Source organism: Adiantum capillus-veneris, chromosome 13 (assembly GCF_014529385.1).
Source record: "Adiantum capillus-veneris isolate H3 chromosome 13, ASM1452938v2, whole genome shotgun sequence".
Taxonomy (NCBI): Eukaryota; Viridiplantae; Streptophyta; class Polypodiopsida; order Polypodiales; family Pteridaceae; genus Adiantum; species Adiantum capillus-veneris.
Genome location: NC_140943.1, coordinates 64,839,245 through 64,983,423, shown reverse-complemented (window position 1 = coordinate 64,983,423; position 144,179 = coordinate 64,839,245). Strand labels below are relative to the sequence as shown.

The window sequence follows — 144,179 nt, the reverse complement described above, 5'->3', positions numbered from 1 at the left end:
GGGATATGCTACAAGTTACAAGTATGTGGTGTCATTTACATTTTTCGTTTTATTAAGAAAGGGTGTGGCATCCTAACTCCTTGTACTCATGTATGTGCCCACACAGGTTAAAAATATTCATATCAAGCACACCCTACTTCCAAACCATTTCTCTATTCGTAAAACAAGACGGAAAGTTAGCAAGAGGTGCTTCAAAATTTGGGTTCTCCTTTTCACATTGATTTGACGTACATATTGTCAAAGGGGAGGAAATGGAATATGACAAGTATACAAATAGTGTTTATGATTTGATCGCTTTGCAAACATACATGGTGCAGTTGTTTGATGTTACTCCCAAAGAGTGCAACGGTGTCCTTAAGTATGTCATCAAGCTAGATGAGTGCAAGCTTGTAAAAGAGTTGAAGGTTGAGCAAGTCACAATCATACTCATGAACAGAGCTCTGGATGCAAGCATTAAACCAGATGATCCAAAAACTTTAATGTGCAATCAGGGAACAACATTTTCCTTGTCGCAGCCTTCAAAGTGAGCTACCATTATATTGAAGCTCCATTATCATTACAATTTACTTGTATGATTTAGAATGTACATTCTGAAAATCTTAAAATTATCTTATCAAGTGCCAGCTGAGAACTTTGATATATTGAATTGGGTTTTCCATCAAACTAACATCCCGAAAATTATAGGCAAACAAAGAAATGGAAAGAAGTTGGATGTAAAGGGCATGGACTCCTACACAGTGGAGTGGCACATGGCGAAAGACCTAAAGACCTTGAAATGCATGTTCAACATTTCCAAAGGAGCAACATGCAAAAGCCCTTGCTTATATTGCATGGGAGGGGTTCACGTCTTGGACAAACCATATTGGAGAAGAGCATTGGATAGACATTTTCATGACCCCAACTTTTGATCCATTTTGGATATCCCACTTCTAGAGTGCACATATGCACAATGCATGCACTTCATAGGATAATAGAAAAACTAATGTTTTTTGACATTTGTTTTGCTTGGACCACTTGCCCTCTCCCTACAAAGCAAAGGGCAATCTCAGCTTTAGCGACAGTCTTCTCAGAGATGGGTTTTCATGGAGGACATGTTAAGATGGAGTAGGATGAAAAGAGGTCCAAGAATGGCCGGGATGTTCCAAAGAAGTTTCCTATTGGTGGTGTGAAACCCTGACTCTTCCTATCAATGCCTACAAATGGTAGACAATGCAAAATCCATAGTGCACAAGAAAGGCGAGCATTGAGATACAATATATGGAAAAATTTGCACAATGATGTAGTTGATCATGCAGACAATGGTGCAACAAGGACTTGCAAGGCAAAGATATGGAAAACCTTGGACACAATACTCAAGTTTTGTGAATTGAAGTCATGGACTGAAGCCGACTGTGCGAATTTCCAAGAAGCTGTGGAGACATCCCACAAGACATTCATAAGTGCATGGACAAATTAGCATATCATTCACTACATGGTAATATGATTAGTCTGATGATATGATAATCTTTTGAATTGAAAATATGTACCCTTACACAAACATTATAATGTTTGTGCTTGTTATGTGCGCAGCACATTATCCATAATCACATGCCTTGGTTTGCAAGGGAATATGGAAGCTTGGGTATCTGGTCTATACAAGGCATGGAGGAAATCCACTCCAAGTGGATATTTCAGCCACACTCGGCATGGAGGTGATATAGACAAATCCAATAGCTTAGAGGAGCTATATCAATGGATGTATCAAAAACTTATGTATAGGTCACATTGCAAGGAACAAGTCAAAGACAATCAGACTCAGCCATGCATTGAGATTAGCTCAAGCAAGATAAAGGAGAGAGATATGGGAGTTATCCTCTGTGGCAAGATGACATGCACATTGCAGGCTATAGAAATAATGCAAGGGAAGGGTTTGGACAACTCTGTGGCAAGTTGTTCCATAACTCCATGTACAAACCTTAATGTAGCAAAATATTATGGCCTCTTGCCCTTATCCGAAGGCCCTCCTCCTCGTGCCTTGGTCATTTTTTAGTAACATGTTTCTTCATCCACATCTATCGCATGCATGTGAGGTCAGGCAATCTAGTCTCCTAATTTGCCTCAAACTATGGGGCCTCTTCTATAAGTTGAAGGACTGGCTACAGTGTTCACAGAAAACCTGTAAACAGTTACAATGCACCTGCTAGGTTTTGGTTTCTACCTGTGAAATAAAATTCTACAATTTGGAAAAAGTGTTTAAAAAAAATCTAGTTTAGTTATAATTTTCAAAAAAACCTGCAAAATTTTGGAGAAAAACTTGTAAATTTCAAAAGCCCAATTTTTTCTATTTGTTTGGAAAAATGTTCTTTGAGAACACTGACTGGCTACTGATGTTTGAGCAAATTATGTTTTCATATTGTGCCAATTTGCATGGGTTTGTGATTCCACAAGCCAAACCATACGCAACATGTGTCAAAAAGTAGTGATTGTGTAGGCCATAGATGTTAGTCCCAACACCAAACATTGCAATTGATGCTTACTTCTCTAGCAACACGGCCTTGTCTTTGTTCCATCTAATAGCAATGCCTCCTAGATATCTTAAGAGTGTCTTCGATACAAAAAGAGAAAATTTAGCCTTATCCTTGAAGAAGCTGTAATCAAAGCAAAGGAAATTTGGGGTGCTGAAATTCTCCAAGTACTATCCAAGGGAGGAATTCCCTCCCAAATCTCCCTGTGAAAAATAAAATCCAAGTGTTGGTACATACATAAGAAACTCTTCATCTATAGAAATCACTTACATAAAATTATACCTTTTGATTTTCATCTTCTTCAATTAATGCAACATTCCATAAGTCCAGTGTGCTCTTGATTGCAGAGGATGAAGACACCGCAAACTTTGTTGATGGAGTAGTTCTCCCCAACCCTGTGATTCCAAGCCTTTCTTGTATTGCCTTGAACTCTGAATCCAATAAGTAGTTGTCATTGGCAGTGTCAATTATACTGCCATCGTTCAGTAGATTTTGAGCAACTATAGCAAGGCAATAGTCCTCTCTCAAGTCAAATAGCTCTATGATGTCATTAAGCATTACATAGTGATGATCATCCATGGGGACGGTAGGGAGCACATTTATTGGCAAAGCTCCCTCTAGCAGTTGAACACCTTATGATACACGTAAAGCAACACTTGGTGGTTGCACAACCTCGTTTCCATTGACCCGAGGTTGACTGCTCTCTTCTCTCTACCTCCTCCTTTGTGTCTCGATGGTCATCTAGAGTGACATTCAAAAACACTATGAACCCAACATAATATTCTGCCACACTACACTTTCGATTATGTACATGACATTTGATGTCATTCCTATGCAAATGCACTAGGAGCTTGAGGTTGCTCTTGTAGAAAACATCTTTCTTAAAACGGTCAAAACTTATGTCCTTTATATGGACATATTGGGAATCCTTGAACTTAAATGTGTCGTTTATTGTCTGTTGCTCATATGTCTGATGAGTCTCTGCAAGGAAATTTCTTACAAATACCAACCACTCTTGCAATGAGAAGCTAGGGTTGAATATTGCCTTCATTTCTTGCTCTCGTTTTCTCAAGACCAATTTGGTAGAGAAATTGAAGAGCGTGTCCTTAGGTGCCTCCTTTGAGCAAGGCTGCACCTCCTCTATTTCAATCCGAAAGGGATCCATTTGTGGAAGGGGGCAAAAAAATCTTCAAAGACAAGGGCGGGAGTAAGAAGGCTTTGCCTAGGACTAGGGAGTACTAAGAGGGGAATTACAAATCTCATATTTATAGGAATTCCATGATGTCATTTTAGCCGCCCTAATGATTGCAATAATACGGGTGCATTGAAAATGAAACATAGCCTGAGGCAAGCTCAACCACACTGTGGCACACATCCGGTTTCGGTGAGTGTCATGGTTATATAAAGTCCCTTGAGTGCACAATCTTAGACTCACCCACATCTACACATTGTGGATATGGAGGACAAGAAGAGTGGCAAATCAAAGATCTCTCAGAAGATGATGGCGGACATGAAGGAGGTTGAGAAAATGTTGGCCAAAAAAAAGCACTTCAGAAGGAGCCGCAGAAGAAAAAAAAAGCAAACAAGAAGGCCAAGGCTTCAGGAGAAAGCAATGCAAATAAGAAACCATCAACGATAAAAGAAGATAAAGAATAGTAGGAAGGGATAAAAAAGATAGCATATTGGTCACCTCTTGGACTTGTCTAATGGACAATTCATTGTAGATCTTTCTTTGAAATTACGTAACTTTCGTATTATCTTGTTCCTTTACATGCCTCTCTGTGTTTCAACTTTTTATGCTTGGTAATAATGCCAAACTTAGTGTCAATGAGTGTCGCACCAAAATGCAAGGAGGAGGTCTGCATTCCACAACTACTCATTACCTTGCGTTGTGGTGCGGCATCTATTTTCTTTGCCACTATGGATATGTACACGAGCTCTTCACGTATTTGACTCGCATCAAAATGCGACATTGTGATGTGTCTGTAAGAGAGATAATTGTCGTTCTATAATGCCAATAGTGCATGAGACTACTAGTCACCCCTCTATATCGTATTGTGGCACAAAAATTTAGTAGTGCTGCATCACAACGCGATATGGGGGTGCCAGAACAACCGACATGCCTCCATATCGTGTTGTAGCACGACACTTTAAATGTCGCACCACAACCAAATTTTTACAAATTTGCAGCATGCTTATCTCTAATATGCTATGGAGTCGCCAATTCAAGATAATTTTGTTGGATACAAGTTTTTCATTGGTGTTGACCTCAAAGGCCACTTCCTTAAACGATGTCATTAATTGGTTTCAATCAATCAACATGGACGCAGTCAAGGTTTTACTTCTAGCTTACAATGAAGAGTAAGTCTTGCCTATTTTATCATTGTCTCAATATTTTTTCTATTATGAATAATAGCATAACTTCTAATTATTCACAAATAGTTCACATTGGAGCCTTATTGGAATGAGCATCAAGCACAAGCATTGCTACCTTGCAAACTCTGTGCACGGGTTTCATGTGAATGTTTGAAGGTAGTTGTCTATTGTGATCAATGTTGTAACTTATATGCAACATGTCATCACCATCTGCTATGTCTTGCAGATCTGTCTAGAAACTTGTGGCTCCTTGGTAAGCATTGACCCATGACAATATTTGGGAAGACATACTAATTCTTAGTTGCGAGGTGCCCAAACAAGACGACAAGCATTATTGTGGATGGAGAGTTCTTGCAGGTCTATCTAGAAACTTGTGGCTGCTTGGGAAGCGTTGACCCAAGACAATATCTGGGAAGACATACTGATTCTTAGTTGCAAGGTGCCCAAACAAGATGACAAGCATTCTTGTGGATGGAGAGTTCTTGCAAATGCAGAGCTTCTATTAGAGCGCATTTAGGCTGAGAAGCGTAGAAGTGTAAATGCACTCTTTTGCTTTTGCAATCCTTTTACGATTTCTACATACATGTACTTAAAGTAGGAATTTTGGTTGCAAGCAAGGAACCTGGCAAATTATACCCATGTCCACGCCGAGGTATTCAGGATGCCCATGATCCAAAATATGATAAATCTTGTGGAGACACGTCTTGAAGGAGTCCCCAATGCATTTGTGCTAGCACAGCCAAGGCCACAACCACAGACTCCACCTTGGAGGTACGATGCAGTGCCTCAAGCATCCCAGCAAGATCTTGAAGTTGCCTCTCCTTGTCTCTCTGATCATTCCACCTCTAGACCTTTTTGTTTTACCCAATTTAAAAGAGGACAAGGAGCCCATTGCACAATCCTCTTCTCAACCCCTTTGGACGTAGGTTAAGGTCAAACTCATTCTTGAATTCCTTGTGCACTTATCATTGTGAATGCTTAGAATGGTTAGTAGGTCACCAAACCTCAAGCATCCTCAAATGATTAGTCATATCATCATGCAAATCCTGATCAACTGCTACCAAATGACCATTCACTCGATGTCACCTTATGTAGTGGAAGGAAGCTATAAAGTTTTGAGAAGCTATCATGCATTTACACACAACATACTTCTTATTTACCTTGCACAAGATTCCATCAGCGCAAATGCAGTGTGTATGCAGAGAGGAAGAAGAGAGAGAGAGAGAGAGAGAGAGAGAGAGAGAGAGAGAGAGAGAGACAGAGTACATAGGATGTGGGTGGAGTAACTTGACACCATGTGTGTGAGAAAGCCCCTTATTCTACTATCTAATAAAGAATAAGGTTTGTACAAGTAATGGGCAGTCGAACGTCTTTGACGTGTCCGATCGAGGTAAGAGGCACACCGCCTTTACCCCAACAATCTCCCACTTAAAGGCGAATGTGTCAATAAGTGATACTACTATATGACCTATTAGTATGTACAGTAGGTAAGGGAAGAAACTCATCTCAACATATTCCCATTCGCTCTCTAAAAGCTAATGCATACCGCCATGTAGGCTCTAGTGGTGTGCGGAAGCATATATCCCTACTAGAATCAACATGCATGCCCTGTAAGTATCATGTTAATGACCTGCACCACGCCATGATGCATCATGCTAGTGTCAATCATCGCACGAGTAACAACCCCAACTGTGAGCATGCAAATGCGGTGCCTATGAGAAGAGCGAGAACGAGAGATGAGAGAGTACACATGATGTGCGTGGAGCAGCTTAACACTATGTATGTGAGAGAGCCCCTTTTTCTACTATCTAGTAAGAGAATAATGTGTGTACAAGTAATGCACGGTTGACGGACATCTCTGACATGTCCAACTGAGGTGAGAGGTGTGAAGGAATGGATCGTAGGTGTGCGTGTGTGCAGTGAAGATGGAGAGAGAGAGAGAGAGAGAGAGAGAGAGAGAGAGAGAGAGAGAGAGAGAGAGAGAGAGAGAGAGAGAGAGAGAGATAGATAGATAGATTTTATTATCGTCCTCGGAGGTCAAATATGACCTATGGGACCAAAGTTACATGTGATGTAGTATGTGTATGGCTAATGAGTGACTCTCGATGCTCCCAAATTGTAGTGATGAGAGTCGCAATGGAGAGCCCACACTTTGGCTGGGAGAGGAAAGTGTGTAGGTCTAAGTTATGGATGAAAATGTGAGAGAAGCAAGTTCGGATGTGATCAAAAGCTGAGCACTCTAGTAGTGTGTGGTACTCAGACTCTCTAACTTGTAGTGAGCATAATGTGCACAATCGATTTGACTCTTCTCCATTGCCCCAACGCCCTATCTCGCATCGAAGGAAATGGGAGCTAAGCCGAATTGCTGCGATAGTGCGTATCGCGGACAAGGGAATAGGCTCAAGCATGTAAGTGTGAGTACGGTTTCCTCTCTCAGCGAAGAACATGGTTTTGTAGTTGGGGGCAATATAGGTGGTGTAATTTATGAAGCATGACCCACCGGATTTCTCCCAAGCCGTAATACATTGGCGTTGTAGAAAAGCTTCATTCACTTGAGAGTCAATTGAAGCATCATGTAGCAAGTGTAATGCATCCCATCTCCCAAACCACTTCTTTATGTCTTGCATCCATCCCGTGCTCAAGATCTTGCTTTTATGCGTCTTTTGAACTTTGTTGCTTGCTTCCCATGCAATTGTAGGAAGTCGATGTGAGGGGTTTTGACGCATCTTTATCATGTACTCCACAACCCTTTCCATGCCCATAACCTCAATTGGAAGAGATCCCGACTCAAGAAGTAGGAGCATATATAGTGTTTGTGTCTTAACTTGGAGAAAGTTTGTAAGAAAACGCTTTTGGACATTCTCAAACTCTTTCCAAGTAGACTTTGAGATGCTCTCGCCCCACACTTCAACTCCATAAAGAAGAACCGGTGTCACCAATGCATCAAAAAGATACTTCTTGAGAACCCAACACTTGATGTTTCCCGCATTACACATGTTCTCAAATGCATAATATGCTCTCTTTCCCGCTTCCAAACGACGCATAGCACATTCATGCCACTTGTGATTGGATGGAACCTCAAGGCCAAGGTACTTAAAGCTCTCAACAACTTCAAGTGTCTCGTTGTTGTACACAATGCATGGCTTCTCCTTATGGTTGGTTTTCACAAGCATAACCTTTGTTTTGGATTCATTTACAATCAGCCCACTATGCAAGCAAAAGTTCTCAAGGACAACCATAAGCTTTTGTGCATCTTCTAAAGTGTGTGCTAGAAGCACTACATCATCTGCATACAACAAAAGCATGATTACCGCATTGCAAATAGTGACCTCTTCAATGCCTTCTTCTTGCATAAAGTCAAGTACCATTTGTTCCAATTGATCGATGCATAGACCAAAGAGAGTTGGTGACAATGGACATCCTTGTTTAACCCCAATAGTGCTTACAAAAATTTCTGAAATTTCTCTTCCCATGCGCAATTGACAAATCACCTTCTCATAGATTCGAGAAACCGCAAGCATAAACTCACTTGGCACTTGGAGTTCTTCCATCCTTCTCCACAAATTGTTACGTGGAATCATATCAAAGGCTTTGTTAAAGTCCACAAAACAACAATACAATCGCTTGCCTTTCAACCGACTTTCCTCCATGAGAACACGAAGAGTGACAAGATGATCAATGGTGCTATGGCATCGACGAAAACCCGCTTGTCCCTTTGCACGCTTGTCATTCTCTTCAGCCCAATCATCAATTTCATCTCCATTATGCACCCAAACAACTTTGCCATAAGAGACCCAATCATTATAGTCTAGTAGTTGCTTACATTCTTTACATCCCCTCCTTTATGCAAAGGCTTAACCCAATTAGTACTCCAATCATAAGGCATACCATGTTGAACTGCAAGGTTGAACATATCACACATCCACTCATGGGTAAAATCTCTCGTCCATTTGATCATCTCCGGCTTGATACCTTGAAGATCTCCCGCTTTGCGAGTGGCCAACTTTTCAAGCCCACCGCATACATCCTCAATAGTAAAAAAAGACGGCATACATGGGAGTGAACCATAAAATGGCATTTTTTCAGTATTTGCTTGCTCATATAATTGCCTACAATGTGTGTACATATCCACTAGACTCAAGTTACCAAAATTCTCAACCCGCTTGCCTCTCAAGTTTCTCCAAAATCTTCCACATGCATGTGCCTTTTCTTGGACTTGAAATTCTTGTTGCTTTACTTCCCATCTTCTTCTCTTATTTTGAATCAATGCCTTGTATGTATGCAAATGACTTTGATAGTTGTCTTTGTCCATAGTTGCATCAAGCTTTATCAAGGACTTTCGAGCATCTTGACATTCTTTATCAAATCACCTTTTGCGTGATCTATCTTTGTTGATACCATGGAGATCCTTTATGGCAAAGCATTCTTCCGCACAAGAACAAATAGCTTTCTTGAAAGCTTCCCATTTAGTTTCCAATGGTGCATCACATTGAAGCTTTGTCATCCATAATTTTTGCTCAACCATTTCAATGTACATTGGTGCCCGTTTGAAATCCATACATAGTGATAACTTCTCTTTCCTTTGGCTGAGATTATCATGCTTAGTTGCTTCTCCACATGAAAGGTCAATACATAAGGTGCGATGGTCGGATTCCGGGGTCCATTGACCAAACATAAAACTCTTTATGCGATACATGATGGCTTCAGAGAGTAGCATATAGTCAATCACACTATCCCCATTATGTCTCCTACATGTAAATCCATTGGTTCCACTCCACAAAGATACTCCATTGGCAATGAGCATACTCGTGCTATTACACATGTGTAAAAGTAACTTTCCATAGTGATCCGGCTCTTCCTCATCCATTGAAGTACGATCATACAAGTGAACTTCCTCCAACTCCCTTGAAATGTATGGCATATCAAATTGTTGAGTATCATGTTGCAATGTTTTTTGTGCGAGCATTCATATCCCCAAATACAATAACATCACCTTCACCTTTGAAATAAGCAATGTCCTCTTCCAAATCAGAAAATGGTTGATCTCTATCCATGCAAGCATAAAAGGGAGAATCATGATGAGGAATGTAGCAACCGGCTACAAAAATGGGTGCTCTTTTTGGTGTCATAATTTTCAGACATACATAACGTTTGTACTTGTCATCTTTCACATTTGATACAAAATCTTCCAATCCTTTCTTAACCATACATGCTAACCCTCATGTCCTCTTCGTTGCTTGAGATTCTTTGACCACATCAATGAATGTACATTGTAATCCTCCAAGCCGTTAATCCTTTGTGTATCATGCTCCCAAGTTTCAACAAGAAGTACAACATCGGCTTTGCTTGTTAGTTCATCAATGCCAACCCCCGCATTCCATGGGTATCCATTACAATTCCAAAAGCATATTTTCAATTGTAACTCGGTCTCATAGGTCACGCATCCCTATTTGCTTGAGAGACTTGCCTCCTCCTTGGGCACATTTTCTTCATGAGAGATCTCCTTGTTTTTATTATTCTTTTCCTCATATGCCTTGCGACGCATATTTTGTTGCTTAATAGTGCAATCTTCACATACAAAACATTTTTTATCCCTCAAATAGATCCAACTATTATCAAGGATAATCTTTCGCTTGGTCTCATCCGGCATGGTGCATACAATTGGCCGTTCTCCCGAGCGAGAAGCTCCTTGCTTCCCCACTCTATGTGCTCCATAGACCATAACTCCAGACATGCCAAAGTGGGTTTTGAAGAAATCTTCAATAACAATGGCAAGAGAAGGAGGTGTCTCTAACTTCTCTTGGGGAATTCCACGAATAACAATGTTCTTGGAACGTCGCTCCCGTTCCTTCAACTCCTCCACATCCACATTCTCAACATTCTTTGTTTGAACCATAGCTTGCATGAGTGAGGAATTAGAAACCACATTGCTACCACATACATCAGCCCAAAACTTGTTTGTGCATACATTTTTCATGTCTCATACATCCCGGCTCATAGTGTCAAATTTCTCCTCTTTCAATACATGGTCATGCTCTACTTTGCTCATCCGCTCCTTCAAAGCATTCAAGTCCACAAGAGAGCGTTTACATTCCTTGACTTCCTCTTCAAGTTGCATCAAACGTGTTGTTTGCATCTCAAGTGTCCTCTTGAGATTCTCATTCTCAACCACAAGTACCCTTAGTGTGCCATTCTCCATTGCAAGTGCTCGTAAGTCTTCGCCTTGTTTGTTTACGGTCTCTTGCAATGATACCAAGTACGCCATGATCATGGTTTCCGATGTCGTTGGTTGGGTGGTTGTGTTGCTATCTCCACACTTAGGAGATTTTGGATCATTTTCCACAATGGTTGTGGACTTTGTTGAAGAAGAAGAACCCTTGCGAGTGCCGGAAAACATTGTATGTAAAATAGGAGATGAGAATCAATTTTGTTGAACCTGTTCACTTCGGAAATGCTGCTACAGAAACGCCTTCCATAACTCTGAAAATTTATGTCTTTACATCAATGCGTAGAGGACTTCGTGCTCTTCGATTGAGGCTATAGATCACCCAAATCACAGAGAGAGAGAGAGAGAGAGAGAGAGAGAGAGAGAGAGAGAGAGAGAGAGAGATGTGGGGTGGAGCTCCCAAATCTCACTGTGTGAGAAGAATGTGAGAATGAGTGAGAGCTCCTTATTCTTTGTATGTATAAAGAATAAGAAGATAAATGTGGACGGCCGGACATTGGTCGTCAGACATGGGCAAAGCACGATGAGGCACACTGCCTTTAGCTAACATTCTCCCACTAAAGGATGTGTACTGATAAGTGGTGAGAAGACTAGCCTACAACTAGTCTATACAAGAGGTGAGAGACGATAACTCTCAACCTATACCCATGGCTCACTCCAAACACGTAAGTGCATCTAGAACTGCTATAGTATAGATGCAACATGCATACCACTAGGGCTAGAGCCACAATGACACTCCTGATGCAGGTATCGAGTGACGACCTGCATGGCTCCACAATGCACAATGCCAGTGTCAGTCATCGCACATCTGATAACTCCCACTGCTAGAGAGAGAGAGAGAGAGAGAGAGAGAGAGAGAGAGAGAGAGAGAGAGAGAGAGAGAGAGAGAGAGAGAGAGAGAGAGAGAGAGAGAGAGAGATGTGGGGTGGAGCTCCCAAATCTCACTGTGTGAGAAGAATGTGAGAATGAGTGAGAGCTCCTTATTCTTTGTATGTATAAAGAATAAGAAGATAAATGTGGACGGCCGGACATTGGTCGTCAGACATGGGCAAAGCACGATGAGGCACACTGCCTTTAGCTAACATTCTCCCACTAAAGGATGTGTACTGATAAGTGGTGAGAAGACTAGCCTACAACTAGTCTATACAAGAGGTGAGAGAAGACAAATCTCAACCTATACCCATGGCTCACTCCAAACACGTAAGTGCATCTAGAACTGCTATAGTATACATGCAACATGCATACCACTAGGGCTAGAGCCACAATGACACTCCTGATGCAGGTATCGAGTGACGACCTGCATGGCTCCACAATGCACAATGCCAGTGTCAGTCATCGCACAACTGATAACTCCCACTACAAATGCACCAACCACATAAGCAAGATTAGGTCTTGAGGCCAAAAGGTCAGACATGAGAGACCCAAAAGCTGACAAAACATGCACTATCTGTGCCAACCTATCCCTGTCAGCAACCTCAGTGCCATATGCATCCTCATCAAGAACCACCTAACTATGCATCACCATGTCAACATCGTCAGGCAAAGACATATCTGCTAAGAATGACTACAAAACTGAAAAATCAGCACCATTGCAATCACACACAACTGTGTGAAGGACACTGTCGCACTCAAACGTATCAGACGCATCATAGAACAATGCATCGGTCTCTGGCTCAGCTGATGTCACCTCAACTGATGATTGACCAAGATGTGCATCCCCAGAGATACCATTGTCTGCATGAACGTCACCACAAGACAAATGCACAACCTGCTCTCCATGCAACACATTCGCAAAAGAGATATGCCTCGTCTCTTGCTCCAAACATGGTTGCAAATAAACAGAGACTACGTTGTCTCATGTGTCAGAAAGATGCAAAGGGTATACCATACCACTCCTAGCACCTCTAGCTATCACCAATGATCCCCTATGCATGTGACTCTCCAGGCAGTACACAATGTCCACTACTCTGCAAAACTGATGCACTGAAATGAGACTCCGGCTGAGTCTTGGTACATAACGTGTATCTTGTAGCATAAGCAATGCACCGCTAGGTAAAGACATGCATACATCTCTAGCACCCTCTATGTCATATGCTAAACCGTCAGCAAACTAGACACAACCAAGTCTCCCACTAAAGAAAGAGCAAAACAAACCACGACATGGCGTCGCATGAAAAACTACATGCTCTTCTAGTAGAAAACGTGTAGACAATGTGCTATCCCAAGACACAAAGTAGTATGAAGGCAAGCCAGACTCAAAAGTGACATGCCCATCACATGCATACTCTCTAGCATATGTCCTCATAGTAGCACCATGGGTCTGGCTCTTTTGTTGCCTCATATGCCTAAAGCAACGGTGCTTAATATGCCCATCATGGCCGTAGTGTCAACATGTCAATCGAGGCGATTGTGAGCGAGAATTGTCTCTAACCTGAAGCATCTCCATATCCATGCTGAAACTATGGCAAACAATGCTCAAGATCACAAGACTCTCCCATGCAAGAGCAAACCACCGTCTCAAGCAAAGAAGGTGAGCAAACGGTCAAGCTCACTAGCCTCTGCAATAGGCATACATATCTAGCAAAATTTTGACAGAGTCTCCTCTATAACTGGAGCAAAAAACTCAGCAGTAAATCGCAATGGAGACAACAAAACGTGCCCAAATGGCCAATTCGGGAATGTACTTGTTTGGAATCACCTCACAAAGTCATACACAGAGCCAAACCGCTCTAGCTGGAGTATCACACAACGGTGCCACAAATGACATACATATGTGAGTGAAAAAGTGTTGTCAAAATGTGTCAATGAATGAACAATGTGCCAGAAAACCGTAGCATACACAACTCCTCACTCCAGTGAGAGTGTGTACAAGAACACCAAACTGTGTCCAAACTGACAAAACTTGTCAAAGTGAGAGTAAACACTCGATCACTATCAAAGTGGGAATATATCGACCACTATATCAAAGAGAAAATTGCAAATACGCATAAACCATGGTGAGAATCTGGGAAAGATCCGGCAGAGTTTCCCCTGAAAACTGAGCAAAAACTCAAGTACAGTCTCTACCATAAACCATAACACTACTTAATGGCAATGAGTAGAAATGCCAAAATGGCTCCACATTTTCACATACAATGCAATCCACACTCAACATACATCAACGGAGTGAACGCACATAAGCAAGCGCCAAAAGTACTTCATTGCCCAAGTCTACCAAAAACCCTCAAACCACAAGCTCTACACAAGCTGAGATTGCATCTAGCTCAAAATTTATGCACCTAACTTCGAGCGCTTGTCATGCTTCCAAAAGTGCATCAAACTTGCACACCATGTGAAAACAAAAAACCTGCAATTCCTGTATACAGTTAGTTTGAGCTGAATATCAGCAAAATGGTGAGGAAGTTACAAAAAGTTTCTTCTGCAAAGTTGTAGAGCACGTCAAAACGACTGGGCTCGATTGGAAAAATTCTCAAATTTGCATTCTATAAGGAGAAAAATGAATATGAAAACAGTGTTGCTACGCACACAATTTTTAGGGTAGCACCTTCATTACACACAATCTTCCACACTCCTTTCTGAGCTTCCACAAGGAGATACATCACTCTCAACTGAGCTCACAATCTCCCATTGTATTCTCACAAAGCTTCTAAACTTTCTTGATCTCTCCACCGTCGCCAAGCTCAAGCCGCCATAGCCGAGCTCCGTTGCTTTCGTCTCACCGGGAAGCCGTTACGCACGCCGTTCGCCGCAATAGCTCTGATACCAGTTTTGAAGGAATGGATCGTAGGCGTGCGTGTGTGCAGCAAAGATGGAGAGAAAAGAGAGGGAGAGGGAGAGCATGACACAAGGATGTGGGGTGGAGCTCCCAAATCTCACTGTATGAGAACAATGTGAGAATGAGTGAGAGCTCTTTATTATTTGTATGTATAAAGAATAAGGAGATAAATGTGGGCGACTGGACACTGGCCGACGAACACGGGCAAAGCACGGTGAGGCACACGCCTTTACCTAACAAGAGGCATGCCGTCTTTACCCCAACATCAGACGCTCCTCATCATGGAAGAAGTCAATAAACACATGCATGGGCATGAAGATTGAAACATGTTCCACCCTACTTGCAATATTTGGTCTTAAGCAATTTTGTATATTTTTATAAGGCCTTAGTCTAAAACACTCTAACGTTTCATAGGCAAGTATTGGCCACTGTGGAATCTCCTTTGGAGGAAATGAGAGATATTGAAGATTGTCGAAGTCAAGCGCAGATGCAGTGCATTGTAAAACTGGTCGAAGAAAAATACCCCCTCTCAATCAACGCTCTTCTAGCACTAGTGTTATATAGTAGTTTGCCCACCGAAGCATGGAATGCATCAAAATGCCTATAATGCAATTCATCTCCAGTCTTCTATGCCCGAGGGATAGATATCTGCAACAAACAAGTTAAACATAAGTTAAATGGTGAACTGAAAAATATTTATTGGAGGTTAGTAAACGCACAGTTTGGTCGGTGAGTTGGAAACCCTATCGTCATTGCTCTCAGACACAGCTTTGAGTGCATATATGTGTATTTAATGAGCATATTTAATGAGCACAGTTGGAAACCCTATCGTCATTGCTCTCAGACACAGCTTTGAGTGCATATATGTGTATTAATGAGCACCTGTTTGACTAATTTGCACATTTGTGACAAGCAAACGTCTTTCACCCTGCCTTTGTAAATGTTCACAAATTTATTTTTCATTCGCTTTCTCTTTCTCGTCTACAGGAGAACCCAACTTCCAATGGTAATGGTGATGGAAATCCAACGATCATTTCCGAAATCAAATCTGGTTTGAATATTTCCACAGACTTAATACTTGTGAATGGCCGTTGAGGTCTTCTGTTCTCCATTAGTGCTTCTTTGACGGTGTTAAGATGCACAACACAACTGCTAGAGAAAGAGTGTTCAGTAGTGTCACTAAGCACAAAGAGCATGCAGTCAAATGTGAATAGAATAGTAAGTTGAGCGCAAGTAGATGGGAATAAATAAGAATAGCACGAAATTTTCTCATATATAAAAAATGCACACAAATGCATTGAGTGTGAGTTATGTCAACTTTGTCACGTATTCGTTGCTGACAACAAAGAGATTTGAGCAAACTGCAACGTTTTTTTTTTTTTCTGAAAATGCAAAAGTTTGACATAAAAAGACGAAAAAACCAAGCTACCATTACGGTAGCCCGCTATCCATCGATTGTGCAGCATTCTTTCTCTAGCACTAAAAGGACCAAATTTGAGTCCAATTTTTTCCTAATGTCGAGAATGTTTGTCCTTTCGAGCCTCTACCAGTTTGAAATCCCCCATGATGCACCGGTCTCCTTCCAATGGTTGTGATCACTCAAGTCTACCCAGAGTTTCGCTCTCCCCTTAGCGTCGCCGCACGGAGCATAGATGTTAATAATGGTAATAAATTGTCTTGCCCACTTCACTCTTATCCAAAGGACTCTCCCTGAGGCATGATTAAGCACTACTTGTGGCCTCCAACTCCCTGTCCATAATGGAGAGCACACCACTAAACCCAAGAGTGCTATCGTCGTAAAACACTAGCTTATTCCCTATTGCATGCTTCCCTCAATTGGTGGCATCGAGATGGTGCTCTTGAATAAACCAACAATTTGTAGCAGTTTTTTTGACTTCCTCCCAGAACAGAGTGCTCTTTTTGGCTCTCCGGAGGAGGCTTATATACATCCCAATAGATGCACACCTTATTTATTGTGGTCCCTAGTTTTTTTTGCACTGGGACGAACACACGCATACCCAGGGTGCCTGCCAAGTCTCTAAGATTATCCCACAACCAAATTAATAAATTCAAAAAGTCAACTCGCATCGAGCACATATATTTTGAAGGACTCTGGATATTCAAAGGAAGGGTTCCATGGTAAAATGCAAATTGGATAGCGGTTAAGGTACAACAGGCTTTTAACCAAAATTTTGTCAGCTACAGCCGGGTCGTTGAATTGAACACTGTAGAACCCTTTGTACAGATATTGCACATAGTCAATCGTTCCACCTTGATTGAAAATCGCACCATCCATCTGATAAGCTCTATTTGAGACGACACCCTGCCCATAAAGCCAAACACCAAGGATGAGCTGGCCATCACGACAAACTGTTTTTTAATCAATGGAGGTGGGACCGAAACTGAACAAGCATTCAGCATTTCAATCAGTTGTGGTGGGCTTTTCTTTAGTGCTTGAAAGTTCGTCTCTCCAATTGATGGAACCGGGTCAAACATGCCTATCGTAGCCTCCTCAAATGATCGCTTGTGGTGGCCACCCTGATGTGCCTTACCACCTTCCTGACGTTCTCCACTTTGACCGGATGGAAGGACCTTGGATTAATGACCCTTCGTCCCCCGTAACCCCTCGTCACTACCTCAATGTACATGGGTTTGGGCACCATCTCCATCGTGGATCCACAGACAGGTAGTACTAGTGTGACCCGGTCCCAAGTCATCAAGTAGGTATGACAATGATTATAATCGTTGTCACAGAGTGGAAAAAAGAAACAGCACACTTATCACTTGAGAGTGACTTTTTTTAAGATAAGTATGGATAGCAAACTAAAAAAACGTGCTAACTCTGTGAAAATAAGGGCGTAAATAAACAAGCAAGTTGCAGGCTAAATCGCCTCCACCAATCTTAGCAACTTCCACTCCCAACCCGGTGCAAGGAGAGATCCAACCATGCAACATCCCCAACAGATTTGTTGGACCAACAAAGCAAAAGGAAGGTCACCTTTAAGCGACTAGACCTCTTGCTCCCCAGCACCCCCACTTTCTCCTACATACCTGAGCATGTAATAGCCTTGAATCTCCACCTTTAGCAGCTACCTGGTGCCAACATAGCCATACAGCATCCCTGAGAGCAAGACCCCTTGTCACAACATGGACCCATGCAACAAGACCAAAGGCAAACCAGAGAACGGCACCCCAACAACACAACACCACCACTAAGCATCCCACACCGCAAGATTGAACCCTGCAGTGCTAAAACCTCGACCAAAACCAACCTTGATTGCCTTTTCAAGGGGAAGCGGGAGGAAAATTCTCTCTCGCATGCCAAAAAAAAAAAAGGCAGATCCGCACTCCCAAACACCAATATAGAGGGGAAGGCATTCGGCTACCCCCTTCCCAAAGAAATCCTATCTCCAAGCCGTCGGCACACCCTCAGCAACGGCCACAATGCCAGTAACCTCACTACACCACTTGAAGACGTGCGCAAATCCTCTAGACAACCCTCCTGTATGGGTCCCCCACCACTCGGCAAGCGGCCACTGAAGCCAATCTACAACAAACCTACGAGAGGGTTTGGTAGCACCAAACGCAGGCTACACGTTAGGTTTCATTGCAGGTGCCTAATTGCTAAAGGCTTTTCATTTCCTACAAACTTACTCTTTTCCTATGCATTATAAATCTTAGCCTTTACTTTTTTAGTTTAGATTAAATGTTTTGTAAGATTTTCTTTTGAGTGAACCAGTGAGTGACAAGTGGATGCCCTCTCCTTCGTTGAAAATTTTAAGCTCCATTTATATAGTACTAGTGTGTGACCCGCACATTCTTGCGGTCCAGAAAGCATGGCCATTGGGTCACACACATGCACATATTTATAGGGGGGTGTGTGTGTGTGCACAAGCAAAGAGGGTGTACTTTAGTCCCTATAATCACTTCAAGAAGATGGCAATTTCCTCTCTCTTTCTTATTAGATCTTGACATCAAGACTCATCGAGTAGAGCTTTGATATCTCTTTGGGTTGTTCTTATGACACTAAAAATTATCTTCTCTTCCCCCCCCCCCCCCCCTCTCTCTCTCTCTCTCTCTCTCTCTCTCTCTCTCTCTCTCTCTCTCTCTCTCTCTCACACACACACACACACACACACACACACACATACACAAAGTTTTGAGTTCAATACTTATCAGGTAGATCTTTGGGATCTCTCTCAGTGACTAAGAAAAGGAAAATATTGTAACCTTTGAGTGTGGCGAAATGGTTATCACACTTCCCTCTTAAATACCAGGTCTTAAGTTCAAGACTTGTGGAATAGAGCTTTAGGTCTCTTGATGTGTTTCTATGACATTAAAACTTCTCTCTCTCTCTCTCTCTCTCTCTCTCTCTCTCTCTCTCTCTCTCTCTCTCTCTCTCTCTCTCTCTCTCTAGCTTCAAGTCTTGGCCAAACGGGTCTTTGAAATTTTTGGAATTCTTTTTTTCTCTCTCTCTCTCTCTCTCTCTCTCTCTCTCTCTCTCTCTCTCTCTTCTCTCTTACACACACACACGCGCGCACGGAGACATTCAAGCCGTCGGTTACCCTTTATATCTCTCTCTTCATCAATCTCCTATGGACAAATGTAGGCTCATAGGGAGATGCAAATGTGTGTGTGTGTATGTGTGTGTGTGTGTGTGTGCGCGTGTGTGTGTGCAGGCGCAAGTGAGGAGGATGGATTGTAGTCCCTATAATCACTCCACAAAGATGAAAACCCATGAGGAGGATGGATTGTAGTCCCTATAATCACTCCACAAAGATGAAAACCCTCTCTCTCTCTCTCTCTCTCTCTCTCTCTCTCTCTCTCTCTCAACCTTGAGTTCAAGGCTTGTTGAGTAGATTTTTTATATCTATTTGGATTATTCTTATGACAATTAAAATTCTCCTTTTTTTCCTCCTTCCATCTCTCTCTATCTCTCTGTCCTTGTTTCTCTTGTTCTCTTTCTCTCTTTAACACACAAAAATGCACACATGCATGTTCACACACACACACAAAGTTTTGTGTTCTAGGCTTGTTGGCTAGATGTTTGGTATCTCTCTCAATGAATAAGCAAAGGAAAATATAATAATCTTTGAGTCTGCTACATTGGTTATCACAATTCCCTCTTAATACCAGGTCTTAAGTTCAAGACTTGCCAGATACAGATTTGAGGTCTCTTGATGTGTTCCTTTGGCATTAAAACCTCTCTCTCTCTCTCTCTCTCTCTCTCTCTCTAGGAGAAAGAGAGAGGTAGAGAGAGAGAGATCAGAAAGGTGCTAACCAATGAAAGGAAGATAGGAGAGAGAGAAAGAGATCAGAGAGAGGTTAACTCTTAACTACTCACATTAGAATATCCTTAATGTTTGGTAAAAGATGATAAATGAGATTTTCCTTGGGATGAAACAATGGATCGACTACACACACACTTAGATAGATACATAGAGGAAGAGAGACAAGAAGAAGAAGATAAGTTCTACCTCAATAAATCTCTCTCTCTCTCTCTCTCTCTCTCTCTCTCTCTCTCTCTCTCTCTCAATGAGAAGAGACTAATTTATATTAGTTAAAAATAACTCTAAGAATTAATACAAATGGTGATGTGTTTGAGGGCACTAAAGAAACAAATTGGAACTGTGAGACCTGAGTACAACTAGCCACATGGGAAAATTGGAACTGTGAGACCTGAGTACAACTAGCCACATGGAAAATTGGAAAAAGCAAAAACCAAATAAAAATCTCTCTTAAAGGATTAAAATTTTCCCATGGCAAGCTAAATGGGAAGAGGATGATAGCAACCTCAAAAGATAGGCACTTCCATCAAGAGCACACTCTGCAAACTCTCTCTCTCTCTCTCTCTCTCTCTCTCTCTCTCTCTCTCTCTCTCACACACACACACACACACACACCTCCATGGGCCTCTATTTGCTTGGTTATGACCTCTTCATAGTCTTAAATAGGACCTATCAATCGCTATCAAGTATGACCCGTTCGAATTTGAATTGTGAGTACCTCACAAAAAGGTAATTGATGCTTGTGCGAGATAGCACGTCGGGTCATAAAAAAACACTCGGCGCTTGTGGAAGATGTCAATGTCAAGCACCTTACTTTTTTCATGACGATAACAATTTCACCAAAATGATTTTCATGGACATTTTCAAAAATGAGAAAAAATGATTTTCTACGTAACGTTAGCCTTCTTTCTATTGGCTAATGGGCATTCTCTCACTAGAGCTAAAAAGCCCAAAAATGAGTCCATTTCTTTCCTAATGCATGTTTCATGGATCTTTGATCCCTCTAAGATGAAAATAATTGCTTCTTGGGTGAAAGAGAAACAAAGTTGAAGTACTAGCTCTACACAAGGTGAAAGTTTCAAGACAAAAGCTCCTCTCTCATTGCTCTAAAATGTCAAAAACCTTACACCACTGAATCATTTTTCCTCACTCAAAAGGTGCAAGAGGAACTGCATTAGAATTTAGGAATAACTTGTGATTGGGTGCAAACATCTAATCAACTCAAAGCCTCCATTCATTGATTCTATCTCCCCCCTTCCTTGATGACATGACCATTGTGTGTATTTATGTTTGGGATTCCAAGGTTGACAAAACTCTCCATTTGAAGGAGCTTGAAACCATTTAGGGCCCTCTTATCCTATTTGCTGACATGAATACAGTAGAGGTAGTTGAAGATAGAATCGCCAAAAAAACGGGAAATTATATGTGTCTAGCTCAAAAAAAGACACATGGGTTTAAGTAAAAGAGTCCCATGGGTTGGTAGTTGTGTTCAGGAAAAGTGTGTCTTATCTTAATATTGTGTTGTTTTCAATTTCAAAAATGCCAACTTAGGACAAAGGGAAAGGGAGAAATTCCACCCCAAAATAGAGAAAAATAGTGTAAAGACCCACAAAATAAACCTTATTTTCTAAAATTTCCTCTTGGAAAATTCAAGGAAAAGAAATTTATGTTTGGAAAAATGATTTTCCTAACATTGGCTGGTAGAAATAGCCGCAGTTGGTCACTTCACGTGGCAAAACCACGGGAGACTTTGCTAGAAAAGCTGGATTTGATAAATCTTATGTCATCACCTCCCTTTTGCAAACCCTCAAGAAAGCAAAAGAAGAACTTTTTTATTCTTCTCGTCTCTCAAACCACTATTCTCTCAAAATCACCCTGGATGACAAAGGACCTAAGCTAGGAAATTTGTTCCACATTGAATCCCCCCTTCTCAAACTACTAACTAGAGTGTGTCCTTGACCAAATCTAGGTTCAACCCTTTTAACATATACCATTCACTTGCCAAAGCTTGGTCAATGGCCCTCCGTTGCGGCTAAAAAATTTTCATCTAGATATGTAAACAAGTAACCAACATTACATTAGGAAATTTTGGAGGGCCTTCTAAGACAATGTATTTTTCGCACTCTCTCTCTAGAAAATATGGTGAATAATAGAGGTGGGTCTGTCATGGTAAAAGTTCAAACAGTGTACTTTAAGTAGATTCTTTACCCTTCTGAAAATTCGTCCGTAATGATTGAGGGATAATCTTCTTTTCAGTTGCATTGAATGAACCTCGTCAACATGGAGGGAATGAGGCTAACATGGAGGGACGAAGCCGCAGCAACTATTCACTTTTCATTAAACCTGCACCTTTGGCTAATGGCGCACTCCTCAAATGGCACAAATGTTATGCAAAAACGAGCCAAATATCACCTTCACATTGATTTTGACAACGAGTACCAACCATTGATTAAGCGGAGTAAAGCAAACACACATATACCTCCCGCATCCATAGACACGCTCAGAGCTCAGGGAGCTAAACACATATAAATCTGGACGAGAATCTCTCTCTATCCTAAGAATCCAATGACTAATGCGTCTCCAGCATTTGTCAATCCTATAAGCTTATTGACCTTTGCTGGTGATGGAGAAAACGGCCTTCTGGGTTATTGTAAATCTCTTACAAGGCAAGCTGAAACTTATAAGGGCATTCTCCAAGCTCAACAATGTGAGATTGTTTGTCTTTCACATTTGCACTCTACAGATCAGGTTACCATTTTGCAACACAAAACAGAGGTACAGAAACTGAAAGGAAAGGTACAAAGTTGTCAAATGAAGGACACCATCTTGGGTGGTCGTATCCGAAAGAAGAAATTGCGCAATCTTGAAACATTGCAGGTTGCATCCGAAGGTCTCAAGAAAAGAATCCGAGCATGAAGGTGATGCTTCTTGGTTGGCTAAATAGTCTTAGTTAAGTAAATTTTTTGTTTTTCTAGTTATGTATTGTTTTCATGTGTCTAAATAGTGTTAGTTAAGTAAATTTTTTGTTATTTACTTATGCATTGTCTTCATGTAGAGATTCAATCTATCGTGACAAGGAAAACATTGACCCCAAAGCCAATATAGGAAAGAGATTGAAGCCACTTATAAGTAAAAGCCTTGCAGCAGATATAGTACATGACAAGAAGTTTAAGGTCCTACAGCGAAATGTAGTGGACTGCTTTATTTCAGAGACCTAAGTGCTTGCAAAAGAGATACAAGGCACACTTGATTCACTTGGTGTAAGCAAAAGAGGATATTCGGCTATACAGAAATCTATCTCATCCATCTTTGTTAAGAAGGGAATAAAATCCAAACTTTTACCATCAGCCTCAAGTGTTTGGAAAGAGAGGCTTCAGCTTAACGATGCACAGGGAGAATGTCTTGGACAGCCGTTTCATATTAAAGCAACTTACAGCGGCCATGGAGAAAACATAGCATATGATGAGTTCAATAATATTTTTATGGACTTGCAGATGTTGCAGAAGAGAATGGTGGAGTTTTACAACATCACATTTGAAGAGTCACGAGGGGTATTACATTTTGTGTTGAAACTGGATGAGTGTGAGCTTGTTAAAGACAAGAAGCTAGAGCGTGTTACTATTACTTTAATGAATAGAGCCCTCTCAAAGTTTCCCACTGATGATCCTTTGTATTTTAGTGTTCAATCAGAATCTAACATATGGTGGCTTGGTGCTTTTGAGGTAAACGAGATTCTCAGCTGAGCTCAAATGTTCACATCTACTTAAGTCTCATTTATTTTGTGTTGCAAGTAAAGAAAGAAGATCATGAGATTCTATATTGGGTGTTCCATCAAACTAATGTTCCAGAGGTGATTGATCGACAGACTAACCAGGGAGAGGTACTACGTCTAGATGCAAGGGGAGACTTTCAAGTTCAGTGGCATCTTGCAGGTGACCTCAAAACATTAAAGTGCATGTATAATTGTGGAATGGGTGCAATGGCAAAGTCACCGTGTTTGTTCTGCATGGAGCCTGCAAAGGTCATGGACCCAAAGTGCTAGAGAAAAGCTCCAACACGTCACATTGAGGACCCTGCTTTTCGATCGGTTTTGAAAATACCATTTGTGAATGTCCACGTATGTACAATGCATGCCCTTTGTAGAATTGTGGAGAAATTGGTCTACTTATATATTGGGTTTGCTTGGAAAATCAAGAACTCAACAGAGCGACAGGTGGCCCTGCAATGCTTAGAATTGGTGATGTCGGATAAGGGGCTTCATGGTGGCAATGTGAAAATCCAACGAGATGAAAAGAGATCAACTACTGAGAAGGATGTCCCATGCAAACCATCCATCGGTGGGGTGAAGGCACGGAGTTTTTTATCTAAACACCAAGGAATACGAGATCCGAAGCTAACAAAGCATGGAGAAATATATAACACATCTTATGTTAGCAAGGTAGAGTATCAGAGCTGTAAAAAGCTACATATTGCAGTCAAAGATCAAGAACCAACTATTCGTAACGCGAAGGCTGAGGTTTGGTGATCGATAGACATGCTATTTTTGATGTGCGACAAAGTTGACTGGTCACAAGGTGATATGAAAAAGTTCAAGGAGAATCTCAACCTTTTGAAGAAATCATTCAAGACAGCATGGACAGACACCCAGATTACTCACTACATGGTATTATTGTGTAATTGATTCTCTTTTATGTGTAACTATGTGAGTGTAAAACATTCTAAGTAATCTGTTTTCATATCCAGCACGTCATTTTCAATCATTTACCATATTTTATACAAAAGTATGGGAACCCGGCCATAAGGAATACCCAAGGGATGGAAAAGTCTCATTACATAGCAAGAAATGCCTATTTCAGGCACACACGACATGGTGGCTCTTGAATCAAGGCTAACAGTTTGAGAGAACTATTTGAATGGTTCTATCATAGAATCATTCATCGAATGCAGGCAAAAGAAGTCTTGGCCTCTTCAGCAACAGCACAAGCCATCAGACATTTACAACAAAATAAAATTAAAAGATCAATGGCATACACCAACTCCGATGCTCGTGAAGGTCAACGAAGGTGGAGAGAGACAATAGTGCATGTGAACCACAAGTGGAGAAAGATACTCTGAGTGGATGACATTGTATAAAATTTCAATATTTCTATAATACATGATCTTAATACAATTGCTACTTGAAGTGTATCAAGATTTTGAAGGTTCAATTTTGTTTTTTGGCACATCACCCTTGTAACGAATCGTGAGATATTTGCCATACTCTAAAAGTTCATCCGGGTTTTGTCTGCGAAGAGCTAGTGCCATTGCTGTGTAAGTGTAGTAATACACCGCTCGACCACCTGTATAGCCCGGGCAATAACCAAAACAATCTTTGGCAACCTCTTTGTCCACAAGAATGACTTTATCTGCACTTTTGGGCAGCACGGGTCCACCCAAGAAGCGTGATAGTGTCTTTAATGTGTAAGTTGTTGTTGTACCCTCTTGTGACATTCCATTGTGAAAAACTATTATCGGCGCCTCGCAAAGCTTCGAAAGGTACTGTGCTAGGTCCGCATCCCTTCCACGATACTCTCGAGTCTGTCGTCGAAGGAAGTCATCCTTGTCAGTAATCCAAGACTGCACATATCATGTCTGAATAAGTCACACACACACACACACACACACACACACACACACACACACACAGAGTTACCATGAAGCTCTCATCCTGTAAAAAGAGGTTTTCCTGCCACCACAGGTCCATAGACGTAGTTGACTCCTGACCTGAATGGTTAAACCAATCCTCCAATTCTTTGTGACTTGTTGATGGTCTTAGGCTTTGTCTTATTGCTTGGAAGGTGGCTTCATCCGGTAGTGTCTCCTTGTAATTTTTCAGCTTTCTCAAAGCAACTTCGGAGGCATTCCATTGGATTGCTGGATGTTTCCATTGCCTCATCATCACTACTATCCTCTGAAACAAATCCACTCCTCTCCTCTTGGATTCTGGAAATGATAGCCAGAGAGAAGTCCTCCCTTAAATAAAAGATGCTTTGCACATCATGTAAAAAGATATAGGTCCTGTCTCCAATCCTGAACTCAAGCACATCAGGCAACATCATCTGAGCATGCTTCTTAGTGAAGTTACTGACATCCAAGGGCAGTTTGATTTCTATTGTTTTCACAGAGAGCATCTTACTTCTTTGAACATCAATTGCCTCAACCTCAAGGTCGATTGTATCTTCAACCTCCTCGACTTCTTGTATGTGTGTTGTCTCCTCGCATTGTTCGTCTGGTGCTGCGTCCTGCTCCTCTATCACCTCATCAGGATTCTGCATGAGGAATCCAAACAGGTTGTTCAGGTAAATCATAAAGCCAAAGGATTCCTAAATAAATTTGCACTCTTTTTGGTGCAAAGGGAAAGCTGAATGTCGGCAAGCAGGTGGTAATTCCCTATACTTCTTCAGTCCCTGTCCTTTGCCACCGTAGTCATTTAAATGAACCACAGCCATACTGGGCAGAACAACCCTCCCTACCTGCACCATAAGTTCAAATTGATCTCTGTAGGGCTGCAAGAATTCACTATGCTGAGCTAAAAGGTCTTCAATATCAAATTTTGGGTTAAACATAGAATGAACTAGATCATATTTGTCCCCAGCACCACACGATGCTGCAAAATCGAACAACCTCTCATCAGTTACAGCTAGCTCTTCCAGAGAAGGCACATCCTCTTTGGCTTTACCTTTACTTGCACAAGGACTGCTTGCTGGGAGATATGCATCATCTGAGCTAGCCGACCTCTGTGACTCATCTTCACAGATTGATTCTTCTTGATCAAAGTCCTGACAAAAGTCAACAGTTCTTTTGGCAGAAGTACTAAGCAACTGAGCCTGTAAAGGTTGGAATCCTAGCACAAGCTTTGGGTCCAGTTTTAGTCTCTTCTGCCTACTGGACCTTAATCCTATTCATCGGGAATCAATGTCAAGTCTTTGTTTTCTCTCTCTCTCTCTCTCTCTCTCTCTCTCTCTCTCTCTCTCTCTCTCTCTCCTCTCTCTCTCTCTCTCTCTCTCTCTCTCTCTCTCTCTCTCTATAAAGCACACCAAAACACACACACACACACAAAAACTCTCTCTCTCTCTCTCTCTCTCCTCTCTCTCTCTCTCTCTCTCTCTCTCTCTCTCTCTCTCTCTCTCTCTTCTCTCTCGCAAGGCTTAGGGTTTCGCCAAGTCTCTGCTGCCACAACTCCCGTTGGGCGCGGGCAGGGCAGCACCTTGTGGGGGGGTTATGCTCCAGCTTCTGCTCCCCTCAAGCCAGCACTATCAAGTCGGCCCAGCTCGAAGCTGCTACTACGTCGTCCTCGGCACGCTGCCCAGCCCATCAAGCGGCACACAGGCCTGCAGCTTCAGCAACGCCACTCTGTCGTCCTCGACAGTCTGTTCACAACTCGGCCTCATTTCGTCCTCTGCACACTGCCCAGCCCGTCGAGGCCCTCAACAACGGTGGTCACGAACAACAGCAGCAACAGAGTCGCCCTCGGCAAACTCTGTCCGCCGCCTCAGCCCGCCGCCCTGGATTTCAACCAGTGAGTATCTTTTTTTGTGGGTTAGGTCTTTTGACCCGCAGCATCGGTTCGCACGCAGTTTTTGCGACAATGACTACTCCTAGCATTCCGGCTCCATGTGCTCGCAAAAGCTTTCTTGCTGTGGCAGCTGCCCCCAGGAAGGACTCTTTCGCCCGCCAAGAAGCCAGAATCTCGACTCTTGAGACCCAAATACAAGAGCTCATTAGGGAAAACGTAGCCCTCAAGAAACGCCTACACAAGCTCGAGGTCACAAAGGAAGAAGAGAGCAGGCTCTCCTTACAAAAACACGAGAGGTTGAAGCCTCCATTGCGGAGTCTGTCACAAAGGTCCAAAAGGGGGTCCGAGAAGTCAAAGAAGGCATCACACAAAAAATCAGCACCGAGTTAAAGGCCGCCCTCCAAGAACGCCAGCTACGAGAATCCCTCAGTCTTAAAGTAAGGATCGGAGGGCTCCCACCACCATGGTGCACCACCCAGGACACTCTCGAAGAAGCGATTATCAAGCTAAATGACATCCTACAGCCAATCACTATTGAGCCCAACACAGTCTCTTGGCTCAACGACACAAACAGACGCTTTGCCACCTGGGCAATGCACACTTACCTTCAAGGATAAAGAAGAGAGGTTGAGGCTTTTACGCCAATCTCGCCTCCTCAAGGGAACGAATTTTTGGATCGCCGAGGAGTTAACTACAAACCAACTCAAACTCAAAGCAAGCGAGCTCAAGAAAATGCATGAGGCTCGTAAACAAGGAAAGTGGGCATTCAGGATTTTCGAACTCCCAAGAAGACCCCGTTGCTACCGGCAACAATAACCACTTAGGATTTTTGCCCCTTAGGATTTTCCCCCCTTGTTTTGTCATTTTGTCCCCCTCCTTCCCATCTTAGGATACGCGGCTCATGTGCCTGTTTGTATGACTCCCTTAAAAGCTAGTACTCCCACGTCGAGTCTTCACACCCACCAATTGAGTTGTACCAGTCATATGATGGAGCTACCATTATAATTTGTGTATTTGGTCCCATAGGTCATATTTGACCTCCGAGGACAATAATCTATCTACCTATCTATCTCTATCTCTATCTGCCTCTCCACAATACTAAAGGCGCGCGTAGGGACTTCCAAAGAGTAATTGGTTGTCTTTGCACGCCTTTAGTACACACACACAGAGAGAGAGAGAGAGAGAGAGAGAGAGAGAGAGAGAGAGAGAGAGAGAGAGAGAGAGAGAGAGAAGAGGAGAGGAGAGAGTAGAGAGAGTGAGAGGAGTAGAGTGAGAGAGAGAGAGAGGAGAGAGAGAGAGAGAGAGAGAGAGAGAGAGAGAGAGAGAGAGAGAGAGTGTGCGCCCCTGTGTGTGTGTGTGTGTGTGTGTGTGTGTTCAACAATATAGATTTGTTTGTTTCCACACACACACACACACACTCTGCTAGATATTGTTAGAAAGAGAGAGAGAGAGATGAGAGAGTGATAGAGATGACCTGTTTTGAATGAGGGGAGTTTGCAAAAAACTCCATGGGGACGTTCTGCTCCATTGCGCTCTCTCTCTCTCTCTCTCTCTCTCTCTCACTCTCCTCTTCTCTCTCTCTCTCTCTCTCTCTCTCTCTCTCTCTCTCTCTCTCTCTCTCTCTCTCTCTCTCTCTCTCTCTCTCTCTCCCCCCCTCTAGACACGTATAACCGTTAACACCCGGCGACGCCCCACGTGTTCATTAAAATAAAATCTCTACGGAATGATGACGCACGTTTGGTCATTTAATGCGGCGAGGATTGATTAGTGAGTGACACCTAAAAAGTATGAGAGAGAAATAGAGACACCGAGAGAGTGAGAGAAGGAGAAAGTGAGAGTGTGTCTGCGTCTGCGACAGAAAGAAGGTGAAAAAGAGACTGCGTCTGCGTCTTCTACCAAGGTTTGGCCTTCTCTCTCTCTCTCTCTCTCTCTCTCTCTCTCTCTCTCTCTCTCTCTCTCTCAGGCAATTTCCATATCTCTCTCTCTTACACACACACACACACACTCACACACAGAACCTCTCTCTCTCTCTCTCTCTCTCTCCCTCTCTCTCTCTCTCTCTCTCTCTCTCTCTCTCTCTCTCTGTGTGTGTGTGTGTGTGTGTGTGTGTGTGGTGTGTGTGTGTGTGTACTAAAGGCGCATGGAGACAGCCAACTACTCTTTGGATGTCTCTACGCGCGCCTTTAGTACTATGGAGAAGCAAAGAGAATGAGTGAGAGAGAGGGAGAGTGTGTGTGTGTGTGTGTGTGTGTGTGTGTGTGTGTTTTGGTCTGCGTTGGGGGGAGAGAGAGAAAGAGAGAGAGAGAGAGAGAGTTTGTGTGTGTGTGTGTTATAGAGAGAGGGAGAAATAGGTGGAGATAGGGGGAAGGAGAGAGAGAGAGAGAGCTCTCTCTCTCTCTCTCTCTCTCTCTCTCTCTCTCTCTCTCTCTCTCTCTCTCTCTCTCTCCTTTTCACTAAAGGCGCGCGAAGGCGTCAAAAAATTCTTTCACGTGCACCGTTAGTGAAAAGAGGAGAGCGAGAGAGAGAGAGAGAGAGAGAGAGAGAGAGAGAGAGAGAGAGAGAGAGAGAGAGACTCTTCTATTTGTATATAGCGGAATGGCTAGAACAAAGGACACTGCAAGAAAGGGGGGCAAGGGACCAGGGTTAGCAGCTAAGGCAAGTAGCAGATCTGCAACCCCAAAGAAGAGACTTGGAAAACCCATTAAGATTTTGAAAGGTCCAAGGATGAAGAAGTTACAGAGTTGCATGGGACCTTTCAGAGAAATCAGGATGGCATTGAAATGTGTTGATTTGTGCATACCAAAGTTGCCCTTCCAGAGGATGGTGAGGTCCATTTGTGAGGAAACGACCTGGGGCACTAAAAGGTGGAAAGTGGTTGCATTGATGGCTCTACAGGAAGCAACAGAGGACTTCCTGCTTGAGTACTTCAGTGACATGACCATTGTAGCAGCCCATGCCCACAGGGTGACTATAATGGACAAAGACAGCGAGACACTAAAAAGGATAAGGTGGAGGTATGACAAACTTCTTGTACCCAATGACTGCAGGGATAAGAAAATGAGGGAAATTTTGTTATACCCCCCTGAACTATTGCCACAAGTCACAGTTGTAGATGTCACACATGATGTTAATACAAGGGCAAGGGCAGAGTCGGTTGCTCGCCAAACAGAAGACATAAGGGAAGCAGAACTTAAGAAGAAAATGAAAGCAGTAGTGGAGTCCCATAGGCAAAGAGAATGCAATGTGACCCGATCCATATATGCCAGCAACAAAGATACTCTACTTTCAATGAAGGATGGTTTGCTTGCAGAGATACCATTTATAGATGGAACCAGAAAATTGGCTCTGGATACAGTGGACGTTAATATATTGTTGGATCCAGATGCTCAGAAGTCTGATACAATTATCTACGTTTGTCTTAAGTAAGTTTTAATATTTTGCTAGCTTTGAAAATGTTGGAATTAGGGTTGCAGAGAAACACACACAGCTTGGAGAAGACGAAGGAAGCTCAAGGCACACAATAGAGAGGGTCTTACTTAGTGTGCAATGAAAAGATAGATATCCCTAGAGTGATGGGCGTATATACAATGCACAGGGGAAAAAACCTCCTAAAGAGGGAAAAAATGCCCCGACGGTCCTAGTGTGTTCACACACATCACTACCACATGTATATGGTAACAAATCCCCCCTGGAGTGATGCAGTGAACGAGAGCTAGCACATGAGTAAAGGGAAGTGCCATGCCCTGAGGACAGAATCAGTCCACAATAGGGAGTAAGCCCAAAGCTTTGCGGAATGCTTCAAGCTTCTCACGAGACAATGCCTTTGTGAAAAGATCTGCAAGGTTGTCCTGTGTTGGCACGTAAGCCAAGCTGATCTCTCCTGCTGAGAGCCTCTCCCTGACATAGTGGTAATGCACCTCAATGTGCTTTGTGCGAGCATGAAAAACTGGGTTTCTCGCAACTGCCAATGCGCTCTAACTGTCAGTGTAGATAGTGTTGGCAGTGTCCTATCCAACACCCAAATCAGCCATAAGGCGTCTGAGCCTTACACACTCAACCGTAGCTGTGAAGACTGCCCTAAACTCAGCCTCACAACTCGAAGTGGCCACAGTAGGTTGCTTCTTGCTCAACCATGATATACATGAACTGCCAAGCATGAAACAAAAACCACTTGTGGACACTCGCGTGTCAAAACAACCAACCCAATATGAGTTCGAAAAAGCATGTAAGTGTGGCGGCAATGGTCCCCCCTTGGGGTAAAACAAGCCAAGATGTAAAGTGCCACTAAGGTAGCGGAAAATCCTCTTGACAGCCTGCCAATGCTTAGACCCTGGGCTATGCATAAATTTGCTGACCTGTGAGACTGCAAACTGAATATCCGGCCTTGTGTTGCATACATAAATGAGGCAGCCAACAGCAGTTTGGTAAAGAGTGACATCAGCGGAATCGCCAGCATCATGTAGACTCAACATCAAACCTGTTTCCATGGGAGTGGCAATAGGTTTGCATTCCTCAAGTCCAAACTTACGTAGCAATGTCTCTATGTAACTTTTCGGACACAAGGCAATACCACCATCACACTGCTTAAACTGTATACCCAAGTAATGATGCAACAGCCCCAAATATTTCATCTTGAAAGTAGCATTCAAATCAGCCTTAAATTCAGCAATATGTCTCTCATTTGGTCCACTGATCAGCAAATCATCAACATAAAGAACCACACTGAGAAGTACATTACCCTCACGCTTTACATACAATGTGCTTTCTGTTGGACGGTTACGAAAGCCTCGTTTAACCAAATGAGTGTCAGCTTTCTCATACCAAGCACGAGGAGATTGCTTCAACCCATACAAAGCCTTCTTACATCTGCACACTTTGTCCTCTTGTCCTTTTATGACAGAACCGCGAGGCTGCGTTACATAAACTTCCTCAAATATGTCACCATTCAAGAAAGCAGTAACAATGTCTGATTGATGTACATCCCAACCAAAATGAGCTGCCAATGCACATAGAAAACGCACAGTAGTCATTCGACAAGTGGGAGCAAAAGTCTCTTCATAATCTATGGCTTTTTTATGTGCATAACCCTTTGCAACAAGTCGAGTCTTATGGCAATCGATCTCACCATCCGGCTTGCGTTTCAACTTATAAACCCACTTCGTACCAATGGACTTTGTGCCAAGAGGCAAATCACATAAATTCCATGTGTCATTCTCTATAAGTGCATCATATTCTAATTGCATGGCAGCCATCCAATTTTCTGAATTATGTGCTTCATCAAAAGACAGAGGCTCCTCAACATCATGTAAACTAGACACAGCCAAAGCATAACAATCTGATGCATAAGATGCATAGTGAGAGCCTGAACGAGTACGACTAGACAAAGGTGCATCCAATTTACTATCACGCAAAGTGTGCACCAGCCATTTTGGCATACCTCTAACCTGCTCATTTTCAGCCCTTTCCTCATCAAGTACATCATGTACATCTGCATCAGTAATAGGCTGATCTAAAACATTTTCAGAAACCCCCATAGGCTATACATTTTCCTCATTGGAACTTACATTCGTATTTCCACCACTGAAAAGAGGCAACAAAGTGTCATAAATGTCTTGTGGCTTACATTACTGTCTCTAGTACATGATAGCAAGGGTTGAACAGAATCTTCCACAAACACTACATCCCGTGAAACCCGAATACGTTTTGTTTGCCAATGATACAACCTGTAACCTTTGCTTTCAGCACTATAACCAACAAAAGTACATTTGACAGCCTTATCATCCAATTTTTTGCGTTGCACTTGTGGCACCAAAGCATATGCCAAACAGCCAAAAACACGCATGTGCTCAATAGAAGGCTTTCTATCATGCCATGCTTCATATGGAGTAATAGACTACAAAGCTTTCATAGGACACCTGTTAAGTACATAAGTGGCACACATGATGGCCTCAAGCCAAAAAGAATGCGGCAAAGCTTGACTTTTGACCATACATCGCGCCATTTCCGTAAGTGATCTGTTTTTCCTCTCAGCAACACCATTTTGTTGAGGTGTATAAGGCACTGTACATTGGTGTTTTATCCCACGACTAGACAGAAATGCATTAAATTCATGAGACATATACTCCCCCCATCGATCTGAACGGAGGGTGCCCATAGTACATTTCGAGACATTTTCAGCCATAGCCAGAAATTGTTTGAAGCACATAAAAACTTCAAAGTTCGCTTTAAGCGGAAATACCCATGCATGCTTGGAGTAATCATCAATGAAAGTCATGAAGTATAGGTAATTGCCCAAGGACGGAGTTTGCATGGGCCCACAAACATCACTATGCACAAGCTCCAACCTGCATGTGGCCTGAACTGAACCATCTTTTGGAAATTTAGAACACTGCATCTTACCCAAAATAAAGCCTTCACAAACATGTTTGACAAGTGCTTCAAGAGGCGGCAAAGAAGCAACCATATCAGATTTCTGCAAACGCAGCAAACTGGCAAAATTCAAATGACCAAAACGTGCATGCCAAAGTTTTGCATCTGAAATAGCCCTTGAATCTACAACAGCATTTACAAAATTTTGTCCACACTTGTCATACAAAGTGAGCTTATACAACCCACGGCACAAAAGGCCATATGCAACAATTTCATCACCAAAACTGAGATCATGAACTGTACATCTGTCATCCACAAATTTGACTACAAGTCCAAGTCTAGCAAGTGCGGATACAGACAAGAGATTCTTCTTGATCCCAGGTACATAAAGTGCATCAACAAGTGTGAAGGAACTGCCATTAGCAGCAGTGAGCACAATCTTTCCAACTCCCTGAACTGGATAAGAGGCGTTGTTGGCACAAGTGACTGAATTCCCATGAGGGACTGACTCGAGAGAGGTAAACAATTCACGATGTGAGGCAATGTGCTTTGTAGCACCACTGTCGAAATACCACACATGTGAATCTGCCGCAACTGACAAGCATGCATCATGGACAGCAGGATTGCAAGTGCACTCTGCGCTAAAAGCCCATTCTGCATCAACATCAGCAACACAGTCTCCTTTCACAGAAGACTCAACAATGGCTGCATTTGTAGTGGAACCAGCATTTGCAGTGGAACCACCCTCTTTCTTCTTAGCCTCGTTGGCCTTCAACTTAGGACACGACTTGATCAAGTGATCATTGGCTTTACAATAACACATCTTCTTTTTGCCCTTATCACCAGAATTGCCAGACGAAGTGCTGCCAGCAAAAGTATTAGGAACAAAATTTTTGCCACTCGCAGCAGAACCATAAGAAGTGGCTGCATTACTGTTACCAACCTGCCATGGTAAATGTTGCACCTGATGTGAAAACTGCCCGAAAATAGGATAAATGGAGCGGGAACAACCTGTGCTATATAGCACAAACCGTAGAAGACTATAAGGCACCTGTTATGCAGAAAACGGCACTGACAAAAATTATGCACAAAATGACAAAATAGCCTGTGCAGTATTGCCTGTAGTGGAAACGGAGGTCGAAATGATCCCAAATCAAAATTCTGAACAGACCAAGCTCTACGAGCAATCCCAAAATATTTTTCGACCTGCGAACGCTTGCCAAAGCTCACTAAAATGGGAGAAAGTGAGCAGGCGTGTGTTGGAGCAACTAGCGACTAAGCCAGGGAGGACGTGACCTGCTCTGATACCAATTTTTGGAATTAGGGTTGCAGAGAAACACACACATCTTGGAGAAGACGAAGGAAGCTCAAGGCACACAATAGAGAGAGTGTTACTTAGTGTGCAATGGAAAGATAGATAGCCCTAGAGTGATGGGCGTATATACAATGCACGGGGGGGAAAACCTCCTAAAGAGGGAAAAAATGCCCTAGCGGTCCTAGTGTGTTCACACACATCACTACCACATGTATATGGTAACAGAAAACTCAAATGATAGGTGTACTAAATCAGGTACACTCCTTGCAGTTTGATCAAAAGTCAACTTCCACCGCACACCCACACGGAGGTGTTTCTTCTTGATCCACAAATGTCTGTGATTATTAGATAGAAGAACAATCCATCTGGCACATTTGAAAGTTGGTTTCTCGACCGTGCTATGATGGAAGTAATCGTCATCATATTTCCTTATGAGAAGAACCATCACTGGAGTCTCATATGCCTTGATGTTGACCAGCCAGCACTGTGGGTGTTCAATTCAATAAAAGGAACCCACCCTGAAATTAAGATGTAAGTGTTATGTATCAAAAAGTGTTTCTTATGTATATGCATATAAATTTGAAAGCCTCGAGCTAGCATCCTGATACTCCTTTATGTAGTTGTGTAAAGAGATTATTGCTTGCTTATGGCAAGCAATGTGGAAGGTATGAACTATACAAGGCCCCAATCAAAGATGTGCCTATACCAAATCAAACCGATGCAGCTTCTTGCGGCTGGAGATGTCTTCTCTATACAGAATATGTCCTGCAAAGCTACTTTGCATTACAACCTTTCATGATCAAGGTAACCATTTGGCAATGCATTCGGTCAGTTTTGGTTTTCTTTATACAAGACTTCTCACTATGTGGTCTTTTAATTTTGCAGAGTGCTGTGCAAAACTACACATATGATTATTTGCAAAGATATTGGGCAAGTCTAATACAACACCTGCTCACTATGTCAAACCCCAGAGAAGTTGAAGATAGCTGCTTGGACGATCGCACAATCAATATGACAAAACGTGACGAGCCACCCCCACAAGCCCCTGCATCAGATACAGGGGAACAACAACGGGCCGAGGGGGTCATACCAGCCAAAGATGAAAGGGCCGAGGATGCAAAAAGGCCAAACGAGGATATGCAAGGTGCTAGTGTACAAGCAAAGGGGCTTATGGAGGAGACAATGAAAGAGGCAAGTAGGCCAGTGGAGGAGACAAAGAAGCCCATGGAGGAAACCCTGGATGAGGCAAGCATGGATGAGGAAAGCAGGCCTATGGATGAGGCAATCCGGCCAATGGAGGAGCCCCAAATGGATATGGATGAGGCAAGCCGGCCAACGGAGGGTGAGGAAAAGACCTTGGAGGAAACCCTGGATGAGGCAGAAAGAGCCATGGGGGAGACCCTCGATGAAGATGAGAACGATGACTACGATGACGAAGCAAAAGTAGAGGATAGCAACAATGACAACAACACTATAGAGACCCAGTATGGACCCTTGCTACCTGTAGATACGATTGTTCTGGTAATGTCTATTCAAGTATGGCAAAATATGTTCAGCTTCTAACTACTTATATGTACTTGTCAACTTTTGCAGAGGTTGATTATCTTGGACATCAATGGATTGCGCTGTTGATGCGCGTGCCTCTGGGTATAACAGACACCTACGAGGATTTGCAAACATTTTGGATGGTTACTTATCGAGTTGTGGTTCGTCCAGGAACAAAAGAATTTATTCAGTTTCTTCTTCCACGCTTCAGAGTTGCCGTATGGTCTTCAGTGCAAAGGCAAAACTTGTCGCCACTAGTTAGAATAATTTGCGGTGTATTCGGTGCTGATACGGAAGATTTTACCTTTTTGTATGATCAGAGAAGATGCATTACCGTCGAGTGCCACTACCACCCTAAAAAACCCAACTTACATCTTTTATACAAACCGTTCAGCCAAATCAATGTACCCTTTGATGCAAATAATACACTACTCATTGATGATACTCTTGAAAAGGGAGACCTAAATCCACCAGGAACAACTATCTCACCACCCTCTTTTTAAGGGCATACCTTTGATTTTTACCTTGAAGCCATTTTGATTCCATACTTACAGAAATTGTATCTCAGTCCATTGTTCACGGACGAGTTTGTACTTTCTAATGAATTAAGAGGACACTTCTATCATGTCTTTGTGTTGCCTTACATTGAGAGAGAGAGAGAGAGAGAGAGAGAGAGAGAGAGAGAGAGAGAGAGAGAGAGAGAGATGTGGCAATGGCTAAAGAAATGTATTTCAAGAACACTTATATTCACATACCACAATTGACAAATGAGCTCAAAAAAACTTCATGTATTGAAAGTCACCCGTATACACTTGGGTTTACAAGAATCTCTGTTACATTGACACTATTTCAACCCGACCATCCAACTCTTTGCACAAAATATCTTTCTCCCTACGCCGCATCATCTTACGGCCAGCTAGGAAAAAGGAAAAATCTGAAAGATCCCTGTCCATTGACTCTTCAATTATGTCGTGTTGCAACTGTAGAAGACTGCATAGCTCCCTTATTGTAACCACCAACATTAGGCCATGCTCTTTATCAAACACTTCCACATCCACATCAGGATTATCTTCCAAACCTACAGAAACATAGGAATGTACTTACCTCTGAGCATTTGTGATCGCATATACCAAAAGGAGACTAATAGTGATTGGCTTGCAATCATGTACATGACAACTAGAGTGTCAAGCGTGACCTCACACCATATGCCAATCTCCTCCTTTACATACCATCCTCTGTCAAGAAGTTTGTCACAGGATGACTGCTGAAATGACTTGCACATGAACATAGTTTTCATAACACGTATATTGTAGTTATGAAACAGCTCTATGAACAGTGCAGCAGGACAAAAGTTTGCAATTCTAACCAGTTTGGTGGGAATAGAGCTACGTAGAGACCTCTATATATCCTTGTAGAGCTTACTTCGCATTGCCTCCACCATTGTTCCCTCAGAAACTGACCAGTCCACAGTGTTCCAGTCGGTTGGTAGAGGCACTTTCATCAACATGCCATTCTTATTCCCTAGGCAGAGTTGGTAGAAGTGGTCATAGAAAAATATTCCTTTATCAGCCAGGCTTTTGCTGGTTCTCCCTGAATACTGTAGAGAACCAATGTGGGCATGAACGACAAGGAAGAGGCCTATTATGCACTCCACAGGCTCCCATTGCTCATAAGAAGAGGGATAAACATCTGCAAAATATATAACAAGAGTTAAACTAAGAGTATCAATAAGTGAAAGTGACAAATCTAATGTAGTTGAGATGTGAAGAATGGAGCCATTGCTCATAAGAAGAGGGATAAACGTTGCAAAATATATAACAAAAGTTAAACTGAGAGTATCAATAAGTGAAATGACAAATCAAATGCAGTTGAGATGTGAAGAATACTTACAATTGCAATGTGGTTGATGTATATCTTACACACTTCCACCGTTTGCTATCACGTCTAGACGGGTAAATACATGTTGAACAAGAACTTCCTTTACAGATCTTTTGCCGATTTCAACTTTGAAATCCAACACTCTGGCCTTCCATGCTGAGCGGTAAACATTGATAGCACTAGACCTCTTGGCTCTTCTTGGTTGCATTATGACCCATGAACCTTTGTTTATCCTTTGTCCAACCCATTGGTTCTCTGCACTTATTGAAGTTGATATTGTAATTGATGATATGCTACTACTTGGCCTTCTAGGCAAAGTGCAGGTGTTGCTAGTTGGTGTGAGAGGCCATAAACACCTAGAGCTTCTTGGGCGGGAAGACGTGGAAGCCATAGCTCTGAGAGAAAAGCTTTAGTGGAGGGAGATTCACTTTGAAAGAACCCTAATAGAGGGAAAGTGTTTTACAATTTCAATATCTTGTGCGGGCTTAATGGCCACCCTCTAGTACGTTAATGACCATAAGAGAATATCAGCAGTGGGACCACACATGCACCTAACAGCTCGGTAAAAGCAAAGAAGTTACGATGCCACAGTCCTAGATTCGTGAAAATTTTTAAATTATTTTCCTATTTCTTTAGTCTTTCCACGTATTTTCCTACGTAACGTAGCCCTCAAGCTCATTGGACGCGCTCTATTTTCTCTCTCTTTCATATGGCCCTCAAAATGACCTCCGAAATTTCCTAATGGACCCCTCCCATGAGGCACTTGAAAAATTAGCAATGAGGGCCAAGCTCAGACAAGAAGAGATCTTGACACTAGAACACACCGACTTTTCTTTAGATAATCGTGGGCTGGTACTAATGATAAACCGTAAAATATTAAAGTTTCTCAAGGAGAAAAAATACCAGGGAGAGCCACCACTAATTGTTAATGGATCCCTTGTGTCCTCCCTACAGGAGAATATCACCTTCAGACAATCCCACTTAGCCCTTCCATGTTCCATCAACATGGATGTCATCGAGTTTATACACAAGAATGGTGAAAAAGAGGGCATCAACTTGTGGAGACCTTTGACAATGCTTTGCAAAAGTGGTAGCCGATGGACTAATACCCATACTAATAAAATGAATTAGTGTGGACAAAAGGGCTTCTTCATAGAAAGATACATCCTAGATGCTATCATAGGGATCAAATATCTCTCAATGCATCCAATCAAGACAAAAGCCAGCATCCCGGTCCATCGAGTTACCTAGGAGGGCCTTGTGTTTAGGATGTGCTCGTTGTTGTATTAAACTTAATACTTATACACAAAAGAACATAACATTCAAAAGACAACTGGCTTTAGATAACTGGATAATGATTTGTACAAAAATGACTCAGTATTAAATTCATTTTTGTACAATATAGTAAGAATGAGGCATCGTTAATCATATACATAAGTATTAGAGTTGTGGATGTCCTCAAGGTTGAAGTTAGTTGGGATCTTCAAAGTCGGACATTAGATAAGCTAAACCATTTTAAGTAAAGATAGCATTCTCACCTGCAGCCATATTAACAAGACAACATATTTAGCCTTGAATACGTATTACCGGTGTCATAGAACCTATCAATTGTTATCCTTGTCCTACTTAAATTTTTTTTACCTTAACTACTATCCAAAAAAAATTTATTTGTATATAGTTTAGAATATATAAATGTAAGGCCATCACCCCTTTTGATGCAAGTGGCAATACTTGAATTTAATGTGTGATAAAGAATTCTAGTTTCTTCAAGAATACCCTAATACATTTTGTTTTATTTATTGTGTGAAAAGTATGAACAATTCTCAAGTAATATTCCATTTGAAGTTTCTAAGCTAAAGCAATTTTCTTCAAGGTGGATCCACTAGTTCTTTGGAAGCCTTCTCTTACAATAGCCCTTTACAAAATTCAAGATATCAAATTTTGTCTAACCATCCATAATACAACCTTATTTAAAATTACAAAAGTGATTTGAGAAGCAACTAAAACAATCTTCAATCAGCCAAAAGTATTCTCAGTTTTACAATCGAATTTTAAGCTAGAAACCAAGCTCAAATATACATGAGGTACAAAAAGGTGTATCAACTAGTGAAAACACCCAGCTGGCTAAGTAATCCTCCTCCTATCAAAATTTTTAGTGAGCACAATATATTCCTTATTTTGAGAGTCCAAAATATCCCTTAGTTAATGTGTTTTCATCCTTAGTTTATCAATTGTGTATCAGGAAGAGAACCCATCTTTTACCAAGCATAAGTTTAGCCGATTGATTTAAAGGATTTAGTAGTAGCAATGAATCAGATTAAACTTCTTTAAGCAGAGTAGTGGACTAGAGGTATCCTAAGTCCAAAAAAGGACAAATATTTGGATAACAACTCGATAACAACCAATTTTTAAGAGTATCCCAGTCCATAACATCAAAAGTTGTTAGCTAAAATTCATCGCTATTTATGCCAAAAAAATTCCAATAATGCTTCATCATACTTCATAAGTTTTCAAGACCATTTCTTTTTCAAAGTAAAAAATATATTTTCATGATAAATACTGCAAACCATAGTCAACTCATGAGCAAAACATTGGGTGAACTTTATCAAAGCTACCAACTCAACTTAAGATAGACAAAATCCCAGTCTAGTAAACATTAATTTTAAGATCACATAGACCAGATCCGAGTAAACCAAGTAGGAGGGTTAGAATGTAGTAGTTGTAATATAAACACCACCATCCCAATAAAAAGAGTGAACCACATCAATAACCAGAGAGGCAAGACGAAAGCTACCACTAAACAATTTTCAAAAATTAGGCTATTGGACTATTAATATCATTAGAAAACCAGTTTCGTTACTGGAAAAATGAGTCCAAACCCCATATAACCAATCAGGTAAACAAAAAATCATTAAAGCCGGTTATTAACTTCAGATGCGTCGTTAAGTCATTGGAGCAAGTCAGCCTCACTAACTACAAAGGAAATAATTTAAAGCTAAATGAAAAGCTTGTAATAACCGTAACACAATAAAACTAGCGAGGAAAAAAACCTGAGACGTAGTAGTATTTTCAACAAGTTCCATTCTAAAGGCGACAACATTGCATTACAACAAGAATGCACAGTCACCCACTCACTCACTCTCAAAAAGTATTGCAAGGCTAAGTGATGGAAAAAGTGGTCCTTCACTAGTTATATAGATGATGGTAGCCGATTGTGAGTGGATTCCAGCTGAGTGATAGTATGCATCAATATAGGGTACATAGACTAATGTAGGATTATTGAATGCTAAGCAGCAGAATCAGGGGGGTAGAAAGAGCTCGTCATCGTTTTGACACGGGGGAGAGTATGGGTAGTTGCAAAAAAGAGGGGCACAAATTACAGTGGGTGGTACCTGCTTAATAAATAAGGTAGGTAGTCCAGTTGAGTGATAGTATGCATAAATATAGGGTACATAGACTAAGGTAGGATTATTGAATGCTAAGTAGCAGAATCAGGGGGGTAGAATGAGCTCGCCATTATTTCGACACAGGGGGAGTATGGGTAGTTGCAATAAAAGAGGGGCACAAATTACAGTGGGTGGTACCTGCTTAATAAACAAGGTAGGTAATCTAGAGGGGTTCCTCAAGTAGACCCAATCCAAGCAAGGCTATTAGCTTGCCAGGCAAGAAGGGAGAGGGCGAAAAAAAATGGGAAAAGAAAGAGATGAAACAAAGAAAGTAGAGAAAACATAGAGGGGGAAACCATATTAAGCATCATACTAGCATATAGAACAAAGTTAATATATATGAGAATATTTGGGTTTGACCAACGAAAATGTAGACTAAATAAATGAACTATAGTAATCCAAGATAATTTGAAAGAATGTCAATAGCATGTGTGTGTGTGTGTGTGTGTGTGTGTGTGTGTGTGTGTGTGTGTGTGTGTGTAGGGTCGGAAAGGCAAGACACTGTGGGGCAGCCATAATTGGTTGATGTGTATGTGTGTGTGTGTTGGGGGGAGGGTACGGCTATGCACGTGCAAATGTCTAGTACGAAAGGGAGGGGGAGGGAAGTATAGGAAATCCCTAGGCTGGAGGGTACTGCAAACAAAGCTTGTAATGAGTGGAAGTATGATAGCTTCCTTTTGTTTAATTAAACTAGGTGTTTTTTGTTAGACACTTGTTAATGTCTGTTGCGAATGCGATTGTGTAGGTGGGATGCCATTGTTGAGGGAAGCAGCACGTGTTGCTCTTGTCGTCGAGCCCGCCAACCCACCAAGGAATACAAGGGGTCAGTCTCCCTTGTCAGCCGAAAATAGGGTGGTGAAATCGGAGTCAAGAAGGCCAACAAAGGTTGTGGAGGTCAATGTGACTGGGGTGGGGGGGGGGGGGGGGGGGGAGTGGGGGATATAGGCATAACATTTCTACCTCGGGCATACGAGTTCCTCCGAAGAGAACCACTTGTTGAATTATGCTCATTGAAGAGGGGGGAATCTCATACCACCTACACTTTCAGATGGTTGTGCGGCTGGCTTGTAGCTCCCTTGTGGCAGTCAACTAGCACTTGAAAGTGTACCTGGGGTGGGACAAGGGGAATCCTTATGCGGGGATTGTTCTCTGTCGGCTTTGTGGAAAAAGAACATGTACACATTCCAAGGTATGGTGGGAAGGACGAAGGTGAGCTACACTTTCAAAAAGTAGAGCACAAAATCACGGCAAACGATATCAGCAAGGGCATTGAGTTGTTCACTTTGTACAGGGTGGATGAGATGAAGAACTACATGTGTCTCATGCATGGCAGTATTTTTGACCGTTCATTGATGGAAATTCAAGTTGTAGCATCCCTTGGGCACGGATTTCTTGACTACCTTGCAGAAAATGAACCGCACTAGGACGTACTACCCCTCCTTGTCATGGATTATGCCATTTTAAGGGCGAGGTATGTGCCTAAATAAAATAAAAGCAATGTGGACTTGCATGGTTCTCCCAAGCAACACTATCTACCAAGACGTGGTCACCATATTCGTGTTGGACAAACTGTACGCAAACATCCAACCTCACATAAAATGGTTCGGAACCTAGTGGGAAAAAATAGGAAGGTAATGTAGTGAACATACTTTGTTGATGTGCGTGTGAGTACGAAATTGTGGTGCATGTGCGGTGAGAGAGAGAGAGAGAGAGAGAGAGAGAGAGAGAGAGAGAGAGAGAGAGAGAGAGAGAGAGAGAGAGAGAGAGAGAGAGCACAGGGTGTGGGTCGAGCAGCTGACCACAAATGTGTGAGAGAGCATCTTATTCTACTGAAAGAGTGTGTGGTGTGCGGAATGTGTGTGTGCATGGTGCGGTGCGAGAGAGGAGAAGCATGATGTGTGGGTGGAGCAAGCCTCCAAGATGTGAAGAGCTCCTTTTTCTTTGGTATATAAAGAATAAGGTTAGTGTGGTCAATGTGTGGCCGGACATCGAATATCTATCCCCGGGAAAAGGCATAGACACCACCTTTACCCCAATAATCTCCCACTTACAGGCAAATGTGCCGATAAGTGGTGCTACTATATGACCTAGTAGTATGTACAAGAGAACAGATGAGAGTCTCTTGACCTATGCCCAATGGATCACTTAGGTGATCTACATGCAGTCATATCGGCTTTACTGAAAGGCGAGGGTGCTTATCCATGCTAGAGCCTGCATGTAAATCCCACTGACAACTCTATATGGTCTGCAAAGCTCCACGATGCATCCTGCTAGTGTCAATCATTGCACAACTGACAATCCATGCTGCAAATGCTTCCACTCCATCTGCTAGGTCGGGCCTCAACACTAGTAGGTCATACATGAGACTCTAGAATAATGACAAAATATGTGCAAAACTGGCTGTCCTAGCTTCCCTTGTGCTATCTGCATGTAGTACATATTAGGACTATTGATCGTGCATGGATGTGCCATCACTAACACTGCGATGGCTACGTCCCTCTCACCTATAGACCCAACTGTGTGTCCTACCATCAACCCATCAGTCTCTAGCATGAGCAAATCAAAGAATTCCATGTCGGTCATCTCTGCCTGTGTCTTTAGGGAGCAGACCCGCTCTACTTCTGTTTACACACACTCTGACAATACATGTTGTGTCTCACTAGAGCTTTACCGCTTTACCTCTGTCTCTACAGACTCTACTTGCATGTCCTACATAGCTAAATGCTCTGTCTTGTGAGCATGGTGGAGCTCACTTGCGAAGGAGACGCGTCTCACTAGAGCACTACCGCTTTACCTCTATCTCTACAGACTCTACTTGCATGTCCTACATAGCTAAATGCTCTGTCTTGTGAGCATGGTGAAGCTCACTTGCGAAGGCGACACGTCTCATCTCTTGCTCAATGCATGACAACAACAAAACTGAGACTATACCGTCTCCTACCTCAAATAAATGCATAGGATATACCAAGCCACTGCGGGCTCCCTTCGCAATCACTAATGATCCGCAATGCATCTAGAAAGACTCCTCTTAAAATTCTCATACGACGTTAAAATTCTCTTCTTCTTCTTCTTCTGTAAGCAGTGTCTAACACCCACAATCTGCTAATTGTCTCATTGAGATCAAGATTTGTCTCAGATGAGGAACATAGCGCACATGTCGTAGCATATAAGATGCACCACTGGCAATTTCAAATGACAAGCAAACATCTCTTGCACCTGCAATGTCAAACATTGAACCATCGACCAAGTGTACACAACCAAAGCTCCCACTAGAGAAAGTGTTGAACCACTCATGATGTGGAAAACTGCATCCTCCTCATCTAGCAACGGGGAGAAGTGTCACCTCTAGAAGACATGTAAGTAGGAGGAACGCTAAAGGTAAACGTGACATCACCATCACTGGCATATGAAGCCAGTACCCTAGCATGTATCAAAACCTCATCTATGTCACACATACATCTTTGTTGTTGCCTCATACGTCTGAAACATCGGTGCCTAATGTGCCCTATGTGACCACATGCCAACATTTTTTATATCGGCAACTGCAAGATCGTCGTCTCTCACGAGTCATCGCTATCAACTCTGAATTGTCACACATGTCCACTATATAGATGCCAAGAAATCAAAGTATGGCTAGAAAACCTTGGAGAAATCTCAACCATAAACCATGCAAGAATGGTAATAAAGTGGGAGATCACTTGATCACTACATAATCATGAAAACCGTGATCGACTGCATCAAAACCGATGCTCACATATGCATAAAATGGCTCTAAAATTTGCAAGCATAAACAACATCAATAAACTAAGCAAGCCAAATCTGGGACAAACAACTCGAAGCGTAAAGCGCATAACCATATACACAAGTAGTGAGCAAACACGCCCAAAATGCATCCCACAAGAAAACTACCTTCAATCTGTAGCTGCACGAGCATATGCAACTAACAAAACCTGTCAAAGTGGGAGTCAAACTTGACCACTAAACCATCAGAGAGTAAACTATAGATACGCACGAAACATGGCAAGAATCTTGAAAATCCCAATAGCGTCCCAATTGAAAACTAAGTATAATCTCAAAATAATCTTAGCCATAAACAATCAGCAACACAAACAATGTGTAAAATGCATCAATGAAGCCGTTCTGGCAATGCGCAAAAACAAAGACTCGGTCTCTCATCCACAGATGTCATACACCAAGTCAAAAAGTGACTAAATTCTCTCAACCATGATAGAGGAGCAAGACAAAACCTGTGGGTCATAATCAAAAGCGCATAAACCTATACAAGACCAATCCGTCTTAATCATAGATCCACAATGGACATACATAAACGCCAAAACTATGGCAACCAAGCTCACTCGCACACGAATGGCTCTTTGGACAACTCCACCTATCCAAAACATTTGTATACCTATGAACCTGTCACTTGCGAGCTATAATAACATCAATACAAATCTACATATGCATACATAGCAAATCCGAACCAAATCATGTGCATGAATCTCTTTGAAGAAAAATCCACACAGTCAGTGTGTACAAAACCGCATTTGGATGTGTAACCATCCAAAAGTCACATCTCAAAGCATCACTTGCACACACAAATGCAAGGTAAATTCTCTCTCAAATAGCACCACATACATAGCCAGAGATGCAAACCGCATAATGCTTTTGCACAGCAATCTGCGTGCATACAATGCTTTTGCACAGTAATCTGCGTGCATACAATGCCGACATAGAAGCTTTCGTGCACATGATCAAAATCGCTCGTAAGCCTATCATGTGCACACAAGATTAGCCTCTTCTCTGATACCAATTGAAAGAGTGCATGATGTGTGGAATGCGTGTGTGTGTGTGTGTGTGTAGTGTGGTGCAAGAGAGGAGAAGTGTGTTGTGTGGGTGGAGCAAGCCTCCAAGATGTGAGGAGCTTATTATTCTTGGGTATATAAAGAATAAGGTTAGTGTGGTCAGTGGACGGTCGGACATCGGACATCCAGCCCCAGGCAAAGGCATGGCGCCTTTACCTCAACAGTGTGCCATTTTGCGGCCTTGGTTGTCTCTTGTGCGTAAAACAAAACCCTCACATACACTGCCTGTCTTGTGCACTCGCTGCTGTGCGAAACAAAACCCTCACGGACAGTGCCCCATCTTGTGCACTCACTGCTGTGGCCGAGATGAACGAGCAAAGAAGTTTTGACGCAAGCAACAAGGAGAGGGAGCCACAAATTAGAGATAGTTACATTCCCTTGGTGACGGCAAGGTAAGGTTTTGCTTTTTTTGCTTCTTTGCAAGGAGGAAACTCAGTCCCTTAATAAAAGAGATATTCTTGAACAATTCTTTACCTTATATAATTCTACACTACAAGAGGTTGTGTGCACTTGTGATGCTGTTAGCGACGGAAATACATTGGGTTTTTATACTCCCCGACGTCTCTAAGAGCGTCGATACGGGAACATCGCTATGAGCGTCGCTATAACGGTCTCTATAAGCATCGCTATAGACGTCGCTATATAACGACGCCTATAGCGACGATCAGTGCGATGTTTACAAGCCACCTATAGCGACGTTTATAGCGATGCTGCAAAGCCTTATATAGTGACATTTATAGCAACGCTGCACATCCTTATATAGCGACGCCCGAGAGAAAAAAAATTGGTGGCAGGGCATTCACCCATCAACCATATTGAAAGAAAGTGCAAGCTTAGATATAGACCCAAAGTAGTCGCCCACAAGACAATATAACCATTAACTCCATCATCCATAGTATTGTTTGCAGAATAAAGATACAAAACTCACAAAAGTAAATTCATGAAAGTAAATCAATGACAATTGTACACATCATAGGCAAAATCACTTGATTGTTAAACTTTGCAAATGTAATAGTTACAACACCATTGTCATTACTGAAAAATATACATGGTTTTCAAAAAGACGCATAAACGTCATCTCATGATACATATGCTATGACAAAATGAAACTGATGCTATCTAGCTATGGCTAAATTGACGTCGTCTAATCAGACGTCTCATCGCGTCCAAGCGGCGTATTTGTCGGATTCTACAAAGAAAAACAATAAGACAGCTTTCTGTAAGTATAAACATATAATTTATAAAACAATACAACAAATAGAAAAGAGTAAACCCGCTCCCCAAGTGGTGCGAGCTCCCTACCTCTACTCGCGCTCTGGCTACCTCCTTTTGTTGCTTCCGCTTGTCAGGATTCTCGTGCGCTGCTTTCTTCGCATTCTTCCAATCTTCTTTGGCCAGCCAATCTGGTCTGTTCCACCCATGCTTAATTGCTTTTTGCACTTCGGAATGCTTGTGCTTGCAGTATTCGCGCATTCGAACCTTCATCACATCTTCATTGAAGCGGTCATCCCGTGTTAGAACAGGAAACTCATCATGAAGCATGCTGATGACTCTGTCTTTTAAATCACTTGGTACTTTACTCCAGGTGTTTAGTATGTAGTGTCTAAACACCTGAGAGCAAAGACCGCGCATGCGCGAGATCACCTTCTTGCATTCATCATCCAAGATGATGCCGCCGTTGAAGTTGACGGAGTAAGGCAAGCCCTCTCACCAGTGACGCGCGAACCTGGGTGTCCCGGCAGGGTTCTCTAGCGGTGTGTCAACGGGTGTATGGACGTTAGGTGTCTCCACTGGAGTCTGGGCCCCGAAGCGAGGAGTGTCGACTGGAGTGACTCCTGGAGGAGTAGCTAGTGATGTGTAGCCGCGGCCGTCGACCGCACAAAACCTATTGTAGATGGCGATGTCGTGGCTGTTGTGGGGGCAGGCAAAGAAGGGGAGGATAAAGAGCCTCGTCGAACACAAGGCGGTGTCGAGGCATCGGCGGCAGCATCCCCACAACAACCGCCAAAGCCACCACTAGAGCGTCGGAGCCTAGACGAGTGTGAAGATCGTCTCGTTGACACCGAAGCTTCGAAGCGCCTGAATGCTCCGAAACAGAGGGAGACGCTAAAGGAGTAGAAATGCGTGATGGTGCACCAGAGCAATGACGCTCCACGTACCACTATCTTTGTTTGGGTGACAAAGAAGAAAGAAACTCCTCATCATCCATACATGCATTAAACACACGAACATTTAAACTTAATATTGAATGAATGGAAAAGAAAACATGGACAAGTAGAGAGAGAGAGAGAGAGAGAGAGAGAGAGAGAGAGAGAGAGAGAGAGAGAGGGGGGGGACTCATAAAGGGGAGGGATTCCTCTGTAGAGAGATTTCGTTGAATTTTTATGAATTTCTAAAAGCACTGCGCTCCAAGTGCGATGGAGACTGAAGCTGCATCGCGAAGGTCTACTCATAGACGCTGCTTGCGCCACCACTAAATCTAATTGATCAGGTGAAAGAGACGCTGAGAAGCAGTAGTAGTGCTTCTTAGTGTCTCTTTCACCAGATCAACTAGATCTAGCGGTGGGACGAGCAGCATCTATATTGAGCAGACCAGCTTCACGATTGCAGCTTTAGTCTCCATCCCACTCAGAGCACAGTGCTCGTCGTCCCTGCTTGTGAGAACATACCTAGAGCATACGTACCTGGAGTGGACGCAGAGACCATTAAATACAATGACGCAATGACCATTAAATACAATGACACAATGATGCATATAGACAAAAATGGACAAAAAGCCACGTGAGTACAATGTACATTATAAAACAGAGCTAGATTGTGCAAATACAATATTTATGGCTTTAAGAGGTCTCTCTCTCATCCTCGCAAAGCTCAGCATAACTTCCTATCTCTATATAGAGCTCTCCGTTTGAACAAATGTCCTTCGTTTCATTTTGTAGATCCTCTGCATGCACCCCATAGAGAGTAGCAACTTGATGCTCGTCTGGCACCACCTCAGCGGCTTCTGACTGAGCATCTTCTCCGATCTCCTCCATTGATGCCACTGTGATTGGCACATGGTAGCCTTCATACGTCCGTGCACTACGAGGGGCTACCTCTATGACGTACCACCAATTTGATGCAGACTTTGTAGGATGAAATATAACCTGGAGCGCCACATAACTTACATGAGAGCTTCCAAGCACATAGCTTCTAAAATTGGATGTTAACTATTTACATACTTACTTGTTCACAATGCTCGGGTAGTACGAAAGTGTCTCTTAGGTCAATCCATTTCTTAGTTGAATCCACTTCAAGAAAACCAGACTCTCCTCTACGCACAGTAGCGTTGCAACCCTCCATGATTATCTTGAACCATTGCACGTCGTACAAGTCGACAAAAAATCCTCTATAATCGATCCTCAAAATCTCTTATAGCGTGCCAAAGTAAGTGAGTTCCGCCACCACAGGATTTGCATCAGAGGACCGTCGTCAACTAGACTGTTCAAATTTTGCCATGATTCCACAATCTTGAGTAAAACGCTTTTTATCGATCCGTTCCACCCTAAAATGTTGACCTTTACACCATGCTGTTGTGTATGACTTATACTACAACCAACAAAGATTATGAGTGGCCGTTCAAACATCTAGAAAGTCACTAGTCATACATTGCAAACTTACCTTGGTCGCACAACCTCGAGAGTACTCCCATTTCTCCTCAGTCACTTCTTCACCGCACTGTTGTGTGCTTTTCAATTGGTTGTGCAACCATCCTAAAATCATGAATGTTGGTAGGCTCTCTAGACCCATCGAATAGTGCATCGGTGGTCCTCTTCCCCGTCTCCACTCGATTCGTACCCTTTGTCGCTCTTGCTTTGCATCCTCATATTGTGAAATCCACTTTTGCATCACTCGATTGTGAAGCATGCAAAATCGGTTGATTTTAGCCTCTAGATCTTCCATCCTCTTCTTCTCAACATCGAGATTGCACATGACAATCCCAGATATGTGCTCATCATCTATGGTTCGGGCTTTATCGAATTTGTCTAGCCACTCTCCAATATACAATAGTGACTCTGATACCAGCCAACCTTCTACCATGCTACCCTCCGGACGTGCCTTCTGAGGCACATATCCCTTGAGCGTTTTCATGAAACGTTCTAAAAATAACATCCATCTGGAATGTACTGTGCCAGCTATTTCCACCTCATCAACTATGTGAACAAGAAGATGCACCTGAATGGTTAGCATGGTAGTAGGAAAGTGTTTCTCAAACATGCACACAACCTCCACAGCGTTTAGTTTGGCAAATGGTATGGAGTTTACGTTGATCCATTTTTGTGAGATCCATTGCACCAACTTCGCAAGTTTGTAGATTGTGTTACGGACGTCAAGAGACAAACATCCCTCAATGGCCACCGGTAAAATAAACTGCAAAACACGTGCAACAATGATATTAAAGTCCACACACGAATTTGTTACACAATTCCCACTATGATATATTCCACTATGAACATACCTGACACATTTTATGCAAGTCGTGTGACTTCAAATCGGTAAGCTTTCCTTCTTTAGTAAAACATGTTTGGAGCGAGTGCGTTACGCCAGTGGGGGTCCACAAAGAATGAATGGTCTCTTTTACTTTGCGTTCTTGGGCTCCTGTGAAAATCCATGGCGCTTTAGGGAGTTTTATCGATCCATAGGATGCTATCTACGGCCAATATTTCTCCATACGATCCACATTTCTAAGGTCAACCCTGGCTCCCAAAGTATCTTTCTTGCCTGTCAGATGGTCCCATAGCAGATTACCCACATTCTTGAATATGTGCATTGGATCAAGCAAGTGATTGATCATGAGTTGGGGCCAATATGGTAACTCGTACCATAGAGAGAGTCTCTTCATCCCTGGGGGCAAACCGGCATCACACATCTCCTTCTTCTCTAACCATGCTTGTGCAGACATCCTCGGTGGCTCTCTTCCCAAAAAGCTGTCGCGTAACACATGATTCTCTGGAAGATACGCTTGATGACCTTCGTAGATTTGCTTCTTCAATGAGGGCGCCCGACGTGCATTCAATATAGGTCCACATGTGACACATGCTCTGTATCCCCTTATTTGAAGCCCTGCATGTATACACATGATAATAGATAAGCTTATCTATTATCATGTATACACATGATAATAGATAAGCTTGAGAAAAACCAAGATTTACAGTGTTTAAGTGTAAATCACCTGAGCATCTGTTAGTCCGGGATAGTCATGCATGGTCCACATTAGAATGCCTCTGATCAAAGCATTCCGTCGACCTGCGTGTCGGCTCATATCCACCACTTCTATGTCAATCCACAATTGTTGTAGCTCTTCCAATAGTGGATGAAGATACACATCCATATTCTTCACTTTATACCGCCCCAACACAATCAAGCTTAGCCATAGGTGCCCCTTCTTCGTAGTCAACCACGGGGGAATGTTATAGTTGACGATGACAATGGGCCATACAATGTAAGATGTTGATCTTTGAACAAATGGATTTACGCCATCCATAGCCAGGCCTAGGCGCAAATTTCAAGCTTCCCTGACAAAATATGACCATGTTTCATCTATATGTTTCCAGGTTGCGCAATCTGCAGGAATCCGTAGCACACCATTCGAAGATTTATTCTCCTCATGCCATGATGCTAGGGCGGCCATGGACTTACATTCGAAAAAATTCTTGATGCGAGGAAGCAGAGGAAAATGTCGCAAAACCTTTTGTGGAATTTTTTTTTCGTGGAGATCTACTTGATATCTCTCAGAATCACATTTCGGACACTTCTCCATGTCTATGTATTCCCCTCTGAAAAGAATGCAGTCGTTTGGACAAGCGTGGATTGAATTGTAATCCATCCCCAAGTTTTGCAAGATCTTTCTTGCTTCCTCTCTAGAATCTGGCATCACATTATCAGCTGATAGTATGTGCTCTTTGAGCAATCTACACAATGAAAAAAATACGGTACAATTGTGTTAAAATCTATCAGATCATTATACATCTAGAGTTTTTTATTAAAGTAAACACATTGTAATAGATCACCTGAAAAGCGTTGTGACGCTAGTGTCACTCCATCCAAACTTTGTCTGCATTCAATCTAAACACACGTGCTCCATCATACAATGGCGTATCGGCTTCACTTTTCATATCATCATAGATAAGCCTTTCTGAATCCATGATTGTCTCAATCATTTCATCGATCTCGGGCTCAAACATTGCCTCGTTGGGTATGTGGTTTGCATGATCATCCTCCGAGCTGTCAGAGGCTACATCTTGTGGCCTCACGTATGCTGCTTGACCAAAGTGCCTGCGAACACGTCTATTGGGTTGCAAGATTCTTCCTGTTGGCTAGCATCAGAGTCCGACGAGTTATAATTGGCAACAACTTGATCTATAATAGATAGATCAAACTCACCAAATTTGCGAACGTGCTGCAAAGAAACACGTCTTGTCCATCGCACATCATGCTTGCATTGATTACAAGGACATAAGATCCTCGTTGAGAGATAGGTGTTTCGGTTGGACGGCCCCACATCCTCGTCACTACTCATAATGAGGGTAAAAACCTTATAACCTGGACAAAAAATTTAATCTTCTATTGGCGCTCTTCGTCTTATCTCTCTCTCTCTCTCTCTCTCTCTCTCTCTCTCTCTCTCTCTCTTTGTTCACATTGTAAACTACCTCACATTCTCTAGTCATGTCCAATCTCCACACACCTCGGTCTAGAGGTGCACAGAGATCAGAACCATTGGGTTATAATCTCGTCTTTATTGGTCAATGCCTATATTTGTGGGTACAAAAAATTTACACACCCACGTCCACATGATAGTGCATGTAGTGGACAAAACCCCTTTGCCTCTTCTCTAGCTGTAGCATTTCACAGCATCTTAACATCTTTTCACAGTAGATATTTGTTCGAGGGATTACTTAACACATTACATATTGGCCTCCAATCTGAGTATCATGCCGTTGAAAGCTTTCCAGCTTAAGGTCTCATCCCTAGAGAGGAAGAGAGGGATCACCGTTCGTCTAACTCTATTTTTTTACCGTAATCTCGAAGGTAGACTCTAATATAAAAACTCAATCCAAAATCTAACCTAATTGAACATGTGGTGATTCACTCCATTGAAAGGTAAAAAACATACCAATGGGGCTACTAGCTGCGTAGATGTGAATGGGCCTCACATATACAAATACTTCAATGCAAGAGTTTAATAATCTCACTCTCCACCCCGTCGATCCATGACCCAAGTGATGGGACAAAATCCTCCTCGAAGTTGGCCGAGCCGCCACTCCCTAGGTGATGGGATAATCCCATCTTGATGCGAACTCTTGCTGCGACCCTCTGCTGCCACCACCTGTCTGGATTGATCATCCTCTCCTCCCTGATATCCCTCCACTCCTATCTTTCAAGCTAGTTAGGTATGGCATCTGTGCATCTGATCTCCGATGCTTCATGTAGTCACGCATGCATCTCCTCATCCAAGCATCGTCAAATGTATTCTCTAGAGAGGGAACTGGAAACTCCAGATGCAGCGTAGCAATAAGATAATCCTTGGAGGCTTTATCTTGAGCCCTCCAAGAGACCATGACAGACTACAGTGTGTCAGAAAACCTGTCTACACAACTGTCGTATGCGGCCCATCACCTGCTTCCCCTCAGGGGTCATAATGATCTCATCGAAGATACGATTGATGAGGTAGGCGTATCCCTTTGGCATGTCCCTCCCGTGAACTATAGCAACCCTATCCGGTGAATGCTCATCGTCCAGGCCTCTAGGCGACCCTGATGCAATGTTCGAGTCACTCATCGGCATCTCCGACGCAGTGGCCGGGACACCACTCTCAAACGCCTAGGCAGTATAATCCTTCGGTGTAGTCTGAGCAGTCTCACAAGCAGGGACACTCCTCGGTGTGTCCTAGGGACTCTGCAATACATGAGCTCTAGAAACGACGTGCTCCTTGCCACAACAACCACCACCGCTAGACTGTCATGGAATTGATGGTCCGCATGGTCCATTGAATATAAACCTAGATCTAATTTAATCTTAAACTCAAAATAAACCTAAATTTAATATAATCTAACGTAAATCTAAATCTAACACGTGTAAATAAACCTAAACTAATCTAACATAAATTTAACTTAAAATAAACCTAAATCTAATCTAATCTAACCTAAATAAACCTAAATCTAATCTAACGTAAATCTAAATCTAACATAATCTTAAACTCAACATAAACATAAATCTAAATGTAATCTAACCTAATCTAATTTAAATTTTAACATAATCTCTTTCTCTCTTTGTTTTCTCCCCTTACCTCTCTCTTTCGTCTTCTCCCTCTCTCTCTCTCTCTCTCTCTCTCTCTCTCTGGTTTTTTATTCTCTCTCTCTTTCTCCCCTTACCTCTCTCTTTCGTCTTCTCCCTCTCTCTCTCTCTCTCTCTCTCTGGTTTTTTATTCTCTCTCTCTTTCTCTTTGTTCGACAGGTCTTGAGTTCAACTCCTCATCGGCTAGATCTTTAAGGTCTCTTGGGATAGTTTCCTACGACGTTAAAACTTTCTTCTTCTTGGGTGTGTGTGTGTGTGTGCCAATAAAAAGAGAAAAATGGTATAACCTTTCTATCACCCAAGTGTGGTAGATTGGTTATGCCATTTCCCTCTTGAATAACAGGTCTTGAGTTCAACTCCTCGTCGACTAGATCTTTAAGGTCTCTTGGGATAGTTTCCTACGACGTTAAAACTCTCTTCTTCTCGGGTGTGTGTGTGTGTGTGTGCCAATAAAAAGAGGAAAATGGTATAACCTTTCTATCACCCAAGTGTGGTAGATTGGTTATTCCATTTCCCTCTTGAATAACAGGTCTTGAGTTCAACTCCTCGTCGGCTAGATCTTTAAGGTCTCTTGGGATAGTTTCCTACGACGTTAAAACTCTCTTCTTCTTCTTCTGTCTTCTCTCTCTCTCAATGTGTGTGTGTATGCATTCTTTGTTTATGCATGTGTGTGTGTGTGTTTTGTTTATGCATGTGCTCTCTCTCTCTCTCTCTCTCTCTCTCTCTCTCTCAAAAACACAATGTGTGTGTGAGAGAGAGAGAGAGGGAGAGAGAGAGAAAGAGGGGAAGGGAACATGAGAGAGAGGAGAGGGAAGGAGCATACCTGACTCTCCTTCCTCTCCTCGTGTATGTGTATGGTGTGTGTGTGTGTGTGGGGAGAAGAAAGAGAGAGAGAGGGAGAGTGCAGGTTACCTTTGCTTACTTGAGCGTCGAAAAGATCTGAGTTTTTGGACGCTCTCAATTATTTTTTACCCCTATCGACGTCGCTATGGGCATCCCTAAGTTACAAGTAAACTAGCGATGCCCATAGCGACACCGTGGGTTTTTACTTTTGAGCGTCGCTAATGTGAAGTACCTCTTGTAGTGTCTAGTTAAACTCAACCTAATGATATTATCATTTTCTTGTTATTTTAGAAAGCCACCGTGACCCTTTCACTTGTTATTTTTGGAGGGGATGCAACAAATGATTTAAATTTTGAATATAATAATTTTTGGCTTTCTAAAAGAAACCCTTGGTGTTGTGCTCGGTTAGAGAGACTTTCATTGTTTTTAGTGCATAGTGCGTGATAGAGACTTACCTTTCATTTCACATCTTGACATATCTTTACTTTTCTTGGATTCTATTGTTTTAGAATGCTAAAGTGAAGCTTCATCTTGCATAATTTTAGTAAATTTTACACACACACACATATGTTTATTTTTGCATTCTATTGTTTTAGAATGCTAAAGTGAAGCTTCACCTTGCATAATTCTAATAAGTTCTACACACACACACACACACACACATATCATAATTAGTTCTTTTTATTTTACCTTTCATTGCACAACTTCACATGGATTTACATTTCTTGCAGTTTATAGCTTGATTCCAGTCAGTGTTAACGTTCGAGAAAGTCTCTTTTATTAAGCGGCTGCTGATCGAGTTTCCTCCTCACAAAAAAGAAAACCGGAAATACTAACAGAAATTTTGAGATTTGCAAAACTTTTGGATGACTTTCTCACATATTTCATCGGTTTTTCTTCCGTTTACCATGGTTTGCAGCTAGCTAGTCTCGATTTTCAATCGGCTCAAGACTAAGCTAAGGCAATCCTTTCCCAAACACTGATACCAATTTAATTCAACCTAACAATTTTATCAGTTCCTTATTGTTTCTGAAAGCCGTCATGACCCTTTCACTTGTTGCTTTCTAAAAGAAACCTTAGTGTTGTGTTGGGTTAGGGAGACTTTCATTGTTTTTAGTGCATGATGGAGATTTACTTTAAATGTTTATTTCACTTTCATTTCATATCTTGACATGCCTTGACTTTTTTTACATTCTATTGTTTTAGAATGTTAAAGTGAAACTTCACTTGCATAATTCTGGTAAATTCTATGGACACACACACACACACACACACACACACACACACACACACACATATATATATATATTAATGAGTTTTTTTTTGCGTGCTAAAGGCCTTAGTGCACTATAGCCAAAGGTAGTTCAAATTTCTTTGAGAGACAAGTGTCCCTAAGGGATTCAAAAGTCTTGTGAATAGAAAGCTAAAACTTTGGAATAGAAAGCTATTCTCCAAGGCAGCATTTACTTCGAATTTCAAATTTCTTTGAGAGACAAGTGTCCCTCAGGGATTCAAAAGTCTTGTGAATAGAAAGCTAAAACTTTGGAATAGAAAGCTATTCTCCAAGCCAGCATTTACTTATTCTGCATGCTTGAAAATGACTTCAGAGATCAAAACATTAAACAAAATATTCATAGGAGTTTGATCTTATGATGCAGTCTTTGAGAAAGTCTTTTTGTCTAAGCGGCAAGTTTCCTTATACAAATATAAACTGAAAATACTAGTAGAAATTTTCAAATTTGCAAAATGTTTGAACTATTTTCTAGTATATTTTATCTGGTTTCCCCCCTTTACCATCCTTTGCAATCGGCCAATCTCGATTTCAATCGGCTTAAGCCTAAGCTCAGACACACCTTTCTTGAACACTGATATAGTGAGGTATTGATAAATGATTCTCTCATTTGAGGATTTACAAAAAAACTCACTTCACTAAATTGTTTAATTAGTTTTTATACTTATTTGAAAGCATTAAAATATTCTTTTGTTTTGATTTTTAACGTGTCTTTTTATTTTACTTTCTTTTTGTTTTATTTTGTTTCAAAATACGGATGTGTAATGTGCACCATTTACCTTATTATTGGGGCCCCTTCATAATATATAAGCCATTTGCGAGTAGTGGGTACCAACTAGAAGAAAATAAAAAAATGGCCCGATAACGAGAAGATGCATGAGGAGATTTAGAGGTAGAGGACTGAAAAGGGGGATACGACCAACGTGGAGGTCATGCCTCCCAATTAGGGATCTCTCTCTCTCTCTCTCTCTCTCTCTCTCTCTCTCTCTCTCTCTCGTGTCCTCCCTTGATATAGGCATAGTGGAGATGATGTGGGGGGACTGCTATGTAGGTGCAAGTCCATGAATGGTGGGGGAAGCTTAGGTGCAAGATCGCAGGAAAGGCAAATTTGCAGGCTTGTAGGGACGAGTCCAAGGGTAGGGAAGGACAACACATATACGAAAAAAGGTTTTGGGGATAGGAGCAGGAGGGTAGAGGGAATCGTGAAGGCATCTTTCAATCAGTGTATTTTATTTTAAACGAGCTAGTAAGAGCCACTTTTTAAAAATAGATGACACAATTTTATATTAAAACAAAACAAAAATTCAATATGATTGTAAGCACTTACTTAAACTTACTCTCCCTCGTTTCCCTTTACTTAGCAAGCCTTCGTGCCTTATCACCTTGTTAATTTCACATTTCATTTCATAGCCTCGCATGGCTTGACTTTTCTATAACTTAATTCTAGTCAATATTCAAGAAAGTCTCTTTTATCAAGCGGCCATCGATTGAGTTTCCTTCCCACAAAGAAGCGAACCGGAAATACTAGCATAAATTTAAAATTTGCAGGATTTTTGAACTATTTTCTCACATATTTCACCAGTTTTTCTTCCCTTTACCATGGTTTGCAACCAAATAGTCTCCATTTTCAACTGGCTCAAGGCTATGCTGAGGCAATCCTTTCTTGAACATTGATTCTACTTAAACTCAACCTAATGATTTTATCATGTTGTAATTATTTTAGAAAGCCACCGTGATTCTTTCACTTGTTTTAAAACTTTTTTTTTGTTTAACGTACCATCAATTATTTTAAAATTAACTAAATTCCACAAAAGCATGACACATTGCATAAAGGCAAGGCCACCCCTTTCTTATTTCCAAATGCAAGAAGCTTTTAGTTTTCGACACCCTTCACTTTTGCATTTTAGATGGACTTTTTATTTTTTTCCAAATTGTGGAGACCTAATCACTTTAGAAAATTACAAATCTACATTTGTTCTAGCTATTCGGTCCAAAAACCCAAAAACCCATTCATTTCTCATATTCGGACCAGATCTCTGAATCCTAAAGGAAAAGAACCCTCATGCTGCCTCATTCGCATAGAGCTTCGCCACCTCTCTATATCTATCTCCGCCATCACCTTCACATAGACAGGTTCTCTCTGTGTTTTCACCATCATGCTCATACATATCAACTGTCTCTCTAACCGTGCCCTTAGACTGGGCCATGGTTCTCAACCATGCCCTCAGATCCACCAAGGCTCTCTATATCTTCCATCACAGAGCAGAGTTTGTTCCTAATCAGGAGGCCTCGCATTGCATCCTTACAAAGACACTAAAAATTATTGATAAAGCACCATCGCCAAGGACCCCTTTGCATCCAGATGACTGCGATAGTAAAAAAACTCTATGTCTCTACCCGCCTTGGCTCTGACACACGGCATCGAGATAGCCGCGATAGCAAAAAAATCATGTATGTCTCTGTCGGTCTTGGCCCTGACACACATCAGCTCTCTCTCTCTCTCTCTCTCTCTCTCTCTCTCTCTCTGTCATGCACGTGCCATTTTCTCCCATTTTCTCCTCAAAGCCCTCAGGTCATCCATGTAGATTCCTATCCAAACAAATGGGTTCAAAATTAAGTAAACTTATTCACTTTGAATTTAAGACATTTGGTGATGGGTTTTGATTTTTGATTGTGTCCAATCAGAACAAAGAAATACAAACTTCATTTTAGTCAAGGCAAAAAGAGTGAGACAAGTTAAGGCAATGTCCCTTGTGCATACCGAAAATGAGTTAATGCGAGATTTTCATCTCATATTGTAAATGTTTATTTGTTTTGCCAAACTCACAATTGTGAGTATATGATTTGTTGGATGATTTGAACGTTGGACGCTGGTAGTCTCATATTGTAAATGTTAAACCAAACATCCTTTGAAAATAGATTTTTAAATCTCTCTCTCTTCTCCTCATACACACACACACATATATATATATATAAACATATATATATATATATATATATATATATATATATATATATATATATATATATATATATATATATATATATAAACTAATCTCATCAAATACATTAACTAGTTACAAAAAGAATATCGTCAATATGCTTGGATAATTTTTTTGTGAAAGAGTATTTTATAATAATGACATGCATGATTCTTCAAGGCTCCAATGTCCCTCCATGGCAAATGAGATAGAGCAAGATGTATTGTAAGGAGGCATGCTTTTAAACCCCTTTTAATGAGGTTCTCTAAGAATGTACTTGCAAAATATTAATACTGCAAAGTCTTTTTTTTTTTGTAATTCTAAGCTTTGTAAGTGATTTTTCAATTGAAAATGATAATTATCCATTTTTGTTTTTGTACCTTAATTATTATGGCGCTAAAGTTTATGCACTTTTAATCATAAATAGTAATTAATAGTTTAAATTTTGTATATATACTATTTACATTAAGGTCTAAGTAAAACATTTCTTTTAAACACTACCCCCCCCCCCCCCCCCCCCCCTCTCCCTCTTTCTCTTGGAGATTATTATGAGGTTTAACCTTTTTAAAATAGATGTTTAACTCTCATGACCTCTCAATAGTCACTTTTTGGCCTTTGTTTTTTTAAAATTCTAACTTATATAGAGTCCTTTAACTTAAAGACTTCACAAAAGATTCATTTTTAAATTATTTTATTATTCTTTATGCTTATCAAAATTTATAAGGGAGTTACAAGCTTTTACCGAGTCTTGAGGAGACATGTTGTACATCGAAGACTTCACCAATCCTTACTCAAGAAACTTTAGTCGCACAACTAAACAAACCTTCTGAGTTCTTCTTCATGATATAGGATATATAATTAATAATAATAATATATATATATTTTATTTTATTTTAAATGGTAATGTGCAATGTGCATCTTTCACCTTATTATTTAAGCGAGAATTTTTCTAATAAATAAACCATTTATAATTATATCAGTATAATGAATACTATAATTTTATATTAAAAAAAATTTCATGTGATTGTAAGCACTCATTTCTCCATAAATCTCATCTCCCCCCCCCCTAACTTAGAGGCCTTCGTGCCTCCTCGCCTTCTTTCTTTTCCTCTATGAAATTTGGACTCGCGGACCCTATGAATTGAAATTCGAAGTTTCACACAGAGGCGTATTTGGGAGCACCTGTTGCGCAAGCTGGGATGATGAATCCTTTCTCGAGATTAAATCACCGGGTACTCCGAGAGAGAGAGAGAGAGAGAGAGAGAGAGCACGCCACAGTTTGCAGTCTAACTTGTGACATATTGCTCAACTCAACCAACTGAGCTAACATCTATTACTTACGCACTAACTTGTGCTTGATATCAAGACCATGCTAGGGTTGTGGTTTGGCTGAAACCCCCTGGCATGATGGCTGAAATTGTTTTGTAGAATATGCCCTCAGTGGCATGTTGTGGTCAACCTATACCATGCAATCTATTTCTAGTATGCTCTACATGTACAAGCATGATGCTCAACTGCTCCATTCAAAGTTTTTTTTAATATGTAATGTGACGGCCCCAACGTCAGGGATGTTACTGGTGTCTTCTCGTTTCTCGTATCTGGCTCGGATCACATCTAACTGTCTCTAGATCTAGGTCTGCCCTAGTGGTCTTCTATAGGCCTGAAGAGTCCTCTTAGCACTCTCAATGATGAACCCATGGTCATTTCTTGTTGTACAATCCACCCCATTTAATTGTGTGAATTGTAGCTGTAGAGCGGGGGACTTCAACCCCCACCTTAAACGAAAATTGCATGGAACCAAGTGTTCAAGAATTTATTTTGAGTCAAATAAGACTTGAATCTATTACTCTCAAGTTGAGGTCTGGTGTTTGACAGCTGGGGGTCGAAACACCTATATTACATAAGACAAATCAAAATGTTCAAAGTGATCCATGTAGTTGTGTATCATGAAAAAGCATAAAAACTACAAAGTCGTAGAAAAAAAGATACACAATGTTAGTGTACATAGGATGGCTGGAAGTGCCATCATTGACTAAACTAGGATGATTGGTGGACCTGATCTTAGTAGTTGGTTATATTTATGTCTAGTTGCTATACCTTAACCTTTCTAATTTAAGCTCATTTTGATAAATCCAACTCCGGTGAGTGGTGGCCGGTAATCAATTTGTCGATCTATGGTCTTAGGCAATGTCATGGGCGCCCATGCCCCTCAGATCTGCCTATGTGGTTGGGACTATAAGGTTTTGTTTGTGCGCCTTAAATAAAACTTGTCTAAGTACTCCATAGCCCTCCTATTGGATCCAAGCCTCTCCCCAAACATAGGCTCTGGGAGATCATGCAATAAGCAGGGGATTGACATACATAATGCTTGTAATGTGCAACAGAAGTGATTCAAGGTGATAATCTTAGGATGAGTGCTCAGTGCATACTCAAGGTTCCTTTCACTTTCATGAGAGAGATGTTGTCACAAAGTGATGGCGTGGCGCGAAAGAAGTGACTGAGAGGACAAGAGAATTTGAACCCAGAAGAACAGAGGAAGTTTTGAACCCTAAAGATTAAGGTGAGAGGCCTAAAGGGAGCTAGGAATCTGTTGCTAAATTGGCTTTATTTGACAGAAAAATAATTCTCAATGAATTATTGGAATTTTAAGTGAGAGGGTTTTTCTCATTGGAAAGGGAATATTTGTAAGGCCACCAGGAACGGATGATACTTCTGACGCGTCACATCGGATGGGTGACAGGGAGCATCGGGAAGAAGTATCTGACCATTCGGGAATGGACATCTCTGATGCGTCATAGGATGAATGACAGTGCATTGTGAAGGAGATTGTACCATAAGTTTGGTAGGAAAGGACTAGGTGATGGGTATTCTTGATGCGTCACAAGGTGGGTGACAGATGCATCGGAAAGGGAATATCCATAGTCAGGGGGAAATTCCGAACTGTGTTAGAATTGTGCACAAGGAAAAGCAAGCACTTGAATGAAGATGGATTCAGAGGAAACTTTGAGAAAAAACAGATGCTTCTGAGAAAGCGGGATTGCTTTTTAGGAAAGCAGATGCTTTCCCGTGAGGAAGTCTATGTTTGCATTGCAACTGTGCATGTGATTGCATCGAGGGACGCTTGGGAAGTGCTGTGTAAGCATTGCTTTTAACTTATAAGGTTTTATTGAAATTTTGGGCAGATTTAGACCATTTTTAAAATATGCTGGCCGCCCACTTAATAAGTGGGCAGTTACCAGGGAAATAAAGCAACAAAAACAGCCGCAATCTCTATGCGGGTAACCACTGCTCTGCTATCTTTGCCGTGGCCAGGGAGCCATAAAAGCATCACACCCACTCTCCCAGAGGGAAGACCAGTTTTCGCAATGAGATGCTGCTGCATAGTTCAACCGCAAAGAAGACGTTGTCGATGATGCCCATGGCTGCCCCAAGTGTACCAGATGTCGCCAGGACCCAGTGTGCGAGTTCCCTCGCAAAGAAGTGCCTACGGAGCGTGTTTCCATTGCGACAAGCTGCTGTATTTCTCTGTTTTCAGCCCATAAACGTCGTAGACGGGGCCATTCGGTTCAAGTGCTTGTATAGACTTCTCCTCAGTAATAAAGATACTATTAGGGGGGGGGGGGGGGGGGGGGGGGCAACCCATCTTCTAGTCCCCAGTACTTTGTCGATCTTCTCACTCTCTCTCTCTCTCTCTATCTATCTATCTATTTCTCTCTATATCCTCTGGCTTCAATATTAAGTGATAAATTCTATTTATCCAAGTATATTCTATAATGCTATGTGCTCCCGTTTGTGAGAGTGGTATCAGAGCACGGTCTCCTCTCTTTTCTGTAAAGGAGGACAACTCTGGGAAGATTCGGGAAGAAGCCATGACAAGCCCAGAGAGAAGTAAGCAGGAGGGAACCCTAAGCCCTGCAGGAAAAGCTCGCAGAATTGGGAAAATTTTTCTCTCTACAAGAAGTCGATACAAGACTTGGGATTCTTTGGGAAGGTGACAAGAGCATGATGCTCAAGAACCTAGAAAATCCAAGAAGCGGAATGCTCAAGATCCTTCAAAATCCAAAAAATATCCTTGAACATCAGTTTAGAACCATAGCCTAGAAATCCTGTCATTTCGGGAAGGATATGAAGAAGGTCTCTAGACCTAGGAACACTTCAGTCTTGATATTTTTGACGGAAGGGAGATGCCCCAAAAGCTACCGCTTTAATTCGATAGTTCGAAATTGCCTTTGCAAACGGCATTTTCTGAGTAGTGTGTAACAAACTTGGACACCCCAAGTCAAGATTCTACCGCGACACAGCAGAGATTCACTTCAAAACAGTTCATAATTCACACTTGAGTCAACACAGCCCGGCGTAGTTCCGTGCCTAGAGATATTGGCCCCAAAGACTGGCGCCCCTTTCGGTATTTCTTTTTGTATTAATGTGTGTTCAAAGGACAAGAGAGTGGGTAGGTGCTCACTCTCAGACTCTACGTCTAGATGCTCTGAGAAGTGAGGCCTTGTCCACTTATTTATTGATACAAGGGATGCCCAAAAGCAGAGCCCCAAAAGCTGCCATTTAAAGACTTCTCAAAATAAAGCAATGAGCCCAAAAACATTGCTAAAATCAGCCAGCGAATTTCAGCCAGCGTAAAAGCAGGGAATTCCGTACGCCATTCCACGTCAGCATCTCGACTTTTTGTGCCGCAAAATTTGGAAGAATCCGTATGGTAGGCCACGTCAGCATTTCAGCGCACATTGCGGGGGATCCGTATTGTTGCCACATGTCACTGTCCGGGCAATCCTCACAGCTTGTGTGTGTCCGAGGTTAGCCACGTCACATATTTGTGACATACCCCCCTCTTGAAAGCATTGTAATTGCCCTCGATTACGCCTACAAAATAGACAGAGGCCATAAACTGTCTTAGCAGACATTGACCATTAGTACTGACGCACTAGGAACAACACATCTAGCACATGTACCAATCGACAGTCACATCACAGGACATCACAGGACATCACATGACAAATCACATTCAAAATCATTTCAAATCTTAGACCATGATTAATCGGCAACGTATTTAGCAATCGCATTGAGATCCTGTCGAGACCTCACAGATGCCCGATTAACTAATCCATATTGCAATCATTTCTATAGAGATTTATGAGACCGAAATGCTGCAGTCATTTCGTCTATCAGTTGCTGCACTCAAACAAGTCAAGTACAAATCAATCAGTATCATTTCATTTTCTGGAATTCCAGTTCATAAAGTTATACAGCAGAATACTATCAGCCTAGCAGTATCCCTGAAACCCAAAGGGACATCAATGACTCTATATCAAAAATCGGGGCAGTCTGTTGACAAAGGAGCGGAGTGACTCCCCTCTCCTTTAAAAGGCTTCAAGAGACTCACATGAAAAGCATTGTGAATTCTCCAAGTATCGGACAACTATTGTCTAAAGGAGACATCATGTATCTGATGCTAAGCTTTGGAAAAAGCAGCTCCTTTCCCTTTTTTCTTTCTCAGGCGTGCCTTCTCAAAACGTAAGAGCACCCAATCGTCTTCCTTTAATTTCAAATCGCGACGGTGTCATCTGCTGCCTTTTTGGTCTTGCCTGAGATTTCGCTAAAGCCTCCCGGACCTTGGCAAAACAGTGTCCCAAGTCCCTCATGTACTGGTCGGCTTCAAAAATCTTATCTTTCGTGCTTAGGAATCAATCTGTTCTTGCTGTGCCTTTTTGGGGCACTTTGCGGAGTTGTGCCCATGTTCCCCACATCCAAAACACTTCCCCTCTTTGAGATAGATAAACCTTTCTCTAAGAGTCTGTCGAGGACGTGTATCTTTCTTTTCTTTGTTCTGGGAACTCTTTCTCTTTCTACTTTCATTATTAGAAGTCTGTTGAGTTCTCTGAGTCAAGATCTCATCAGTGGGGTAAGTCGGACTGCCCGAGTGTATGGCAAAACCCCGTTTCTCATGACCCATCAATTCTTGAATAGAATTCGACTTTTGTTCCAAGCAGTAGTCTCGGATCTCTGTAGGAAGTCCGCAACAAAACCGCTCAATCTGTTCCTTAAACAAGACCTTTGTAAATGAAGAAGCTGGTAGAAAAGAGCTCCAAAATCTCTCGCAATCAGCGTCCAAAGAATCTCCCTTGGTCATCTGAAGATGATTCCAAGCGGTTCGTATATCTCGTTTGTACTCCCGAGTCAGGCCAAAAGAAACTAAAGAGCCTTTTAAATTTCAACCATTTAATTGGGGTTTCCTTCCTCAGAAGAAGAGTGGACCACCATGTTCGAGCATTTCCCTTGAAGAAGGAGGTAGCCCTTCGAATCTTGGAGTGCTCTGAGTAATACCCTCCAGAAAAAGCTATGTCAAACTGTTGAATGAAGGCCAAAGCCCTCGGAGCATCTTTGAACCCAGAAAAGGATTCAAACTTAGTCGAGTGCCCACCTTCTTTGAATTCTTTTGTTTTCTTGCTCTTGTCTTCGAGGAAGTCATATTGGTTGGCTCTATAAAAATGCTTCTTCTCAAGAGTGCTTGTTTATGTCTTTCTGCGAGTACATGTTCCACTTTTTTGCACTTGTCTGTCTTTTTGGCTTTCCTCCCTACTTGAGAGGAGAAGCAATGGCCACATGCCATCTAGAGTAAATCTTATCAATCGGGAAGTTCTTCAGGTGTTTCACCAATCTCGGGTCCTTGGAGCACTTGATCAATCTGGTCACACATATGCCAATCTGCAATTGACATTTGTAGTCCGTTCTGGTAAACTTGTCCGTCGATTTTTTTTTTTCGCTTTGCCTTCCCACTGAGAGGTGTCATCTCTGTCAGATTCTTCACTAGAAATGTGTAATCTGGGATTTTTAATGGCTTTATGCCTTGTAAAACAGAGCGATGAAGACTGGAGCGCGCCCGATGAAGGGTGGGAGTGTCTAATAAGTCCGGGGCCGGGCCACGAAGATTCTTTCCCAAAAGCTGTGCGCGTTGCAAAAAGGATCGGATCCTCCGTAGAAGAAGAATCTTTCTGTGCTCTGATACCACAAACAAACTTGGACACTCCAAGTCAAGATTCTACCGCGACACAGCAGAGATTAACTTCAAAATAGTTCACAGTTTACAATAGATTCGACACGGCCCGGCGGAGTTTCGTGCCGAGAGATATTGGCCCCAAAGACTGGCGCCCCTTTCGGTATTTCTTTTTGTATTAATCTGTGCTCAAAGTACAAGGGAGTGGGAGGGGTCTCTCTCAGACTCTGCGTCCAGATGCTCCCAAGATGGGAGCCCAACCCACTTATCTATTCATTACAAGGGATGCCAAAAGCAGAGCCCCAAAAGCTTCAAAATCAAAAGCTTCTTTTTAAAAATAGGTTTTCAAAATAAAGCAAAGCCCAAAAGCTGCCTAAAAATTGCGCAATTTTGAGCCTGCTTTTCCGTACAGCTTTACCAACGCTTTTTGCACCGTAAATTGCGGAAGGTCCGTACAACATGCCACGTCAGCAGTCCTCCACGTTTTTCGGGTTCTGCCATACGATGCCACGTCATCATGTTTGCGGGTCTTACGGGATTCTGCAGCCAGCCAGGGTGTGTGTATTTGCTACCCATTGGCCATGCCACGTCACCGGTTTGTGACAATCTACACTCCTGCTGCTGAGACGACGTGTCCCAAAAAGTGTATCTCTGATAAGAAAAATTTACTCCTCTTGGCATTGATCACCAACTTGTGATCTCACAATGCTTGAAAGACCTGTAGCAGATGTTGTCTATGTTATGCCGAATCCTTGGAGAAGACTATAATGTCATCAAAGAAAGTGCCAACAAAAGATCTGTACTCTCTGAAAATCTTGTCCATCATTCGGTTAAGAGTCGTTGGAGCATTGGTAAGGCTAAAAGACATCACCAAAAATTCATATAAACCGAAGCTCGTCCGAAAAGCTGTCTTGTGGATATCTCCTGGTGCGATTCGGATGTGATGATATCCGCTTTTCAAATCGATACTGTTGAAACAAGAGGATCCGTGTAATCTATCAAGAATATCATCGATCCTCGGAATTGGAAATCTGTTCTTGATGGTGATTTTATTGAGAGCTCTATAATCAATGCACATTCTCCAAGATCCGTCTTTCTTTAAAACCAACAACACCATAGAGCAGTAAGGTGAAGTACTCGGTTGGATAAGACCCTTTTCCAAGAGGTCTTTCACTTGGTTCATAATCTCTTCATTCTAGGCTTGGCTCACAGAGTAAGGTGGTCGGTTTGGTGGTGTGCTTCCAGGTATTAGATCAATAGTATGATCCTCAGGACGGGATGGTGGCAACTCGCCTGGCAAGCCCTCAGAGAAACAATCAGCATGTGTGGAGAAAATCTTGGCGTTCTTTGGTCAAAACATATTCGACCTGCAATCATCATTCAGTTCTCTCTAGAAAATCGAGTAAAGAAACTGAATTTCATCAAGTACAATCTCTTCGCCCTTCATTTGTCAAAGTCGCTTTCTCAGCCCGATAGTCAACCACAGCGTTGTTCTTGTGGTACCAAGGGATTTCGAGGAGGACGTCACAACCTTCCTAAGGGCATTACATAAAAGTCCTCGTGCCCTAAATACCCCTAACAAACGAAGTTTGCCAATGATCGGTGTAATGGCAACATCCCATTCGGGTGCCCCTGGAACTGCCTCCGCCTGTGGCCTCAGCCTGTCGGGTGTAATTCCAAGTTGAGCCGCCAATTCAAGTGAAAAGAAGTTGGCCTTGGCTCCTCCATCAAAGAAAATGAGGGCTTCTTTCGTTCATTCGATTCGGTTCGGGCCCCATGCAATGTGGTACTAGTTCTGCTTTCATCTCCCTTTTCTGCCACGTTCCTCTGCTGCTCTAGAACTCTTTGGCCTGTCTTCAGTCTGTCCTTGCTGTGCCTTTTTGGGGCACTTTGCGGAGATGTGTCCAAATTCCCCTCAACCAAAACACTTCCCCTCTTTGAGATAGATAGCCTTTTCTCTAAGAGTCTGTCGGGGACGTGTATCTTTTTTTTTTTCTTTGTCCCGGGAAGTCTTTCTCTTTCTACTTTCATTGTGAGAGGCTTGTTGGTTCTCTGAGTCAATATCTCATCAGTGGGGTAAGTCTTCACAAATGTATCGCAAAACCCCGTTTCGCATGACCCATCAATTCTTGAATAGAATTTGATTTTTGTTCCAGGCAGTAGTCTCGGCTCTCTGTAGAGGGTCCGCAACAAAACCGCTCAATCTGTCCCTGAAAGAGACCTTCATAAATGAAGAGGTTGGTAGAAAAGAGTTCCAATATCTCTCGCAATAAGCGTCCAAAGAATCTCCCTTGGTCATCCGAAGATGATTCCAAGCAGTTCGTATATCTGGTTCGTACTCCCGAGTCAACCAAGAAGAAAATAAAGAGCCTTTTGAATTTCAACCATGTAACTAGAGCTTCCTTCCTCAAAAGAAGAGTGGACCACCATGTTCGAGCATCTCGAAACCTAGAAAAGGATTCAATTTAATCGATTGTCCACCTTCTTCAAATTCTTTTGTTTTCTTGCTCTTGTCTTCGAGGAAGTCATATTGGTTGGCTCTGTAGAAGTGCTTCTTTTCAAGAGTGCTTGTCCATGTCTTTCTGCGAGTACAGGTTCCGCTTTTCTGCACTCATCTGTCTTTTCGGATTTCCTCCCTACCTGAGAGGAGAAGCGCTGGCCACACGCCATCTCAAGTAAATCTTATCAATCGGGTAATTCTTCGGGTGTTTCGCCAATCTCGGGTCCGCAGGGTACTTAATCAATCTGCTCACACATATGCCAATCTGTAGTTGATGTTTGTACTTCTTTCTAACAAACTTGTCCGATTTTTTTTATTGCCCAAATCTTCATTCTTTTCTTCAGTTCCCGCGCTGGTTTTCAACTTTTCTTTGCCTTCCCACTGAGAGGTGTCATCTCTGTCAGATTCTTCATAAGAAGCCATGTGTAATCTGGGATTCTTTATGGCTTTATGCTCTATAAGACAGTGATGAAGACAGGAGCACGTCCGATGCGCGATGTATGAAGGGTGGGAGTGGCTAATAAGCCCGGTGTCGGGCCACGCAGATTCTTTTCCAAAAGCTGTGCGCGCTGCAAAAAGGATCGGATCCTCCGTAGAAGAAGAATTGTTTTGTGCTCTGATACCACTGTAACAAATTTGGACACCCCAAGTCAAGATTCTACCGCGACACAACAGAGATTCACTTCCAAAAAGTTCACAATTCACACTTGAGTCGACACGGCCCGGTGTAGTTCCGTGCCTAGAGATATTGGCCCCAAAGACTGGCCCCCCTTTCGGTATTTCTTTTTCTATTAATCTGTGTTCAAAGTACAAGAGTGGGTAGGTGCTCACTCTCAAACTCTGCGTCTAGATGCCCTGAGAAGTGAGGCCCTGCCCACTTATTTATTGATACAAGGGATGCCCAAAAGCAAAGCCCCAAAAGCTGCTCAAAATAAAGCAATAAGCCCAAAAGCATTGCTAAAATCAGCCAACGAATTTCAGCCGACGTAAAAGCAGGGAATTCCGTACGCCATGCCACGTCAGCATCTCCGCTTTTTGCGTCGCAAAATCCGGAAGAATCCGTACGGTAAGCCACGTTAGCATTTCAACGCACATTGCGGGGGATCTGTACTACTGCCACGTGTCACTTTCTGGGCAGTCCTCACAGTGTGTGTGTGTGTGTGTGTGTGTGTCCGAGGTTAGCTACGTCACCCATTTGTGACGAAGCGTCGAAGATGAGGCATGTGACCCATACTTACCTGGAACGGGAACGCGGAACGGGAACGCCGAACAAAATGCTGCTCCCTATTACGGGTACTCACGTTTGAAACATGGAACGGGGATCCGGAACGGGAACTTGGAATGGGAACGGGGAACGGAGACCTGAAAACGGCCATTCCCTGTTACTATGATGTGACCAAACTCCTCAAGGGGATTGCAAGTACTTGGTGGTATACCAAAGCTCTGCAATTAACTTACAACAAGACTTGGATTCAATTGAAGGCTGAATTTTCTGACAAATTTTTTTCCTCTACGCTTTGAGGAAGGCATCCAAGAAGATTGGGATCGGTTTGCTCGATAGGAACACGAGCGAGTCAAAGCAAGTAGCGGTTTACTCTTGCCAAGGTAGCTCCACTCTTGATCCTCTTTGAGGAAAGAAAGATGATGAAATTCAACGAAGGACTTTTGCCCGAATTTTGTAGAGGCATCCATAAGATACTTTGGAGCGGATGGTGGAGTTAGCAATACAAGCTGAAAGTGTACACCTCAGTGTACATAGAGTCGAATCCCCGCAGTGGGATGGGAACCATTCAACACAGAAACATCAAAGTTTTGTTATCCCTCCTCGACGGATGTGGCTATCCGAAGAAAGTTTGGAGTAAGGGAATTCAAACTGATTCCTGAGATGTTGAACAGAAGACCCTCTAACTTTAATCGAGAGGGCAATTCTTTGATCAAAGTTAATCTTTGAGGAAATTACAAAGTGCATGGTGCTTGTTTGCTCTTTTGCACAAGGTATGGTTATTTTTGCCGGGACTACTCACTCTCGAGTGTTTATGAGAGTAGAATCAATTTGAATCTTTGTTTTCTGAGATGAATTGGTTTGCTCAACTAACCGGAAGGTCAACTATTGATTTGGTATCCAGTAGTTCTCCAACAAATTACCTGCTATTGCGGGTAGAAGGGCAAAAAAGAAGGAACCTTTCCGAGATTTCAAGCAAAGTAAAAGCTTTGCTAAGCTTGAAGCCTAAACCAGTTAATGGAAGCTATGGTAGTGCTTTTCGCTCAAGTGAATGAAGACTCTTTACGAGGGAAGGAATAAGCGACGGCTACGACCTGTGCTCGAGGAATCCAAGGATTGAAATCCTAGTTTATTTGATGAGCGGGTTTTGCTCTAAGATCGAGCCAAGGGATCGTTAGGTTGAGCGTCTTCGCTCTAAGGATCTTACAAAGGGAAGGTAATTTCCCAGGTTAGCCGAAACAACACAACTTAAGAATTATGTACACCTTTGGGTACATGGATAACACACGAAGATGCAAACCTATGTCAAGGAACTGGACGGGAGTTTGTTATACTCTCTTGAGCTCCTTTTTGCGTGCAAGGATATTCCGACACGAGACTCTGTATTTGAGGTGTGTTCGGTAGAAGGAATTTGAGTTTCTCTATGGAGAAGAGGTTTTCTGATGATCGTTGATCATCGAGAATGCTACCAGTAAAGTAGCAAGTATGGTAGTACAATCCGCTCGCATACTGGCAATATGAGCATGAACTCTTATGTTCGTGAGTTCAAAGACGGAAAGAAAGACCTTAACCACATATGGGAAAACATCCTGAGATCCAAAGTAGGTTCGTTCTATTGTGAACCAAGTTTGAACATACGTTCAGAAAATGCTATGCTATTGTGAACCAAGTTTGAACATACGTTCAGAAAATGCTATGGCTAGAATTTTATTTGCCTAAGATTTTGCGAGCAGTCCTAGATGCTTGCTAAGTGAATTTTTTTTAATGATTTCCGCAAGAAATAGACGCAAGTAGGCGCAAAGAAAACACTGTAGGTGGTAACAACCTGCTGGAGGAACAACGCGGAAAGACGTGCGGCAATGCATTGTGAGAGTGCGCGTGTGCGGAAGCGTGAGAGAGGAGAGAGAGAGAGAGAGATAGTAGACCACAAACACGCAATGTGTAGGAAAGGGGGCGATCAGCCCCCCACTGATTACCAGAGCAAGAGAACCTTTGTACAATAGATGATGGAAGTGGGTACCCCCCCGGCCCCATAAATAGGTTCCAACGGGAGGTAGGGCAAGGCCTGATAAAAATCCCCCACGATCCAACAAGAAATAATATATGAAAATGAGGGCGCTCAGACAAAGTGGGCGACCGCGGACCAGGAGCAACCTAGACTATGGGTGGCCAACCCGGAGACATACTAGCCGTACAAGTATGCCCTAAACCTGTGAAGCAGTAGAGTGGTGTAAGTCTAACACCCCCTCTCGAGTCTCAGCACCTGATGCTGAACAAACCGCGTGAAGCCGAAGATGTGAGACAAGTGATAAAGATGTCTGTTGCGATGTCTGCAGCAGTTTGGGGCAAGAAATCTCCATGGTAGAGTGCCGTCACGAGTAGTGTAGCAAACTGATGTACTCCGCTGACACAGGTGAAGATATTGCCTGAAGGTCCCGCACTGAGTGTGAAAACAACTCCTTGTCGTGAAAGAAGTGCCAATAGACGTGCAAGTGTCCTTCCAATAGGATCTGTGGTGTTAGTAGTCAAACCGTCTGAGAAAATGGAGAAGCCCAGGAACCGTCATAAGAATGACCGGAAGCCTGTCGATGCATGAACCTGTATGTAAGGTGCAGCGGAAGTGATTGTTGAACTTTGCTCAAGATGAGTGCTCCGAACTGTGCTCAAGGTTCCTTTTACTTACGGAAGGGAAAGCGTTCCGTTCCTTTAGTGAGAGAGTGCAAATGATCACAAACAAAGTGGATAAACATTGTGAATGAAGGTGCTGAGACTCAGAGATAGCGAGAGAAGAATACGACACCAGAATGTTGTCAAACCCTCCTCCGAAGGCCCCACTCTCTATGGCGAGAGCGGTCTACTATTGATTGCACAAATCTCTACAATGCAATGGACTTGCCGATGAGGTCAACGACGATGAAGACGACTACGAGACAGCGGGCTGAAATCTGAAAACGCTAATGGCTGAAATCTGAAAATTTTTATCTGCTGAATTCTGACACTATGTCGGTGACGATGTCGATGGCGATGATGCGACGATGACGCGCTGAAAACGTAGATGCTGAAATCTGTGTTTTCTGGGCTGAATCTGCAAACTCTGGCTGATCTGACCGTGCGGCGAGGATCTGCTGCGGGAAGGGGTTTGGGACTTCTACTGTGGGGTCTATGTGTTGAAAACTGAAAATGCTGAGGCTATGGCTGAATCTGACGCCGTGAATTTGCGAAACGCCAGGGCTGATCTGCAAATAAAAAACGCTGGGCTGAATTGAAGCTTGATGCAAAAACGCTAGGCTAGTTCTGCTATTCTGCTAACGCTAGGGCTGATCTGTGACTGCAAATGCCAGGGCTGAATCTTGATGGAAACGCTAGGTTGCTGCAGTAGAAAACGCTAGGTATCTGCTCCAAAAACGCTAGGTGGTCATTGTTGGGGAGTCTTGCTGAGAAGGCGCCTGTTGAACGCTCGTTCTTGTTGCCTCTTCTGCCCAATAGTGCTAGCGCTAGGGTTTCTTATATACTTCCTGTCAAATTACCCTGCCCAGTTTTCCTATTTTAGCCAATTTTCACTTATTATTTTTAAAACACAGAATACTTCCTGTGGGGGTTCTTTGGACCTCGACTCGAGAGCCAGATCGGTTCTTCGTGATTGATCGAATCTGCAATGAGGTTAGCTTCACTAGAAAAAGCAGCAACTAAACCATCAACCTTGTGAACAATCACATCATTATCATGCAAATCATCATGCTCGTGAATAATCACATCTTGATCATGCAAATCATCATGCTCGTGAATAATCCCATCTTGATCATGCAAATCATCATGCGTATCATTATCAAGCAAATCATGTGTGTCGTGCTTTGGAGAAGACAAGACTGAGAGTCTCCTTCTGTTGATTCTCTTCAATCTGCGCCTGCACATTAGAAAATAGTAGGACCAACTCTTGCATGCGTTGGTCTGTCTGCGCTTCACGCTCTAACCGTCTTTCTTTGCGCTCGCGATCCAATTCGGCTATTCTTTCTTTATGCTCGCGATCCAATTCTGCGTTTCTTTCTGTGGCCGCCAAGCGCACTTGCTCGCGCTCACGCTCTATGGCTTCCATTCTTTCTTGGTGCCACACTTCCCGTTGTCTACTTTGTTGTATCATCATGTCCATCATCGACTTGATCAAAGCCTCCATAGGATTTGGTGCAATCCTTGGCGTAGATGGGGAAGGGGGAGGGTCAGAAAAACCTCCTGGTGGGGGAAATTCTTCTTCGCCATTGCCATACTCATCACCTCCATGCAAAGTATCCATTCCGCTTCGGGTAATGATCATACACTGAAGTCTTGGGTTCTTGTGGGTCTTGGGTTCTTGGGTTCTTGGGTTCTTGAGTTCCTGAGGTTCTTCTTTAACTTGCAATCTGTGTTAGAGAAGGATCTTCTCTTACCCAAGCTCTTCTCTTTCGCGTGGGCGCACCCCTTGGCGGCCTTGCGCTGACACCGAGTTTGCTTTTTCCCACCTCACGTCGATTGACCGGCCGGTAAGTGCACGGTCCGCTCTCAATGAGTGAAAAGAGAAACAAGGGGAGACTGGACAAGCCCTTCTTTCTTGGGTTTATTGTCACTCTTCAAAAACACGATTAGGAATCGACACGCCCAAGTTGACTTGGATTACGTGCGACCGCAACAAGCAAAAAAAAAAAAAGTGGTTCTTTCCTTGAGTGATACAGAACAGTGCCAAAGCTCTGATACCAATGTAAGGTGCAGCGGAAGTGAATGTTGAACTTTGCTCAAGATGAGTGCTCCGAATTGTGCTCAAGGTTCCTTTTACTTACGGAAGGGAAAGCCTTCCGTTCCTTTAGTGAGAGAGTGCAAATGGTCACAAACAAAGTGGATAAACACTGTGAATGAAGGTGCTGAGACTGAGAGATAGAGAGAGAAGAATACGACACCAGAATGTTGTCAAACTTTCTCCAAAGGCCCCACTCTCTATGGCGAGAGCGGTCTACTATTGATTGCACAAATCTTACAATGCAATGGACTTTCCGACGATGTCGACGACGAGACGGCGGACTGAAATCTGAAAATGCTAATGGCTGAAATCTGCAAATCTTTATCTTCTGAATTCTGACTCTATGTCGGTGACGATGTCAATGGTGACGATGCAACGACGACGCGCTGAAATCGCAGATGCTTAAATCTGTGTTTTCTGGGCTGAATCTGTAAACTCTGGCTGATCTGACCGTGTGGCAAGGATCTGCTGCGGGAAGGTGAGATCTATGAGGTTTGGGACTTCTACTGCAGGGTCTATGTGTTGAAAACTGAAAATGCTGAGGCTATGGCTGAATCTGACGCCGTGAATTTGCGAAACGCCGGGGCTGATGTGCAAATCAAAAACGCTGGGCTGAATTGAAGCTTGAGCAAAAATGCTAGGCTAGTTTTGTTGTTCTGCTAACGCTACGGCTGATCTGTGACTGCAAATGCTAGGGCTGAATCCTGATGGAAACGCTAGGTTACTCCAACAGAAAACGCTAAGTATCTGCTCCAAAAACGCTAGGTGGTCATTGTTGGGGAGTCTTGCTGAGAAGGTGCCCGTTGAACGCTGGTTCTTGCTGCCTCTTCTACCCAAAAGTGCTAGTGCTAGGGTTTCTTATTTACTTTCTTGTCAAATTGCCCTACCCTGTTTCCCAACAAAAGTCACTTAAAAATAATAAGTGAAAATTTGCTAAAATAGGGAAAATAGGTCTATGCACTGTAAAAATGCTCCCGATGGTAATCTGATGGTAATGTTGTGTGCAACCAGAGGATATGCATCTACTCTAGTGTCTAGACATGCACGGTCTGCGAACAGACTCACAAAAGTGTCAGAACACTTCCTAAGCTAGGCTAACTGAACTCTTGTCATGAAGTAGCTTGTCCACGTACACATAGGGTTAGATGTGCATGTGACACTGTAACCCAATGTGGCCAGGTGGCTAAGCTGTGTAAAACTCCAGGAAGGCTAGATGTAGCAATCTGCACCGTAAACGTCCTCTGAAACAGGGAAAGCCAGACTAAGCAGTCTGCATTGTAGAAGCTACCATAAGCTGTAGCAATCACCGAGAGACCGCACGGACCACCACTGGATGGTGTCCTATCAGTAGGTAGGGTAATCCAAGATGAGGGGAAAGCCAGACTCAACAGTCTACGCTGTATAGGGCCTCTGAGAAGAGGTGTGGTCAGACCAGACAGTCTGCACCATGATCGTCTTGTATGAAGAAGGGTGTCACAAACTGCTGACGTGTCAAAGCCCTGAAGAAGGGAGCCAACTTGCAGATGTCGGCCGAGGGGCCTAAACCCTAAGAAGAACAAGTAACAGAAGAAGTCGTCCTACCAACTTACGGGGATCGTCCGATGGGGCCCCAAGTGACATAAAGGAAATAAAGCAAGACCCACACACAAAAGAAATTGCGTATCTGTTGATGACGTGGCAGATTTCCAAAAATTACGCTGATTGATGATGTGGCAGGTTGTACGGACTTTCGCGTTTTGCACTAACTGCTGCACGTCAACAATATGGATTTCCGTAAATTTTGTTGGCAGCTTGTTGGCATTGCTTTTGGACCAAATGCTTAAAGGCTTTTTACTGTAAACTGCTTTTGGGTCCTAGGGCCTTTAAATATGAGGTTAGGGCTCATTCTGTGGCATGCTTCTTGGAGAAGGTGCAGAGTCTGGAGTACCGGCTTGTACTGTGTGGATGCAATATAAAGAAATACCGAAAGGGGTGCCAAGGTTTGGGGCCAATACTCTTTGGGGTGGAATTCCGCCACTTCGTGTCGCGTGTCGTCTCTCTCTTTGAGTTCAGTTGTTATTGAAGTGCTAAAAGTCTGTTCACTCTGTTCTTTTCTATTGGCATCTTCCTTCGTAGTGCAACTTCTGGCAGAATGGGGTATCCTGAAATGCTTGCCATGGAAACCCTAGCAGATTATATCTTAAAACTTCTCGACATCTCTCAGTGGATGTCTCTTCTCGAGCTGATAACCTTGGAGGTCTAGTGCGATTGTGCTATCTTGGGACTACCATCGCCGCCAAAGAAACACTGTTTGTCCAAGAGCTGATGGACCATGTTGTGCTCGGCTACGACCCTATGGAATGAATCTAATCCTAATTTTTTGGTGCTGGTTTCAGGAATGAAAGTTCGTCGACTTTTCGAGCTCGACTAATGTCGAGATTGCTTTTTAAGTTTGAAATCTGTTTGAGAACTTGTTTGGTGATCCTGTTTGGAATTTGCTTGAAATGGATGGTATCTGTTTTAAACCCGTCTTGGTGCCGATTTGAATTGTTTGACTCTGGTTTTAACAATGGTTTCAATGATTGGTGATTCTACTCCCGGGTGTAGTAGTGAGAAATGATGTTTGAGAATGCTTGTTCGTACTCATGGCCCAGACTCTTGTTGGTTATTTGCGGGGGGAGTATTGAATGATTGAAAAGTGTTGTTTTTACTCATGGCCCGGACCCTTGTGGTTATTTACGGGGGTGTGTTGTTGTTGTTACTCATGGCCCGGACCTTCATGGTTATTTACGGGGGGAGTATTAAGAAGTCTGAGCAGTGGTTACTCTCAGCACCTCCAAACGACAGGCTACTATGGTCTGGGGGGCGTTTGGTTGTAAAAGGCCTCTTTATCTCATGGCCCGGACCTTTTTAGGTTATTTACGGGAGGAGTGATGAGGGAGTCGTTGAACAACTCATGGCTCGGACCTGGATGGTTATTTGCGGGGGGAGTGTTCATCGGCGGCTTTATGTTTCTATGTCTTGTAACATGCATATGTGAGCGTTTGTGTTGCATCCCGATGTGCCAACCACTGAATATTCCTAATTGGATGAGATTGCCTGGGTATGTAATTTTAGTGCATCAAGACACCCGTGGAAGATGAGTACGGTCTGGGTGTGATGGATAATTTTACTACACCGGAATATCAAGAGTTCCGATATGGACGAAAGGAGAAGCTAACTCTTTGATCAAAAGAGCCCAAAGGAGAAGTTAACTTCTTGATCAAAAGAGCCGAAAGGAGAAGCTAACTCCTTAACAAAAAGAGCAAATTGATTGTCCCTTAGAATGACCCTTGGAAATTTTTGAGCTAACTTGAGTTGTTTTGCAAATATGTTGTAATCGCCGACGATTACTCTCTTTCAAGAAGGGGAGATGTCATAAATTGCAGACGTGTCAAAGCCTTGAAGAAGGGAGCCAACTTGCAGATGTCGGCCGAGGGGCCTAAACCCTAAGAAGAACAAGTAACAAAAGAAGAAGTCCTACCAACTTATGGGGATCCCATTCGATGGGGCCTCAAGTGACATAAAGGAAATAAAGCAAGATCCACACACACACAAGAAATTGCGTATCTGCTGATGACGTGGCGGATTTTAAAAAATTACACTGGTGACAGGTTGTACGGATTTCCGAGTTTTGCGCTGACTATTGACGTGGCAGCTGTACGGATTTCCATAAATTACGCTGGCAGCTTTTTGGCATTGTTTTTGGACCAAATGCTTTTGAGTTTGAAGGCTTTTTATTGTAGACTGCTTTTGGGGCCTAGGGCCTTTAAATATGAGGTTAGGGCTCATTCTCTGGCATGCTTCTTGGAGAAGGTGCAGAGTCTGGAGTACCGGCTTGTACTGTGTGGATGATATAAAGAAATACCGAAAGGGACACCAACGTTTGGGGCCAATACTCTTTGGGGTGGAATTCCGCCACGCCGTGTCGCGTGTCGTCTCTCTCTTTCAGTTCAGTTGTTATTGAAGTGCTAAAAGTCTGTTCTTTTCTATTGGCACGTGGTGCCGGTCTTGTGACAAAGGGAAGCCAAACTGAGCAGTCTGCACTGTGAAGATCCTTTGAGAAGAGGAAAGGCCAGACCAATCTTGTCTGTGCCGTCTTGCTTGTATCTCCTGCCTCCGATGCTTCGTGTCAACCAAAACAGAATCTTTTTTTTTTTCCGAGAAAAAGATCCTTTTGTTAGTTACTGAAACTGCCCATAGGGCTACAACCACCTCTTCAAGAGAGGGCTACAACAACCATGGTGGGAGACTCTCCCAATGAAAAAACCAGCATATATACACTGTGGCTAAATCAAGAAATGGGGGAGGGAAAAGCCACACAGGTGGTCGGTAGTGCCATCGGACTGCACCCTAGACCATGGTGTAGAAAGGTCCAAGACGCCAGAGTCAAAGGAAAGCCTCTCTGCACTCCCGCATGCGGTCGGAGCTGCCCTGTAGTCCCTTGAGCTCTCCTCTGAGAGTGTGGATCAGCTCTAGCCAAAAATCGCGAACAGTCTCTACTGGTGGCACAGGGCGAGCCTCAAAGATGCGGAAGCAACGGGCCCGCCAGATGAACCGGAGTGTCAGGCCACTGATGAGCTCCCAACACTCCTCTCTTTGTCACGTGACACATACAACCCTATGTGTCCGTGGACAAGCTACACCATAGCAGGGTTCCCGTCAGTCCAGTCAGTTTAGATTAGAAGTGATCTGGCACTTTTGTGATTCTATTCATAGACTGTGCATACCCAGTCACTTAGTGTAGATGCATATCCTCTGGTTGCACACCGCATAAGCATAAGCATTTCCATCAGATTCCATCAGAGTCAGTTTGGGGATTTTTCAAGTGACTTTATCCTATTTTTCCCTATATTTAACATTTTTTACTTATTTATTAAGTGACTTTTGTTGGGTACTCAGTAGGGCAAATTGAGTAAGTTAATATATAAGCAAACCCAAGTCAGCACAATTGGGCAAATGAGCAAGGAGCACAGCAGGCTACCAAGCAACAGGTGTTTCCTCCCTCTCTCAGCAAGACCCTCCCCAAGCCATCTTGGTGAGGCCCCTTCACCCGCAGCCATCAGCGTTTTGGGATCGCCTAGCTTCCTTCTTGCCTGGCGTTACCATCTCCCACATCCATCGCCATCAACAACCAGTTCCTGGCGTTTTCCCCGCGACAACCACTGTCACGAGGACGTGGCAGTTATTAACCATGTCACAGAGATGTGGCAACTGCTAACCTTGGTTGTTGGTTTCTTTCCAATGGGGTTTATTTTATTTGTTTAAGACCCTCTTTTTGAAGTAGCAAACGGTCGGACATTGTATGGCCAATGTGAACGGTAGATTCACCCGCAGACGGGAAGTGGTCGGCACTGGAATTCGTATGGTAAGAGGATGTCTAGGCTCAGAGCAAGATCATACAGGTCCCCCCGTCGCACTTAGCAAGTTGGTGGATACTAGGAAGTGAACTCAATTAAGGCGTAAAGTCAAGGTGGGACTACCAACAAAAAGTATCCGACAGTTGGGCCACATTGCACTTTTGGATGCGGCTCCAATTAGGATAGATGGTCAGAAGACCAGTGGGAGCCCAACGGAAGCATTTCCTAAAATTTAGGGAATTGCTATTTTGGGCCGTGAAATGTGTTCACATCATTACCTCCGGTATGACTAGGGGAACACTTTATAACTCTGCCGCGAAGTCAATTGACGCGTCGGTTGGGATATTTTTAAGCGGCGAACCCGAAACGGAAAAATGCTTGAAAATGCGCCAAGTGTCACATTTTGGTGAACTTTCCTCTTGCAGAAAAATGGGCGCTGATTTTTAAGCTGGGAGAGGCCTCATTTGCAACCTGTCACAGGTTAAGAGCTATGGAGTGCTTCCTTTCCCCCTCATGTACAGTCTGGTGCTAGGAGTGATGCCCTGCACACTACACACTGCTCTCTCTCCCCTACGTGCAGTTATGTGATGCCCCACAAGAGGGCTACTCATTTGACTGATGTACAGATGTGTGGGTTCATGCTTTTGTGCGGAGGCAAGAGCCTCCTTGAGCAGGAACAGGGGTAGCTAGCTGCTGCTCCAAAGCAGGCACTGGTGAGGATTATAACCTCACCGTACAGGTGCAAAATCAGCGCTGTGTATGCGCTGTAAATTCTCTGTTTTTCAGCCGTACGGACGCCAGGATCATTGGGAATCGTGCCCCACTGGCAGAGGACAGTTAGGGGACTGTTTGGGGCTGAAAACAGGGCAAAAACCAGTAAATACAGCATGCTGAATTTACTGGTTTTGGACAGGAATCAGAGGGTATACGCCAGTGCAAGCGAGTTCCAGCAGGGGAATTGGTTTCGCGCAAGTTTTGGGGTTGTTATGTTGCCGAAATTTGGCCAAATCAAATGGTACCTAGGTGGATACACGTGAAGGATTCCCAGGACCTTACCTTGTAATTTACCCTCCTAAAGAATAAAGAAATACGGAAAGGGGCGCCAATTTTGGGGCCTACAGGTTGTCGGCGTCTGCTCGGAGCATTCTAGCTTCCGAGCCGTGTGTGTATTCAAGTGTTAACTCCCGTCGCAGGTTCTCTTTGCAAAGTGCTCTGTGTGTGTGTATAAAGTAAAGAATTTCGGGTGAAAGCCAACGCCTACCGCCCTACGGGCCGGTTTCAACCACTCTCAGCCTTAGCGTTTTTGGGATCGCTAGCCATCTGCAAACCTCAGCGTTTACTTCAGCAAAATCAGCAATGCAAACACAGCTTGGATAGGGATTTACTAACGCTAGCAATGCTGCCATTTTCAGCATGGAAAATACCTGCAAATCCAGCGTTTTTCAGCCTATGACTTCAACCTAAAAACGCAGCCAGAAGTGCAGAACCTTCAGCGTTTTTCATCTTCACATAAGCCCCGACAAAACCAGTCCATTTCAGCCCTAAAAACAGCAGTGAAGCATTCATTTTCAGCCTCCCAAAGTGGTACAGATTCTCAGTCTTTATCCCTTTGCGGACAGCAGATAGAAGAGCATCGAATTCAGCCCTGAAGTCTTCATCGTTGTTATCGACATAGTCACCGTTTGCATCAGCCCATGCATCATCATTGTACACCTTTGTGCAATCAAAAGTAGACCACTCTCGCCAACGAGAGTGGGGTCTTCGGAGGAGGGTTTTACAAACTCTCGGGTGTCGTATCTCTCTTCTCTCTTTCTCTCAGTCTCATACGCTTGCACGCACAATATCCACTCACTTTGTTCGTGATCATAGCACTCTCCATAAAGACGGAAGGCTCTCTCTTTCCCTAAGAACTAAAAGGAACCTTGAGCAATATAGATCACTAATCTTGAGAAAATACAACAGTCATTCCGCTGCACCCTACATTGGTATCAGAGCTTTGGAAGTGTTCTGTACTACTCAAGGGAAGAACCACAAGAACCACAAGAATTTCTTTTTGCTTGTTGAGGTCGCACGAACCCAAGTTCGCTTGGGCGTGTCGATTCCTAATCGTGTTTTGTTGAAGATTGACAAGAATCCCAAGAAAGAAGGGCTTGTCCAGCCTCCCCTTGTGTCTTTTTTCACTCATTGAGAGCGGACCGTGCACTTAGCGGCCGGCCAATTGTCGTGAGGTAGGAAAAAGCAACCTTGGTGTGAGCGTAAGGCCGCCAAGGGGTGCGCCCGCAGAAAGGAGTAGAACTCGGGTGAAGAGAAGATCCTTCTCCAACGCGATTTACAAGCAAAAGAAAACCTCAAGAACCTCAAGAACATCAAGAACCTCAAAACCCTCAAGAACCAAGTTCCTCGCGAACTTAAGAACCAAAGATTCTAGTGCATGGTCGTCACCCGAAGCGGAATGGATACTTCGTATTTAGGTGATGAGCATGAGAGAGGCGACGAAGGATTTTCCCCACCAGGAGATTTTTCCAACCCTCCCCTTCGCTCGCTATCTACGCCATGAGTTGTCCTAACTTCTATGGAGATGATGGTCAAGTCGATGTTGGACATGATGGCACAACAACAAGAAACGAATCGAGTGGCATTGGCACAACTCGCAAGCAAAGCAGAACAACAAGAAGCTCGGGACCGTGAGCACGACGACAGAATTGTAAGAATTGCCGCAGAACAAGCAGCTAAAGACCGTGAACAAGAAGCTAAGGACCGTGAGCAAGCAGCCAAGGACCGCGAGCGCGACGAAAGAAACGCCCGACTTGCCGCACAACAAGAAGACAAGCGCCTTGCTTTCGAACGCGAGCGCGACGCAAGAAAAGAACTAAGAAAGGAGGAAGCGGCAGCACGAAGCGCGGCCTTGGAGGCCGAGCGTGAAGCTCAAAGGGAGCTACCCACTCAAGAATTGCTTGCCCAAGTACTAGCCTCGAAGACTGAACCACCCAAAGATCGTGGGAGTTCCTCAAGTGGTACAAGCCACGATGCGGATTCCAACAACTCAGTCACCGAAAAGTTGACTTTCAGTAAGTATGATGGTAAGATGGATGCTACAGTTATTCATTCTTGGTTTCATAAATTTAATGCTTATTTTGCGACAACTAAGAAAACAGGAAATAGCAAAGTTTTGACGGCAGCTATGTACCTTGCCGGTGATGTCGTCAATTGGTACCACGCATGGCAAGAGGCACAGCTAGCCGTGCACCTAGAGGCAGCCGACGATTTCACACCCCTCTCTTTTAGTTGGGCTGATTTCCAAGACAAGCTCAAGGCGCGGTTTATGCCACCTCAGTACCTCGCAAGATTGAAAGAGGATTGGCGCAATCTTAAGCAACATGGTATGCCAGTCATGTCTTTTTCTAACCGTGTGTTGCAGCTAGGCACTCAATTACGCAAATCGGATGGTGAGCGTAAAGAGGCTTTTCTCTTTGGGTTAGACGAATACATCAAGTTTGATGTCGAAGTCTTTGACCCCGCGGATCTCAACAAGGCGGTAGCAATCGCTCTCGCCTAAGAGATGAAGCAAAAGAAGGGAAAGCCTAAGGAGAGCAAGTGTTCTCAAGGGACCTCTCAGAATTCTCAGAACACACAGAATGGTAAGAACGGTAAGAATGGTAATTTTTCTAGCCCTTCTTCCTCTAACTCCTCGGAAAAGAACTCTAACAATGAATCTAAGGGTAAAGCTAAAGCACCTGCAAAACCTAAGCTAATCCCTGATGAAAAAGCTTCACAAGGAATTATAGGAGGATACATCATGGCTGAAGAACAAGTCATTTATGCTAAGGAAGGTAGATGTTTTCAATGTCACGTCAAGGGTCACATTAAGAAAGCTTGTCCTAAGACAGTCCCACCTAAAGAACCAAAGGCACCCACAGCTACCACAAGCACTGTCACAACACAACCTGCATCTTCTCCTGACTCTGACATACACATTGATGAATCTCTATTGAAGTGTTATAGTCATGTAAAAGGGCAGCGTTTTATTATATTGTTTGATCCAGGCAGTATGCATGATGTGATTAGTCCCCTTCTTGTTGAGAGAGTCCGCTAGAGGTTAGTCAGAAAGCTTCTCTCGAGGTTTCTGGCTTCGCTCCTGGTATGGACTCTCTCATCACGAAGGAGTGCCTTGTTGAACGGGTTTACCGTTCAACAAGCTTCTTTTCGTAGGAAATTTCTTGTATCTCCTCTCTCAGGATGTGATATGATTTTGGGCATTGAATGGTTTCGTGAACTTGATGCTCACATTAAATTTGGTGCTAACACGATCACTTTACATTCCGATACTGATTCCCCCCTTATCATTCGTGCTGAGGAGAGCTTGCATTCTTTGCCTCTCATCTCGCATGTACAGGTAAAGCGTAAATTACGACGAGGAGCACAAGCGGCATTCATTTATGTTGCTACAGTTTCCCAGAGCATTCAGACTCCAGGTAAGTATTCGGAGTTGTTTACGAAATTTAAACATCTCTTTTTGTAGGATGATCTTCCTCCTTGTCTCCCACCCGAGCGGCCGGAGGACCATCGCATCGAGCTTATGGAGGGAGCGCAGCCTGTCAGTAAGGCTCCCTACCGTTTGAACAAGTCACAGGAGGAAGAGTTAGAGCGACGACTCACGGAGTTGGTGGCTAGAGGATTCATACGTCCTAGTGTAAGTCCTTTTGCTGTCCCTATTTTGTTCGTTCGCAAGAAGGATGGTTCGTCTCGTTTGTGTGTTGATTACATGGCATTAAACAAGATGATCGTCAAGAACAAGTTTTCGATGCCTCGCATTGAGTATATCCTCAATAGGCTCAATGGGGCAAAGGTTTTCAACAAGGTCGATCTCAAAAGTGGAAACCATCAGGTACGGGTATTCAAAGGCGACATTTTCAAGACCGCCTTTTGCACCAAGCGAGGGCAATGGGAGTATATTATTATGCCTTTTGGATTGACAGGAGCCGTAGGTACGTTCAATCGTCTCATGGTAGGTCGTTTCGGCGATATGGTAGGCGTATGTGTGTTCATCTTTTTAGATGATATTCTCATTTTTTCTGCATCGTGGGAGCAACATGAATTAGATGTTGAAAGGGTACTAACTTGTTTGGATGAGTGTTAGTTGTACATTGCAGCTAAGAAGTCTAAATTTTTTCTTACTGAAGTCACTTATCTGGGTTATATCATTTCTGCAGAAGAAGTCAAGCTAGACCTCGCGAAGGTGGAACAGGTTCGTAATTGGGATTTGCCCAAAACTGCATATGATGTGCGTTCTTTTTTGGGTTTATGTCAAGCATATAGTTCGCACATAGAGAACGCATTGCTGCACATATGACTGATGTTTTGAAAGGGGTAAAGACTCGCCTCCAGCGCGCCGACTTGCCCGAGGCAGCCATTGAGGCTTTCGCAGCTCTCAAGGTTGCGGTGACAGAAGCACCGTGTCTTATCCTTGCCTCTTGGGATGATCCCTTTGAGGTATGGACGGATGCGAGCAATGTCGCCATAGGCGCTGTGCTCCAGCAGCATGGTCGCCCAGTAGCTTTCCTTAGCTGGAAGCTCAATAGTGCGGAAAAGAATTATTCATTTTATGATAAAGAACTTTTGTCTGTCATTCACTCTCTTAAGCATTGGAAGCATTTTTTGTATGGTAGAGAGTTTACAGTGCGCACAGATCATCAAGTTCTCAAGTGGCTCCATTCTATGCCTAGTGCACATTGGAGTGATCGCCAAGCGTGGTGGTCACAATTTTTTGAGCAATTTTTGGAGGTTTGATTGAGTATGTGTATAACCGGCCTGTACAACGTAGAGGGCGGTACTATTTCAATTACCTGTTAACTTTACACAGAGCACTGAGAAGGGAAGAGAACACAGTTGCGTCCAGCGACTAGAATGTCACTGCGCACACGAGACCGACACCCTGTAGGCCCCAAAGACTGGCGCCCCTTTCGGTATTTCTTTATTCAAATTAAGGTAGACGATCCGACCACTTAGCACAAGCTTTCACAAAGCTGTCCAAACTTGGCGAGGGCTGAAAACGCAGGTTTTCGACCGGATTTCGACAGCACAACGGCGCAAAAACCCCTGTAGGTCAAAAACACTTGTCTAGGACGGATTCCCTCGATTGCTGGAAGCTTTCTGGTGAGCTGTCACAGAAATTCAGCGGGCTGTAATTCTCTGTTTTTCACTGCCGGGAGCCCAAAAGCCTGTACACGCATCCCAAGGCTCTCACGAGGCTCCCCCGATGTTCCCTTGCAGTTTAGGTGCGAAACCCTAAACCTGCAGAAAAACATAGCAGGCTGTAATTCCTTGTTTCGGATCGTTTTTAGCGGAGCGAACACGCCTACGCGTGTCCCAAGGGCTCCCGCACGCAATGGGACAGTTCCCCTTGAATTGGTAGAGTTTTCATGCGAGAAAACTCTCCAAACTCGCAATCTTTCGTGATGGAACTGTGCGTACCTGTGGGGAATTAGCAATTAGCTAATCCGGTTCCTGTTCAGAAGGCTCTTGCCTTGGCAAACGCGCATAAACCCCCAGAACTGTACATAGGTCAAATGAGAAGCCCACTAGTGGGGCATAACTTACTTTACGTAGGGGAGAAAGAGAGCAGTATGTAGCGTGCGGGGCATCACTCCCGTCACCATACTGTGCATAGAGGGCAAGGTAAGCATTCCATAGCTTCTGTACCTGCTACTATCCACGTGAGGCTGAAAATGGCGCCCCCTTTGTTGATATGCAGCTCGTTTTTGCCTCCCAGAGTGGCAGAATCGCTCACAGGCTGACACGTCGCCCAGTTTCCGAGTTTGGGCTTTCCCTGCTAAAAATATCTCAACTGGTGCGTCAGTTGACTTGGCAGCAGAGCAATAAAATGTTCCCCTTGTCATTCCAGAGCTAATGATGCGAACACATTTTCCGGTAAAAAATAGCAGTTCCCTAAATTTTAGGAGATGCTTCCATGGCGTCCCTATCGGTCTCCTGACCATCATTGAAGACTACCATTTGACCAACATCTACAATGTGGGTTAATTTACTAGCCCCTTTCAACTTATAAAGTTGCAATGACTTGACGAGTGGCCCAAATTCCAGTTTGGCGCACACGAGCTTCCATACTCATCAGAATTCAGTGCTAACTGGCCCGGGCAGTCCCTGTCTGACCGACCTACATCCCCGATGTGAGAAACCCATTTGGCTGTAGCCGTTTCACACTGGCCATGCAATGTTCACTTGCACCTTTTCAAGGGTTTTGGGACAAACAAGTAAAAATAAAATAAATATATCTAATACTTATTTACGAAAGGCAACAGGAAAAATACACCTCCTGGTGACAATGTGCCTGGAAAAGCTAACCCTGTTGCAGATGCGTTGAGTCGCAAAGGATAGATTTTGGCTCTTGAGTCAAGAACCACATTTTCTATACAGGGTGAGTCTTTTGACAACATGAAGAATCAGTATGCAGATCAGTATGCTGATTCGGAGTTTGGTAAGTATTGGTTGCAGGCTCTGGCTTCCCAAGGGCCTAACAACTATCTCATTCGTGATGGATTGTTATTTTTTCGTCAGCGTCTATGTGTGTTGCCCTCTCTCATGCCAACCATATTGCATGATGCACATGATTCTCTCACGGGTGGGCACAGGGGTATGAACACCACATTGGAAAAGATTGAACGTTTTTTCTATTGGCCTAAAATGCGAAAAGATGTGTTTAGTTATGTCACACATTGCACTATATGTCAAAAAGTAAAAGCTCCTCGGGGTAAGCAGCAAGGCCTCTTGCTTCCGCTGCCTATTCCCGAGGGACCTTTTCAGGATATCTCTATGGATTTTGTGACTAACTTACCACCAAGTCTGCATTCAAGGAACACTCAATGTTTAACAATTGTTGATCGTTTCAGCAAATTCTACATGTTGATTCCTTGTAAGGCCACAATTACTGCATAAGATGTTGCACGATTGTTCATAAAGCATTGGTACCCCTCTGTAGTTTGCCAAAGTCCATTGTTTCAGATAGGGATGTTAAGTTTACGTCTAACTTTTGGCGTGCACTCTTTGAAAATTTTGGCACAAAGTTGAATTTTTCATCCGCTTTTCATCCACAGTCAGATAGTCAAACCGAAATTTATAATCAATTGGCTTTTGATGTGTTAAAATCTTATGTTCATGATATGCAGGCTCAATGGGAGCTCTATCTTCCATTGGTTCAGGCTATTTTAAACGATTCCTTTTCTTCTGCTATTGGTCGAACTCCGTATGAGGCAGCTTTTGGCCATCCGTTCCAGTCACTTTTGACTAGATCGGTCAGTCAAATGTCTGATGTCAATGCTGAGAGTCAGTCATTGGATGAGATTTCTGAGAGTGTGAAGCTTCGGCTAAGCAAGGCTCAGGAATCTTATTCTAGACAGACTAACAAGCATCGTCAGGAGGTCTTGATCAAGGAAGGAGATTGGGTGTATCTACGAATCATGAAACAACGTCTTAAGCAAGTTGGAAAGAAATGTCCTAAGTTATCTTTTCGTATGTATGGTCCATTTCCTGTCATCAAAAAGATTAATGAGGTTTCAATGAAATTGAAGTTGCCTAACTCATGGTCAATGCACAACGTTTTCCATGTTTCTTGGTTGAAAGTGTTTCAGAGAACACCTCCAAAGGACGTTTCAGAAGAAGAAGAACCGGAGATCATCGATTAAGCTGAAGTCATGGAGCCGGAGCAAGTCTTGTTGCATCGGTTTCGCCATGGTTCGAAGAAACAAGTACGACAATATTTTTTGAGGATTATCCAGAGTTGTTGGCAGATTACAAGGAAGCCATGCAGCTCGGTACCAGTACCTCACTTTAAAAAGGAGGGGATGTCACGTGACACATCCAACCCTGTGTGTCCGTGGACAAGCTACACCATAGCAGGGTTCCCGTCAGTCCAGTCAGTTTAGATTAGAAGTGATCTGGCACTTTTGTGAGTCTATTCATAGACCGTGCATACCCAGTCACTTAGTGTAGATGCATATCCTCTGGTTGCACACCGCATAAGCATAAGCATTTCCATCAGATTCCATCAGAGTCAGTTTGGGGATTTTTCAAGTGACTTTATCCTATTTTTTCCTATATTTAACATTTTTCACTTATTTATTAAGTGACTTTTGTTGGGTACTCAGTAGGGCAAATTGGGTAAGTTAATATATAAGCAAACCCAAGTCAGCACAATTGGGCAAATGAGCAAGGAGCACAGCAGGCTACCAAGCAACAGGTGTTTCCTCCCTCTCTCAGCAAGACCCTCCCCAAGCCATCTTGGTGAGGCCCCTTCACCCATAGCCATCAGCGTTTTGGGATCGCCTAGCTTCCTTCTTGCCTGGCGTTACCATCTCCCACAGCCATCGCCATCAACTCCCAGTTCTGGCGTTTTCCCTGCGATAACCACTCTCAGTCTTAAAATTTTTTGATCGCTAGCCATCTGCAAACCTCAGCGTTTACTTCAGCAAAATCAGCAATGCAAATTACTAACGCTAGCAATGCTGCCATTTTCAGCATGGAAAATACCTGCAAATCCAGCGTTTTTCAGCCTATGACTTCAACCTAAAAACGCAGCCAGAAGTGCAGAACCTTCAGCGTTTTTCATCTTCACATAAGCCCCGACAAAACCAGTCCATTTCAGCCCTAAAAACAGCAGTGAAGCATTCATTTTCAGCCTCCCAAAGTGGTACAGATTCTCAGTCTTTATCCCTTTGCGGATAGCAGATAGAAGAGCATCGAATTCAGCCCTAAAGTCTTCATCGTCGTCATCGACATAGTCACCGTTTGCATCAGCCCATGCATCATCATTGTACACCTTTGTGCAATCAAAAGTAGACCACTCTCGCCGACAAGAGTGGGGCCTTCGGAGGAGGGTTTTACAAACTCTCGGGTGTCGTATCTCTCTTCTCTCTTTCTCTCAGTCTCATACACTTGCACGCACAATATCCACTCACTTTGTTCGTGATCATAGCACCCTCCATAAAGACGGAAGGCTCTCTCCTTCCCTAAGAACTAGAAGGAACCTTGAGCAATATAGATCACTAATCTTCAGAAAATACAACATTCATTCCGCTGCACCCTACACTCTCTCACTGCACCACTCCTTTGGAGTAAGCTCTGTAGCAGGCTGGAGTGTAGGTCTCCCCTCCTACATCACTATCATCCTGCTGGTGGAAGATAGCTCAAACTGAAGTGCTGGGCTTGTGAGGGTGGACCAAGCCGCTGCTCCCCAAGTGTACTGTCGAGCCGTGGAGAGAGCAGGCATCAGCTGAAGAACTCGAAGCCACACTTGCTGGGCCGAAGGATAGTCCCAAAGACAGTGACGCTGACTCTCCACAAGATGGTCAGAAGCTGCACATGCGGCCGAGAGACCACTATGCACTAGCCTGCTCCCAACTGCTGTAGCTCTGCGTGCGACCAGTTACTTAAACAAGGTGACTCACCTCGGCTGTCTGGAGTCCCACAACCTCTCCCAGAAGGCTGCCAAGAACTCAGCTGTGAGACCCTCCTCCTGCCAATGAGGTGCTGCAGTGGGGCGGGCCTCTCTCTGTGCTGCTAGTATATGACGTCCGAGTCTAACAGTGTACTGAAAGAACGGGACACCTGGGTGGTCTGCAGAAGAGAAAGGGTCCCTCCAGAGCCACTCACCGGGATCCCATTGTACTGCCAGTGGACAACACTCCCAAGCCCACAGCCTCCAGTGTCCAGTCTCAAGAGCTACTGGTCAGGATCGATGACACAAGTCCTCCCACAGATGCCCACTACTCGGATCCTCTGAAAACAGTACTCTGCCACTTGCGGGGCCTCTACTACAACTCGCTGTAAGCGTCCCCCACCCTGAAGCTCGAAGAAAAGGGATGGAACAATCTCTGAGCAGGCGCTGACTGAGATGAGAACCTCCAGTCGTGTGGGCGTGAGCCACTTAGCTGGAACTGTCTCTGAGATGTCCTGGCACATGCTCTGCACCCCTCTCATGCCCTGTAGTTGGAAATTATGCACCTCCTCTGACAAGCCTGTGAACTCTAACCAGTCACCTAGAGAGCGCGTTGGACCCGCTGCCATGGGACCCTAAGAAACATGAGGCCGACTACCAACCAAGTGGCCTCTCTGAGTTCTAACCATGGGGTTCCAGACAAGGGGCTTCCGTAGGCGCTCCTCCGTGCAAGCAGGCTGTCTCTGCTTCAGGCCTTGCCGCCGCAAGAGCTCCCAAGATCGAAGCAAGCTCACAGCGAAGCGATCCTCCAGTCTCCTGCTCAAACCAACTCTGCGCATCTCCGTGAAGATCCATTTGGTCGAAGGTTGCCAGAGGCCTCCAGCCTAAGGCACCCTAGCACGAAACCTCTGTAGCGAGAACTCCCTCCAGGGATCCTCACCTAGAAGAAGTCCTCTGACTATGAACTTCCCATGAAGGGCTCTGCTCTGCTGTGCTGGGTCAATGATCCCAAGCCCTCCATGTGAACAAGGAAGAGTGATGACCTGCCAAGCCACTTTGGCTCGGGCTATCTGAGTGTCACGTCCTGACCAAAGGAAGTTCATGATCAGCCTCTCTACCTGGCTGACACAAGAACTCGAGAAGATCGAGCAAGAAGTGATGTACCACATAGTCGCCAACAACACGTGGTTGGCCACTACTACTCTGCCAGCCAAAGAAAGTCGTGCTGAGCTCCAATGTAACAGTTTCCTCCTAATAGACAGGAGGAGGGGAGCAATGTGCTGCTCGGGAGACAAGTCCAAACCAATCTGACAGCCCAAGTACCGAACTGCAGTCCCTGTGGGAATCCACATAAAACCCTCTCCCGGCATCCAATCGGGCACAGGAGCACTACCAACCAAGAAAGCCACTGTCTTTCTCCAGTTGATCAGTGCGCCGAATGCACAACAGAAGGTCTCCAGAGCCTGCTCACACCTGTGAAGGTTGGCCTCCTGGCCATCGAAGTACAAGGCTGAGTCGTCCGGCAAACTCAGCGTGCAGTAGCTCATCTCCCCGAATAGGGAGTGCTAAGCCCCGTAGACCAACCTGCTGCGACACCAAAAACTTGCTCATCGCCTCCGCATAGAACAGAAAGAGGAAGGGGGCAAGAGGACAGCCCTGTCTGACCGAATGTGTGAGCATGAAGCGATCACCTCTACCTCCTGCCAAAAGTACCTGACTGTGAGCATGTCTGTACAAAGCTGACACCCCTCTGATCCAAGCATCTGAGAAGCCCATCCTGCGTAGAGTGCCCTCTAGAAAGTCCCAATCAACTCTGTCGTATGCCTTTTGAAAATTGAGAAGAAGAATCACTAGGTCCTCACCACGGAGCCGAGCTAGGGCAGAAGCCTCCCAAAAAGTAAAGATGTTGTCAAGGATACTGCGTTCCTTGACAAAACCTGTCTAAGTCCCATGTATAAGGCTCTCTAGAAGTGGCTGAATCCTCAAACCTTGACAAGAATTTTGTAGGCTGAGTTGAGGATGATGATGGGGCGCCACTGTCGAATCTCATCCAAGGAGCCACCCTCCTTGAGAATGAGGTAGATCAAGCCCTCACTCATGCTGTCATGCATCACTCCTATGTGCAAAATGTACTGAAAAGCACTACAGAGATCTGGGCCAAGCAGGTCCCAGTACTCGAAGAAAAAACTGGGAGTCAGCCCATCCTCACCTAGACACCTACCATGGTGGAGGGCCCTAAGAGCCGTGTGCAGCTCCTCAAGCTGAAGTGGCAACTCAAGCCTCTGACGCATCTTCTCAGTCACAAGACAAGGCATCTGTGCCCAAACCTGCTCCCTGCATCCATCCTGACGCTCTGGCTGGGGCTCTACAGACAATAGCTCACGGTAAAAGTCAGTAGCAACTGCACACATATCCTCGGGCTCAGAAGCAACTGACCCGTCGGGCCTCCGCAACTGACTGACCTTGGCATGCGAATGCCGAGGTCCCATTGCCTCCAAGAAAGCACTAGTCACTCTGTCGCCCACCTGTGTCCACTGAGATGCCTGTCGGTGGAAAGCAAACTCATGTCGCCTCTCCTCTGTGCTAATGAGCTCTTGTCGAGCCTGCTATAGCTACTCCTCCAACCAAGGACTGTCTGGATGCTGCTCCTGCATCCTCTGTAACGAAGCAATGCCGTGTCTGAGACGCTACTCCTCCTCTCTTGTTGCAGCCCGGCGAGCCAAAGACTCCTGGAGAAAGAAACGGCTAATCTGAGCTAGTCCTGAGGCCCCTCTATCAGCAAGAGAATCCTGCCTGTCCAAGCTCTCTGTCTAGAGAGAGCCTCTACTCGCTCTCTGAGTGCAGAGTCCAACAAGACCCTCTCTGGGATGCGAAGCATCGTGCTCCCTCTCCTGTGCCTGTCTGCCACTGTGAGGATCACTGGTGCATGGTCCGAGAAGGAGGTCCCTGCCAAAATGCCAACTGTCCCTGCCAAGTCACTGAAATGGTCACTAGTGTAGAAGCGATCTATTCTCGATAGATTCACTCCTCCCACTTTGCGGTCCGAACGAGAGAAGGCAAGGCTGTCTGGGGGCCTCACAAAACTAGAGTGTTGCCAAACATCTGAGACCCTCAGAGTCATACAAAACCTCTCCCAACCTGCCAGCTCAACTCCATGCACACTAGCATGGCTACCACCAATCCTGTGAGAAGGGTCCTCCAACATGTTGAAGTCCTCTCCTATGCACTAGTGTTCTGCCTGCGGCAGAGACTCAACTATCTGTGACCAAAACTCTATTCGAGCACTCGCCATATTCGGCGCATAGATGTTCAGGAAGCCCACTAGGCAACCCTGAATCTGCATAGTAATCCACTGAGCCTTGCTTGGCACAATAATCCCTCTGCCCACAATGGCCTGCTGCAAAGAGATCGCAATAGTCATACATACCCCACCCAGGATGCCTCCAGGTCCAAAAGCAGCTGACCAAAAAGTATCATATCGTCCACACAAGAGTTGACTACAACGTCTAATGCGGCTCTCACACAGATGGTGCTCCTGAAGCATAAGGAGATCAATCTCTCCTCCCACAAGGCAGTGTTGAAGCTCCTGACGCAGTCGGCCCCGCTGACGCTGAAACTGGGGCCCACCTAGTCCCTGCATGTTCCATGAGACGATCCTCATGGGGAGCGAGAGAGAACAGATGCTGCCACAGCAACTAGACGGGCTATCTTCGAGGCTGGCTTGGATGGGGAGTAATCCGCGTCCGAGCCTCCTCTAGATAGGCGTGACTGCAGCGAGTGCCTGCCCAAGCCCAAGCAGAGCGAGCCGTACGTAAAGCAACCTCCTTTGTCCAAGAGTCCTCATGAATGTGTACATAGCATGGCAAGCATTGTGTATCGGCAAAGAAGCAAACCACAATGTGTCTACATCCTGCTGTATCCGGAGGTGTCACCGCAAACTTGGCCAATGGCCGCAAAGTCTGAAGCATGTCTGTAACTGTTAGTTCTCCCATGTGGTGAGAGAACTCTAGGACCTATGTGTGCAACCATCCCAACACTGAGTCGAGAGTCCACTCAGTCTGGTCCTTGCCGCAAAGAGGAAAGGAGAAGCCAACTGCTGAGTCCAAGGCCTCTGTCCCCCTAGCTGCAAGGAACAGATCATGGACCCTGAAGCACGCTGCCTCATGGTCTGCTGAGGGGTCGCCGAGAAAACCAGTAAAGTCGTAGTCGAAGAAGTCCCATTGGCGCGGGATGTTGATGCTCGTCAGACCATGAGGGATAGCTGCAAGGGGAGATGTCTGTACCTGTAGAGGGGGTCGCAAGAAAGGCTGTCCCTCTCTCGCCAAGCGACTCATGGCAAAGGCGTTGCCAAGAGATCTCCTAGCAGCCGAGAAGGCCCTGCCCCTTGGGTCGACTGTGGAACTGAAGCGGGGGGGGGGAGTGGGAGTAGGGGGGAGCGGTGGAGAAGAGGGGCGGGGGGAGAGCGGCAGAGGTAGAGGGGCGGGGGGAAGAGGCGGCGGGAGCAGGAGGCGGGGGGGAGGATGATGAGGAAGGGGGGAACTCGGGGGGGGGGGGGGGGAGGGGCTGTCGAGGGTGAAGCTAGGGTGGGGACGGGAGCAGGGACCTCATCCTGCTCAATAGGACCAAACCGGTTACCCGTGGGAACCCACTGATGCTGAGTAGGCGCCTGAGGACCACTTTGAGTGCCAAGCTGTCGCTGCGGCCCTTGTCGTCATCGACCACGGATCTGCCGCCATCCCTTCTCCGCTGGAGCCCCAGGCTCAGAGGGTGGCTTTGCATGTGTGCGCTGTGTCTCTGTCTGTGGCTGCTGGTGAAACCGGCCTGTTTCAATCCAAAAAGGGCGGTAGACTTTACTTTAAACCTTGATTTAGCTTTCACCCATTAGTAGTCGTCTATTATACCTGCGCTAGAGTGACACAAGAGAGGGGAATGGGATACAGATGCTAGAATGCACTTGTATGAGAAGACCGACACCAGATTGGCCCCTAACTTAGGTGCCCCTTTCGGTATTTCTTTATTCTTCCAAAGAGGGAATAAACGTTGTGGATCCCTACAAGCTGCCCCGCACAAACTTGGCTGAATTTCAACTGTTCCGCCCCGATTTCGGCAACATAACTGTACTAGGACCCTTCACAGTCAGTATTCCCACGCATTGAGTGACTTTCCCGACGCATACGGGCACTTTGCAAGACCTGGCGAGAATCTGCAGCACGCTGAATTCTCTGTTTTCAGCCCCGAAAATGCGCGAGATCGCCTGTACAGCGGTCCCTTTGCGTCCCCAAAGCTCCTGGGGGTATTAGGGTCCGTTTAGGGCCAAAACCCTAAACCTGCAAAAATACACAGCAGGCTGTAATTTACTGTTTCGGGCTCCGTTTCGCGTGCCGGTCGCATCCGTAGCAAGTCCTCGAGCTCCCGCACTTGTAAGGCTACTTGCCCTTTGAATCGGACGAGATTTCTGGCGTGAAACCTCTCCGAATTCACCTGTACCTGCGGGGAGGATTAGCCGCTAGCTAATCCAGTACCTGTGCAAGAGGCTCTTGCCTCGGCAATCGCGCATGAACCCACACAACTGTACATTGGTCAAATGAAGAGCCCACTAGAGGGGCATAACATACTGCCAAAGGGGAGAGAGAGGGCAGTGCGTAGCGTGCAGGGCATCACTCCTGGCACCGCACTGTGCATAAGAGGGAAAGCAAGCACTCCATAGCTCTTAACCTGTCACAAAATATGAAAATCAGCCTCCTCTCTCATTTTAGGCGCCCCCTCTCTGGCCAGGAGTAGTAGAATGCTCACAGAGTGCCACATGGCACATTTTCCGACTTTGGGCATTCCCGGCTAAAAATATCTCAACTGGTGCGTCAGTTGACTTTGCAGCAGAGCAAGAAAATGTTCCCCTTGTCATTCCAGAGGTAATGACGCCAACACATTTTCAGGTCCCAAAATAGCAGTTCCCTAAATTTTAGGAGATGCTGCCATTGTATCTTTCTAGGTCATCCGACCCTCTTTGTACACTGCGGCCACATCCAGAACTGAAATGTAGCCTCTGTAGCAAAGGATTCCACTTTGGCTAGTCAATGACCCCACTTGGCTAACCATAGTCCTTGTCCAACCTTACTGCTCTCTTGCCCTGAGGCCTGGACTCCCTCTGAACAGTTCCACACTAGCTTATGCAATGCAGGGCAGTTAGATTTCTCGAGGGGTGTTTCCAAAAGGTGAAAGTAAATAGATAATAAGAAAGAAATCAACAAAAAGGATAGATAGTAGTCACACGCTGCTGACATACCCCCCTCTTGAAATCTCAAACGTCCTCGTTTGCATCTATGTCGTACATGCTCCTAGTCAACACTGATGTATTCAACACCTGTCGACACATGTACGACAGATACATGCTCATTGTCAACCCTGGTGTATTCAACACCTCGTCGACACATGTATTGGCTGCGTGTGAACCTTGTCCCAATGACATAGTGGTAGCTTCGCACTCTGCCATTGCTTTGAGTCACTAACTTTCCAATGACAAAATGGTAGCTGCACATTTTGCCACTGTCTTATAGTACACGTTGGATCCCGTAACACTTTCGAGCATATCCAAACCAACAGTTTAAGAATGCAGTTACACATGTACTCTTTAATAGAAGCAACTACTGTATCCTTGACAAACTCACAAGAAATACTCACTTCTATAGCACTAACCAAACTTTTGGACATTCCATAAGAGCAATTGCCAAACTGACAATCTGTATAGCTCTAACATTCATGTAACAGGTATTTCATTTGAGCTCACTTTAAATACCATGTACATCATTTGTTTCAGAAGCCATTGTCACACTGACAATCCATGTAGCTCTGAAACTCATGGGGTCAAGGTAGGTTGCAAACCGAAGGCTTCAAGGTAAAGTGATAACACAGTTGGTGACTTATTTGCTTCAAATATCTTGTCTTTTGTATGCAGTATGGGAGGAACTTTCTTGCCACCTTCAATAATCTCAAAAGGTGCCTTGCTAGTTGATGAATGCACTGTATTATTGTATGCATACTCCACCAATGGCAAATACTGCTCCCACTTTCCTTTATGCTCTGACACATAGCACTTCAGCAGATCTAGGACAGTAGAATTTGCCTCTTCTGACTGCCCATCTGTTTGAGGATGAAATGACGAAGAGAATTTGAGCATGGTGCCCATATTCTCAAACAAGCCTCTCCAGAACAAACTTGTCATGCGTGGATCACGGTCGCTAACAATCGACTGTGGCATGCCATGATACTTGAAAATATTGCTCATAAACAAGCGTGCCATCTGATCTTGCTTTATCTTCTTCCTGACAGGAATAAAGAGCCTGTTTGCTGAATCTGCAAATAATGGTCCAAATACCATTGTTTCCTGTCTGCGTTCTCGGAAGATCAAAGATAAAATCCATAGCAATACTTTCCCATGGTTTATCTGGAATAGGTAGTGGTTGCAATAACCCTGGTGCCTTTTGCCTGTCAAACTTGACCTTCTGGCAAATTAGGCATTCTTGCACAAAGGCATCTATATCCCTTCTCAATGTATGCCAATAGAAGAATGTCTCAACCGCTTTAACTGTAGCATCAATGCCACGATGCCCTGCATACGGTGGGACATGACTCTCTTCCATAACTTTGCGTCGCAATGGCTTTGTGACACACAATCTGCCATGCATCATCATGAACCCGTCTTTAAGAAGATAGTGTTCATGACGTTGTCCTTGCATTAGCTGCTCAAAGACCCTTGCAAAATCTTCATCATTTTCATACTGTTCTCTCATATCATCAAGTGCATGATGATAAGGAATTGACACAGCTGAAATTTGTGGCTTCCTTGACAAGGCATCAGCCACAACGTTCTTCTTGCCTTCCACATGCACAATCTAAAAATGGAACATGGACAAAATATTTGCCCATCGCATATGCTTCTCAGATAACTTTGTCTGTGTCAAGAAGTATTGCAAGGTCTGATGGTCCGTTTGGACAACGAAATCTGCACCTAGCAGGTAGTGTTTCCAACTTAAGAGCGCATGAATCACAGCCAGTAACTCTTTCTCATAGACCTGCATGGTCAAATCTGGCCCTTGCAAAATTCTGCTCTCATAGGCTACTACCCTGCCATCTTGCATTAGCACTGCACCAATGCTACTACCACAGGCGTCGCACTGGACCACAAATGACTTCCTAAGATCTGGCAACACAATGACTGGATCTGAAGTCATCTTTTCCTTTAAGAGATTAAAAGGTGAAATCTCTTTCTGTGTCCATCTAAAGGTGACTACCTTCTTTTGAAGAGCATGTAAAGGTGAAGCAATCTCAGCGAAATTTCGGATAAACCTTCTGTAATAGGAGCATAGTCCCAAGAAACCTCGGACATCATGCACCGTCTTCAAATCTGGCCATGACTTGGTCGCTTCAACTTTTGCAGGATCCATTCTGACACCATCCTTTGAGACAATGTGTCCCAGAAAATGAATCTCTTCCAGAAAAAATTCACTTGTCTTTGCATTGATGAGCAACCTATGACTGCGTAGCTCTTTGAACACAATGGCCAAGTGATACCTATGCTCCTCTTCATTCTTTGAGTAGACTATCATGTCATCAAAGAATGTACCAACAAACTGCTGGTGTGGACGGAAAATTCTGTCCATCATCCTATTGAACGTAGCAGGAGCATTTGTGAGACCAAAGGGCATCACTAAAAATTCGTAAAGGCCAAATGTCGTTCTAAAAGCAGTCTTGTGCACATCCTCCGATCTAATGCGGATCTGATGGTACCCACTCTTTAGATCTATCCTGCTAAACATAGTTGCTCCTTCTAATTTGTCCATAATATCATCAATTCTAGGTATAGGGAACCTATTCTTGATGGTATTCTTGTTCAGTGCATGGTAGTCTATGCACATACGCCATGAGCCATCCTTTTTTTGCACCAACAACATTGGAGAACAGAATGGAGATGAACTGGGCTGAATCAGCCCCTTTTCTAACAACTCGTGTACTTGGCCCATTATCTCTTTCTGCTGAGCCGCACTAACCCTGTACGGAGGCTTATTTGGTGGGCTATTGCCTGGCACCAAATCTATCGCATGGTCCTCGGGTCTCTCTGGCGGTGATTGAGACGGTAATGAATCGGAAAAGCAGTCACTATACTGTTGTAAAAACATTGACCTTTCTTTATTTAGCACAAATAAATTTGATTCATCACAATCTGACACTTCACGTGCAAAAACCAAGTACGCAGAAAGATGCTTTTTCATTACAGAAGTAATAGCAGAAGCTGATACAGTGGGAATAGACTCCCCTTTAAGCTTTACATCCAGAATGTGAGTCTTTCCCCTGCTATGTACAGTGATCTTTTTGTTGTAGGCATCCAGGATTCCCTGTACACGAAACAACCAAGGAATACCTAACAACACATCACATCCGTCCAGTGGCATGATGTCAAATTCTTCAGCATCTACATAGGACTGGATATGTAGGTGCAATTTTCCAATGATGGGTGTCACAGCCTCTGTATAGCCAGGACATGCCACACCTGCCTCTGGTGTATATCCCATCTCTTCAGGTCTGATTCCCAACTTTGAAGCCAATTCTGGGGAAATGAAGTTGGCTTTGGCACTTGGATCAAAGAAGATAAGCACTGTTTGATCCCTGACCTTTCCCCATGCTCTGCAAAGCTCACTTGCATCTTAATTTGGCTTGTTGCCCACCATATCTGGCACTAGACCAGCCATGGGCTTCTTTCCTTTCTTGTCTTCCTTGTCATCAGAATCAGTTGGCCTTTTCTTTGTAGGACAATTGTAAGCAATGTGGCCAGGCTGCTCACAAATAAAGCATTTGTTCTCTGTCCTCAGGACCTTCTTTTGCTCTTCAGACTTGCGAGGAAAACGTCTTTTCCATTTCTTTGCTGGTCCCTTTTTTGATTCAGCCGTAGCTTTATCTTTCCCTGCGTTGGTTGACTCCTGAGTCCCTTTAGGAGTCTCATTGGGAACGTGCTTCTTGGCTGAATTTTTCTTGCCTAATCCTGCCTTGACACTAGTGTTAAATTCACAATCTTCTCCCTTGAGCAAACCATTGCCAGTGTTTGCTACCTCGATGAGTTGCGTCAAAGTAGTGACTTTTGTCTTCGTACAGTACTTTCTCAATCCTTTAAGTAGGCCACAACAGTATTTTTCAATCTGTTCTGCCAATGGCACAAACCTATAGGAAGTTACTGGAAGTAGAGCTTTCCAAAACTTCCGATTGTAATCATCCAGATTTCTGCAAGTGGCCGCATTAAGCTGGTGCCATTCTGTCATGACATCTGCTTCAAAGTCATCAGATAACCATGCTGCTGCAAAAATCTGCTGGAAATAAATCCATGTGGACGGAGCTTGCCCTTGAAGCAATAAAGTTGTCCACCATTGTCCCGCATTCCCTGTCAAGAAAGTGGCTGCCTTGCGGACCTTTGAAGCCTCTGTAAAGTTTCCCCTTGCATAGGCCTTGTCAAACTGCTGGAGGAATGAGAGAGCCTTCTTCCTGTCATCAAACGCTGTAAAGGTCGTGAAAGACACACCTTTGCCACCTTCTTTGTACGTAGTTGGCCTCTCCAGCGGCATCAAATTGTCATATGGAAGTGACTGAAACATGGGAACACTGTTAGGGTTCATTTGTGTTCCCTGGCCGCAATTAAGTTGACCTGGAAATGCCATATTTAGCTGCTGATTTGTAATTCCAGCCATACCAAAATTTGTCTGTGGCATCCCAAATTGGTCCTGAGTGCTCTGAAACCCTGGTTGCATTCCCATGACACTGTACATGGGGTTAGGCATCATCGTTTGAGCACCCCCAAACACTGTTCCTGGCGTATAAAACTGATTTCCAGGTGCATGACCAGCCATGCTCTGGAATACCGATCCACCTCCAAAATAGCCAGGGTGTACTGAAGGTGGTGGGAAGACCTGTTGCATAGCCTGTAGGTTGCTTCTCTGCCCATTAGAACCAGCTATAGGCTGCTGAAAGGTGGCGGGCTGAACTGGTACAGCTTGCAAGACTGGCATCTCAGCCACTTGTTCCTGCACCTTAGGCACAGGTTGTGGAGACTGCATGTTCTCCGTCAAGTGTACAGGGGTTTCCATTGACTGTGCAGTATGAATCACCTGTGCTCGAGCCTTAACAGGCTTTTAAATACGATTCAGTGACCCAACTTGCTGAGACGGAACAGGAGGTTGCAGAAAGGCTAAAAACCTCGGGTTCTGCATTACTTGTGTGAACATAGCCACATCAGTAGCCAATTGGGTCCTGAATATATCATCATCTGTCTGTGGTGGTCTTGAGGACTCACCCACTTCATGTGTCTGTTGACCTTGTGAAGAGGAAACCTCTTCAGTCACATCATCTGGTCTGTCAGCCATAATGGCTATTTCATGTGTCTGGTCTATGATCCCCTGTGTCTTCAAGCCTAAACTGACCAAGGCTCACTTCTATGGGAAAAAGTGATTTAATCCCGTCGATGCAACCATGAAACCGGCCTGTTTCAATCCAAAAAGGGCGGTAGACTTTACTTTAAACCTTGATTTAGCTTTCACCCATTATTAGTCGTCTATTATACCTGCGCTAGAGTGACACAAGAGAGGGGAATGGGATACAGATGCTAGAATGCACCTGTATGAGAAGACCGACACCAGATTGGCCCCTAACTTAGGCGCCCCTTCCGGTAGTTCTTTATTCTTCCAAAGAGGGAATAAACGCTGTGGATCCCTACAAGCTGCCCCGCACAAACTTGGCTGAATTTCAACTGTTCCGGCCCGATTTCGGCAGCATAACTGTACTAGGACCCTTCACAGTCAGTATTCCCACGCATTGAGTGACTTTCCCGACGCATAAGGGCACTTTGCAAGACCTGGCGAGAATCTGCAGCACGCTGAATTCTCTGTTTTCAGCCCCGAAAATGCGCGAGATCGCTTGTACAGCGGTCCCCTTGCGTCCCCGAACCTCCTGGGGGTATTAGGGTCCGTTTAGGGCCAAAACCCTAAACCTGCAAAAATACACAGCAGGCTGTAATTTACTGTTTCGGGCTCCGTTTCGCGTGCCGGTCGCATCCGTAGCAAGTCCTCGAGCTCCCGCACTTGTAAGGCTACTTGCCCTTTGAATCGGACGAGATTTCTGGCGTGAAACCTCTCCGAATTCACCTGTACCTGCGGGGAGGATTAGCCGCTAGCTAATCCAGTACCTGTGCAAGAGGCTCTTGCCTCGGCAATCGCGCATGAACCCACACAACTGTACATTGGTCAAATGAAGAGCCCACTAGAGGGGCATAACATACTGCCAAAGGGGAGAGAGAGGGCAGTGCGTAGCGTGCAGGGCATCACTCCTGGCACCGCACTGTGCATAAGAGGGAAAGCAAGCACTCCATAGCTCTTAACCTGTCACAAAATATGAAAATCAGCCTCCTCTCTCATTTTAGGCGCCCCCTCTCTGGCCAGGAGTAGTAGAATGCTCACAGAGTGCCACATGGCACATTTTCCGACTTTGGGCATTCCCGGCTAAAAATATCTCAACTGGTGCGTCAGTTGACTTTGCAGCAGAGCAAGAAAATGTTCCCCTTGTCATTCCAGAGGTAATGACGCCAACACATTTTCAGGTCCCAAAATAGCAGTTCCCTAAATTTTAGGAGATGCTGCCATTGTATCTTTCTAGGTCATCCGACCCTCTTTGTACACTGCGGCCACATCCAGAACTGAAATGTAGCCTCTGTAGCAAAGGATTCCACTTTGGCTAGTCAATGACCCCACTTGGCTAACCATAGTCCTTGTCCAACCTTACTGCTCTCTTGCCCTGAGGCCTGGACTCCCTCTGAACAGTTCCACACTAGCTATGCAATGCAGGGCAGTTAGATTTCCCGAGGGGTGTTTCCAAAAGGTGAAAGTAAATAGATAATAAGAAAGAAATCAACAAAAAGGATAGATAGTAGTCACACGCTGGTGACAGCTGGCTAGCCCTTGCAGGCTGGGGCTGAGTCTGTGGTGTAGGTCGAGGCCTCCTCCGTGGACAGGCCTTCGCAAGATGGCCCATCTGTCGACAAATGAAGCACTGGTTCGGGAGGCCTGAATACTCCACACTTTGTCTAAACCACCCCCCACTCACCCGAGGCAGAAGAATGACCTTCGGGAGCGTGTGAGTGTCTCTGACCAAAACACGAACTGAGGGAATGCCAGCCGCCTTGGTAGCTACTGAGGCTGCCGTGCGAGGTGTCTCCATGACAGTCCCAATGGCTGAGCCTATCCTGGATAAAAGTGGTAAGTACTCCCTCTGCAAACCCGGAAAGCAGAAGGAGATGGGGATGTCTGCCTCCTCTACTAGAACATCCGAAGTAGGGTCGAAACCATGCTCCACTGTCGAAAGTGGGCTCGTGCTGCTCGGATGGTCAATGGACTCATGGCGATGACCTTGGATGCCATCTCGGAGGTCTCAAACTCTATCTGATAGTAACCTCGTCCGAGTGTCTGTACGTCCAAGATCTTGCCCACCTCTACAAGGCGGCGGGCTTGGAGAAGGTTACACAGTTCTCCTCTGCTAGGTTGGGTAGCGAGAATCTTGCAGATGACAGAAGTCGCTTGCAAGCGCTCTATCTCTGCGGCGAGGCTCGCTTGCTCTGTCGGTGAAAGAGCAAGTTGAATGATGGGCTTAGCGGGGTCGGGCGAGGGGGCTTTTGGCGAGTCCCTCTGTGGCGGAGCTGGAGCCTTTATCTGTGTCTACTGTTGTGGCGAAGAAGCGGACGGAGAAAGAACTTTGCAACCGAGCGCACCGAGCACTATCCAAAGAACAATGCCCCTGAGCCAATTGCAGAGTGACTTAGGGGGGGGGAGTGGATAAGGCAGGCGAGGGGGCGGAAGCTCAAGAGGCAGCGGGCGGGGGGGTGGCGGCGTGAGAGGGCAGCGGGTGGGGATAGGGCGGCGCGAGAGGGGGCAGCGGGCGGGAATGTAGCGCGCAGGGGGGGGGGGGGGGGGGGGGGGAAGCAGTAGTGAGCACGCAGTTTCAAGTTCATTACTCTTACTCCTTTGTGCATGTGTACCAAAACAGAATCCACGCCAACAATGCCACCAAATCGCAACTCGGTGTGGCTCTTAATGTGAATGAGCTCGGAGTGGCCTATTACTCAGGTCCGGGGATAAGTCTGTTGTAAGGTTACTGAGGGTGAGTGTAAGCAACTCTGAAGGTAGCAATCCAAATGATCAAGAGTGTAGAAGAGCAACTGCACTACCATCCAAGCCAAGCTCCGGGTGACTTCGAATGTAGTTGCGTAATGCCTGATCTCTTGCATCTCGCGGGTAAACTCTCCAAGAGAGTCCAAAGCACTAAAGTTCCACTCGAGTCAGTAGATCCAAGCAATGAACTTGTCCAAGAAGAGATCCAAGATTCTCTCCCTAAGTCCATGTAGATGCTCTTGTGTAAGCAAGTGATCTGACGTGTCGTGGTCAAGTGGTGTGTGTCTGTCCACCAAAGATGGTGGTGTTTTCTCTGGGAATGTCGGAATCCCATATGCTATGAGCATGGCCATATCTCGTGTGAACTCCTCTGATGAGTGTGCAAATGTGTGTCCATAACAAACCACGTCACCACCCCTTTGGAGTGCGCAACCGCCGAATGATGGTTGGAATGAATGGATCTTCCAAGGATCATACGCCTGTAGATGATGAAGCCGATGTCGAAGGTACCGTGTACTGCAGCAGTCACTGAGCGACCGCATGGACCACCACCGGATGGTGTCCTAGCAGGAGGTAACTTCATCCTCAGTGAAAAACACAAGCCAAGAGGCTGTTGTCCACCCAAAAACACAATTGCGAGGTGATGAAAACGCTGCTGTCCAGCGATTTTCAGTGTGCTCGTAGGGCATGGTCCGAAGCAATGCAGAGGAGTATGGGAAGGGTGGTGAATCACTGTCACTGCCCCAGATGGGCTGAAAACAGAGAAAACAGCAAGGGGTAATGGCTGAAATTGATGAAGACGGAGAGGATACTCGTCGGTAATGCACCAGATCCAAAGCCGGGTAGGTGGTGGCGAGATCCGGGGTTCAGAAGCTGAGCGCTGCCCTCTTGCTGCAAAAACGCAGGTCAATTTGGAGTCCACTTTTGCTACACTTGTTGGCACCAAAAAACTTTTGTTTGCTGGAAAAACAAAGGCTTGCTGGGTACCCTAGGTGCCCAGCAACTTGTGGAAGGTGTCAACGACACAAAGTGACCAATAAAACCGTTGAAAATGAGTTGAAAACCCAGAAACGCAGATGAAGGTAAAAAATGCAGATGGATCTGGAGGGGTTATCCGCAAATCTAATGTTCTTTCAAAAAACACAGGTTGAGGTGAGATCCTCTGCGACAGAAATGGCTCCCATTTTTGCGCTTGCCTGGCTGATGTAAAAACGCTAGTAGATCTGGCTCTAGTTGCAAAAACACTCGTTGATCGAGCCCTTGGGAGAAGAACTTGATGCGATGTAGCGCCTCAGAATAGGCAGAGCTTGAAGCTCTGATACCATGTGAGTGTGCACGTGTGCGAGAGAGAGAGAGAGAGAGAGAGAGAGAGAAGATCACAAACACGCAATGTGTAGGAAAGGGGGCAATCGGCCCCCCATCGACTACCAGAGCAAGAGAACCTCTGCACAACAAATGACGGAAGTGGTTACCCCCCTGGTGCCATAAATAGGTGTCCAACGGGAGGTAGGGCAAGGCCTGATAAAAATCCCCCATGACCCAACAAGAAATAATATATGGAAATATATGGACAAAGTGGGCGGCCGGCCCCAAACTCGGGCGGCGGCGAACCAGGAGCAACCTAGACTATGGGTGGCCAGCCCGGAGACATACTAGCCGTACAAGTATGCCCTAGACTTGTGAAGCAGTAAAGTGGTGTAAGTCTAACATGCACAAGGGATCTTCGGATCAGAACAATTGGCCTACTCAAAGCAAAGGCCCGGAATACGAACTTACTTTGGTAAGATAGCACATTTTATTTGCCACAGGAAGATTCACATGAGCTTAATGCTCTCGACATGCCCTATGCGGGAGGACATGAGAAGTTTAATATCCTCAGGATTAATAGCGTAAGATTATGCGCAAGGACAGTGTCACAAAGTGATGACGTGGCGGACAACAGAAACCCTAAAATTCTTGCAAACCCTAATTTCTGCCAGAAACCCTAATTTCCGGAAATCGCGGAGGCTGAATTTTTTTTTTTATAAATGATGAGCAACGCGAATTTTGCTTTTTTTTTATAAAAAGAGAGAAAAGACTCTCTAAGAGAGAGAGAGAACCGATGCTTTTTATTTTCAAAGCTTTTGAAGCTCTGCTTTTGGGCATCCCTTGTATCTTTAAATAAGTGGTGAGGGCTTCACTTCTCAGAGCATCTGGACGCAGAGTTTGAGAGTGAAACCCTAACCGCTCTCTTGTACTTTGATGATTGATTAATACAAAAAGAAATACCGAAAGGGGCGCCAGTCTTTGGGGTCAATATCTCTAGGCACCGAACTCCGCCGGGCCAGTGTACATCTATTGTGATCTGTGACTTGTTTTGAAGTGGTTATTTGGTGCTGTCGCGGTTGATTCTTGACTTGGAGTGTCCAAGTCTGTTACAGACAGATACCTAGATTAATTTCTAGAAGGATTATTCTTCTCGAGGTTGAGAAGGCGAAAGTGAGTTAACAGATTCTTGGATGAGGAAGCTTCTGATCTGTTGGAAAGACGCGAATGACGAGTTCTTACATGGCTTTTAAGTTTGATGATTGGTGAAAGATATCCTCGAGGTACTAGAGAAACGACATAAACTGGTGTCACGTGACACATCCAACCCTATGTGTCTATGGACAAGCTACAACATGACCAAGGTTCAGTTCAGTCAAGAATAGGAAGTGATCTGGCACTTTTGTGAGTTTGTTCGCAGACCGTGCATGTCCAGACACTTAGAATAGATACATATCCTCTGGTTGCACACAACATGACCATCAGATTACCGTCAGAACCCATCAGGAGCATTTTTACAGTGCATAGACCTATTTTTCCTATTTTTGACATTTTTCACTTATTTATTAAGTGACTTTTGTTGGGAACTAGGTAGGGCAATTTTGCTAAGATATTATATAAGCAAACCAGAGCTAGCACTTTCTGGTAGAAGAGGCAGCAGAGCATTGCTCAACAGGCACCTTCTCAAGCAAGACCAACCGCAAGAAGCCTCATCAACGTTTTTCCCAGCCTACAAGAGGCGATTCTGCACCAGCAAGATCAGCGTTTTGACAGCAGCTTGGCAGCGTTTTCAGCAGCATAAAGACAACGTTTATGGACAGCAATTCCACCGCTTAAAAGACTCAGCAGTTCAGCGTTTTCGCATCAGCCATTGACGCTCCGAAGCTTGTAGATTCAGCCCTAAGAAGAAGGCGATTTGATCCTTTTGCTGCAGATCTCTGCTGCATCGTTCCAATCGCGAAGAAGAACCTGAGAAAGCTCTAGCGTTTTGCATCATATGCAATCAGCCAGCGTTTTCAGTATTCAACCCATTAGCCTCGACATATCGTCCATTCCCGTAGGAGATCGAGTGATTCCAAGCAAGAGAGAAACAATCCGACAAGAACGAGTTCAAGCATGCAGTTTTCAGCCATAGTCTCGTCCTCGTCGTCCACACGGTCGACCTCGACATAGCCCCATTAGATTTGCATCAGTATCTTGTACCAAATTGTGCAATCAATTGTAGACCACTCTCGCCATTGAGAGTGGGGCCCTTGGAGGAGGATTTTACGTCGTCTCTGGTGCCGTATTCTCTTCTCTCTCTACCTCTCAGTCTCATGCACTTCCATTCAGAGTGTCCATTCACTTTGTTTGTGTCCATTGCAGTCTCTCACTAAAGGAACGGAAGGCTCTCCCTTCCGTAAGTAAAAGGAACCCTTGAGCACAGTTCGGAGCACTCATCTTGAGCAAAGTTCAACATTCACTTCCGCTGCACCTGACAACCGGTAAGGTAGTATTGAGTTATTGAGTTTTTGTTTAATTTAATTTTTAAGTTCTCTTTTGAGACAGGACTAGCTCAACTCACCATTGAACAAGATTTGGAATCTTTCTGGTTTCTCCCTGGCAGTTCAATTGGATCTCTACAATTGAGGACAATTGTTTATAAGTGAGAGATGTTGCTAAATTGGCTTTATCTGATAGAGAAATAATCCTAAATGAATTATTGGATTTATAAGTGAGAGGGTTTTCTCGCTTGGGACACCAGGAAAAATAATTCTAAATGAATTGTTGGAATTTTAAGTGAGTGTTTTTCTCACTGAAGACATCCGAGTACAGAGTATTCCTAGTGCATCATTCAGAGTAATGACGGGAGCACTGTGAAAAAAAATATATGTAAGTCCACCTGGATCGGGTACACCTGATGGGTGACAGGGAGCATCGGGAAGAAGTATCCGACCATCCGGGAACGGACATCTCTGATGCGTCATAGGATGGGTGACAGGGAGCATCATGAAGGAGATTGTACCGTAAGTTCAGTAGGAAAGAACTATGTGATGGGTATTTCTGATGCGTCACAAGGTGGGTGATCGGTATTCCTAATGCGTCACAAGGTGGGTGACAGGTGCATCGGAAAGGGAATATCCATAGTCAGGAGGAAATTCTGAATTGTGTTAGAATTGTGCACAAGGAAAAGCAAGCACTTGAATGAAGATGGGTTCATAGTAAACTTTGAGGAAAAACAGATGCTTTCTGAGAAAGCGGGACTGCTTTTCGGGAAAGCAGATGCTTTCCCGCGAGGAAGTCTATGTCTGCATTGCAACTGTGCATGTGATTGCATCTAAGGATGGCTGGAAGTGTCGTGTAAGCATTGTTTTCAACTTATAAGGTTTCATTGAGTTTTTAGGCAGATTCATACCATTTTTAAAATATGCCGGCCGCCCACTTTATAAGTGGGCAGCCACCTGGAAAATAAGGCAGTAAAAACGGCCGCGATCTCTACACAGGTAGCCAACGCTCTGTTCTCTTTGCCGTGGCCAAGGAGCTATAAAAGCATCACACGCGCTCTCCCAGAGCAAAGACCAGTTTTCGCAAGGAGGAGATGTTGTTGCAGATTTCAGCCGCAAAGAAGACGTTGGTGGTGATGCCCATGGCTGCCCCAATTGTACCAAATGTCGCCAGGACCCAGTGCGCGAGTTCCCTCGCGAAGAAGTGCCTATGGAGTGTGTTTCCATCGCGACAAGCTGTTGTATTTTCTCTGTTTTGAGCCCAAACATCGTAGATGGGGCTGATTTATGAGAAGGAACCCTAGAACTCACTTCTTTTGTGTGTATGATTGGAAGAGAGGATTTTCTATGTAGAGATCTCTTCCGGGGAATTGCTTTTCGAGAACCGAGTTGCGTTTCGAGCATCGAGGTAACGATTTTCATGTTATGATCTCTAAGTATTTGCTAGCAGGTGTACGCTCTCTTAGTGAGGGAGTAGGAGCAGAGGAAAGGCATGAGCCTTTGCAGGAGAAAGCGCTCCGAGGAACTAGAGCCAGATCAGCCCAAGGGTTTCGTACCCAAGTTTGGGAAGTAGATCCACCGATCGGAGAGAGACAGTCTCTCAAGTTGTGATCCGGAAGTGGAGATTCCCAAGGACAAGGACTTCGTGTCCAGGAAAGCAGAGTTGTTTTGCAAGAAGAGGACTCTGGAAAACAGAGTCGGAAAAGAGTTGCAGGGATGCCATGCATAGTAACATGGAACGGCGGGTCAGGGTCGAGAACGAGGACTGGGACGGGGATGGGGACGGGGACTGGACGAGAAAAGTTAGGGAACTTGGACGGGGGCAAAAAATAAAAAGAGTTTTTTTGGCATTTTTTAACCTATGCCACACACATCGAGCATCACTTTGACCACAAATTTATACTAAATAGGCCAAAGAACATGAGTCATATAGACGCAAATGTGCTAATAAAACATCGAGAAATGAGGACCCAAAGGGTGGATTTTATAGCCATTGGAGTGCTTCAAAGTTCAAAAATATGGCTGTCGAAGAGGAACTGGCCGTTAGAAACAATCAGTTTTTCAAATTTTTAAAAAAGTTGATTGTTTTTTACTGCCGTCCCCGGGACGTTTTGGTTGCGTTCCCGCTTGGCAGGCAGTTTGCCGTCCGTCGCCACCCGTCCCAATTCCGGAATCGGGCGTCCCCCGTCTCTAGGCCTCGTCCCCTCCGTCCCCTGTTACTATGATGCCATGCCCCGAGTCTGGAAGGTGAGATCCAGAGGCGAGAACCTTGGTTCTCGAGGATTTGGAATAAGGAACAAAAGTTCCTTGGAATAGGGTTTTGCCCTAGGAATAGGAAGCTGAGGCTTTTGGGAACCATGAAGTCTAATTCTAGAATGAACGTGGTAATACGTTCGATTCAAGTCCTTGTATAGCCTTCCCCTCAGTAATAAAGATACTATTAGGGGGGGGACCAGCCCATCTTTTGATCCCCAATACTGTGTCGATCTTATCTCTCTCTCTCTCTCTCTCTCTCTCTCTCTCTCTCTCTCTCTCTCTATCTATCTATTTCTCTCTATATCTTGTGGCTTTAGTATTAAGTGATAAATTCTATTTATCCGAGTATATTCTATATTGCTATGCGCTTCCATTTGTGACAGAATCAAAAACCTAACCCATACCAACTTAATAGAACCTATGACGAGGGACCTAACCCAAAAATATCGAAAGCTTGACATCTGGCTGGGATTTTTGTAAAAGGCACTCGCCTACCACGTGCCAGTGTTCTACGAAATGATTTGGAGTGCTGATTTTGCAGATTTTGCGCAAGGCTTTTAGGTGGAGATGCTTTTGGGTGCAGTGCTTTTGGATCAAGTGCTTTTGGGGCTTTGCTTTTGAGCAATCCTTGTAACTTTATAAGTGCCTAGAGGGCTTGAAACCGGCCCGTAGGGTGGTAGACTTTAGCTTTCACCCGGATCTTTACTTGAACTTTACGACACAGAGAAGCTTCACGAACAAACCGGTGATTGGAATTTAATACTTCAAACGAAAACACGGCTTGGGAGCTAGAGTTTCGTTTCTTAAGTTGCTTCTCTTTTGACCCCAATAGTTAGTTGACTCGTTTTTCAACAACATCCTCGATTTTATCTTCAATAAACATCCGTGGAATAGGAGGTTGCTTGAGTGGTGACTTGATTGGGGTATCGATGGCTTTCTGCCAACGAGTGTGCACCTCGTCAATCGGGTGCCGCGTCAAAAATTTGGCATACTGAGGACCTTCGCAAATTTGAGCATCTGCTTTGCATACTCATCAACCTGTTGTTGATGTTGCATCTCCATTAGCTGACTCTGCTAGGCCAAGGAGGCCCGTATTCGTGTTCTGCTAATCCATTCGAATTTTCCGTACGGCCTCTCGTTTCAAAAATATAAGGAGGGTTTGTCTGATTCTTGCGGGATTCGTCGTTTGAATCCATGTGTGTTGCGGTAAGAGGATCAGATTTCTCGGTAGAAGAGAAATCGGCAGTGCTCTGATACCATTGTCACAATCTTGGTCACCTCCAAGACGAGAATCCAACATGATACACGAGAGAATCACTTAAAATACTTCACAACTTTAAAATCACAGTCCAATTTGGTCGACACGGCCCGGCGTAGTTCTGTGCCCAGAGAGATTGGCCCCAAAGACTAGCACCCCTTTCAATATTTCTTTTTATATCAATGCTTGATCAAAGTACAACTCTCGCGGGTCCTCGGCTCTCGGACTCTGTGTCCAAATGCTCTGAGGAGTGAGGCCCTTGGGTCCTATTTATTCTTACAAGGGATGCCAAAAGCAGAGGCTCAAAAGTAGTTAAACTCAAAAGCAATGAGCAACGGGTTCCAAAAGGTGCCATAAAAAGCACCAACGCAATTTACGGAATTCCGTACAGCCCTGCCACGTCAGCAGCCAATGTGAAACGCGGAAATCCGTACGATCTGCCACGTTAGCCTGCCAGCCCGTTTTGCGGGATTTCGTACTACTGTTAGCAAGCCTGTTCGTACAGCTCTTTGCCACGTTATCAAGTTGCCCGAGTGGTCATGCCACGTCATCACTTTGTGACAACTTCCTCTATCGGAACTTCATTTGTTTCAGAATCGGCCAAATCCTCATCAGGTAATGGCAGCAAAATATGATAATCCCAAGCCTACATGAGAACTTTGGGAAAAAAATTTCTTGAAAGCTTGCCAAGTCCTTGCAGTGTGTGGCTTGGTAGCTATAGACATCCACCACTGCATGGCACTGCCTCTGAGAAAAACAACAGCTCAGAAAAGAAGTTTTGATCCTTCTCTTCAAGTGATCTGTATGGCTTATGCCCTCTAAGATAGAGCGATGAAGACGGGAGCGCGCTCGATGCGCAATGAAGTAAGGGTGAGAGTGGCTACTAAGTTCGGGGTCCAGGTAGTTCGGGGTCGAGGCACGAGGTCTTTCATAAATTTGTCTGTGAAACTTGGAAGGGCCACCGTGCTCTGTCTGCTCTTTGGTAGGACCAGTATGCTTTCAGAAAAGCACACGCCTGAAGCTCTGATACCACTGTCACGGGAGATGGGCACCACGTGCCAACGGAAAAGAACATATGGAACAACTTTAAGCACTTCAAATAACAACTGAAAGAGATGCACGACACGAAATGGGGAGTGGCAGAGTTCCACCCCAAGAGAGCACTGGCCCCAAACCTTGGCGCCCCTTTCGGTATTTCTTTATATTACTTGAACTCTATACAACTCTGGTACTCCATCCTCTGTACCTCACGCAGGGCATGTCTGAGGATGAGCCCTTGGCCATGAAAAGCAATTACATGAAAAGCTTCAAACTCAAAAGCATCTGGTCCCAAAAGCAAACGAGCGCAATTTACAGAAAATTGTACAAGTGCCACATCATCAGCGTAAAATGCGGAAACCCGCACAGATGCCACATCAGCATGTCAACGCGTTTTACGGTCTAGTATGTCTCGGGGTTGGCCACCCATAGTCTAGGTTGTACTTGGTCCGACTGCCCGAGTTTGGGACCGGACGCCCACATATATATTTCTCATATTTCATTTATTTTCTTGTTGGATCATGGGGGATTTTATTTAGCATTGCTCTACCTCCCCTTGGGCACCTATTTATGGGGCCAAGGGGGTACCCACTTCCATCATCTGGTCATTGTGTATTGGGTCTTCTGCTCATGGTAGTCAAGGGGGGCTGTTCGCCTCCTCTTCACCATATCTTGCGTTTGTGGTCTCCTCTCTCTCTCTCTCTCTCTCTCTCTCTCTCTCTCTCTCTCTCTCTCTCTCTCTCTCTCTCTCTCTCTCTCTCACGCTTCCTCACACGCGCACTCTCATAGTCCAGTTCGTCCTCATGCTCTTCTGACAGCTCCGACAGCTCTTGCTCTTCTAATTCCAGTGATGAGGACAGAAAGGACAAGAAGGCGGCTAAGAAAAGCAGATCCCACCAAAGATCTCGGAAATTCTTGACAGTTCTAAGGAGGACTCATCCTCTTCTAAGACTTCGGACTCTGATGACCGAATGTTTTATTCTAAGAGGAAGCACTTTTATAGAGCCAATCAATACGACTTTCTCGAAGATAAGAGCAAGGAGACCAAGGAATTCAATACAAGCAATAAAATTTTATACCTTTTCAGGTTATCAAGATGCGCACAAGGCCCTTGCTTTTATTCAATAGTTTGACATAGCTTTTTTTGGAGGGCGCTACTCAGAGCACTCCAAGATCAGGAGGGCAGCATCTTATTTGATAGGAAATGCACGGACATGGTGTTCCACTCTTCTGCTACGAAAGGAAGCATCGTCAAAGTGGCTAAAGTTCAAAAGACTTTTTATTTCCTCGTGGCTCACTCAAGAGTACTAATGTGACGTGATTACCACTCGGAATCATCTTCGAATGGCCAAGGCAGATACTTTGGATACTTCTTGTGAAAGATTTTGTGATGTTTTTCTCCTTGCCTCATCTTTTAAAAAGATCAGTTTTAAGCAGCAAATCGAGCGATTTTGCTTTGGACTTCCCAAAGAGATACGAGACTACCGCTTATTACAGAAATCTAAGTCTATACAACAACTGATGGGACGTGCTAAGCAAGGGTTTCCTATGCATTCAGGTAAGTGACTGAACAAGATTCGACAAATAATGACAGAAGCAGAAGAAATAAAGATACACGTTCCCGACTGATAGAGGAACAGAAAGAAGAATACCTCAAGACGGGAAAGTGTTTTGATTGTGGGGACTTTATGAATGAACAATTTTGAAATAGGACCCGAAGGTGGCTCTGATTTATGTATGAAATCAATGTGTTTGGAAGATCTGGCTATTGTGAACAGATAACAGGTGAAATTGAGAATGAGATCATGACCAATTTGCATATGAATGCAATTGGGAGCAATGACAGCTCTAGAATGAACCCGATCACGATTCGAAATAAGAATCATGAATCTTTGAATGATGATGACTACTGATGATGAATGATTGAATGAGATTGTGTAAAATGCACTGTAAAATGCTCTTGATGGTTTCTGATGGTAATGCTGATGATCATGCTGTGTGCAACCAGAGGATATGCATCCAATACAAGTGTTTGAACATGCACGGTTTGCGAACAGACTCACAAAAGTGCCAGATCACTTCCTATTCTAGACTGACTTGACTGAACTGAACCCGGGTCATGCTGTAGCTTGTCCACGGACACATAGGGTTGGATGTGTCACGTGACAACTGTATCGAAGGCTTTGCGGAAGTTCACAAAGCAACAATAGAGCTGTTTCCCACGTGATCTCCCCTCCTCAATAATGGCTCTGAGGAGGGTAAAGTCCTCACGTTTACTGTCTCATTCCAATTCAGCACAGCTCGATTGGCACAGACACCTATGCATAACTGATACCTTTAGGGGAGCTCACTTATATATTGACAGAGACACTACAGGATGCATCAGCACAGGCATACCCCCATACTGAGCCTGGGCAGTGCCGACGTTCTAGGAGCGCACCCCTAAATAGCTGGTATGACGAGTGCACAGAGACGAGAGCCCGACTTCAGAGGGAGGTACTTCTAGGTGTCATTACTCACAGGCAGTCACGGATTGCTTCTCGACGTTTGGCACGACGAAAGAAGAGGGCGTTTCTAGCTCGGCTAGAGCAGGATTTATATCGGTTATTTTTGAGCCAGGATTCAGGATAGGCATGGCGACTCTTCCATGAGCACTCCCCCCTACCGGTCATCACTTCTCCAGAGGTATGGGGTCAATATGCATCATCTCTCTACACCATCTCGGGGCAGCCACCTCTTCCAGATCCGCCAGAGCCATGCCCACACACGTGCTTTCTTTACCGCCAAGATAATAAAGAAAGCCATTGCACGATGAAGACTAGCAATGATGTTCAACCGTGCCATGTGCGAGAGCATACCTGATACTTGGCATTTGTCCACGATTGTACCTATCTTCTAGTCAAGGGACCCTATGGAGCCTGGGAACTACCGCACGGTCATGATTGGACACACATTGGCAAGGTTATACGCATCCATCCTTGAGTAGCAATTGAGTAGATGGGCAGAGAAAGAGGGTGTACAGGCAACAGGATAGGCGGGTTTTAGGAGAGGTTTCTCTACTCCTGATCATATCCTGACACTCAGAGCCATTATTGAGGAGGGGAGATCACGTGGGAAACAGCTCTATTGTTGCTTTGTGAACTTCCGCAAAGCCTTCGATACAGTTGTCACGTGACACATCCAACCCTATGTGTCCGTGGACAAGCTACAGCATGACCCGGGTTCAGTTCAGTCAAGTCAGTCTAGAATAGGAAGTGAAGTCCTAAATAGAGGGTATGAAACTGGGGTGAGCCAAAATATAATCCACTATGCTGGCCCCATTTCTATGAGGAAAGCAAGTGAACCCACTCGACGTTGGAATTCTGTGGAGGCCATTCAAGATGGCCAGTCCATGTGCAGTCCCCAAATCTGTCAGATATCCCCCATATCCAGTGTGCTCTTCATCCTGCGAACACCTAGCAAGTCCCATATCATTGACATCCAATTCTCTCAACCTTTTTCTTTTCCTGAGAAAAAGATCCTTCTATTAGTTAATGAAACTGCCCATAGGGCTACAACCACCTCTTGAAGAGAGGACTACAACAACCATGATGGGGAGACTCTCCCAATGAAAAACCAGCATATGTACAATGGGGCTAAATCAAGAAATGGGAGGAGGGAAAATCCACACAGGTGGTCGGTAGTGCCATCGGAGTACACCCTGGACCATGGTGTAGAAAGGCCCAGGATACCATAGTCGAAGGAAAGCCTCTTTGCGCTCCCGCATGCGGTCGGAGCTGCCTTGTAGTCTCTCGAGCTGTCCTCTGAGAGTGTGGATCAGCTCTAGCCAAAGATCGCGAACAATCTCTGTTGGTGGCACAGGGCGAGCCTCAAAGATTCGGAAGCAACAGGCCCGCCAGATGAACCAGAGTGTCAGGCCACTGATGAGCTCCCAACATTCCTCTCTCTCACTGCACCACTCCTGTGGAGTAAGCTCTGTGGCAGGCTAGAGTATAGGTCGCCCCTCCTGCATCCCTATCATCCTGTTGGTGGAAGATAGCTCAAACTGAAGTGCCGGGCCCGTGAGGGTAGACTAAGCTGCTGCTCCCCAAGTGTACTGTTGAGCCGTGGAAAGAGCAGGCATCAGCCGAAGAACACGAAGCCACACCACACGTGTTGTTCCAAAGGACAGTCCCAAAGACAGTGACGTTGACTCTCCACAAGATGGTCACAAGCTGCACATGCGGCCGAGAGACCACTATGCACTAGCCAACTCCCAACTGTTGTAGCTCTGTGTGCGATCAGCCACTGAAACAAGGTGACTCGCCTCGGCTGTCTGGAGTCCCACAACCTCTTCCAAAAGGCTGCCAAGAACTCAGTTGTGAGACCCTCCTGCCAATGAGGTGCTGCAGCGGGGTGGACCTCTCTCTGTGTTGCTAGTATGTGATGTCCCAATCGAACAGTGTACTAAAAGAACGGGACACCTGGGTGGTCTGCAGAAGAGAAAGGGTCCCTCCAAACCCACTCTCCAGGATCCCATTGTACTCGTGCCAGTGGACAGCACTCCCAAGCCCACAGTCTTCAGTGTCCAGTCTCAAGAGTTGCTGGGTCAAGATCGATGACACAAGTCCTCCCATAGATGCCCACCACTCGGATCCTCTGAAACAGCACTCTGCCACTTGCAGGGCCTCTACTGCAACTCGTTGTAAGCGTCCCTCACCCTGTAACTCGAAGAAAAGGGATGGAACAGTCTCTGAGCAGGCCCGGACTGAGATGAGAACCTCCAGTCGTGTGAAGGCTCCCATCCACCTGGGTGCTACTGGCTCGAGAGGTGAGTCACTCAGCTGGAACTGCCTCTGAGATGTCCTGGCACATGCTTTGCACCCCTCTCATGCCTTGTATAGCTGGAAACACTGCAACTCCTCTGACAAGCCTGAAAACTCTAACCAATCACCTAAAGCGCGCGTTGGACCCGCTACCATGAGACCCCAGGAAACATGAGGCCGACTACCAACCAAGTGGCCTCTCTGAGTGTTAACCATGGGGTTCCAAACAAGGGACTGTCGTAGGCGCTCCTCCGTGCAAGTAGGCTGTCGCTGCTCCAGGCCTCGCCGCAAGTGCTCCCAAGATCGAAGCAAACTCACAACGAAGCGGTCCTCCAATCTCCTGCTCAAGCCAACTCTGCGCATCTCTGTGAAGATCCATCTGGTCGAAGGTCGCCAAGGGCCTCCAGCCTAAGGCACCCTAGCACGAAGCCGCTGTAGCAAGAACTCCTTCCAGGGCTCCTCACCTGGAAGAAGTCCTTTGACTATGAACTTCCCAAGAAGGACTCTGCTCTGTTGTGCTAGGTCAATGATCCCAAGCGCTCCCCTATGAACAAGGAAGAGTGATGACCTGCCAAGCCACTTTGGCTCGGGCTATCTGAGTGTCACGTCCTGACCAAAGGAAGTTCCTGATCAACCTCTCTACTTGGCTGATACAAGAACTCGAGAAGATCCAGCAAGAAGTGATGTACCACATAGTCGCCAACAACACGTGGTTGGCCACTACTACTCTGCCAGCCAAAGAAAGTCGTGCTGAGCTCCAGTGTAACAACTTCCTCCTGATAGACAGGAGGAGGGGAGCAATCTGCTGCTCGGGAGACAAGTCCAAACCAACCTGACAGCCCAAGTACCGAAGTGCAGTCCCTGGGGGAATCCACCTAAAACCCTCTCCTGGTATCCAATCAGGCACAGGAAAACTACCAACCGAGAAAGCCACTGTCTTTCTCCAGTTGATCAGTGCGCCAGATGTGCAACAGAAGGTCTCCAGAGCATGCTCACACCTGTGAAGGTTGGCCTCCTGGCCGTCTAAGTACAAGGCTGAGTCGTTGGCAAACTCAGTGTCCAGTAGCTCGTCTCCGTGAATAGGGGCCCGTAGACCAACCTGTTGCGTCACCAAAAACCTGCTCATCGCCTCCGCATAGAACAAAAAGAGGAAGGGGGCAAGAGGACAGCCCTGTCTGACCGAACGTGTGAGCATGAAGCGATCACCTCTACCTCCTACCAAAAGTACTTGACTGTGAGCATGTCTGTACAAAGCTGACACCCCTCTGATCCAAGCATCTGAGAAGCCCATCCTGCATAGAGTGCCCTCTAGAAAGTCCCAATCAACTCTGTCGTATGCCTTCTCAAAATCGAGAAGAAGAATCATCAGGTCCTCACCACGGAGCTGTGCTAGGGCAGAAGCCTCCCAAAAAGTAAATGTGCTGTCAAGGATACTGCGTTCCTTGACAAAACCTGTCTGAGTCCCATGTATAAGGCTCTCTAGAAGTGGCTGGATCCTGAAACTCAGAGCCTTGCCAAGAATTTTGTAGGCTAAGTTGAGGATGGTGATGGGGCACCACTGTTGAATCTCATCCAAGGAGCCACCCTCCTTGGGAATGAGGTAGATCAAGCCCTCACTCATGCTGTCAGGCATCACTCCTGTGTGCAAGATGTACTGAAAAGCACTACAAAGATCTGGGCCAAGCAAGTCCCAGTACTCCAAGAAAAAACTGGGAGTCAACCCATCCTCACCTGGATCTGTGCTAACAAGCTCCTGGCAAGCCTGCTGTAGCTGCTTCTCCAACCAAGGACTGTCTGGATGTTGCTCCTGCATCCTTTGCAACGAAGCAATGCCGCGTCTGAGACGCTGCTCCTTCTCTCTCGTTGCAGCCCAGCGAGCCAAAGACTCCTGGAGAAAGAAACGACTAATCTGAGCTAGCCTTTAGGCCACTCTGTCAGCAGGAGAATCCTGCCTGTCCAAGCTCTCTGTCCAGAGAGCCTCTACGCGCTCTCTGAGTGCAGAGTCCAGCAAGACCCTCTCTGAGATGCGAAGCATCGTGCTCCCTCTCCTCTACCTGTCTGCCGGGTGCCTGGTCCGAGAAGGAAGTCCCTGCCAGAATGCCAACTGTCCCTGCCAAGTCACTGAAATGGTCACTAGTGTAGAAGCGATCTATCTGCGATAGATTCACTCCTCCCACTCTGCGGTCCGAACGAGGGAAGGCAAGGCTGTCTGGGGGCCTCACAAAACTAGAGTGCTACCATACATCCGAGACCCTCAGAGTCATACAAAACCTCTCCCAAGCTACCAGCTCAACTCCATGCACAGTAGCATGGCTACCACCAATCCTGTCAGAAGGGTCCTCCAACATGTTGAAGTCCCCCTCTATGCACCAGTGTTCTGCCTGCGGCAGAGACAACTATCTGTGACCAAAACTCTACTCGTGCAGTCGCCACATTGGGCGCATAGATGTTCAAGAAGCCCACAAGGAAACCCTGAACCTACATAGTAATCCACTGAGCCTTGCTTGGCACAATAATCCCTCTGCCCACAATGGCCTGCTGCAAAGAATCCACAATAATCATACATACCCCACCCTGGATGCCTCTAGGTCCGGAAGCAGCTGACCAAAAAGTATCATATCGTCCACGCAAGAGCTGACCACAATGTCTAATGCGGCTCTCACACAGATGGTGCTCCTGATGCATAAGGAGATCAATCTCTCCTCCCACAAGGCAGTGCTGAAGCTCCTTACGCTGAAACTGGGGCCCACCAAGTCGCTGCACATTCCATGAGACGATCCTCATGGGGAGCAAAAGAGAACAGATACTGCCGCAGCAGCTAAATGTGCTATCTTCGAGGCTGGCTTGGATGGGGAGTAATCCGCATCTGAGCGTCCTCTAGATAGGCGTGACTGCAACGAGTGCCTGGCCCAAGCCCAAGTAGAGCGAGCCGTCCGTAAAGCAACCTCCTTTGTCTAGGAATCCTCATGAATGTGTACATAGGATGGCAAGCACTACATATCGGCAAAGAAGTAGATCACAATGTGTCTACATCCTGATGTATCTAGAGGGGTCACCGCAAACTTGGCTAGTGGCCACAAAGTCTAAAGCATGTTTGTAACTCCTAGTTCTCCCATGTGGTGAGAGAACTCTAGAACCTGTGTGTGTAACCACCTCAACACTGAGTCGAGAGTCCACTCAGTGTGGTCCCTGCCGCAAAGGGGAAAAGAGAAGCCAACCGCTGAGTCCAAGGCCTCTATCCCCCTAGCTGCAAGGAACAGAACGTGGACCCTGAAGCAGGCTGCCTCATGGTCTGTTGATGGGTCTTTGAGAAAACGAGTGAAGTCGTAGTCGAAGAAGTCCCATCGGCACCGCAAGTCGATGCTCGTCAGACCACGAGGGATAGCTGCAAAAGGAGACGTCTGTACCTGTAGAGGGGGTCGCAAGAAAGGCCGTCCCTCTCTCGCCAAGCGACTCGTGGCAAAGGCATTGCCAAGAGATGTCCTAGCAGCCGGAGATGGCCCTGCCCCCTGGGTCGGCTGTGGAACTGGAGCGGGATGGGGGGGGGAGTAGGAGCATGGGTAAGAGGTGGAGAGGAGGGGCGGGGGGGGGAGCGGCAGAGGAAGAGGAGTGGGGGGAGGAGGCGGGGGGGAGAATGATGAGGAGGGGGGAACTCTGGGGGGGAGGGGTTGTCTAGGGTGAAGCTGAGCTGGGGGTTGGATCAGGGACCTCATCCTGCTCAAGAGGATCGAAACGGTTCCCCGTGGGACCCACTGCTGCTGGGCAGGCGCCTGAGGACCACTCTGAGTGCCAGGCTGTCTCTGTGGCCCCTGCAGTCGTCGACCACGGACCTACTACCATCCCTCCTCCGTTGGAGCCCCAAGCTTGGAGGGAGGCTCTGCATGTGTGCGCTATGTCTTGGCCTGTGGCTGCTGGCCAGCCCTTGCAGGTTGGGGCTGAGTCTGTGGTGTAGGTCGAGGCCTCCTCCATGGACAGGCCTTCGCAAGATGGCCCATTTGTTGACAAATGAAGCACTGGTTCGAGAGACCCGAATACTCCACGCTCTCTCTGAACCAACCCCCACTCACACGAGGCAGAAAAATGACCTTCGGGAGCGTGTGAGTGTCCCTAACCAGAACGCGAACTACGGGAATGCCGGCCGCCTTGGCAGCTACTGAGGCTGTCGTGCGAGGTGTCTCCAGGACAGTCCCAATCCTGAGCCTATCTTGGAGAAAAGCTCCCTCCGCAAACCAGGAAAGCAGACGGAGATGGGGATGTCTGCCTCCTCTACCAGAACAGCCGAAGGAGGGTCAAAACCATGTCTCCACCGTCGAAAGTGGGCTCGAGCTGCTCGGATGGTCAACGGACTTATGGCGATGACCTTGGACGCCATCTCAGAGGTCTCAAACTCGATCTGATAGTAGCCTCGTCCGAGTATCTGTACGTCCAAGATCTTGCCCACCTCTGTAAGTAGGCGGGCCTTGAGAAGGTCACGCAACTCTCCTCTGCTGGGTCGGGTACCGAGAATCTTGCAGATGATAGAAGTCGCCTGCAAGCGCTCTACCTCTGCGGCTAGGCTCGCTTGCTCTGTCGGTGAAAGAGCAAGTCGAATGGTGGGCTCAGCGGGGTCGGGCGAGGGGGCTTGGGTAGAGTCCCTCTGTTGTCCACGCGCCCTCATATATATTTCATTTATTTCTTGTTGGGTCGTGGCCCGTGGGGGATTTTTCCAGGCTTTGCCTTGGGCACCTATTTATGGGGCCAGGGGGGTACCCACTTCCATCATCTGGTTATTGTGTATTGGGTCTTCTGCTCATGGTAGTCATGGGGGGCTGAATGCCCCCTCTTCCTACATCTAGCGTTTGTGCTCTCTCTCTCTCTCTCTCTCTCTCTCTCTCTCTCTCTCTCTCTCTCTCTCTCTCTCTCGTACACGCGCACTCTCACATGGTATCAGCAGCTTCAGCTTTACCATGGTCTGGGCGCACCTTCCGCATCAAGTACTCCTCCCAAGAAGAAGATCAGCCAGCATTTTGCATCAGCCAGGCAAGCGATGGAGCTTTTCTGTCGCGGAGAAACCCTTCTCCACCTGCGTTTTTGCTCTCCCACATGGCGATCACCTCCAAGAAGCAAGCGCTGGCCTCTACAGGCTTTTTTGTCGCGGAAAACCCCTTCCCTACCACCTGCGTTTTTCAGCAGCACCTGCGTTTTTGGCCAGATATGCGTTTTTGCAAGAGGGGGAGAGCGCTAGCCACACCCATCATGGATCTTGCCTCCTACCCGACTTAGCATCCGGTGCTTTGCCAGTGACAATCCTCTCCATATACCACTGTTTATAGCCATACTTCCCCGCTGTTTTCTCTGTTTTCAGCCCACCTGGGGTTGTGACTTTGATTCTCCACCCTCCCCAGACCCTCTGCACCGCCCGGACCATTCGGAGCATATGAGCACCCTAAAAATCGCTGGACAGCCGCATTTTCATCACCTTGTAGTTGCGTTTTTGGGTGGACAACAGCTATATGGCTTGTGTTTTTCATAGAGGATGAAGTTACCTCCTGCCAAGACACCATCCGGTGGTGGTCTGTGCGGTCTCTCTGTGACTGCTGCAGTCCACAGCATCTTCGAATTGGCTTGATCGTCAACGGGCGTACAATCCTTGATAGATTCATTCCAGCCATCATTCACGCACTCTAGAGGGGTGGTGACTTGTGGTTTGCTATGGACACACCTATGCACTCATCAAAGGAGTTCACACGAGATATGGCCATGCTCATGGCATATGGGATTCCGACATTCCCGGAGAAGACACCACCATCTTGTGGACAGACACTTACCACTTGACCTCGACACGTCAGATTACTTGCTTACACAGGAGCATCTACATGGACTCAGGGAGAGGATCTTGGATCTCTTCTTGGCTAGATTCATTGCTTGGATCTATAGACTGGAGTAGGACTTCAGTGCTTCGGACTCTCTTGGAGAGTTTCCCCACGAGATGCGGGAGAATAGGCACCCCGCGACTACATCTGGAGTGATCCGGAGCTTGGCTTAGATGGTAGTGCAGTTGCTCTTCTACACTCGTGATCATTTGGATTGCTGCCTTCAGGATTGCTTACACTCACCCTCGGTAACCTTACAACAGACTTATCCCCGGACCTGGGTAGTAGACCACTCCCAGCTCATTCACATTGAGAGCCAAACGGAGTTGCGGTTTTGTGGCGTTGTTGGCGCGGATTCTGTTTTGGTTGACACCGGAGGATTGGAGGCAGGAGATACAAGCAAGACGGCGCAGACAGATTGGTCTAGCCTTTCCTCTTCTCAGAGGATCTTCACAGCGCAGACTGCTTAGTCTGGCTTCTCTACTTCTACAGGATGATCACGGTGCAGACAGCTTGATTTGACCACACCTCTTCTTAGAGACCCTCCACAGCGTAGATTGTTGAGTCTGGCTTTCCCCTCATCTTTTGATTACCCTACCTACTGGACACCATCCGGTGGTGGTCCGTGCGGTCTATCGGTGACTGTTGCAGCTTACGAGTAGCTTCTATTGTATAGACTACTTAGTCTGGCTTCCCTTGTTTCAGAGGACGCTTTATGATGCAGGTTCCTACATCTAGTCTTCCTAGAGCTTTGCACAGCTTAGGCACCTGGCCACACTGGGTTACAGGTTCATGCATGGACAGGCTTCCGGTCATTCTCATGATGGTTCTTGGGCTTCACCATTTTCTCTAGCTGATTTGACTACAGACACCACAGATCCTATTGGGCAGGACACTTGTAGGTCTATTGGCACTCCTTTCACGACAAGGAGTTGACTGTTGTTTTCACACTCAGTTCGGGACCTTTACGTAGTATCTTCACCCTGTATCGGCGGAGTCCAGTAGTTTGCTACACTGCTCGTGACTGCACTTTACCATGGAGATTTCTTGGCGGTCGGGACAACACAGACTGTTGTTACACTCATGGAGTATCCTTCCGTGGACATTGCAGCAGACATCTTCATCATTTGCCTCACATCTTCGGCTTCATGCGGTTTGTTCAGCATCAGGTGCTAAGAGGGGGTGTTAGATTTACACCACTTTGTTGCTTCACTCAGGTCTAGAGCATACATGTACGGTTAGTATGTCTCTGGGCTGATGTCTCTAGGCTGGCCACCCATAGTCTAGGTTGCTCCTGGTCCGGCCGCCCACCTTCTCCGAGTGCCCTTATATATATTTCAATTATTTCTTGTTTAGTCTTAGGGGATTTTTCCAAGCTTTGCCCTACCTCCCTAGGGCACCTATTTATGGGGCGAGGGGGGTATCCACTTCCATCAGCTGGTTATTGTGTATTGGGTCTTCTGCTCATGGTAGTCATGGGGGGCTGATCGCCCCCTCTTCCTACATCTAGCGTTTGTGGTCTCTCTCTCTCTCTCTCTCTCTCTCTCTCTCTCTCTCTCTCTCTCTCTCTCTTACTGTCAGTCTAGATTATCAAGTGTTCTGGCACTTTTGTGAGTCTGTTCGCAAACCGTGCATGCCCAGGCACTTAGTGTAGATGCATATCCTCTGGTTGCACACAGCATGATCATAAGCATTCCCATCTGAATCCTTCAGGGGAATTTTCCAATGTATTTTACCTATTTTCCCTATTTTTGACATTTTTCACTTATTATTCTAAGTGACTTTTGTTGGGAACTGAGTAGGGCAAATTGGGTAAGATAATATATAAGCAAACCAAGGCTAGCACTATTTGGCAGAAGAGGAAGGAGAACACAGGCCACAAGCAGCAGGCTCACCCCCTCTCTCTCAAGCAGGACATTCTCCCCCTTGGTAGCGTTTTCCTCTCAAGCAAGATCTCCCAGCACTTGGCGTTTTCAGCCGAGCTCATCGCCATAGGACCCCAACACTTGGCGTTTTTTCATCAAAGACCTCATCGCCATACAACCCCCAGCCTTGGCGTTTTTTAGAAACCCAACATCGCCCTCCCTTTCCCTAGCGTTTTCAGCATCACCTAGCATGAGAATCTCAGCGTTTTTGCCAGCTTAAAACAGCGTTTTCAGCCAGCAAGATTCAGCCCAAACCAGCGTTTTTGGTTTTCAGCAGATTTCAGTCCATTGGTGTTTTTAGACAGCAGATAAAGGGCATCGGTTTTCAGCCATAGAGTCGGTCTCGTCATCCCGGTCGTCGACCTCGACATAGCCTAGACTTGGGGTACCCATCCCGGCTCCTAAAACAAAACAAAACAAAACCTGATGTAGATGGACTTATGGTTCTTGAAAAAAAATTTATATACAGCTCAGCTAGGGGAAGGCCTGCGGGGCGGGGGGGAATGGGAGGGGGGTTTCATTGCTGATGGCATAGCTGTTTTGGTTGCAGCTGAGCGTTGGCACTGCCATGGGTTTGGCAGCCAGTTGGTTTACAGTGGCCCCACTCCAGTTTCATGGTCATGCCCAATGCCCATACATTCTTTAGCTGAGGGCAGCTCCTTGATCTTTACGGGAGGCAATTAGTGGTGTACATGATTGATTGGGTACAAGACCTCCTGTATGGGGGCCAGTGGATAGTTGCATCCACATCAGCTTTTAGTGCATTTGGTGCCTTTCTAAACATGGTTGGAACTGACTGCATGTTCTGATGCTACTAGGATGATTCTATAATAATTTTTATGGCAGTATGCTGAGAATCCACATTTTAAGAGAGCTTGTTTTTCCTTTGTGTGTGCAGATTTAAGGAGCAGTCGGGTTTTTGTCTATCTGAGAGTTGAAAGTTTATTGAAAGGCATGGTTGATATTGGCACCCGCTAAATTGGTTCAGTAGCTCAGCTATGGCTGGACATTTGGAAGACCAGCCTAAATGGTTCACTCCAGAAAGGTTTTGTTTTTGCAGTTATTTTACATGCAGCACAACAGCCCACAAAATGACAGCCCCCTGCTATCTTGTCCTTTCTTCTTATGGTTTTCTGCAAATCTGTTTCCTCATTAGGTTTGTTATTTTTGTATGTGAACCAATGAGGATTTTGTTGTAATTCCAGGATGCTCTTCATATTCTGCTTTGTTAATCTCCTCAATTATATTGATAGAGGAACTATAGCAAGTAATGGTGTCAATGGATCCAGCACCAATTCAACGTGTAATGTAACAGAGACTTGCCATACTGGCGCTGGAATTCAGTAAGTGTGACACACAACAACATCATTTTACCCTAAGGATTGTTGGACTCTTACATTGGTGTTTTGCTTGCTTCAAGAGGTGACTTCGGGTTGAGTAACTTTGAGGATGGATTCTTATCTTCGGCATTCATGATTGGCCTATTGATTGCATCCCCAATATTTGCACACTCAGCCAAAGTGTAAGTTCATCTTTAAATGATTACAACGTGAATTGGGTAGCATTGCAGCATCTACACTCAAAATTTATCTTTTGTTTCTCTTTCTTGGTGTGATGTCACATTCAAATATGTTGGCTGCTTCTTGGAGCATATCATGTTGCGATCTTCTGTATCGTATATAATATCTGAAAGTAGTAGAGTATAGACATAGTGACAAAAAGTGTCAAGAGTGGCAGCAGAAGCAAACAAGAGAAGGAGAGGAGAAATGAATGAAATGAAATGTTATATTAACGTCTTCAAAAGAGGCCAAAATGACCTATGAGACCAAAAAGTTACAACGCGGTGAATCTCATACAAATGTTAGCTCCCCATACCAACATGTTGTATCTCCCTGCATAGCTAACTGTCAAGAGGACTCAAGTGCTAGGTGGGCATATCTATCTCTGGGGAGGTCCCATAAACGGTGTATAAAGGAGACTGATCTGGTGAGCGCCTCAACCACTAGTGGGGGGGGGGCACACAAGAGGCTTCTCCATGTCTCCCGACCCGACCTTCCATGATGGTCCAATGAAGGCCCCCATATCGGAACTCCATAGAGCAATGCGGAAGCCACCAGAGTCTCAAAAAGCCAGAGCCTCATTTGAGGCTCCTGAAACTGAATCTGTGAACACATCCTCTCCAGTTCACCCAATGTTGCGTAGTCTCTGGTCAGTCTAGTCTCTGTTGCTCTCCTCAATGAAAGCGCTGGTCCACTAAAGACCACCCCAAGGAAGGTGTAAACATTTGTATACTCCATTGTCTCATGGCCGTATGTGAATGCGGGTGCTGATCTCTGTGGGGTGGTGTTAAACACCATAGCCTTGGTTTTACCAAGGTTGACAGACAAACCACTATGGTGGGAAAACCTATGCCAAGCATCCAAGTGACGTTGCATCCCCTCCGGCGAGTCGGAGATCAACACAATATCATCAGCATATAACAATAGTGGAATCCATGTCCCTGCCAGCTTTGCACCTCTAACACCATCTCTCAATATAGTCAAAAACCTCATTCACATACATACCAAATAGAGTACGAGAGAGCGGGCAGCCCTTCTTCACCCCGATAGTGGAGTGAACTAATGTAGATAGCCCCTCTGGAGTGTGTACATGCCCCACTCTACTGACCTGAATAATGCCATGATCCCCCAAATAAGCTCTATTAGTATTCCCATCTCCTGTAGTCTGCGCATCAATCTAGCTCTGGCACTATGTCAAATGCTTTGCGTAAGTCCACAAAGCCACAATAGATCCGTCTCCCATGTGATATGCCATCCTCAATAATGGCTCTGAGTGTCACAATGTGGTCAAGAGTAGAAAACCCTTCTGAACCCTGCCTACCCTGCTGCGCATATACCCTCCCTATCTGTCCATCTACTCAACTCCTGCTCAAGAATGGATGCGTACAACCGTGCCAATGTGTGTCCAATCATGATAGTGCGATAATTCTTAAGCTCCATAGGGTCTCCTAACTTGAAGATAGGTACAATAGTAGATAAACTCCAAGTATCAGGCATGCCCTCACACATGGCACGGTTGAACATCACTGCTAGAAGCTCTGCGAGCAGATCCCTGGCATGTATGAAATGCTCAGCCACAAAGCCATCATGATCATATGCTCTCCCGGTCCTCATCCTATTCAATGGCCTTCTTCACCATCTCAGCAGTGAAAAAATCACATGTGTGTGGGCATGGCGAGAGGGGGGGGGGGGGTGTTTCCAGGAACTGTGTATAGAGATGATGCATACTGGCCCCAGGCCTCTGTAGAAGAGAGGGGGAGTGCTCATGAAAGAGTCGCCATGCCTCACCTGAGTCTTGACTCAAGAATAGTTGATATAGATCGTGCTCTAGCCGAGCCAAAATTACCCTCTTCTTCCGCCACACTAGGCGTCGGAAGGCAATCCGTGACTGTGTGTGAGTGATGTCCCCCAAAAGCACCCTCCCCTGAAGTCTCGCTCTAATTTATGGGACCTCCCAAGAGATAGATATGCTCGGCTAGCCCTTGAGTCATCCCGACAGCTAGCACTACAAGGGGACACGACATACTGGTATGGGTAGATGACATCATGGTTTCAATCACATGGCTTCAGCATGGATAGACTGCCTCCGTTCCAGTACTTCATGGATGCACCCTCCCTATCTCTCACACGGAGAGAGATCACTAGACTCATACATCGGGATTTGATTCAGCTAGATACCAGGAGCACATGGATACAGCCGATACAGGATTTGGGCACGAAGATGGCTTTCTGTAGAGAGCATCTTCTCCAACTAACAGAGGATGGATATGTGATCAGACCGGCCTATATGGACACTCATTTATCCTATGGGATACAATGTGTTATTGGTCAGATGTGCGCATCATCGCATCAGCTAGAGATTGAGACTGGCAGATTTATGAGAGTACCAGCAGAGGCCAGGATATGCCAGTTGTGTCATATAGAGCCAAAGACAAAGTTACATCACATTTGTCATTGTCCGGTATACTATGAGATACGAGGCCGCTTTCATTGTCTATTCAAAGAGGGCTTTGGACTGCTGGCTAGAGTCATGAGATATCAAGATCAGAGATGTCTCGGGTTGTTTTTGCTAGAGCTGCGCAGACACAAGGAGAGTGTCCTGAGGAGATTAGGCAATGGGAGACATTCACAGAGGCTGATCACTGACTTCTTTAGAGTAGGAACTCAGCAGCCAGATGAGCATGCTTCACAACAGACTTCGGAGCCCACTTATACCAGAGGTATATTAGTTGACAAAGCCATTGAGCTTGGAAGAGCTAGACGCCCACCCCTACGATGGCAACCATGACATCAATGGAGGCTTCATCAGAGAATTAGGACTATTCTAGCTTGACATGGGAGATCCCCAATACGACTTTTTAGAGAGGCGGACATTGACGAAGCTCTTCAGTGACCGATGCAATACTTTTTCGGAAAACGCCGATGCCAGGCATCCTCGGGCATTGACGATGGTGATGATTTTAGTTTTTCGCTTTATTTCATTTTTATTTTTGTACCCAGACATTGTATTAGATCCACCAAGATTGTATCAATTTGATCTCATAGGTCATTTTGGCCTTTTTGAGACGTTTAATATAACAGTTTTCTACCTCATCATTGTACCCCCTGAGCATATCTACTAGAGATAGAGCTCCATCCCCTCAGTATACTAGCACATGTATTACCCCACCTCTTATCTGACTACTGCAGCTCTCTACCACCTCACCTCTAGTCTTGTATCACTTTAGTTCAGTTCTTTTTCAGAACTTTTTTCAGCACTTTTATCCTTTTTTGGATACCCAGAGGATACACACATGTAAATGGTTTTGTCTCATAGGCCGAGTTCGGCCTCTAGAAGATGTTAATAAAGCTCTCTCTCTCTCTAACCTACTAGTTAACTCTATCGTTTTTTAACTTTTAACTCTATCGTGTCTCTCTCTCTCTCTCTCTCTCTCTCTCTCTCTCTCTCTCTCTCTCTCTCTCTCTCTACCCCTCCCTTGCCATACCTCCTCGCGTTCCCCCACTCGCCCAGCTACCACGCCCGCTGCTAGTGTGGATGCACACGTGCGTTTAGTGGCTCTTTTTCGGACGGCGATCAAGCATGAGGAAGCTGAACGATAAAGCCGACCACCTAGAGGACGCCATTCAAAAGTGCAAAGAGGAAATCACAGAGACCATTACCAAGATGAACCGCAATCTCTTGGGCACAATAAACATGCTCGAAGGACGCATGCTGATCCAAGAGAGCAAGATAAATACACTGGAAGACCGAGTGACGACTCAAGATGAAGAGATTGCGTCACTCAAGAAAGATCTCACCGAAGCACGATCAAGAAACACACTGGAAGAGGGCGAACTGCAACCCTCAGTAATCGAAGAAATCAACACGATCAAGGAGCAAGTATTGGCCATCAAAGAGGGAGAAGAGCAACACAAAGAAATGACGACTTCTTGGGTGGATGTTCTTACCAAAACTCAACGGAAGGCGGATGAAGCCGAGAAATGGATCAAGGTGGCCAAGAAAGGAAAAGGCAAGGAGATAACGCCCACGTCCACACCCACTATCATTAATCAGACACTAGAGGAGGAGCAAAGAAGACGGGTGCGCGCTTTACATGTGAGAATTTGCGGTCTTAAAGACAAAGGCAATGTGGACGAAGAGATAAAAGAACTCATAGCCTTGATGGGGGTTCGTGAGCCGAGGCACACAAGAGCATGGAGAGTGGGCAACATAAAGAAAAATGGAAGCAGTGGGGAAACCTCAAAAGAAAGAGCACTCATCCTCCGTTTTCCCTCCATGGAAGCGAAGAAGTCCTTCTTGAAGAAAAGACCAACTCTTAAAGAGACTGACATCTTTCTCGGGGATAATCTCACCCTCTTGCAGATCGCTCATATGCAAGAAGTAATGCCGGAGATTAGAGCGGCAAGGGGAAAAGGCAAGATTGCCTTTTACCGAGATGGAAGAGTGGTAATACTAGAGCGACGCTCCACATGACGGTGCGAGACTTATGGGACCACACTCAAAGTGGCTGCCTGGAACTGTAATGGATCTATGCGTCTTGATGTGGGTGCTTTTGAGGATAGCTTTACTAGAAGAGATATCATCTTTTACTCTGAGACACACCAGGCCCCTGGGTAATCCATGCCTCACATCAGTGGATACAGGTGGGAGATAGCTTACAGACAGGAGACACGCTCAGAGCACAGAGGACGGGGCTCGGGGGGAGTGGCAGTGTTATTTAGAGAGGATCTGCAGCCATTGATACATATAGCCCGCAGGGATGAGCAGGCTAGATACATGTGGGTGAGATTGAAAGCAGAGACAGGCAGATATCTCTACCTTGCTATTTGCTACTTTCCCCCGAGTACATCAGTTTATGCATCACCCAGAGGACAATCCCCTTTCTCTATTTTGGATGATGACATATGGGAGTTCTCTAGAGATGGTGACATTATCATCCTAGGGGACTTCCATGCTAGGACTGTCCATCACCAGGCAGTGTTTTATGATACTTCAAAGGAGATGCTAAGAGAGCTAGATGTTGTAGAGACAGGCTTGTCCAGACTATCACACGATGTGGAATATACTGAGTATGGGCGACACCTGATAGACATGGGCACCGCACATGGATTGGCCATCTTGAATGGCCTACAGAGATTTCCTGTTGCAAGAGGTTTTACATGCTTTCCACACAGACATGGAGCCAGCACAGTGGACTATGTCATGGCACAACCGAATCTCATCTCTAGTATCCAGGATCTCACAGTTGGGCCCAGACCGGTCGGGGTGGCAGTGGATCATGCTCTGGTATCGATGACCATCTCCTTCCAGTTAGTGTAGCACACAGGCCACGGTTAGCAGCCCCTACTCACTACACCTTCACACGGGAGATGGATTCTGTATACATAGACGGGATCTACAGACGCCTATGCACTGAGGACCCGGGGCGACCTCTTGAGGAGCTAACTACTATACTGACACAGACATTACATGATGCAGCAGCAGAGGCATACCCACACACCGAGCCTGAGCAGAGATGCCGATCAGGGAGCATGCCTCAGAACAGCTGGTACGATGACGAGTGCCGCCAGACTAGAGCCAGACTTCAGAGGGAGGTGCTTTTGGGGGACGTCACTCATAGACAGTCACAGATTGACTTCTGGCGCCTGGTGGGGCGGAACAAGAGGGCTTTTTTGGCTCGGCTCGAGCAAGATCTATACCAGCTATTCTTGAGTCAAGACTCGCGTGAGGCGTGGCGGCTCTTTCATGAGTAGTCCCCCCCCCCCCCCCCCCCCCCTGCTATTTCCTCCACAGAGACCTGGGGTCAGTACGCATCATCTTTGTACACAGTACCTGGACAGCCGCCCCTTCCCAACCCCCCCGATCCATGCCCACACACATGTGCTTTTTTCACCGCTGAGATGGTGAAGAAAGCTATTGACAGGATGAGGACTGGGAGAGCATATGATCATGATGGCTTAGTCGCTCAGCATTTCATGCATGCCAAAGACCTACTAGCAGAGCTTCTAGCAATTATGTTTAACCGTGCCATGTGTGAGGGCCTATCGGACACTTGGAGCCTATCTACGATTGTACCTATCTTCAAGTCAGGAGAACCCAGGGAGCGTGGGAATTATTGCACTATCATGATTGGACACACACTGGCACGGTTGTATGCATCCATTCTTGAGCAACAGCTGAGTAGATGGGTAGAGAGGGAAGGAATGCGTGCAGCTGGGCAGGCAGGGTTCAGGAGAGGCTTCTCTACTCTTGACCATATCTTGACACTCAGGGTCATCATCGAGGAGGGCAGATCTCATGGAAGACGGATCTATTGTAGCTTTGTGGACTTCCGCAAAGCTTTTGACACAGTACCCAGAGCTAGATTGATGCGCAGATTACAGGAAATGGGAGTACCCACAGAGCTCATTTGGGGGATCATGGCATTGTACAGATCAGTAGTAGGGCATGTACGCACCCCTGAGGGACTTTCTACACCGGTTCACTCCACTATTGGGGTGAAGCAGGGCTGCCCGCTCTCTCCTACACTTTTCGGTATGTATGTGGATGAGGTTTCTGACTACATTGAGAGCGATGGTGATAGAGGTGCACAGTTGGCAGGGACATGGATTCCACTTTTGTTATATGCTGATGATATAGTGTTGATCTCCGAATCTCCAGAGGGAATGCAACGTCAATTGGATGCTTTGCATAGGTTTGCCCACGAAAGTGGTTTGTCTATCAACCTTGGTAAAACCAAGGTTATGGTATTTAATACCACCCCACAGTGGATCAGGAGGTCAGCACCTACATTCACATACGGCCAGGAGACTGTGGAGTACACAGATGCTTACACTTACCTTGGAGTGGTTTTTAGCAAACCTGCATTCTCACTCAGAAGAGCAGCAGAGACCAGACTGACTAGAGCCCACGCAGCATTGGGTAGATTAGAGAAGATGTGTTCGTCGCAGGTTCAGTTTCAGGAGCCCCGGACGAAGCTCTGTCTCTTTGACACTTTGGTGGCTTCAGCATTGCTCTATGGAGCTGAGATATGGGGACCTTCATTGGATCACCACGGGAGGCTGGGTCGCACAGATGGATGGGGGAACATGGAGTCTCTATGATCTCGCGGCTCATTAGAGCCAAGGCATCAGTACCACGGGCCATTATCAGAGCAGAGCTAGCGGCCCCCCCACTAGTGGTGGAGGCGCTCACCAGATCAGTCTCCTTCATAAACCGCACATGGGAACTACCTAGAGACAGATATGCTCGCATAGCACTTGAGTCCTCTCGACAGTTAGCCATGCAAGGAGATACAACATGCTGGTATGGGGAGATGGCATCATGGTTTCAGGCACATGGGTTCAGCATAGACAGGCTGCCATCATTCCAGTACTCATTGGATGCACCATCTCTCACTCTTACACGGTCAGAGATCACCAAGCTCATCCGCCAAGACCTGACCCAACTAGACACCAGGAGGACATGGATACAACCAACACAAGAATTGGGCACTAAGATGGCTTTCTACAGAGACCACCTTCTCTAGCTTACGGAGGATGGTTTTGTGACAAGACCCAAATACATGGACACCCACTTGTCTCATGGGATATGATGTGCTATTGGCCAATTACGCACATCTTCTCACCAGCTGCGGATTGAGACTGGGAGATACAGCGGAGTACCAGCAAAGGCCAGGACATGCCCCTTGTGTGACATGGAGCCTAAGACAGAGCTGCATTATACATGCCGCTGCCCCATCTACTAGGAGATACGAGGCCGCTTCCATTGCTTGTTCAGAGAGGGTTTTGGACCACTCTCAAGAGTCATGGGATAGGAGGATCAGAGATGCCTGGGTTTGTTCTTGCTCGAGCTGCGCAGACACAGAGATAGCCTGATGAGTGACGAGGCTAGCTAGTCTCAAAGACGGATCACAGACTTATTCAGAGCAGACACGGGACAGCCGCAAGAGCCACTCCCACAGCAGAGCTCCCCCTCGTCTCACACCAGAGGCACACTGATCGACAGAGCGACTGAACTGGGGAAATCCAGGCGCCCACGACTGCGGAGGACTACACAGCATCGACGGAGGCTACGTCAAAAGATTCGGAGCACTCTGGCCAGGCATGCACGACGCCCGGTCAGACTACTAACCATGGAGGAGATTGATGAGATCCGCCAACAACCGATGCTAGATCTCCTATGATTCAGCTATCCCAGCAAGCCGCCCATTTTCCTTAGTTCACATCGACCGGTCTAGGATCCCATAGTATATATCTTTGTTTTGTACTGTTGTTATTTTGTTACTCTGACTTTGTATCAGATCCACCACCTTGTAACTTTCTGTCATTTCATTTTTGTCATCTTGTTACTCTGACTCTGACTTTGTATCAGATCCACCACATTGTAACTTTCTGGGCTCATAGGTCACTTTGGCCTTTTGAAGACGTTAATATAACATTTCATTTCTCTCTCTCTCTCTCTCTCTCTCTCTCTCTCTCTCTCTCTCTCTCTCTCTCTCTCTCTCTCTCTCTCTCTCTCTCATGTCCGTGGTCGCCAATGTGTCGCATCTACGATTCCGCAGTATCACCTAAGAAATTGTAAAGAATTTATTAAGTATCCGTTTATTTCATTGAGAACTCTATGGAGTCCTTTACTTATGCTGATGTAGTACTTAGCTCCAGTTCTATTCTGCTATTGACCTTCACATAGTGTTCCAGTTCAGTACACCTTACGTTGCCTTATTAGGAGGCAAGGGGCCATTTTTCTAATCTCTTTGTATATGTTGTAGAAGCTTATAAGTCCATTCATGAGAGAACGTACTTATACTATTGGAAGCCTCACTTTCTCACTTTCGTGTTTGAATGAGAAAAATAAGTCGCTCAATTGTCGTTTTTGCAAAACTGCAGGTGCAATCCTTTCAAACTTATTGGGGTGGGCTTGTCAGTGTGGACATTTGCAACTGCAGCATGTGGTTTTGCAGTGGAATTTTGGACCATTGCAATTGCACGAATGTGAGTTATTTGTTGTTTGAAAGTTGATAGGCTTAGTTTACGTTTTATGTGTGTCTAGTGCATTTTCTTTTCTAGGCTGGTTGGTGTTGGAGAAGCTTCTTTCATCAGCCTTGCAGCACCATTTGTTGTGGACCATGCACCTCAAGACAAGGTTGGATTGGTTATGTATCTGACAGTCGATTATGAACCTTGAATTCAAGTTCATGGATATTCATGTTATTCAAATCAGAAAACAGTGTGGCTCTCTTTGTTCTACATGTGCATTCCTGTCGGCATGGCATTGGGATACATCTATGGAGGAGTGGTATGTCAACTTTGTTGGAATCCTTACTATCTTCAGAGGTTCTCGTAGAACTCTGCTTATTTCTATATGTATGGGTTTTTGGTTTCAAGGTTGGAGGCTACTTGCATTGGCGGATAGCATTCTGGGGGGAGGCTATATTGATGCTACCTTTCGCAATATTTTGCTTAATCTCGCTTCCTATTCCCATGATAGGTAGTGCTCAGTGAACTTAAAGTTTTCATTTCTGTTATTACATCAAGGGCTGCATAAAGGTATCTGGTCTATATTGTACATCTTGTTCACTTCATTAGAAAGGGAAACAGACCGAAAACTTTGATAAACCCCATATAGTATCGTCTATATGAGCCAAGCTGGAGGTGGAGACAAGTTACTAACTTAAACAAGGATCACACAGTGCTATACGAAGATTCCTCTAACTGGATCGGTGAGTCTTATAAACAACCTAGAAGAACTGATTGACTTAGCCTTTGATAGTATGAAACAAACAAACTTTTAAAGATTTCTTTACCTAAAACTCAAACAAGTATTAAGAAGAGGATAGGGTTTAGGAGGGCCTCTTAATTTGCCATGAGATTACGAAGGTGGTGAAAATTTTGGCAAATAGGTGTATGGCATGTGTGCAAGGATGTTGGGTGGGTAAGAGAGGTCAAAGGTGTGCGTTTTTCCTTGAAACGAGGTAGATATTTTTATGATATTTCAGCCTTTCATAACAATCTCTAATTTGAGTGGAGATTATAGATTTTGAATTTACATGCCGAGATCTTTCCATAGATATGTTACATGATATATTTTAAATTTCATTTTTAGAGGCAAATTCAAATTAACTAGCCAGTTTTGCCTATTCTAATTCAAAAGTTGCCCTTTGATTACTTTCTTAATTGAAAGGTTTGACTCCTTAATCTATCAAATAAGAAGGCCCTCCCCTACCCCATTCTCTTCCTAATGAAGCCACTAACACAGTTTGAGAGATACAATTTAACCACGCATGTTTTCAGGATCATAAGTAAATGTTTTAAACAGCAAGGAAGTAAATGCTATAAACATATGCAAGGTATCCCAATCCAATTTTCTTGCTAGAACTACTCTCTTTATAATTGTTCGTGTTTAAAGAATTGTACTCATCATAGTTGTCGGCCCAAATAGGGAATAATTGTAACTTATGGCCACCTTGGATGATATTCTAAATCTATAGAGAGTTTTTAGCAGAACTACCCGCTATATAATTGTTACATGTTTAAAAAATTGAACTCACGGTAGTCGTTGACCCTAATTCGTCACTTATGGTCACCTTGCAAAGACTTAACTACTTGATTTTGTTTTACTTAATGTGTTTTTAATCTTACACAAAGATGTCTTGTCTATGGGGCGTGCTCGGTAAAGATCGTTTGAGAACCACCATATTAGTGTTGCTCTACTGGTATGTAGAATGAACAAAAAAAATTCTGAAAGATATGCTTTGAATATGGTGTTTCAGATAACATCACTGTTTTCTTACTTGGCATATATTTTTGACTCTGGTCATCACTGGTTCTGACTTACCTCTCAGATGCTGAGGGAAACCTCTTATGGATTACTGTACTGGAATAACGGCTCCAAACTTAACATAGATCGGTCCTGATGCTGGGTCTTCTCTTAACTAACTGGTCTAGATATTACTTGTATGACCTTAGTCTTTGACCTTGTGAGAAGCGTTATGGCACAAAATCTTTAAGCTTTAGCTGGTTGTGTCTGTGCTCATTGAAATTTTTGCCTGAAGTGTTTTGGATTCTAAGAGGATAACTTGATATGGATTGTTGTTCTATTTAGGCCAGATTGATGGTGCCTCCCATGATGAGCAAGAGCAAAGTTCAAGTAAAAGCAGCTCAAACAGAAATCTGTATGTCTATCTTAGGAGCTTTCAGAGCAATTTTCTCCTTGCATTGGTGTAACCATGATGCTTCTGTTATTTCCAGGCAAGAAAGTTTGAAGGCTTTTGGTCACCATGCTATGATTTTTCTGGAGGATATAAAGACACTTTTCAAAAATGTGACATACTCGATCAATGTTTTAGGTATGCCTTCCCTTGCATATTGCTCAAAACCCTTCAACTTCCTGCACCTGTTGGTGGCTGTTCACCTTTCTGTAAATTGTGTAAACCTTTTTGAAATTAAGCTCGTGATTGATTGGCCTCCGTTGCCACGGGATTACAAAATTTATTTGCTGAGAATTATGGTCTGGGTAGATCTCAAGCATTCTCGAGCATGTAAATTGAATGGTTTTCAAAGTTTGTTTTGGACAGGTTATATTGTGTTCAACTTCGTTCTTGGTGCCTATTCTTATTGGGGGCCAAGAGCAGGCTATGCTATCTTCAATCTAGTAAGTTTTCATCAGTCCTCTGTAACAATCATCAATGTTACGTGCATTTTGGTAGTGTGTTGGCTTGTATGAGGTTCAGAATCGTTTTTATGAATTTGATAGGCCAATGCAGATCTCGTCTTTGGAGGTGTGACTGTATTTTGTGGCATTATTGGAACGGTTGCTGGGGGCCTCGTACTCGATAAGATAGGAGCAACCATCACAAATAGTTTCAAAGTAATCTAAATCTTGTGTGTGACCTTTTTGTCTCATTTTGAAAAAAGTGTATGATGTCATTTATTTGTGTAATCCAGTTGCTGTCAATTGCGACCTTTATCGGAGCAATCTTTTGTCTTGCATCGTTTGTCTCAAGCACATTACTGCTTTTTATACCTCTCTTTTCTCTGGGGGAGCTATTTGTCTTTGCCACGCAGGTAAGTTTTCAAATAGTTTTGTTGCTTCTTAGTCTTTATATCTTCCTAATTTCAAAACCTTTGGAATGTGTGCGCTAATAATCAACTAATTATTGTTTTCTCTTTCCAGGGTCCAGTCAATTATTTGACAATGCAATGTGTCTCTTCAGAGTTAAGGCCTCTTGCCATGGCTGTGTCTACAGTTTGCATACATGTATTTGGGGATGTACCGTCATCTCCATTGGTGGGGCTTTTGCAGGTATGGCCTTCCTTCTATGAGTCTATTGGTTAATGTATGGCTCAATTTGCATGCATTGCATGGTTGACAACACAATCTATTACAGAACAGAAGGGTTCTGAAGTGTTTTTGATGCAGGATTATTTGGATAATTGGCGTGTCACAACTTTGATTTTGACAACAATCTTTTTCCTGGCAGCCATTGTATGGTTTGCAGGTAGACAATCTGCCTCTTAGTCTTTGTCTTTCAGACGTGGCGTATATGTTTGTTTGTCTTCTGCGGTGCCTTGATGTCATGATTTATTTCATTGGTCTGTATTCGTAGTCGACAGTTGAATCTGAGCGGGATATGATAGGTAGATCAAGTTTTTCTTTATAGATGCATGGAGTGATTTTGCGGTTGTTGTGCATGTATGTAAACAGGATACCTACTACCTGTGGAAAGTCGTACACTAGCAGAAGAATGCATTTTACAAACTACACAATTGGAGGATCTTCAAGAAGCTCCATTACTTGCCAAGGTCTGAAGCGATCTTCTCCAATCAAAGGACGTAATAATTGCCCAGGCATATGTTCTCTGGCAGGAACCTGCTGCTTAGTGGATGGGTAATGAGGAATGTACAGATATCCTCCAAGGCAACCTATTTAGGTTGGCATAGTGCTCTGTATCTATTGTTCTTGAGTTCAAGGCTCGTCAAATTGAGTTCGAGACTCATCAAATAGATCTTTGAGGTCTCTTGGGATTGTTCCCATGACATTAAAACTACTCTTCTTTTTTGGCTGTCAACTCACTTTCTCTGATGCAACACAGTACCATAAACATCATAAGGAAAGCTCAGAAAGCTAGCAGCCAAGGAGATTATGAATGGAAAGAGAATAGAGGTCTTCTTAGTCTATTAGAGTTTGAAGCAAAATACTAACTAGAGAGAGAGAGAGAGAGAGAGAGAGAGAGAAATGAAATGAAATGAAATGTTATATTAACGTCTTCAAAAGGCCAAAGTGACCTATGAGACCAGAAAGTTACAATGTGGTGGATCTGATACAAAGTCAGAGTAACAAGATGACAGAATGACAAAATAAAATACTATGGAATCCTAAACTACTAGGTTTGGACTAAGCAGCTAAACAACTAGCTGGGATAGCTAGATCACATGAGATCTAGCATCGGTCGCTGGCAGATCTCATCAATCTCCTCCATGGTCAGTATTCTGACCGAGCGTCGTGCATGTCGAGCCAAAGTGACCCGAATCCTCTGATGCAACCTCCATCGGTGCTGTGTAGTCCTCCGCAATTGTGGGCGTCTAGATCTCCCCAGTTCAGTCGCTCGGTCGATCAGTATGCCTTTGTTGTAAAGCGACGAGCTCTGCTGTGGTAGTAACTCCTCCGGGTGTCCTATGGCAGCTCTAAAGAAGTTTGTGATCTGTCTCTGAGATTGGCTAACCTCTCCTCTCGTCAGGCTCTCTCTGCGTCTGCGCAGCTCGAGCAAGAACAAACCCAGACATCTTTGATCCTCGTACTGCATGACTGTAGAGAATGGTCCAAAGCCCTCTCTGAACAAGCAATGGAAGCGACCTTGTATCTCGTAGTAGACGGGGCAGTGGCATGTGTAGTGCAACTCTGTCTTAGGCTCGATGTCACGCAGGGGGCATGTCCTAGCCTCTGATGGTACTCCGTTGTATCTCGTAGTAGACGGGGCAGTGGCATGTGTAGTGCAACCCTGTCTTAGGCTCGATGTCACGCAGGGGGCATGTCCTAGCCTCTGATGGTACTCCGTTGTATCTCCCAGTCTCGATCCGCAGCAAGTGTGAAGATGTGCGTATCTGGCCAATAGCACATCGTATCCCATGAGACAAGTGGGTGTCCATGTATCTGGGCCTCGTCACAAAACCATCCTCCGTAAGCTTGAGGAGATGCTCTCTGTAGAAAGCCATCTTCGTGCCCAGCTCCTGTGCTGGCTGTATCCATGTCCTCTTGGTGTCTAGTTGAGTCAAGTCCTGGCAAATGAGCCTGGTGATCTCGGACTGTGTAAGAGTCAGAGAGGGCGCATCCAGTGAGTGCTGGAAGGGAGGCAATCTCTCTATGCTGAACCCATGCGCTTGAAACCATGATGTCATCTCCCCATACCAGCATGCTGTATCTTCCTGTATGGCTAACTGTCGAGAAGACTCAAGTGCAAGGCGTGCATATCTGTCTCTAGGAATTTCCCACATGCGGTGTATGAAGGAGACAGATCTGGTGAGCGCCTCAACCACTAGTGGGGGGGCAGCTAGCTCTGCTCGTACAATAGCACGTGGTACTGAAGCCTTGGCTCTAATGAGAGAGAGAGAGAGAGAGAGAGAGAGAGAGAGAGAGAGAGAGAGTCAAATAACACATGCTCTTCATTTGTAGCTTTCAAGAACAAGGAGGTTTTGCCACCAAAACCTTGATCTAGAAATTGTTTATCATGAAGCTTGAGATCCCTCAAGCAAGCTGCTACTCTAGGGAACAAAAACGAGGGTGGGTTGCTAGAGTAAACAAGAGGGGACAAGGAACTCTATTCTTACAACGACCTAGAAATGCAGGTCTGATCCCCATTGAGAATTAACCTAGAGGAAGCCTTATGTACCAACTACAGGTAGATTAAGGTAAAGATCCTATGCCCGAAGCCCATCTTTGCCAAATTTGCCATCATGGAGTCCCATTTGACGTTGTCAAATGCCTTGGCCAAGTCATTGCTTTGCTCAATATTAGTTTAAGTCTTCAATGCTTTTGCCTTATTGAAGATCTATACATAAAAATCATCATAGTGATGGGTCCCAATCCAAGCTCCATTAACCAATATCAGCACCATGTCCTTGAGGAACTCCCAACATTCATCAGAAAATTCTTTAGTGATACCACATAGCCCTTCGGTTTTCTCGTTTCGCATTTGGAAAGGGCATGAAACATTCTTGTTCATTAATATGCCATCCAGCCTAATTGTGGAGGTCTCAACAAATAGATCCACCTAACCAATCATTACATATGTGGCTTCATGGCTCTCTTGTGAAGTCTCAATTGGTTAATCAGGATTTTTAGTATACATGTAATTAGGTCTAGATCCACAAGATAGGATGCCTTTGCTCATGGCAATGGCTTGTATTTGTAATGTTGAGAAAGGGGGTAGGTTATTCAATACATCATGGGTAGCTTTGGTACCATTTTTTGTGCACCATTGGCGACCACTGACCATTGAAGTTCATCAACCAAGGGCAGCAAAAAGAAAAAAAAGGATAATCAAGTTTGAAGAACATTCTCCTTTTCAACATTTCTAAGTTTTTGAAGAAAGCTTTAGA

General features: G+C 44.7%; 1 protein-coding gene across 1 annotated transcript; it reads left to right on the top strand.

Moving 5' to 3' along the window:
• The first annotated feature begins 61,656 nt into the window (after nucleotides 1-61,656).
• LOC147444161 (putative sphingolipid transporter spinster homolog 2) lies at nucleotides 61,657-141,761 on the top strand. The gene is made up of 16 exons (XM_086526868.1): nucleotides 61,657-61,820; nucleotides 127,922-128,068; nucleotides 128,229-128,366; nucleotides 128,444-128,545; nucleotides 137,472-137,576; nucleotides 137,652-137,727; nucleotides 137,806-137,880; nucleotides 137,970-138,072; nucleotides 139,687-139,756; nucleotides 139,833-139,930; nucleotides 140,159-140,235; nucleotides 140,338-140,451; nucleotides 140,529-140,648; nucleotides 140,758-140,886; nucleotides 141,004-141,082; nucleotides 141,289-141,761. The coding sequence occupies exons 2-16, from the start codon at nucleotides 128,022-128,024 to the stop codon at nucleotides 141,390-141,392; spliced, it is 1,437 nt and encodes a 478-aa protein (XP_086382994.1). The 5' UTR covers nucleotides 61,657-61,820; nucleotides 127,922-128,021; the 3' UTR covers nucleotides 141,393-141,761.
• The last annotated feature ends 2,418 nt before the right edge of the window (nucleotides 141,762-144,179 follow it).

Excerpts from the sequence above, each read along its gene's own strand:
- LOC147444161 (XM_086526868.1), top strand. The coding sequence starts at position 128,022 with ATGGCTGGACATTTGGAAGACCAGCCTAAATGGTTCACTCCAGAAAG. Across the intron at positions 140,649-140,757 it reads TATTTGTCTTTGCCACGCAG|GGTCCAGTCAATTATTTGAC; the intron begins GTAAGTTTTCAA and ends TTCTCTTTCCAG. Across the intron at positions 140,887-141,003 it reads CATTGGTGGGGCTTTTGCAG|GATTATTTGGATAATTGGCG; the intron begins GTATGGCCTTCC and ends TTTTTGATGCAG.